The sequence below is a fragment of the Mesoplodon mirus genome (genome assembly GCF_964341445.2).
Source record: "Mesoplodon mirus genome assembly, chromosome: 17".
NCBI classification, from domain to species: Eukaryota; Metazoa; Chordata; class Mammalia; order Artiodactyla; family Ziphiidae; genus Mesoplodon; species Mesoplodon mirus.
The window spans coordinates 52,863,404-53,007,582 of record NC_138993.1 but is presented as its reverse complement, the minus strand read 5'-3'; the positions used below and the strand labels follow the sequence as shown (position 1 = coordinate 53,007,582).

General features: G+C 37.2%; 1 protein-coding gene across 17 annotated transcripts; it reads left to right on the top strand.

Annotated features, from left to right (window-relative positions):
- The first annotated feature begins 43,466 nt into the window (after positions 1 to 43,466).
- RBM26 (RNA binding motif protein 26) lies at positions 43,467 to 128,711 on the top strand. Of its 17 annotated transcripts, none has more exons than XM_082602307.1 (24): positions 43,467 to 43,634; positions 69,938 to 70,056; positions 70,673 to 70,809; positions 74,488 to 74,576; positions 75,249 to 75,466; positions 77,362 to 77,622; positions 78,328 to 78,567; positions 78,984 to 79,124; positions 79,487 to 79,627; positions 83,362 to 83,473; positions 84,536 to 84,695; positions 87,417 to 87,581; positions 88,392 to 88,523; positions 89,775 to 89,846; positions 98,011 to 98,136; positions 98,709 to 98,783; positions 100,288 to 100,455; positions 102,293 to 102,397; positions 106,907 to 107,107; positions 109,821 to 109,907; positions 118,156 to 118,269; positions 119,900 to 121,061; positions 121,700 to 121,758; positions 125,494 to 128,711. In XM_082602307.1, exons 1-22 carry the CDS (start codon positions 43,564 to 43,566, stop codon positions 119,987 to 119,989), a joined length of 3,024 nt encoding a protein of 1,007 aa, XP_082458433.1. In that variant the 5' UTR covers positions 43,467 to 43,563; the 3' UTR covers positions 119,990 to 121,061; positions 121,700 to 121,758; positions 125,494 to 128,711. The 17 variants fall into 17 exon arrangements, with proteins under 17 accessions (XP_082458433.1, XP_082458432.1, XP_082458431.1 ...); XM_082602306.1 differs by having other exon boundaries at positions 79,472 to 79,627; positions 88,401 to 88,523; XM_082602305.1 differs by having other exon boundaries at positions 79,472 to 79,627.
- The last annotated feature ends 15,468 nt before the right edge of the window (positions 128,712 to 144,179 follow it).

Sequence of the window (144,179 nt, the reverse complement as noted above, 5' to 3'; positions counted from 1 at the left end):
ATCTTTTTTGGTGAGTTCCAGTGTCTTCCTGTTGATGATTGTTCAGAAGTTAGTTGTGATTTCAGTGCTCTTGCAAGAGAGAGTGACAGCACGTCCTTCTACTCCGCCATCTTGAACCAATCTGAGTTACATGTAATATTTTAACTTTTTAAAATCTGCAGGCGTTTATAAAATAGACTATAAGAACTCTGGGATCCTGTCCACATCTACATTTAATATTCTGAGTTTCAGTTGCCTTTTGAAAGTTTAATTTGCATTCTTACTCTTCTTATCTGGGAAAAAACTTGTAGCTTTTTAATATTTTGTAATTCAATCCTTCAGGAGTTCATCCAGGCATTCTTTCTTTTATGGTATACCTACAACAATATTTTATGACACTGTGGTGTATAGTGAGTACACAAAAAAGAATCAGATACCTTGACTGCCTCAAGAAGGTCATTATCCCTATAGCAATGGTAGAGAGGTGTACAGGTAATTCCTTTATCTTTAAGATAAGAATAAGGTTAAAGGTGTTTCAAGTAGGAGGAAATTTTGAAAGTGCACAAGTACAGCCTGGGAAACGAGAATGCACAGTGCCTGAAGAAACTGCAGGTAGTTAAGTATTCTTGGGGAAAAGGGTGGTGAGTGATTGGGCAGCACAGTTAGGAGAGGCCACATAATTAAGGACTCTATTTGGCATGCTAAGGAATGTGGATTTTATCCTGAAGGCAAGGGGAAGTCAGATGAGGACTCCAACTAGGAATGTGACAAGATAAATTATGAATTTACAATTAATCTGAGGATCAGGTGGAAGTGTGTTCAGATAATTAGAGGCATGTAGGGCAACTGGAAGACACTTACAGTAATCCTGGCAGGAGTTATGCTCCCCTGGACCAAAGAGGGGACAGTGGACTCTCAGAGGCAGGGATAAAGCCCAGAGATATTGAGGAGGTGGAATTGTCTAAATATGGTGAGGGTCCCACCCCAGGAAATTGGGTGGTCTGGAGAAGGAGCTCGTGGCAGATAGTTTAATCAGATTTCCCAGGTAAGGCTCTTGCTCTGTCGGGTGTGAAACCCACCAGTGTAGATTGCTTCTCAAAGAGCTTGAGTTTCAAAGAAAAGAGGAGAGAAAGGATGCCATTAGAGGTCCAAGGGGCACCTTTGGTTAAAGATCAGAGCTATGACTGTTCACATGCCAAAGAAAATGAACCAGCGGGGAGGGAGAAGTTGAAGGAGCCGAGATCATAGAATTTTTCTTGCAGGGAAATGACTCTCAGTGGGAGCAGGATCTCAGTTCTGAGATAGGAACTAAAAAACTAAGTATAGAAATGTAGACACAGATAGCTGGAAAGGGAGGGAAAGGGATAAGGTGGAGGGAAAGGGATAAGGTTGAGGGAATTCTACCTTCTATCCTTCCACCACCACTGCCCCCACCCCCCGCAAACCCATCCATCCCAAGCAGGTGATGAGAGGGGGCTGGTGAGAGAAAGATAAAAAAAGATCAAGAGCCCTGTTCAGGGAAGAAATTGTGTGTTTGTACTGGTACCAATGGGCACACTTTGTTATTTTCTTCCTACACGGTTGCTAGATTTAGCAAATAAAAATATGACATCCAGCTAAATTTGAATTTCAGACAAACGATGGATAACTTTTTAGTATGTCTCATGCAGTATTTGTGACACACTTAAACTTTTTAAAGTTTATTCTCAATACTAAGCTTATACATACTTTTAAAAATTATTCATTAGTTTTATAAAATTCAAATTTAACTGGGCATTCTGTGTATTACCTGGCAACCCTATACTAGAACTTGAAAAATCGGCCGTAAGGCTTATGACCTAATACTTAAAGTTAAGGTTGAAGTTTACTATGAAAGTCCTCTTCATTTATTAATACTTATTTTGTTTGTAAGCATGACACATTGTCAGCAGCAGACAGGGCCACAAACACATGCTTATAACATGGCAACAACAAGAAGCAAGACTGATAAGCATGTGACTGCTGAGCTGTTTCTTTCCTACCTGCTCCTGTCCCATTTCCAGAAGCACCCTCCTTCACCTCTGGCTCTGGGAATCAGTGTTTCCTAACAGTGAATCATCTGTTAGGTTTCTGTTATCCAAGTCTGGAAAAATTTAATCATTTCTCTTATACTACCCTAAACCAGCTACCCTGATATTAACTAAAAGTAGAATAACAAACTGTCCTGGTTTGCCCAGAACTGAAGGTTCCCAGGACTTAGGATTTTCAGTTTTTTAGGTTTTTTTAAAAAAATTATTTTATTTATTTTATTTTTGGCCGCGTTGAGTCTTCGTTGCTATGCATGGGCTTTCTCTAGTTGGCAGCGAGCTGGGGCTACTCTTCATTGCGGTGCGCGGGCTTCTCGTTGCGGTGGCTTCTCCTGTTGCGGAGCACGGGCCCTAGGTGCGCAGGCTTCAGTAGTTGTGGCGCACGGGCTTAGTTGCTCCGTGGCATGTGGGATCTTCGCGGGCCACGGCTTGAACCCGTGTCCCCTGCATTGGCAAGCAGATTCTCAACCACTGTGCCACCAGGGAAGCCCGGATTTTCAGTTTTAACACTGGGAATATCCCAGGCGAAGCAGGATCTGCCTTGACCATGGTAGATTCCTTTAAGCCAGCGATGTCTCTGTGCTGATTATGAAGTTTTAATTCTGACAGGAGAATTATAATTTTTCTCCTCAAAAAAACTTTATCTTCATTACTTAAATTGTCTCTCTTTTATATAAAAGGAAAGAATTTATAAAGGAAAAGGTATATTTTTTATATATTAGGCCATATTACATTTTAGTTCTTAGGACATTCTTACTGGAAATGTTTGTATTTTTTTTCTAGGCTAATTTGTTGTGCCATTTTTAAATGATTGGGTCAAGAAAAGAGCTGATCCTTATATATAGGTTGACTTCATCCCTTATATACCAATTTGGAGATATCCTAAGGTTCATGAATAATACAAGATGACAAAATACATATACATGTATATATTTATATACTAAATGCAAAATACAAATGACTGGCAACCTGTCTTACTTTCAGAACTGAAAAATCTTAGTTTTGTACCTTGAAGTAAATTATCCTCATATAAATTTCAAGGAAAGTTGCATTCCACTGGCTCAAGCATATCTTTACCACAGGGCAAAACAAAAACAACATAATTCTGGATCAGTGAAAATCTTCATTATGATGGCAATTCTAGGGTCCTGATTTACAGTTGTGGAAGAAGCTAGCTACCAAACCAATACCAATTCTCTTCTTCTTACTTAATAAAAAAAAGTTTAAGGGACTTCCCTGGTGGTCCAGTGGGTACCATTCCATGCTCCCACTTCTGGGGGGCCAGGTTCGATCCCTAGTTAAGTAACTAGATACCGAATGCAGCAACTAAGAGTCTGCATGCAGAAACTAATAGAAGTCCGCACGCCACAACTAAAAGATCCCTCATGCTGCAAGGAAAATCCCGCATACCACAGCTAAGACCTGGCACAGCCAAAATAAATAAAATAAATATTTTAAAAAATAAAATAAAATAAAAATAAAAAAAGTTTGATTTTATTCCAAGTAACAATATGACCAACTAAAGAAGTCCTCACAGCCCACATTGCAGCTAGACGTGGAATTCAGAAAGGATCCTTTATGGAGGCACAGCCAGCTTACACAAACCCTTCTTACTTTTTATTTATTTATTTATTTTTGGCTGTGTTGGGTCTTCGTTGCTGTGCACAGGCTTTCTCTAGTTGCAGCGAGTGGAGGCTACTCTTCATTGCAGTGTGCGGGCTTCTCATTGCAGTGGCTTCTCTTGTTGTGGAGCATGGGCTCTAGGCACGTGGGCTTCAGTAGTTGTGGCACACGGGCTCAGTACTTGTGGCTTGCAAGCTCTAGAGCGCAGGCTCAGTAGTTGTTGCACAGGGGCTTCATTGCTCTGCGGCATGTGGGACCTTCCCAAACCGGGGCTCAAACATGCATCCCCTGCATTGGCAGGCGGATTCTTAACCACTGCGCCACCAGGGAATTCCCTGCCACTTTTCATTTCATCTTGTTTTCGTTTTTGTTTTTTAGGGATGCTATGTTTGGGGGGAGGTTAGGAATGCACGGGGATGTTTATATTTGGGCATCAGGTTAGGAAGAGATGGTTGGCAGCCTTCTTTGGAGAAATATGAGGAACTAATACATTAACACACTTTCTAGGATCACTAGGAATGATGTAGGATCAGAATTCTTCTCAAAATGGCTTCAGGACTGCCCTTGTTTAGACTATGGAACAACATTTTTTTTTTTTTTTTTTTTTTGCGGTACGCGGGCCTCTCACTGTTGTGGCCTCTCCCATTGCGGAGCACAGGCTCCGGACGCGCAGGCTCAGCAGCCATGGCTCACGGGCCCAGCCACTCTGTGGCATGTGGGATCCTCCCGGACCGGGGCACAAACCTGTGTCCCCTGCATTGGCAGGCGGACTCTCAACCACTGCACCACCAGGGAAGCCCAGAACAGCATTTTTTTAGTTCAGATACAACTCAAATATGTGGATTAGGTTACAGTAGGTATTAGATAATCTAATGGACCAAGAATGCTTTCTAACAAAACTATTTTCTTATTTTGAGCTTATTATATTAAGCTCTCACCAATACCAAAAGATCAATTTAAACTTCATTTTGTCTTCTAATTTTCTGGATACAGGATTATTTAAGTTCAGAAGTAACTCAGACTGTTTCAGAGATGTTAGGTATTTGCTCAACTTTCTATTTTGATACTATGCACAGTAATAATTGAGGTCCACAAACTTTATCACACAGAATTATTTCCCTCAGCTTCCTTGTTATTTATGACTCTTTCTCTTAACTAGGTTAAACTTACACTTTGTAGTTCTCTCCCTTTTTTGTTTGTTTGTTTGTTTTTGTCTTTACTAAAAGACCAATCAAGTAGCCAAAATCTATGCACCTTATCTAGCTGTCAAATTAGCTTCCGATTTGTCTCTTTCTCTCTCTTTTGTTTACCCCCAAAAGGATCCAACTGTATTAACTTCTCATTATGAAGTTCTACAACAGTTTGGGCAGGGACAAATATCACAGCCTCACCCTTCCATCCAGCTGGTTAGCCAACATTTCTATACAGGCAGAATTGCATTTAATATAAAAACAGGAGCAACTGGAATGTTGTTTAAGAAGAATAAGGTAGAAGCAATCCAGCTCTTTCTTTTGAAGGCAACGGAAGCTGGTATGTACCGATTATACAGACACAGACTTTAGGCCTGTCTCTAGCAGTGGCTGAGCCATTTCCTCTCTCTCAGAAGGAGTCGCTGCCCTGAGTCACTGCCTAGCTGTTGCTAGGTGCTTGTTTTCTAAGTAGTCACACTCTCCACCCTCACTTCCCCACACACAGAGTTCTGGGGAATTGACCCAATTTTCAGCTCTGCTGAGGTGGTTTGTGACTCATCCTCTTTTCTCTTTAATGACCTTTGAAAGCAACAGGAATAACCCTTATTTTTATTTTATTTTATTTTTTAGTCATTTCTCTTGTAGGTCTCTTACTTATTTGAAAACAGGCATAATGAAGTCTAAAATCAATAACTCTGTTTTGCATACCATTTATATAAAATTGGCTTTCTATTCTGCTTCCTAGATAAAATATTTTCTTTCCATTGGGGGAAAAAGGGCAGGAGGATCTTATTTCCTATGGGACAGTGGACGATATTTCCCATAAAATGCTCTCAGTAATTGTCCTAAATAAGGTATAGAACTGCAATCCTAGGCATTCTATTTAGGTTCTGTTTATTCATAACTTTACATACAAGATCTCTCCTCAAATGACAAGGATTGCCAGCGCAAGCAAAATTGCAGTATTCGATTTTTGCATTATGCTGCAACGTCAAGTAATTTTTTAAAAGAAATCTTAACTCCAGTATCTTTGTTTTATTTTATTGTTATAATTTAAAACTGTTATCATAACTAAATATCCTCACCTTAAATAAAACCTCCTTAACAATATTTTATGTTAGAGTTCTTGGCATGCTTATTAGCATTTTGACCTCCCATAAAGTGAAGAAACCCTTGTGGATGGGCTATGGAAGATGTCTTTGTGTATGTACTTAACTCCCATCACTAGCCCTGGAGCCGACTGGATTAGAGAATTTTAAGCAGCCCAATTTTGTTGGAACATAAGGTGTGAAGGTGGGAATAGCAGGAGATGATGTAGGAGAGATAGTGTTAAAGAGCTTGAATTTTGTTATTTTAGAGTTTGTCATAGGTCTGGAGAGAAAGGCTGGGCATAATCTAATTTTAGGAAGTCTAAAATCTAATTTAGATCAATTCTCCTAAATTTAAGAAATTATATATTTCAAAAATTTTAGAGAAAAAAAGTATAAGGCTCCTATATAGTTCAAGAAGGTTTAAAACTCCAGAAATACATTTCTCACTATATAATTCAAATGGCACTAGTAATCACACTGAAAAGTGTTATTGGTTAGTATATTCGCGAGTGGGTGAAGGAGGAGATATCAAAAGAAACAATGAGATTCACACTGAATTTTTCTGTAATCTCACATTTAAAGTTATGTGTATAGATATTTATTTTTATATATAAAATTTTTGTATATGAATTTGTATATATGTGCTATTACACACACACAGATGCATGTGTGTATGTCTATGTAGTGGAAATAAGAAGCATATAACTATGGGCAATGTCAAATGAGAGCAATATGCCTAAAGAATATACAGATTAGTTTTAAATACCATACATAGTGAGTTATTTCTTTTTTTTCGTTTCTGCTTGCTTCCCTTCCTCCCACCCTTCCCTTCTTCCTTCTTTTTTTGGTTATATAAGAAGAAAGAGAGAGGGAGAGGAAGAAAGAAAAGACAGAGAGAGAGAGAGAGAGAGAAAGAGAGAGAGAAAGTAAGGAAAGAAGGAAAGGAGGAAGGGAGAAAGAGAAAGGAAGGAGAGACCAAGTTCTGGCTCCAGGGGCTGGCACCTGCATGTGGTGGGTCCCAGCCAGGCCTGCCAAGCCTCATGCATGTTTTCAGGTTGGTCATTGCTGCCCAGTGCCGATGAGACATGATTGTAGTGCCATTGTAAACAAAGAAGGCCTAGTCATTTTTTTTTCTTTTTTTTTTTCTATGGTGTAACTGCCCCATTCTTAAACTTTTTTTTTTTTCAGATGTTGGGGGTAGGAGTTTATTAACTAATTTATTTATTTTTGCTGTGTTGGGTCTTCGTTTCTGTGCGAGGGCTTTCTCTAGTTGTGGCAAGCGGGGGCCACTCTTCATCGCGGTGCGCGGGCCTCTCGCGGCCTCTCACTGTTGCGGCCTCTCCCGTTGCGGAGCACAGGCTCCAGACGCGCAGGCTCAGTATTTGTGGCTCACGAGCCTAGCCGCTCCGCGGCATGCGGGATCCTTCCAGGCCAGGGCTCGAACCCGTGTCCCCTGCATTAGCAGGCAGACTCCCAACCACTGCGCCACAAGGGAAGCCCGGTCTAGTCATTTTTATATAACCTATGGACCAGGTAGCAAGATGGTGTCTATGATAGAGAAAAAACTGTACCTAGAACCTGGATGAGACACACGTAATATAGTTTGCTTAAGACAGTTTTAGAAACCATAAAATTTAATTATCCTGGAGTTTCAGGTGAGCATGATTTATGTAAGAAGAGCAGCAGCAAATCCAGGTTTTATGAGGTCTGAAATGTATTCCGTTTGGGAGAAGGGCCTTATTTAAGACAAAATAAAAACTAACAAATTCAAAATTTCTGTGGTCTTTCCCAAGGCCTTGGGAAGGACTCATGCAAGCAAGGGACCCTAAAGCTTAAGCTTTAATCTGCCTTTGCTTCAATAAGGGACTTTCTTTGATGTGGCAGGACCTTATCCTGGACAATCACAAAACCATTTCCACCACCCAAACACATGTACTTTGTAGGACTCAAGAAGCCACATTCTCTGCCCACCTGAGCCAAAGAACATGGAAAAATGATTTGAGTGACAATTTTCTCAATTCTCCCCAAATGGTTACATAACTAGAACTACTCTAGATGCATAGGAGAGAAGTTAATTCGTTGCATACAGGGGATGCCTTAGTGCAATTATGGCCTAATTTGCTCTGGGAACTAGTTGAGAAAGACTACGCTAGCTTCATATCTTCTAGTATTCTTTGCCGCATATGTATCACTGGAAGCTACACAATAAAACGTGTATGATATATTTGTCAGAGTGACCACTTCTACTACTCTTTAAAGCCAGTTTCTACAAGACTGAGTCATCACTTTAGACTATGATCCCAGAAAAGACTTACTCAGACTGGACACATCTAGGCAGATATGATCCTCTGGTTATCAGAGGACTAATATAAATCATTAGGGCCAAGAGGCAAAGATGAGGTCATAAGCAGGAAGTGAGGACAAACATGAGGAATGATGGTGGTCAGAAAGAGGTATCAAGTCTAAACACAGAGGAAGTGTTGCAACCCTGTTCTTAACTGGGGCTAACCACATGATACAAACACAAGCTTGACAGGATGGGTCCAAAGTGAGAACCGATGGTGTACTAATAATATAAAGAAAGCCTACTTCTCATTTTCTACGCTGTTCTAATATTTTCTCTCAAGGGAGAACAATTTTTTGGTGGACAATCATGAAATGAATATTAGTAAAAAAATAGAAACCTACGATTAAAGAAGAGGTTGCAAAGAACATGTCAATAATCTACATGAGATGAAGTCTCCTAACTTAGGTAAATTCCATGTCAGTTGTGGGATATAAAGTATAGTTACATATTAGCTATGCCTATGGGGAGGAGGCATCTAGAAGGATTCTCAGAAAAGGCAATGCTTGAGATGAATCTCAGAGATGAACAGAACATTACAGGTGGACAAGGCAGGGTAAGGAAGGCTAAGTAGTGTGAACAAGAACTTGCACAGGGTGGGGGGCTTCCTTGGTGGCGCAGTGGTTGAGAATCCACCTGCCAATGCAGGGGACACGGGTTCAAGCCCTGGTCCGGGAAGATCCCACATGCCATGGAGCAACTAAGCCCGTGAGCCACAACTACTGAGCCTGCACTCCAGAGCCTGTGCTCCGTGTGCTTCTAACAAGAGAAGCCACTGCAATGAGAAGACCGCGCACCACAACGAAGAGTAGCCCCCACTCACTGCAACTAGAGAAAGCCCACGTGCAGCAATGAAGACCCAACACAGCCAAAAATAAATAAATAAAATAAATAAATTTATAAAAGAAAAAAAAAGAACTTGTACGGGTATCAGTGATGCTTGCAGGGCTGTGAAAGATGGATTCAGAGCAGGAGTAAAACAAAGATTATACAACACTCAAAAGAGGTAAGAAGATTATGCTACAAATTTCTAAAATGGTTGATCCCAAGGAGGATTTTAAATTGGATTACTAAAGAATGCGTCATGTCCTTATAGCTTCCAGCATTGATTAACTTGAAAAGATCAATACATCCTAACCTCGCCTCTCCAAATCCCACACATACCATTCATTACTGGCAGTAGAGGAATGTGTCAGTGCTTAAAAGAGGGGGAGAGGAGGAAAGGGGGCATTGGCCGAGGGGCTGCAATGAAAGTTAGTATAGCATAACCCTGGGGCTTAAAGCAGGCAATGGAAAGCTATGCAATAGGAGATGTTAAGGCCAGATGATTGAGGAAAGCCAAAGAAAAAAAATGTGCCAAGTTTCAAAAACGTTAGGAAAAAAGTTACAGGAATTGAAGGCAGAATATGATGCCAAAAATATGAATCTCAGGATAATAATAGCAAGTGCCAACAGTCAGGCATTAAATCAGAGGAAAGGGAGAAAAATAGGAGAAGACAGGAAGTAAGTCCTGAGTGGTTGCCCTAAAACATTGGTTTGTTTGTTTGTTTGTTTTAACATCTTTATTAGAGTATAATTGTTTTATAATGGTGTGTCAGTTTCTGCTTTATAACAAAGTGAATCAGTTATACAAATACATATGTCCCCATATCTAAAACATTGGTTTTTAAATTGTGAAGCACCAGATGAGCATCACATGAGAATCTGTTAGAAATGCAGATCCCCAGGCCCTGCCCCAGACCTACCGAATCAGCAGCTCTGACTGGGATCCAGCAATCTGTGTTTTAACAAGCCCATCAGGTGATTCTGGCACAACTAAAGTTTCAGAAACACTTCCCTAGAATATCAGCTAGAGTTTGCAGCTTGCTTTAATGGGAGTAGGGAACTCAGTTTAACTCCAAGGGCCAGTTTCTATCTTGACTGTTATATGGTAAAGGTTTCTATTTTTAAAAAGCTACCCCAAATTTTTGCATTGTGTTTAGATTTCAGGGATCAGTCACAAATTGTTTTGTTAAAAAGGTCTGCTGCAGAGAAGAATGTCATTTTTTTCTAACCACTGAGAGTTACAATGAGCTTTTTATAGCACTGAAAATAAAAGATCTAAAAAACAGAAAACTTAGTGAACTTGCCGCTGATTCATTTGTACCAACTGATAAAATTTATGAACCATCATCAATTTTCACTCTAGCTATTATATCATGACTTTAGGCAATTATTTACAACAATGCTTCACAAAACTTTAACACTTACTCAAGCACAAAGGTTCCTATTGTGTATTTCATAATAAATAAAATCAGGTTCCATAGCACATCCTCTTCTTTTTGGGGACAGCTTAGAGAACAGAAAGTACACTGTAAAACAAAATGTAATCTGAGTTAGGACATTTATTCCTATCTTACTAAATCCAGTGAGCAAAAGACAATTTACTTGATGAAAAAATAAATGATTTTCTTCTCAAAGGGTTTATGAGTCAGGGTCCAGTCAGGAGACAGAAACCAAACCAATTATTTAAACAGGAAAAGTTCAATATAAAGAATTGTTAGATAGTAGAAGGTGGTCATCTACTGAAATGAGTAAAAGGAGTCCAGAAATGTCAGGTGCAAAAAAAAAAACAAACAAAAAACAGCTACTATTTGTAGGCTGTGAATACAGACAATAAAGGAACTAGGTACAGTACCAAGAGAAGGCTTCCCCTACCCCGACCCCTACCCCAGACTAAGACTTGGACCTCTTCAGAGAGAAAGCAGCTACCATAGTAACACAGCCTGCCAGTAGCCCAAGAAGTTGCCAGAGTATAAGCTGGCACAGGTCTGTGGAAGAAGCCCACCATTGCTGGAGGAAGTGGTGAGTGGGCTGGAAGTGATACACCATTTGTCAGACAGTGAAGGCAGGCCAGAGCTGTTCACGCATCTGGTAGGGAGATCATGGCCTCAAGATATGATTGGAGCTCCTCTGCATAGTAGACTACTAATTTCCTGCTCTGAATAATCATATCTAAGGACTGGAATCTGGAAAAGAAGTGTCTTACTGAGGCTATTGCCTAGAGGGTCACACCAGTGCCCCCTACTGGCAAGTCTAATACTCCCTAATGCATCTCAAAGAATTTCCTGGGTTCCAGACATACTATTCTTTGCCTCTATGTGTGGTAGCAACACAACTTGCCCTTAGTAATTGGGATCAGTTATACCAGCCAGTAGAGTAATTTTTTTTCCTGTCACCTTCAAATGACAAGGTGGTAATCTTATCTTCCAATTCGATAGAACCATTATTTTGTTTTCTGGTGGAAGCATTCCCTCCTGAGAACTAAGACCTTCAAACCAGTGGAGCTCAAAACTGCTAGGACAGGAAGCAAAGATTCTATAAGTGGGTTGCTAGGCATAGTAGTAAGAGAAGCCACTGCAACTTCTACCCCTTGATTCCTACTACCATATATTAGGGGTAGAGCGTACCATACAAGTCTCTGACTCAAAGTGTATAAATGTATTCTGTAAGACAGACTCCTTGGCTTCAGGGTATTTTTTTCTCCCAAACTGGAACTGTAATGGAGTTTTTATATTTACTAATCAATTAGGCCAACTGCTTCTAAGTCTCTGGCTTCATACATTTTTCTAAAAGATAGGACTTTTATGTTTGTTTTTAGAGCAGATAGTGGAAATGGCTTAGATCTAGTGTGACTTGAACCATAGTAGAATATGTGACAAATGGATCATGATATACTTATAAACCATTTAGGGAAATATGGATTGAATGGATGGCTTGGATTAGAAAAGAGTGGAACACCCATTCCCAAAAGATTCACAGGTCAATGTCACCTGAGAGGGACATGTCTAGTATATCAATACAGAAGAGTATTCTTGGCCCAGTAATGTATCACACTGTGATAAATGGCATGGATCATGATATGATTGATGTTGAGGGCATATGCTTCAAATCTATGATAAAATAAAATTGGAAGGGATATAGAATAAATTGAATGAGTTAGGAAAGTAAAATCCTTAGACCTTAAATTTGGGACTTAATTTAACAAGATTAAATTCAACATAGAATCAATACAAATACTAATAAGCTCTTATGGAGTTATACAACTTGATACTAAAGTTCATATAAAAAAACAAACAGGCAAGAGTAGCCAGGAAAACACTGAAAAAAGGAACACTACCAGGGAACTAGCCCTACCAGGTATTAAAACATAGTAAATATAAATCCTCCATAATTAAAATAGTGTGGTACTGGCACATGAATAGACAAACAGGCCAGTGGAATATAACAGACAAGCTAGAATTAGATCCAAATATTTATGGAAATTTAGTACATGAGAAAGGTGACTATACAAATCACTGGGTTAAAGATAGACTTTTTAGTACATGGTGCTAGACAACTGATTAGCCATTTGTAGAAAGACAAAATTAGATTAATATCTCACATCATACACAAGAATAAACTCCAAATGGATTAAGTATCTACATGTAAATTTAAAAACATCATACAAGTACTAAAGGAAAAATAGATGAATTCCTCCTCAACCTCCATGTAATGAAAGACTTTCTAATCATGACTCAAAATCCAGAAGCAATAAGAAAATAATAAATTTGACTACATAATAAATTAAAAATTTTTGCACAACAAGAAAACCATAGGACTTCCCTGGTGGCACAGTGGTTAAGAATCCACATGCCAATGCAGGGGACACGGGTTCGAGCACTGGTCCAGGCAAATTCCACATGCTGTGGAGCAAATAAGCCCGTGCACCACAATTACTGAACCTATGCTCTAGAGCCCGCAAGCCACAACTACTTAGCCTGCGTGCTACAACTACTGAAGCCCATGCACCTAGAGCCCATGCTTGACAGGAAAGAGAAGCCACTGCAATGAGAAGCCCACACACCTCAACGAAGAGTACTCCCTGTTTGCCGCAACTAGAGAAAGTCTGCATGCAGCAATGAAGACTCAACGCAGCCAAAAATAAATAAATAAATAAATAAATTTATTAGAAAAAGAAAATCATAAACAAAGTCAAAGTATAATTTACAAATTGGGAGAAATGTTGATGATACATAATACAAAGTGCTAATAATCTTAATATGCAACTACTCTTAAAATTGAGGAACAGTAGCTAAAGCAGTGCTTACTAGGATATTTGTGGCATTAAATATTTATATTAGAAAGGAAGGAAAGTCTCAGATCGGGCTTCCCTGGTGGCGCAGTGGTTGAGAGTCTGCTTGCTAATGCAGGGGACACGGGTTCGAGCCCTGGTCTGGGAGGATCCCACATGCCACGGAGCAGCTAGGCCCGTGAGCCACGACTACTGAGCCTGCGCGTCTGGAGCCTGTGCTCTGCAACAGGAGAGGCCGCGAGAGTGAGAGGTCCGCGCACTGCGATGAGGAGTGGCCCCCGCTTGCCACAACTAGAGAAAGCCCTCGCACAGAAATGAAGACCCAACACAGCAAAAATAAATTAATAAATTAATAAACTCCTACCCCCAACATCTTAAAAGAAAAGAAAAGAAAAGAAAAGTCTCAGATCAATAATGTAAGTTTTCAATTTAGGAACTAGGAAAAGAAGAGAAAAAATAAAACAAAGCAAGAAGAATGAAGGAAATAATAAACATTAGAGCAGAAATCAATCAAATTGAAAACAGAAAAACAATACAGAAAGTCAATGAAAAAAAAGCTGGTTCTTTGGAAAAAAAAAGTAAAATTGATAAACCTCTAGCAAGACTGACAAAAAAGAGAGAGAGTGGCACAAAACATGAATTCAGGAATAAAAGAGGGGATATTACTATAGACCCCACAGCCTATAAAAGGATAATAAGCGAATATGATGAACAACTCTATGCGCACAAATTTAATAACTCTTATGCACATAAGATGAACAGAACAGCTACTTGACAACATAAAGAAATCTTTCCCTTCTTTCCATTTTCCCAGGATATTATAACATTATCTTCTGATGATCCCAACCTATTTTGGTTAAAAAAAAGCCAGAATTCCAAAGTGCAGTTTGTTTTAACATTTTATTTTTTACAAGGCAGAAGCTCCTCCATATAAATAAAATGGATTTAATTATAGTTAGAACAAAGAAAAGTAGTCCTGCTGAAAAACACCCCAGGTTTTTCCTCACTTAACTGACGTTCAAAGTAATTTTATAATTTAGTTTGTATGGTGAAAGGCAATATAATTATCTTGTTTATGAAACACAACACATGATGACGTTTTGCAATTCCAAATGCCTGCTTCAAACATTGTTAAATGTTCCCTTTAGAAAAAGTGTATCAATGAAAAGGCCCACATTTATTTTAATCAGTGAGTTCTATATTCTATTTATATGAGTTCTATATTCTACATTCTATTTATATAGAACTAGAGCTCTATATTCTAGTTTGGGGAATGGAAACAATTTATCTCATCAGCTTCATTAATAGTTGCTTCTGCTCAGATGGAATGTTAATATAGCTTATGACAACTACTGAACTTTAATTAGTACACATAATTTTCCAAACAAATGGCTAGCAAAAGTGATTCTATAATTCATAACTCTTATTTTAAAATAATTTAAGTACTTATTTTTGCTTTCTCTTAGTATATAAACTAGAATTATAAATTTATAAGACCAATATAAAGGAGTGTTATAGGCTGAATTGTGTCCCCCCCAAATTCTTATGTTGAAGTCCTAACCTCCCGTATCATAGAATGTTTGGAGATAGTGCCTTTCAAAGAGGTCATTAAGGTACAATGAGGTCATATGGGTGGGCACTTATCCAACATGACTGGTGTCCTTATAAGAAGAGATTAGGACATAGACACAGTAACAGAGGAAAGACCATGTGAGGACACAGTGGGAAGGTGGATATCTGCAAGGAAAGGAGAGGGGTCTCCGAAGAAACCAAACTGGCTGACAATTTGATCTTGGGCTTCCTAGCCTCCAGAACTGTGAGAAATAAATTTCTGTTGTTTAAGCCACTGAGACTGTGTTACTTTGTTACGACAGCCCTAGCAAATGGATGCAAGGATATTCAATATTTTTTCCCACGTGTTGAAAAATGTCTGCAGTATGCTAGGCTCCGTGGGGAATACAAACATTTTAAGAAACAGTTGTTTCACTCAAGAAGTTTAGAATATTCAGACTTAAGTGGGTTGAAGACTGTGGCAGATCTTATATTCTGTAATAAGCAGAAAGATATATATATATATATATATATATATATATATATATATACACATATATACATTCTCTTATAGCCTTTAAAAGTAAACAGAACACTGAGTTTTCTCTTCATGATGGCTAAAACAAATCCTACAGTGTTTTTTTTGCACTGTAATATATAAAGCCCCATAATAATATGTAAATGAAGTTTAATCATGGACAAATGATTAATGAAGAGCATTTTTTTCTGCTCAACTGCACTTTCACAAGAAGTACAAGCGCAAATAGTAAACTTTATACTACATTTAACTAAGAATGTATTTAGGATCTCCAAACAGATTCTCATTAACACTGAATACCCACCGAAAGATAACAATCTGAGGCCAGGGGGCTGACAACTAGAGCTGAGTAGAGACAGGGTCCATGCACCAATGGAGCTAGAATCCAAACAGTGGGATCTGGGATTTTACTCTTCTTACAAAACAGGAGCTACTCTTGTATTTGTGATTGTTCCGAGGAGTAATTACAGGAAATTTCTTTCCAGTAAAAGTTTCAAAGCTTACACACTGCTTTTTTCACTAAAAATAAATAAATAAATAAATAAATAACTGTGCTATTAGTTAAAAGAAGATATGTTGATAAATGAGAGTGTTGTCTGTTCTCTGTGGTTTGGTACAAGCGGTATAATCCATTCCCATCCCACACATCTACATTACTCAACTCTATCACTGAATAATTGAAAGTTAGCCTTGCATTTAGGCACTTACTGCATTGTCTTCTCATACATTCTTAATACTGTATTGCTAATAAGTTGATAATGTACCCCCTTGGATTAGAAATAAATAATCAAAGGCGCTGAACTCTGGGAATATGAGCTGTCAGCTTTCCTTTCCTCACTAATATTGAGTTAATTACTTTGATCACTTGGGCCAGTGGTTAGGGTTAAGGATAGCTCATACTCTGCTGAACATTGAATCAGTATTTGGGGGAAGCTCCTTCTGGAAATGAATTAATTTTATCAGAAAGGGGCAGAGGCAAATTCACAGACAGACATGTTCATAGGACTTGCTAGGAAAGATGTTTCAACACATAGTTACTGCTAAAAACTATATGAAGCTTTCTTAGGCTTGGTCTATAGCTTTTATGATTAATATTAAACAGATTAATTCCATTCATTCAGTCAGTCCACAGAGATTTGCTGAATGCCTACTATAAGATGCTATCTTATGTCAAGTTCCCTAGAAGCAAAGCCTGAGATGGAGATTCTCGTTGAAATGATTAGTTGAGAGAGTGATCTCAGGAGAATGGGGGTGAGAGAGGCAGGTTAGTACAGAGGATAAAATCTTAGCAGGGATGTAATCTCACTGGGATGCTAGCTTCAGTCCAGTCCCATGGGAAATTCTTTTCTCATCTTGAGGGAAGGGAGCCAGCTTTTGTGCCTCCTGTCAGTCAATTTTTGATGGGGGCTATATCCCTCAGGGTGCGGCTGCTCCAGTCTCCCATTCCGCTGAAGGGAAGAGAGCAGTTCTCCTGGGCTGGGGACAGCTGTGAGTTGCTAACAAGAGATACTCGTAAGTGATAGGGGATGGACAGACCAGCCAGATCAAGCAGGGTGGGCACTAGAATAGTCCAGCAGATACGGTCCTGACTTGTTAAATTTTTTAATTTTTGAAAATTTAGAGGTAGAAAGTACCTTAGAGATTACATAACAAATTACCACTCATTTTCCATATAAGGAGAACCGAGGTTCAAAGACAATCTTAGAAGCGCCCGATTTGGCATGATACGGATTAAAGCACAAATCCCACTTCCAGCAGTTTAACTTTTATTATACCCCAATTCCTAATTCCAGAAATGTTTCTTTTGATTACTATATAGGTAGCAGAAAACTTACCTCTAATCTTTTTCTTTCAGAGAGCAAAAGGACATGATAACATATTTTGGGACAAAATTAATTTTGTAATAGGAAAGAATTAACTGCTCAAGGTCAAATTACTGGACTTCTCCTTCTTGCAATGAGTTTAAGAAGAATTCAACATCTAAATTTAGATGAGAACAAAAAAATAAAAAGACAGCCCCAAACTGGCGATAAGAATAAGAGACAAAAATCAATTTCTTCCTATCACAAGTGATGAGGCAGAAAAACCCCAGGCTGGAATAATGCTAGAAATAAAAAGCAGAAAGAGATGCCTCACCACCGGATTTTTTTTTTTTAACAGAGCTAAGTATTTTGAGGATTTTATGAGGAAGAATCTTGAAAGAAACTGCGAGTTAGGATTCTATTTTTGAGTCTTTAGACTTGACATAGACAAACCCAGGAATTTTCCTTTTCTCTTAAAACATCTTGGCTTTATAGATATATTTATGCTGTCTTTAGGAGTTATGTAACTGTACCAAATAGTCAAAATGTGAGGATTATAAATTCTATTTACTGTATCTGTTTATATCAGGAGTTCTTAACCTGGAGTCCTTGGATGCCCAAACTGTCCATGGATAGAATTCAGTAGGTAGTTGAACTTGATGGGCAAAAACATTTACATCTTTATTTTCAGTAATATTTAACTGAAATTTAGAAAGTCCTCCAAGTATGAATGTTGCCAAAAATCTTAGTCTCTGTGACCTTATAAACCAATAGGAATCACAGAGACTTTCAAATCACAGTGAAGTTGTTGAATATATCTCAAAATACCACTTATGCTCATCACTCCCTCAAAGGTACTGCAGTGTTAGCTCTCAGCCTCCCTGTCCACAGACACCCTTGCAGTGGAGCTGGCCAAATGCAGAGCAACTCTGGGCCTCCATATGGTGAAGCTATATAACCTCATAATAGAAATTTAACTCAAATAGCTTTAGAGATTTTTGATATTCCTTGAGAGAATCTACCCATTCCTTGTTAAGCAAGCTATGGAAACTTTAATTAAATTTACGATAATATGTTTTTGAGAATCTGGATTGTCAGCACTTGAAGCCAAAAATCAAAAAGTGGAAGTCAACTGGATGCCATACGACATGTATATTGCTCCGTCAAAGAAAGTTTATCATTCTTATTCATGTTAAGTAACAACAGCCTTCACACTAAGAGTTGTGAAAAATAAAATTTAAATTTGAGTTGCCTATATTTTATATCTATTGTTTAGTGTATTTTTTAAAGCTCATATATTTTTATAGTACAAAAATAATATTAAAAGTTTTTCAATATTTTGAAATATTGAAAAAATTTAAAACATTTTTAAATATTGCAAAAATTTTCAACATTTTTTCAATGATTTTCTTTGTAATCCTATATATTCAAAACATTTTATTTTCATTTAATAAAAAAAATTTATTGAAACATAACAAGCCAGCCATTGCTAGGGACCACATTATGAGTATCTCTATCTCATATATAACAGCAATAAATTTTTAACATGCATAATTTATTTAGTACTAATACAAATGTCCACATAACCACAAAGATGAAAATCAATCAATCTACATTTTTTTTCAACCCCTGTTGTCCCCTGAATTGCTCTTAAGCTCACCTAGGTTCTTAACATCAGGGCAGCTTTAATGGTCCTACTTGGCTACACACCGGCACTTATTCATGCCTAGTTAGACACAGAGTAACATATCAGATTAAAGGGGGAATGGATTTTACAATTAAAAAATGCAAACTATATAAGAAGTGCTGACTACATTTGAATTTAAAAACATTATTACTAGTAGGAATCCATAGGCTTTATCAGACTGCCAAAGGGGTCCATGTTATAAAAGAAGGTTAAGAAGCTTTGATTTAGGTGCAAGTTGTTATTTATGCAAATCATGACTCTGAATGGTTGCTCTCACTGGCCTTCACTTCTGTGTTCTGATTTAAATCATTTTTATTATTTCCTTAACTCATATTTCTTCCTATTTTTTTACCTTTAATGAGATGTATTTCATATACCATAAAATTGCTCATTTCAGGTGTATAATTCAGGCATGCAATTAGTAGCTTTATTGAGTCAGTTTTAGAACATTTTCATCCCCCTAATAAGATCACTCATGGTTATTGATGGTCCTTAGATCATTATTAGGGATATTGAAATTGTATCTCACCTCCTCCTCATTGATTATACTGTTTTTTAGATTATAAGAATTCACCTATAATGAAAGTCCTATGACTATGTTAACACTTAGCATGGCATGACTGGTATACATTTTAGAAACAGGTTTAATGAAAAGATATTCATTTTAATTAATTCAGGCAGTAGTCATCAATAGATGCTAACACTGGTGTATAAATTTTTGAGGAGTATTAAGATAGTTACATAATCTCAAAGTATGTTTCCATAAAGCATTTATTAATTATGAGATAACATAATAATGCTACAGTGGAGAAACATGACAGATACCACCTTGCCAAATGATCAATGTTAACTTCAACAAAAATGGGACAAATAAACAGCATATGCCTCCTAATGTGGTACACTGAGAGGAGCACAGCCTCATTTCTATGATATTCCTACCAAAAGTGCATAACTTGAATCTAATCATAAGAAAACATCAGACAAACCCTAATTTGAAGGACACTCTACAAAATCCTTGTGCTGTACTCTTCAAAAATATCTGCTTCATAAAATACAAAGAACATCTCGGGACTTCCATGCTGAAGGAAAGTAAAAGGATATGACAACTGAATGTGATGCATGATCTTAAATTTCTTTTGCTATAATTGACATTACTGGATAATTAGTGAAATCTGAATAAGGGCTGTATAGTAAATAATAGTGTTATATCAGTATTAATTTCCTAATTTTGAAAATTGTACTGTGGATATATAAAATGTTCTTGGTTTTAGGAAATACACACTGAAGTATATAGCAGGACAAAAGCATTGTATCTGAAACTTACTCTTAAAGGATTCAGAGGTGTGTGTGTTGGGGGTATGGTTGTGGGTGGGTATGAGCAAGCATGCTTGGATGCACGCGTGCACACTCATGAGAGAGAGAGAGAGAGAGAGAATGAAGAAGGTTGTGAGTACAATAAAAGTTAACATTTGAGGAATCTGGGTGGCGTGTATTCCAGAATTCTCTGTACTATTTTTGAAACTTTTCTATAAGTATGATATTATGTTAAAACAAAATAAAAAACCTTTCTAAGTGTACTCACTGTCATACCAAATACTGAGAGTTCTGATACCCCAGTTTATACTCCAGTCAGTTATTTTTAGCTACTGGCAAATTTTCTCCATAGATTTTTTGCTGTGCCCTATTTGCTTTTTTCATTTGAGTATTCATGCTCTCCTCTTTTGTTTATTATTTCCCTAGGGCAGATGATGCTAAGCTGCAAACATATGGCCATTTTCATTTTCTGCCAATCACTTACAAACAAATGCCCCTAAAGACCAATAGTTGTGATAAGCTAAAATAAGGTGTGGAAATGTTGAGCAGAATGAATCATATATTTTGCGAGTCAGAAGCTTTGGTTGGCTGATGATTCAATTCGTGAACTTGGGAAAAAACCCATCATTCCTTTGTGCCTTATTCTCCTCATAATCTTTTTCATTATGGAGTGTTGAAAGGATTAATTTATGATTGTACATCACTTTGAATCTCCATGATTTAGGTATTAAGGGAGTTACCACAATTAAATATTCCTATAAATAGCATACTTATGAAAATCTTCTCCTTGGTATTTTCATAGTTGCTTTAGAATTATAAAAGCTTTTCATAATGCTCAAAATATTACCATCCTTGGCTTGTGGTAAACTTTCACCCTATAGACATTGTATTATTGAATATTATTGGAGACAATAGGAATTATGCAAGGGATTTATAGATTACCATTGTTTTGCTTATTTTATCTTTTCATTTCTAGACTGGAAGTGCATAAATTAATTTTTTTCCTTCCAAGTTTTTGCCCTCTGCACAAGGCCTGCTGTATTTGCTTGCATGGTACCCAATCACCTTTTTGCTGGAATTGAGTTAAAGTTAGGGAAACATGCCTCCTCCAACTCAGTTCATATGGTTTAGTTGGGACTGACCCAGGAAGATGGGGTCCTTGATGCAGATCTGGCCAATCAGAGAGCACACGCCCTGTCTACAATGATTGTAGGAATAGGCAAGTGATACCAAGGACCATGAGTCCCTCTTATGACTCATTCTAAAATTATTAAGTAACAGGTGATCTCCTTCACCTGGGATTGCTTAACTGAGAAAATGTAAGCTTAGTCTTTCTAGTAGCTATCTTGTCATTATGAGGGGAGAGGACATCTAAGCCTGTTTCCAATCCAGGTAAAAGCAAAGGTGAGAGGTAAAAGGAAGTAAAATTTCCCAAAGATCATTTGAGTACCTAGATTACGTATGCCTGTACAGAGATAACAGTTTGCTAATCTGGGTCAATGCTTTTTTTTTTGGCTCGAGTTGGTTGAGAGAGCTCCAACAAAATCATTTTGTACATGTGGCAGAGACAGCTGGTTGCTTATTCAATATCCACTTTCCTCTTTATCCTTAGTAACATAATCTCAATTTTATTCAGGGTACCAATTGTCCTAGCTTTAAAAAAATGTACTTCCCAGCCACCTTTATAGGTAGGAATGACCATGTAACTGGTCAAAGAGATACAGGCAGAAGTCATAGGCTGGGATTTATTAGAAGACTCTTATTAACAGAAAGCTTGGATGAGTTTTTCTGCTCCTCCCTCTTCTACTTATTCCTTCCTGAAGTAATAACATATGACAGTTGCAATTCTAGTGGCCATCTTGCGCCCTTGAGGATGGAAACCATGTATTAAGAAAGGATTCCCGTTGTCGTTGTAGAACTTCGTACCAGTGTGGATCACCCACTTTTGTGTTTCTTACATGTAAAAGAATAAACTCTTAGGTATTTAAGCCATTGTAGTCAGGTTTTTATTGCCAGTAGCTGATAAAATTCCTACTTGATATAATACAACTCTGCAATTGAACATCAATGGTACTTCAGGAGATGCTTGGATTTATTTTCTGTGAAATGAAGAGAAATGAGACAAGAGTATTTTTGCTTAAAGTTACAGGTAATTCTCTTTATTTTTGCATCATTTATGAATGTTAGGTGACAAGCAATTAATAATACTGGCTGCTACTTCTTCAACCTCTTTTCTGATCCTTTCTATACAACAAAGAAAATTTTAGATGAGTCAAATGTGGTAGTTCAGAGTCACAAAGCTCGCCAATATGAGCTTGTAGATGTTCTCATTTTTTTTGGCCTTCTCCATTCTTATGATTATTGTCCCATTTCAGGACATCATCAGTCTGTTACTTGGGGCTTCCTGCATCCAATCTTTTGTTTGCTAAGCCCAATTCTCTGCACTAGCATCAACGTTATCATTCAAATATACATCATGATTTTAAAAACTGCTTAAAAAATAACGACCTAAATGAGCTGGAGAGTGACAAAAATCAGGTAGAAGCTGGAGATAAGTCAGAACTTGAAGGAGGTGGTAACAGGTTATTTTATCAGGTGATTTTTAACAGGCAGTCTCCAGTAAAGGAGCTAAAACTCAGATGGAAACCCACAGTCATACTGGCTTAAAGAAACAAGAAACAAAGCATCAAGTTTAGGGTGATCACTGCAGCTGGAAAGAAAGAGAAAAAAATCTCTTAAAGGAGAGATCCAGAAAGGGAGAGTTCCAAATTCTCTGCTCAGATCTTAGTTGAAACCTGAACTCTACGTGCACATGACAGATTAAAGCGGCCCAGATAAGGCCAAAAGATTTGAACAGAAATTTAGCTGCTGCCCTCAATGGGGAAGACAGATTTTGGAGTGTGAGTCCAGCTATGTTAACTACATATTAAAAAACAAACAGGGCTTCCCTGGTGGCGCAGTGGCTGGGAGTCCGCCTGCCAATGCAGGGGACGCGGGTTTGTGCCCCGGTCTGGGAGGATCCCACATGCCGCGGAGCGACTGGGCCTGTGAGCCATGGCCGCTGAGCCTGCGCGTCCGGAGCCTGTGCTCCGCAACGGGAGGGGCCACAACGGTGAGAGGCCCGCGTACTGCAAAAACAAACAAACAAACAAAACAAACAGACGAGCAAACACCACTATTAGAAAACTAGGAATAGAGAGAAAATTCTTCAACTTGATAAGGAACTTGATAAAGAACATACAGCTAATATGGTGAGAAACTTACAAGCTTTCCTGATAACATCAGATACCAGGCAAGGATATCCCTCCTCACCACTGCTTTTCAACATCATACAGGAAATCCTAGTTAATGTTGTAAGACAAGAAAAGGAAATAAAAGTTATACAGATTGGAAAGGAAGAAATAAAACTGTTGTTGCTTGCAGATGACATGATTGTCCATGTAGAAGACCCAAATGAATCAACAACAAAAACCCCTGCAATTAATAAGTTATTATATCAAGGTTGCAGGATACAAGGTTAATATACAAAAGTCAATTGCCTATATACTGGCAATGAACAAGTGGAATTTGAAATTAAAAACACATTATCATTTACATTAGCATCCCCCTTAATGAAATACTTATGTATAAATCTAACGAAATATGTACAAGAGCTATATAAGGAAAACTCCAAACTCTGAGGAAAGACATAAAGAAGAACAACATGAATAGAGAGGTATTCAATATTCAAGAGTAGGAAAACTCAACATCATCAAAATGTCAGTTCTTCCCACTTTGATCTATAGATTCAGTGCAATCCCAATCAAAATCCCAGCAAGTTATTCTATGATTCTAACGTTTATGTAGAATAAGCCCCAAAATAACCAACTCAACACTGAAAAAAAATGAACAAAGTTGGAGAACTGACACTACCTGATATGCTTCGAGACTTACTATAAAATTACAGTAATCAAGACAGTGTGGTATTGGGACTTCCCTGGCATTCCAGTGGTTAGGACTCTGCGCTTCCACTGCAGAGTGGGCTCGGGTTCGACCCCTGGTCAGGGAACTAAGATCCCACATGCCTCGTGGCCAAAAAAATAAATAAATAAAAGATAAATGAGTAGGGACTTCCCTGGTGGTCCAGTGGTTAAGACTCTGGGGGTCCAATCCCTGGTTGGGGAACTAAGATCCTGCATGCCACCAGTGTGACCAAAAAAAAAAAAAAAAGAGTAAATGGTAAATTAAAAAAAAAAAAAGACAGTGTGGTACTGGTAAAAGACTAGACAAATAGATCAGTGGAACAGAACAGAGAGCCCAGAAATAGACCCACATAAATATAGTCAACTGATCTTTTTTTTTAAATTGACAAAATTGACATACATTATATTAGTTTCAGGTGATTCAATCTTTGTATTGTGAAATTATCACCACAATTAGTCTAGCTGACATCCATCCATACATAGTTACAAAAGTTTTTTTTTCTTGTGATAAGAACTTTTACCATGCACTTTCTTAGCAACTCCCAAACATGTAATACAGTATTACATCTATACATTACATCTGCAGACTTATTTACTTTATAACTGGAAGTTTGTATCTTTCTGCATGCCAAATAAATACCATAAGTCCAAAGACAGCTAAGTGGTGACACACATCACAAAGGGTTAATTTCCCTAATAAAGAGAGACAGCCTACAAAATTAATAAGAAAAGGACTGACAACTCAAAAGAAAACGAGCAAAGGGTTATGAACAGCAAGCTCATGGAAAGGAAATACAAATAACTCCAACAGTGATAGCTCACTCATAATAAGAGAAATGTATAATACATCTGCAACTAGATACATTTTTCATCTATTAGATTGGCAAAATTCAAAAGTTTGGTAACACTCAGTTGGCAATACTATAACAAAATGGCTCCATTTCTCCTGAGGGAATATAAATTGGTATAACCTTCATGATGTCAATATCCATCAGTATTACACACTCACATGTCCTTTTACCTAGCAACCCCACTTTTGGGACTTTATCCTTCAGACATAATTTTCACATGTATAACATGGCACATGTATACAAGATTATTACTGAAGAATTATTTGCAATAGAAAAAGACTGAAAACAACTCAAAAGTTTATCAACTGGGGACTGGTAAATAAATTGTGATATATTCTTAAAATGCACTTGCTATCCACTATACAAGTGTTGAAGAAAAAAAGGAGTAAGTTTTCTACAATAGATTTATGGAAAGATTTCCAAGATATATTAGTAATAAAAGCAAGATACAGAATAGGGTATATGATATGGTGCTTTTTGCATAAGAAAAAAAATTGATTAGAATGAGACACCTATATATCTGTATATTCATAAAGAAATTCTGGAAGGATACATAAGAAATTAATAATGAATGTTTATCCATGAATGTGGAGGGGCTGAGCATTGAGCTGAGGGAAACATGTTTATATTATGTTTTATTACATATGCAAGAATTACATTTAAAATGTGTCATATTTCAAAAAATAAAACCCAAAAGGCTGGGGAGGTAGCCAAAATGGGACAGTGCTAATACCAACCTGGCTCCTTTGCTGGGAACTCTTGTTATCTTGCTCTGGATTTATCTAGCGCCATATTTAGAAAAGATTAAATCAAAACTGTGAAATTAAAAAAAAATACAATTGATAAGCCTCTATCCATACTGGTCAGGAAAAATAGAGAAAAAAATAAAAAATAAAATGTGTCGTATTTTACCTATCATGTTCTATATTTGCAACTGGAAGGTTTTCATTTTAGTTCAGTCCACCTTACCAGAACTATAAATCTTGGTAAGAAAAAAATTTTTTTTAAAGTAAAGGCTATTGGAAAAATAAATGGACAGAATTAATTTTAATTGCCTGCCATTTCTAAGTAAAATAAATAATAATGATATCTTTTTTTGTTTGGGAATATATTTGTTATTTTAACAAGAAATAGGATATTCTTTTTAGTAGTATATTTATATTATTTAAATAATAACTACATCATTTTTCAGAATCCAGCAGCTTTTAAAAGAGAAAATAAGTTTCTTTAGTTAAAAAACAAAACAAAAATGTTTGAGCGCCCTCTGCTGGCTCTATAGTAGCATATCAGAGTAAATTTTGGGTTTATTTAGAAACAAACTTGCACATGATTAATGCCATTAATTCATTTGCCAATATTTAAGAGAGTAATTCTAACCTGTGTTTTCCAAAATTTTATAAATGTTAAGTTCTGCTAATATGTCACTAATATTGCCAAGTAAGATGAGCATTTCAATACAAATCTTAAAACGTTATTCAGTAGGGATTCCCTGGTGGCGCAGTGGTTGAGAGTCCGCCTGCCGATACAGGGGACGCGGGTTCGTGCCCCGATACGGGAAGATCCACATGCCGCAGACTGGCTGGGCCCGTGAGCCGTGGCTGTCGAGCCTGCGTGTCTGGAGCCCGTGCTCTGCAACGGGAGAAGCCACAACAGTGAAAGGCCCGCGTATCGCAAAAAAAAAAAAAAAAAAAAAAAAAAAGAAAGAAAATCACTAGGTTGGTAACAGAAATGTCAACACTAACACATCCGCTAATTGTCTAATGAGCCCATGTCCCAGAAAATCTGAGGGAAGCTCCATTGCCCAAGGGGGGGTTAGAATTTTATGCCTTAGTTTTTTGGACTATTTCTTGCTGTCCAAGGAGTAACACTGGGTTACTATTTTACTGGACACTATTTAATAGATACCAGTAAATCCCAATGATGTATGCAAAGAGGGGTGGGTCTGATACAGAATGCGCATGGATTAAGGTCCAACAAGTCCTCTCCTCTTGGTCCCACCACTGCTCTTGCCTCTCCTGACTACTTGCTCTCCATGGCATTTGACTGCCTGCTGTGTTTGGAATATTCTGCACTTTCACAAGCTAAAAGAACACACACTTCTTGGGGCTGTATGGCAGAACAGGCTCTGGAATCGGACAGACCAGGTTGAAATCTTGGCTCTACCAGCTCCCACTGTGTGACCTGTCCAAACGTTTTCCTGAGTCCTCTGAGTCTCAGTTCTCTCATCTATACAGTTGGGTCATGAACGATACCTACCTTATGGGATTGACGTAAAGAGTAAACGCGTGTCAGCTCCCAGAACTCCATAAATAAAAGCTACTATTCAAGAATCTGGATTGACTGAAAGCAATGACATAAGAATATCTCTAAGTAGCACTTTTCCCCTAAAGGTCTCTTTGCTTAACCCACTTCTGGACCTTTTCTTTTGTAACTGCTTCCAGCATGAGTACCTTTGGTAATGACATATCTCTTTCCTTTGGGGATGCATTATGACCAGAACTGTTTTTCAGAGCCAACAGTGGTACTGAGAAGAGGAGCATCCTTTTAGTCAAATGTGAGGGGTGACTGTGAAGTCCAAATCTGGTCCCAATACACAAGTCTATCAGTTGTCACCACTCCCCATCCTATGCATTCAGAGTTCCTCAAACCTCACCATTCCCCAAGTGAGCAGAGACTTTCCTGCTCCCAGGGCTTCTCACAGGGCTCCTCCTCCAAATAGAATGGCACAGCCTTGTCTCTCTGACCCAGTCAGAAATATCCTACTTATCCACCACACCAGCCCACTCAACCCTTCTGTAAAGCTTCTTCTCTGCCAGGGAGGCACAATGGCACAGCAGTTAAGAACAAGTGTAAGAGCCCAATAACAGTGCTCAGGAGAAGCATCAGAAAAGGTGGTGATGTGCATGGACCACGAAGCCAGGCTGCCTGGGTCTGAATCCTGCCTCTACAATGTGGTCATGAGCTCTGTGATCTTAGATGAGTTACTTTATGTCCCCATGTCTCAGTTTCCTCAATAGTTAAATAAGATAAAGAATGGTGGTTACTTCAAAAGTCTATTTTGGAGATGAGATAAAGCACCTAGAATAGTACCCACCAAATGTTTGTCTAATAAAGTCCTCAATCTATCACTTCTTAGCTGGGTGACCTTCAATGGTTTATTTAACCTTTCTGTATCTCAATTTCTTGACTTTAAAATGAGGATAAGAAAAATAGCACCAATTTCATAGGATTGTTGAGGGTTAAATAAAATAATATATGTAACTTGCCTAGTACATAATTGTATACAGAGCTTTGCATATGGCAGGATTTAAACAAAATGGTAGTTTTAAAAAAAAGTTAGTTATTTTTCCTGAACTCTGTAACGCCTTACTCATGTATCTATTACGGCACATATCAGATTATATTGTAATAGCCTAGACTGGGAACTCCTTGAAGACAGGAAGTTTGTCATTAATCTTCTGGTAAAAGGAAAACCAATTCAGCTGGCAACTAGGATGTGAGGGGGGAACTGAAAACTGAAACAGAAACCACAACTTGCAAAACTATATAATGAGTCACAAAATAGAAAAACTGTACAAAACCATGATATGCAAGACAGACTAAGTTCAGACCCCTAACAACATCTCATGGTGTTCTAAATAAGACAACAGACAAACTAACCTAACAATAACTCCACACAAAGGCATGTCTTCTAAAGATAAGACCGCTGATTGTTCCAACAACTTCCTAGCTTACGAATTCTGACCTATCTCTGCCAAGACCATCCAATGACTAACTACAGTCCTGCAAATTCTGTAGATAATCTTCCTTAACTTCCACCTGTTAAAATGTTGAACTCTCCATTATGTGTGCACCTCCTTGCTGCAGCAAGCTAATAAACCTTTGTTTGAAAAAAAAACCACTACCTATTGTACATTGGACACTGGGAATAAAACCGTGAATGGAAAAAAGCTTTTGCCTTCAAGGAACCTAATCTTTTAATGTGGTAACAGACAGATATTAACAATACAGTGTGATATAATTATAAGCAAGGTAAGCACTGTGAACACTTGGCCTAGTCACGGAAATCTTTCTGGAGGAAGTGATTTTTAGGATAAATCCTGAAGGGTGATTAGGAGTTAGGTAAAGAATAGGGTTGGGCATGGTAAACATTCTAAACAACAAGGGCTCCCTGTGCGAAGAACAGAATAAAGGACAGCATGCTTGGAATAGAATAAAGGACAGCTAGGAATAGATTAAGGACTTTATAGGCCCCATGCATCAAAAATATTGCTATGAAATTTGAAATTCAAAATAAAAATTAATGCTAATTATAAAACACATGCAGGGAAAAAGGCACACAAGGCCCAGGGCGCCACCTCCAGGCAGTTGGAGGAAAGCGGGTCAGTGCAGAGCCAGAAGAGCACGCAGCCAGGCAGGGGGTCGCGGCTCCTACAAAGGCGCCAAGAATGTCAGTAAGAGGATACTCTGTGGCTGAGACCGCTGGTAAGAGGCTTCTGGCACTTATAATATCAGAGCCGTGTGGCTGACAGGGTCTTGGTGCTCCCGTCGGGTGTCAAGCCTGTGCCTCTGAGGTGGGAGAGCTGAGTTCAGGACACTGGAACAACAGAGACCTCCCAGCTCCACATAATATCAATTGGCAAGAGCACTCCCAGAGATCTCCGTCTCAGTGCTAAGACGCAGCTCCACTCAATGATCAGCAAGCTCCAGTGCTGGACACTCTATGCCAAACAACTAGCAAGGCTGAAACACAACCCCACCCATTAGCAGAGAGGATGCCTAAAATCATACTAAGTTCACAGACACCTCAAAACACACCACCGGACGCAGCCCTGCCCACCAGAAAGACAAGATCCAGCCTCATCCACCAGAACACAGGCACTAGTCCCCTCCACCAGGAAGGCTACCCAACCCACTGAACCAACCTTAGCCACTGGGGGCAGACACCAAAAACAACGGGAACTATGAACCTGCAGCCTGAGAAAAGGAGTCCCCAAACACAGTAAGTTAAGCAAAATGAGAAGACAGAGAAACACGCAGCAGATGAAGGAGCAAGGTAAAAACCCACCAGACCAAACAAATGAAGAGGAAATAGGCAGTCTACCTGAAAAAGAATTCAGGGTAATGATAGTAAAGATGACCCAAGATCTTGGAAATAGAATGGAGAAAATACAAGAAATATTTAAAAAGGACCTAGAAGAACTAAAGAGCAAACAAATGATGAACAACAAAATAAATGAAATTAAAAATTCTCTAGAAGGAATCAAAAGCATAATAACTGAGGCAGAAAAACGGATAAGTGACCTGGAAGATAAAATACTGGAAATAACTACCACAGAGCAGAATAAGGAAAAAAGAATGAAAAGAACTGAGGACAGTCTCAGAGACCTCTGGGACAACATTAAACGCACCAACATTTGAATTATAGGGATCCCAGAAGAAGAAGAGAAAAAAAAGGGACTGAGAAAATATTTGAAGAGATTATAGTTGAAAACTTCCCTAATATGGGAAAGGATATAGTCAATCAAGTCCAGGAAGAACAGCAAGTCCCGTACAGGATAAATCCAAGGAGAAACACGCCAAGACACATATTAATCAAACTATCAAAAATTAAATACAAAGAAAAAAATATTAAAAGAAGCAAGGGGAAAACAACAAATAACATACAAAGGAATCTCCGTAAGGTTAACACTGATCTTTCAGCAGAAACTCTGCAAGCCAGAGGGAGTGGCAGGACATAGTTAAAGTGAAGAAAGGGAAAAACCTACAACCAAGATTACTCTACCCAGCAAGGATCTCATTCAGATTCGATGGAGAAATTAAAACATTTACAGACAAGCAAAAGCTAAGAGAATTCAGCACCAACAAAACAGCTTTACAACAAATGCTAAAGGATCTTCTCTAGGCAAGAAACACAAGAGGAAGAAAAGACCTACAATAACAAACCCAGAACAATTAAGAAAATGGTAATAGGAACATACATATTGATAACTACCTTAAATGTAAAGATTAAATGCTCCAGCCAAAAAGACACAGACTGGCTGAATGGATACAAAAACAAGACCCTTGTATATGCTGTCTACAAGAGACCCACTTCAGACCTAGGGACACATACAGACTGAAAGTGAGGGGATGGAAAAAGATATTCCATGCAAATGGAAATCAAAAGAAAGCTGGAGATCATATCTTGGGTCACAACTCAAGCCTTGGTAAATTTAAGATAATTGAAATCATATCAAGTATGACCACAATGCTATGAGACTAGATATCAATTACAGGAAGAAATCTGTAAAAAATAAAAACACATGGAGGCTGAACAATACACTGCTTAATAACCAAGCGATCACTGAAGAAATCAAAGAGGAAATCAAAAAATACCTAGAAACAAATGACAATGAAAACATGACTATCTAAAATCTATGGGATGCAGCAAAAGCAGTTCTAAGTGGGAAGTTTATAGCAATACAATCCTACCTCAAGAAACAAGAAACATCTCAAATAAACAACCTAACCTTACACCTAAAGCAATTAGAGAAAGAAGAACAAAAAAACCCCAAAGTTAGCAGAAAGAAAGAAATCATAAAGATCAGATCACAAATAAATGAAAAAGAAATGAGGGAAACGATAGCAAAGATCAATAAAACTAAAAGCAGGTTCTTTGAGAAGATAAACAAAATTGATAAACCATTAGCCAGACTCATCAAGAAAAAAAGGGAGAAGACTCAAATCAATAGAATTAGAAACGAAAAAGAAGTAACAACTGACAGTGCAGAAATAAAAAGATCATGAGAGATTACTACAAGCAACTCTATGCCAATAAAATGGACAACCTGGAAGAAATGGACAAGTTCTTAGAAATGCACAACCTTGGGCTTCCCTGGTGGCGCAGTGGTTGAGAGTCCGCCTGCCGATGCAGGGGACACGGGTTCGTGCCCCGGTCCGGGAAGATCCCACCTGCCGTGGAGCGGCTGGGCCTGTGAGCCGTGGCTGCTGAGCCTGCACGTCCGGAGCCTGTGCTCCGCAACGGGAGAGGCCACAACAGTGAGAGGCCCGCGTAACGCAAAAATAACAGCAACAAAAAAAAAAGTTAAAAAAAAAAAAAAAGAAATGCACAACCTTCTGAGACTGAACCAGGAAGAAATAGAAAATATGAACAGACCAATCACAAGCACTGAAATTGGAACTGTGATTAAAAATCTTCCAACAAACAAAAGCCCAGGACCAGATGGCTTCACAAGCGAATTCTATCAAACCTTTAGGGAAGAGCTAACACCTATCTTTCTCAAGCTCTTCCAAAATATAGCAGAGGGAGGAACACTCCCAAACTCATTCTACGAGGCCACCATCACTCTGATACCAAAACCAGACAAAGATGTCACAAAGAAAGAAAACTACAGGCCAATATCACTGATAAACACAGATGCAAAAATCCTCAACAAAATACTAGCAAACAGAATCCAACAGCACATTAAAAGGATCATACACCATGATCAAGTGGGGTTTATTCCAGGAATGCAAGGATTCTTCAATATATGCAAATCAATGAATGTGATACACCATATTAACAAATTATTTCAGTATGACCTCATCTTAACTTTAATGAATTATACCTGTGATGAATGTGGAAGCAACCTAAGTGTCCATTGACAGATGAATGGATAAAGAAGATGTGGCACATATATACAATGGAATATTACTCAGCCATAAAAAGAAACAAAATTGAGTTATTTGTAGTGAGGTGGATGGACCTAGAGTCTGTCATACAGAGTGAAGTAAGTCAGAAAGAAAAATACAAATACCATACGCTGACATATATATATGGAATTTAAAAGAAAAAATGCCTCTGAAAAACATAGGGGCAGGACAGGAATAAAGATACAGACGTAGAGAATGGACTTGAGGACACGGGGAGCTGGAAGGGTAAGCTGGGACGAAGTGAGGGAGTGGCATGGATATATATATACACTACCAAATGTAAAATAGATAGCTAGTGGGAAGCAGCCACATAGCACAGGGAGGTCAGTGTGGCACTTTGTGTCCACCTAGAGGGGTGGGATAGGGAGGGTGGGAGGGAGATGCAAGAGGGAGGAGATAGGGGGATATATGTATATGTATAGCTCATTCACTTTGTATAAAGCAGAAACTAACACACCATTGTAAAGCAATTATACTCCAATAAAGATGTTTTAAAAATAAATAAATAAGGCTTCCCTGGTGGCACAGTGGTTGAGAGTCCGCCTGCTGATGCAGGGGACACGGGTTCGTGCCCCGGCCCGGGAAGATCCCACATGCCGCGGAGCAGCTGGGCCCGTGAGCCATGGCTGCTGAGCCTGCGCGTCCAGAGCCTGTGCTCTGCAGCGGGAGAGGCCACAACGGTGAGAGGCCCGCATACCGCAAAAAAAAAATTAAAAAAATTTAAAAATAAATAAATAAATAAAATGAAATAAAATACATGTAGGAAAGTCCTTCTGGTTTTTCTCATCTTGTGTAGTTTAATACTTTAAAAGAAATCTTGAATTCTCTGAAAAATATACTCATGGTCCTGCTTTGGCACTTCAGCATATATAAGTTTGTCTGTGGCATCATGCACTACTGTTTCTTTAGGGAACTACAAATACTTTGGTGTGGCAGCACTGTAGAGTGTGAAAGGTAATGAAGTAAGAGATAAAGCTGGAGAACTAGGCAAGCACCAGTTAATGAAAGTTCTAGTAAAGATGTAGTTAAAAGATGTGGTCTTTGTTGTCTACTGACCTGGGTTCAATCTCTGCCATGCTTGGGCACTCACTTTATATGACTGGGCAACTCAAAGCCTTAATTTCCTCAACAGTAAAATGGAAATGCTAAGCTGTGATGATTAACATAATAAATATAAAGCGCTTAGCACAGTGCTTAATATCATAAAACACACTAAATTTCAGTTAGGTATTTTTGTTAATAAATTTGTTCTTCAGCCTGAGAAATGGGGAGTCAATAAAGGGTTTTAAGTAGTATGATTAGAATGGGATTTTATGGATTTCTTTGCTGGAGTGTATAGTCTAGGTTGAATGACAATGAGTAGATTCTAGATGTACTTAAGAGGAAGACTCAGTAGATAATAATGGGGCTTCCCTGGTGGCGCAGTGGTTAAGAATCTGCCTGTCAATGCAGGGGACACAGGTTCGAGCCCTGGTCCTGGAAGATCCCACATGCCGCGGAGCAACTAAGCCCGTGTGCCACAACAACTGAGCCTGAGCTCTAGAGCCCCTAAGCCACAACTACTGAGCCCACGTGCCACAGCTACTGAAGCCCGCGTGCCTAAAGCCCATGCTCCACAAGAGAAGCCACCGTAATGAGAAGCCCACGCACCGCAACGAAGAGTAGCCCCCGCTCGCCACAACTAGAGAAAGCCCACATGCAGCAACGAAGACCCGATGAAGCAAAAAAAAACCAAATAAAGTTATTAAAAAATGATTGGATGGAGTTTGAAGATATATATGCATATATCTATATGTTGCATGTATACATATATTTCATATTCATACAAACACACACATTTACAAAGTCTCCTATATAAACTGCCACAGGTGATGATAGGTGTAAATCTCAGTTTCCAGAGGAATCAAATATGTAATATTATTAAAATCATCTGTCAGTGAAATGATGTGATAATCTGTCAAAATAATTTAAAATGGGCTAAGGAGAGAAGATGGAGTGTCAATGAAATAAAATTGACCAGGAGTTGATTACTGTTAAAACTGGATGACAGGAAAGATTATACTTTTTTCTGCTTTTGGATACATTAAAATTTTTCCATAACAAAAAACATTAAAAAAATATATACTAAGGTAGGGAGACCCAGAAAACAAAAAGATCCCTGGGGGGCCTAACAGACTGGCTAGAATACAAGTTCCATGAAGGCAAAGACCTTGTCTGTCTTGTTTACATCTGTATCTCCAGGGCCTAGAGCAGTTCATAGCCACACAGTAGGTTCTCAGTATATATTTGTTGAAGGAATGAACGTTGGAGAACAAAAGCCATAACCTAAGTGAGTCTGACAGCTTAGATTGAGAGCCAAGATTCCTGGGGATCATCTTTTATGCTACATATGATATCTCCCTAGCTACTGTAAGGAAAAAGAGCTCGAGAAAACCAAGAGAGACCAGAGCAGATTCACAAACTTCACTTCGGTATTCCATGAGAAGGAGGTATTTACAATGGTAATATGTATATGATACCTAGAAAGCTTCTCTGGGGACTCTGTCATATCATTTCATGCCATTGCTTTTTAAAAAACAAATATTTATTGTGGAGATGTCTTTGTCTTGTCTTCAAGCCAAGAATCAGAAGAAAACTATGTATACCCTATCCTCTCCTTCCCTTTCTTACGGCTCCTTTTCTTTCTTACGGCTAATACTACTATGGCTAATAGAAGAGAGGGAAGGAATATTAAGACAGTCTTTTCAGGAATAAAGACACAGACCTACTAGAGAATGGACTTGAGGATATGGGGAGGGGGAAGGGTAAGCTGTGACAAAGCAAAAGAGCGGCATGGACATATATACACTACCAAACGTAAGGTAGATAGCTAGTGGGAAGCAGCCGCATAGCACAGGGAGATCAGCTCGGTGCTTTGTGACCGCCTGGAGGGGTGGGATAGGGAGGGTGGGAGGGAGACGCAAAAGGGAGGGGATATGGAAACATATGTATATGTATAACTGATTAAATTTGTTATAAAGCAAAAAAAAAAAAAAAAGACAGTCTTTTGAAGAAGGTTCACCTCTACATTTTGTTCTTATTTCCTTAGTAGCCTTAGGACAAAACTGTCTATTACAAAAGTAATGATGTAGAACCTTAATTAGGGCTTTTGAAATTCAAGCCCACTCTTATGGGGGGCAGAACCTGAGCTGAGGAAAACGACCAATAACACTGAAACAACAGACATCAGGTACAATTAAATGCCCACATGAGGCACCCTCTAAAGTTCTAAAGCTGCACTGTCCAGTACCATAGCCACTAGCAATGTGTGGCTATTGAGCATTTGTGATGCAGCTTGTCTGAATTGAGTTGACCTGTAAGTATAAATATACACACCAGATTTCAAAGACTTAGTAACAACAACAAAGTAAAATATCTCAATTATTTTTATATTAATTGCACAGTGAAGTGAAAATACTGTGGATAAGTTAGACAAAATATATCATTAAAATTAATTTCCCTTTTTTTTACTTTTTGAAAAAGTAACCACTAGAAAACTTAAAATTACATATGTGGCTCACACTATATTTTTATAGGACAGCATTCTTTTTTTTTTTTTTTTTTTAGTAATTTTCCTCTCCTTATGTGGAATACAATAAAGAGCTCGGGGTATTAGTAGCACAACTCCTAGTCTTCTTGCTCTATACTGTTTCGGGTCCCTTCTATAAAAGTACTGCTATACGGAGTCATTATAAGCAATTATAGGTATAAATGGAGTGCCCACTGAAGAACTGGTGATTGTCCCACAAACTCTTTTTTTTTTTACTAGAAGTGCTCTGAACTTATTAAGGGGGAAATGATAGAATGTCCTCTGATCCCTATTTACACTATCAGCAATTGCTGAAGTGTTTCCTCTTAAATTACCTAAAGATATACCTTACCACAGCAAGCATTATTTTTCTTTCCAAGTCATCAGTGCCTAGTCTCAGATGAGAAAACTGTTTTCCCTTTATTAACATGTTCTTGATTCACATTTAAAAAAAAATAAATTTATTTATTTTTTTGTCTGTGTTGGGTCTTCTTTGCTGCGCGCAGGCTTTCTCTAGTTGCGGCAAGCGGGGGCTACTCTTCGTTGCAGTGTGCATGCTTCTCGTTGCAGCTCATGGGCCCTAGAGCGCAGGCTCAGTAGTTGTGGTGCATGGGCTTAGTCGCTCTGCGGTATGTGGGATTTTTCCGGACCAGGGCTCAAACCCGTGTCCCCTGCATTTGTGGGCAGACTCTTAACCACTGTGCCACCAGGGAAGTCCAGCTCTTGATTCACTTCTAGCGAAATAAAAATCCTGGCATTATTATGTTAAAAGTGATTTGCCTCCCTTCTGTTTTTATTTAAAAATTCCCAAATTTAATTAAGCTTTTTCTTTTAAAAGAAGTATGTACATATGTTCATGTTTTCAATTCATCCTGTCATACTGAAAAACTTTTCAATGGTTGTGTATCATATTTTAAATAAAATCTAGTTCAAAAATCTTAATGTGGCTCTTGTTTACCTAATTTGACCTACAGCCATGTTTCCCCCTAACTTGATACCCTCCCACCTCTCTGGCTTTCTTCAAGAGCCTAGCTCTTCCTTACCTCTGGAACATCCCACAAGCTATTATGTCTGCCTTGAATGTTCCTGTCTCTATTTTGTTTCACATGGCTAACTTCTACTCATTACTCCCTTTCTTAACCATTTAAACACTATATTCTAAGAGAAGCCATGCTTGAGTCTTTCCAGTCTAAATTGTTATAATGGTTCATATTTCTCTCTATTTTCTTTCATAAAACCTAATATAATTTGTATTAAAATTTAAAAATTTGATTATAAAAATTAAAAATTTTTTCCTATATGATTTTCCGTTAAATGTCTCCCTTTCTAAATTAGGCTATAAGCTCCATAGGGCAGATACCATGCCTTGTTTGTCCATCACTGTATTCTCAGCAAGTAGTAGTATATCTGAAACAGAGCCGACCTTTAGTAAACATTTGTTGAATGATGAATTGGAAAGACCCAACAGAGTGCAAGAGTTGCAAACATGAGGTAAGGAAGTAACTGATGAAACAAGGTACTAAAGAGGCCACGGGGGATAAAGTATATGTGCATTAAAAAATAAAACAGGGCCTCCCTGGTGGCGCAGTGGTTGAGAGTCCGCCTGCCGATGCAGGGGACACGGGTTCGTGCCCCGGTCCGGGAAGATCCCACATGCCGCGGAGCGGCTGGGCCCGTGAGCCATGGCCGCTGAGCCTGTGCGTCCGGAGCCTGTGCTCCGCAACGGGAGAGGCCACAACAGTGAGAGGCCCGCGTACAGCAAAAAAAAAAAAAAAAAAAAAAACAATAGGGGCTAAATCAATGATGGCCATAGAAAGTCAAGGGTTTGTTAGAATGTATGTCCTGAGAGACATCATATTAAATGAAGGTGGCTAGGGATGGTTTCAAAGAAGTAATTGGGCCAGAAGGGATGCTTAGATTTTATTAACTATAATTAAAAAAATATTTATAAAAATAGAGTGAATCAGATGACTTGTGTCATAGGTTAGGTTCTCTGGGAAGTAGATATTGAGGTGGAGTTAGAAGTACAAAAGGTTTACTGGAGGATAGCACTTGTGAAAGAGAAAGGGAGAAAGCAGGATTAGGCAGGGGGAGCCATCAGACTGCCATGCAGGCCTGAAAAAGCCTCTGTCATCCTAATGTTGACATTAGGTCCTTATACTATGCCTTACTCAGTCTTTAGTTGAGGATGGGCATGGGAGAGAGTGGTAGCCCTGAAAATAGTGTAACTTCAGCTTGGAAGCTGAGGTGAACCCAGAAGAAGTTAATGACTGAAGGCTGTCAGCTAACTACATGCCTTGCAGTTGGGCAGTGAGTCCTTTCTCGAAGGTAGATCTGAGCAAAGTACCTCTGTGACTGCTACACAGGATGCCAATTCAACCCAAATTAATCTATAAATTCAATAAAGGATCCTTTTTTTTTTTTTTTTTTTTTTTTGCTAAGCTCAACAATCTTGTTCTAGGAAGTATTTAGTAGACCAAGGGTTCACAGTTAGCTAAGTCAAATTTGAAAGACAAGAGCAAAGGGGAGGGATTTTTCACTATTACATATTAAGACAGTCTATAAGACAATGGTAAATAAAAACAACATGGTACTGGCGTCATCATGGATAAAGAGACCGACTGAAAAAGAGGTCAGAACCAGAGCCATACATAAATGGAAATATGAATATATGGTAAAGGTGGCATTGAAAATCAATGGGGAAGGGAGAGACTGTTCAGTAGAATTATAGAGAAGAATTGGCCTGCTCTTTGGAGAAAAAATAGGCTAGATCCCCACCTTACAGCAAATAAAGGCATGTATTCCAGAGAGACTAAAGACCTAAACGTGATTCTTGGGACAGAGTACTGACTATAAAATAGAAGAAAAATATAGAATATGTTTGTGATGTTGAAATACAGGCTAAGTGTTTAATCAAGACCCCCAAAGCACCACAGAGAGTAATAAGATTGTCTCCATCAGCTAGGTGAGAGAACTGGAAGAACCTAAGGAGGAGTTAATATACTCTAGAGAATATTCCTAGGATCAGGACAGCTAAGTAAACTATAAGGAGATGTAGGCCTATGGGGAGATATATCATTATGACTTGCCTATTGAAAATATTTCCCCTGCCTCTACTTCCTTCTTATATTCTTCAACAAACATTTTTGAGTTCCACACACTGTGCTACGTGCAGAAAGAACAAAGAGGAATAAACCTGAGTCCTAGTCCTTAAAGAACTCATAATCTAGTTAGACAGACAGATGAAAAACTAAATAAGACGTTTTAACTCCTATTCTACAGGTAAGAACCCAGAGGCAACAACCTTTGCCTAGGGCATCTGGTATTTGAGCAATAAGGAAAATTCCAGGCAAAAGGAACAGTGCTAACAAAGTCACAGGGCTTTGAAGGAACATGGTATGTTAGAAAATGTCAAGGAGGTAACCTAATAATGGACATTCTGAAATGTTTGTTATTGAATACATAAAGTAGTCTATGCGGGTTGTTTTAGTCTTTTCTTAGTTGCACTGCTTATCACATTAGCTAATTATCACTTCTGAAGACAAAGCCAAAGAAGATGAAGCACTGAAGCGATGAGGGATAAATGATAATAGTTAAGAAAGAATCATGCTAGGAAGCACTGATGACTAGTCGTGGAGTGATAACAAACATTGTAACTAAGGATTTAGAGGAGGAAGAGATTGCTATCAGCTACAGTTGTTCAGGGAAGATTTCCTGGAAGTGGCAGGGCTTCATTTGATCATTCAAAAAATTGAGAATTGACTGTATATATCAGGGGCTGTGCATGGAACAGGAGATTCAAAACCATAGTCTACTAATGAACAGATAATCAGATAATTGCAAAAATAAAGCAATGAGTGTTATAATAGATGCAAGCACAGGCTGATGTGATAAAACCTCAGAGGGACTCCTGCTTTAGAGAAGGGAAGTCAAGGATGGTTTTCTAAAGGTGATGCTGTATGCACTGAATTTAATGGATGGGTAGGATTCAAGTGCAAGGGAGGGAAACACATTTTGCAATGGATCAGTTTAGTGAGAGAACACACCTCTTTAAAGGAGCATGAAATAGTTCAGGGTGGCTGAAGCGAAGGCTGAAAGGCAGTGAAAGAAGTTTCTAAGGCATATAGGAAGAGTTTGATTTTAAAAGGTCCTTTATAGATGTTAAAGAATGTAGATTTTTTGGGGGGCTTCCCTCCTGGCGCAGTGGTTGAGAATCTGCCTGCTAATGCAGGGGACACAGGTTCGAGCCCTGGTCTGGGAGGATCCCACATGCCGCGGAGTAACTAGGTCCGTGAGCCACAACTACTGAGCCTGCACGTCTGGAGCCTGTGCTCCGCAACAAGAGAGGCCGCGATAGTGAGAGGCCCGCGCACCGCAATGAAGAGTGGCCCCCGCTTGCCACAACTAGGGAAAGCCCTCGCACAGAAATGAAGACCCAACACAGTAAAAATAAATAAATTAATTAATAAACTCCTACCCCCAACATCTTTAAAAAAAAAAAAAAAGAATGTAGATTTTTATCCTGAAGACAACGTGGAAGTTGATGAAGATTTTAAGCAGGGAACTAACGTGATTAGATCCAAATTTTACAATAACTGCTATTAAAGGCAATGATGATGAAGGCAACTGAAGATGAACTGACAAGGGGGCAGCTAAGAGGCAGAGAAATTAAAAGCCTGTTACTGTTGTTTAGGAAAAATAAGGAAGGATTCAAAAATACAGTAGCAGTGGTACTGAGAGAGAAGGATGGGCAAGGTTTGAATAGCCAGAGAAAGAAGTAAGTGGAAGCATTCCCTGTGGAAATGATGTGAATAAATGTTTGGAGGAGGGAAAGGTGAGCAAATCTGTTTCCCTGGATTATATAGCATTTAACAGAAGAATGATGATTAGCTGGAGTGGAGAGCCAGAGTTACCCAACAGTTGGTGATGAGGTTGAAAACTGGTGGGGTCAGTCTGTGGCAAGGCTATTAAACAGACAGGCTAAACAAGTAGGATTTTACATTTTCCCTAGCAATATTAAATTTATAAATCATTTTTTATTGTGGCAAAATATACAAAAATTTACCATCTTAACCTTTTTTTTTTTTTTTTTGCGGTACGCGGGTCTCTCACTGTTGTGGCCTCTCCCGTTGCGGAGCACAGGTTCCGGACGCGCAGGCTCAGCGGCCGTGGCTCACGGGCCCAGCCGCTCCGCGGCATGTGGGATCTTCTCAGACCGGGGCACGAACCCGTGTCCCCTGCATCGGCAGGCGGACTCTCAACCACTGCGCCACCAGGGAAGCCCCCATTTTAACCATTTTAACCATTTTTAAGTGTACAGTTCACAACACTCACATTATTGTGCAACCATCAACACCGCCTATCTCTAGAACTTTTTCATCATCCCAAACTGAAATCCTTCACTCATTAAAAAATAGCTCCCCATTCTCCCCTACCCCTCTTGCCCCTGGCAACTAAGTGATAACAAGTTGATAAAAATTCTATTTTTCTGTCTCTAGGGGTTTGGCCACTCTAGGTACCTCACATAAGTGGAAACACAGAATAGTTGCCCTTTTGCATCCAGCTTATTTCACTTAGCTAAATCACTTGTTAATCAACACCCTGGTTAATCAGTAGCAGGTTTCTAATTTGCATACTACTTTATATGTTATATTTTAAAACAAATGTCAAGCTTTTCTGACTTTATCAAATCTTTTCCACTTATTGCTTAAAGACACTTCACTCTAGCAAATTATAAACTCAGAGTTCTTAACAATTTGGTCTACCACTGTGTCTGCCATAAAAAGCTTTTTATTGGTCTACTTTAAGTGTCTATATTGTGAATTATTTTCATTTCATTACAGTTAACAGGCACTAGACTTTTTGTAAAATTCCACCTAGTACCTTAATGGAAGTAAATAATAGCAAATAGAACAACTGAGGCAGGAATCAAACTTATTTGACCACCCAGGAGAAAGGAAGTTACTTTATTTAGGATGCTGATATGAAGGCTCTCTTTTGATATTATGTAATTTCCCTATCTAGGGCTGAATCGGCTCTAAACGGAGAGAATTAAAAACACAAACACTAAAAAAAAAAACCCAAAAACAAAACAAAACAAAACCCACAAACACTTATCTTATTTCTAGCTGGGGAAAAGTCCGAAAGTTTCAGATGTTTGGAAACTATTTCAGAACTGTCAAGGGTTGGAGGAATCCCTAGGTCATTAGTGCTCTGCCCATGCATGAAGTCGAGTAATTCTGGACAAGACTTAACTAAGCCTCTGGCGGTCTCAGTGCGTTACATGAGACCAGCCCGTTCTTCCCAATCTTGTCCACAGCACAGCACATGCAGAATATAGTACTGCAGGACCCTGGGGTAAACGGAGGAGGCAGCACAGCGCAGCACACCTGTAATCCCCAGGTCGCCTGCATCCCGCCACATCCGAGTGGACGCTCTTAGAGGAGCGCTCCCGTCGGTCGTTCCAGCCGATGCGCCACGCCGTCAGTTACAGAGGACGGGCTGGGGTTCCCGCTGATTCTGAAATCAGCGGCCTTTCCCTCCTTGCAAAAAAAAATAGTCTTTATTCCTTAAGAGAATCAAGGCGTGAAAAAGCGCACGGGCCACAAACCACGCAAAGACGCAAAGCTCGCCGCACTTCCCTAGCGCGCTCTCCGCTGATCTTACGTCTCTTCCCAGCAGGCTCCGGGAGTCACCGCGACATTTCAACAATTCTCGCGAGATTTATCGGCAGCCATCTTCTTGGGGGTGCTGGGAACCGGGAAGACCCCCCGAACCGTTCCCATTCAGCTGCCCTTCGTCTTCGCTTTCTTTACTTTTGCCTCTTCTGCGTTGCCAGCCAGCACCTGGTCTCAAAGCTGAGAGAAAGCCCGCGTCTAGGAGCGTGTCGCGCTCCGGTCCAGGAAGATTCGCTGGGGTGGAGATAAGGGGGAGGGCCCGGGCAAACCGTTGCTGCCTCAGCCGGGGCCGGGGTCCGGGGAGGGGGAGCTCCTGGCACCCCGTGGACTCGCGGCCTGCAGCCGTCCCCCCGGAGCTGTTGGCCCATCGGGGCTCGCGGGAGCCTGCCACCGGCGCCTCCCACCGCGGCCCACGCGGGCGGCGCGCGGAGGAGGGGGCGGGGGCAGCGGCGGCTGTAGCGGCCGTGACCTGGGCGGGCGGACTAGTGTGACGGGCCTCTGGGCCGCCGTGGATGGTTTCTAAAATGATCATTGAAAACTTCGAGGCCCTCAAGTCCTGGCTCAGCAAGACTCTCGAGCCCATGTGAGTATCCGGGGGCTATTTCCTTGCAGGGGTGGAAGTGGGAGATAGGTGGACTCACGGTTGCCTCAAGTGCCTTCCGTGGAGGCCGAAGCGGTGAACGCAGGTCCCAGGGCTCTGTTTTCTCCTCCTCTACCACTCTCGTTCCCAGGTTCAGAATACGCCTGGGAGCCTGAGCTGACCTTTACCTTATCGCTGAGTTGGTTCTTAAACCAATGTCTCTTCCTCTTGTTTTCCCGTTATTTGTAGACCGACCCCAACAACCTACACACACAACTCGTATTTGCCGAGGGCCCCCAGATCGGTTTCTTCTGGTGAATCCGAGCATAATCGCTGTCCACTAGACTATTTTTGTTTCTTTAAATGAGGTGAATAGCCCTTATTACGGATTAGAACAGTTCTCGTCTCAGCCACTTACGTTTTACCTACATACAATCCCTGAAAGAAAGGCCATGTCTCCCATGTGCTGTCTGGCTCATCAGCACCTCTGTTAACTGAAGATGTAACAGGTGCTAAGGTGCCCAGTAAAATTCCCCTTTCCCACCTACACGTTTGTTAGCTTGGAGGAAGAAAATGCAATCTATCCATATGGACTATTTAGCAGTTTTAAGTAGGTTTCTGTAGGTGGACTCTGTGCGTGTATGTGTTTGAGGGGGTTCAGGGTGCTGAAATGTATTAGGTTGGAAAAATTGAGTGTTTTAAGGATTTATCTTTTAATACACACAAAATATAGGCCAAGTGTTTTATCAAAATTGGTTGATTTACAATAAACAGCTTAAAATACAACGGGGAATATCCACTCAATAAATTTTTTTTTTTTTTTTTTTTTTTTTTTTTTTGCTGTACGCGGGCCTCTCACCGCCGCGGCCTCTCCCGTTGCGGAGCACAGGCTCCGGACACACAGGCTCCGCGGCCATGGCTCGCGGGCCCAGCCGCTCCGCGGCATGTGGGATCCTCCGGGATCGGGGCACGAACCCGCGTCCCCTGCATCGGCAGGCGGACTCTCAACCACTGCGCCACCAGGGAAGCCCCACTCAATAAATTTATTAGGCTCCTTCTATGTAGTGTGGAAGGGTCGGGGCTAGAGTTTTTAAATTCCAAAATCAGTAAGACATAATAAACAAGTAAATAAGCTAATTTCAGGTAATAAGAGTAATGACGATTGTAACAGTAGAGGATCATGTAAAAGAGTGACTAGAAGGCCTCTCAGAGGAGGTGACATTTGAGCAACACCTAAGGAGCAGAAGGAACTATCTGTGTAAAAGTCTGGAGAGAGAATGCTCCTTACAGAAGGGACAGCAAGTGCAAAGGCTCTCTCGTGGAAATGATCACGGGGTGATCCGGGAAGAGAAAGCAGGCAGTTGTGGCTGCAGGGAACCTTGTGATGGGGGAGAGGATGGGAGGTTGTGAAGTTTGAGAAGTAGGCAGGGGCCAAGTCATGCAGGGTCTTCTAGGCTGTGGTCAAGAGCTAGGATTTAATTTAAACTATAATGGGAAGACATTAGATGATTTAAAGCAGGCAGGGATTGATTTGATTGTGTTTTAACTCTCCCTGCTTTGTGGAGGTTAAGGGGTCAAGAAGAGAAGTAAGGAGACCATTCCGAAGGACGTTGTAGGCAGAGCTGTAGATAGTTTGCATTAGAGTGATAGTGGAGACAGAACTAAATATGTTTAATGAATAGATCTGGTAGAAGTTGCTGATGGATTGGGTGTGAGAGATAAGGGAAGGGGAAGTCAAGGGTGATAACTAAGAACTTAGCCTAAGCAACTGAATCCGTGTTGGTAGAGAAGGCTTGGAGAGAACAGGTTGAGGGGAGAGTAGGTTGGTTGGTTTTGATCATTAAGTGTAAGGTATTATATATGTAAGTGAGATGTCAAATAAGTAGGTGGGTATGAGTCTAGAACTCAGGCCAGGACTAGAAATATTTGGAGTCATGCAGATAGTGTTTAAAGCCATGAGACTGGGAAGTTTCTGAGGAAGAATGTGTAGATAGGGAAGCGAAGAGAGTCCAGGTCTGAGGTAGGAAGAAAATTGGGATACATGTCAGTAATGAAACAAATGTATGACAAAAGAGGAGGGTTGTCAACTTGATGGGATGCTGCATAATGGATGAAAAAGGTGGAGGCAGGTTAGTGGCCCTTAGGTTTGGCAAGGTAGAAGTTCATTGGTGAACTTCGTGAAAAGTTTCACTGGAGTAGGAGGGTGTGGATAGAAGCCCTGTTTAAGTGGATTGGAGAGAGAGAGTAGGCAGGAGTGTAGTCATAGTGGTTGAGAGGGAGAACTCTGGAGCCAGAATGGCTGCCTTTGAATTCTGCCTCTGCCACTTACCAGCTGTGTGATACTAGGTATGTTACTTAGCTCAGTGCCTCCTTCCTCATGTGTAAAATGGGGAAAATAATGAGTATGTATTTAAAAAATCTTTGAACACTGCCTGGTTTGTAATTAGCACTCAATAAGTGTTAGGTGAACAGAAAACTTAGAAGAATGTTTTGAGTTAAAATAGCATTCCCGGGGCTTCTCTGGTGGCACAGTGGTTGAGAGTCCGCCTGCCGATGCAGGGGACACGGGTTCGTGCCCCGGTCCGGGAAGATCCCACATGCCGTGGAGCGGCTGGACCCGTGAGCCATGGCCGCTGAGCCTGCGCGTCCGGAGCCGGTGCTCCGCAACGGGAGAGGCCACAACAGTGAGAGGCCCGCGTACAGCAAAAAAAAAAAAAAAATAGCATTCCCTTTTTTAAGCATTCAGTTCTCAAATTACTTATCAGATTTATTACCATTACCTTTTTTCCCCGCTACTTGAAGATTATAGCTACGTTGCTTGTACTTTGTCTTGAGTTGTAATAAAGCATCTTCGGGTATCATAGCCTCCTCAGATGACTGTAGCGGTGCAGTCATGACTGCTGGAAGAAAGCACTACTTGTAGAACCGAGACAGTGACAGGAGCTGGGACTGGTCCTTTTATAATGTGCACTACTGTGGTGAAAATGCGCCCTTATCCAAGTTCCTGTCCCTTTAATTGCACTTCAGGTGAATTCGTTTAGATGACTTTCAAAGCTGATTCCAGTTGTTTAAGACCTATGGTTTCTAACCTTGGTTTTGTGAAACCTGAAGACGTATTTGTTGTCTAAAGAGATTTGTTTGCTTTACTTCATAATTGCCATATAGCACCTATTTGCGGCAGGACCATATGAAGGACCAAGGTTAAGACAGAACTTGAAACGTGTATAGAACTTTTTAGCTATTTGTGCTAGTAAAGTATCTGATGGTTTTGGACTTGCCTCGTAGTTTAAATGTATTAATTCAGCACATATTTATTGAGCACTTAGTCTACTCTGTGCTAAGCACTGTGTTAGATATTGGGGAAATAGTAGGACACACGACATGAAATGACCATCTTCATATTGTTTACCGCTTAGCGCGGAAGACAGATGGTGAACAAATAACCATAAGACTAGTGAGTGTTATAAATCCAGAATGCTGTCAAAATATATGTCTGGGAGGTCAAGAAAGGCTTTCCTGGCATGATAATATTTCATCTCAGCCGGGATGGATAAAGAGCAGTTTGCTGGGGCAAAAAGATGGTAATAGCTGTGACAGCAAGGTTTTGGAGGGCAGATGGTATGAAGGCCCTAAAACAAAGGGAAAAAGAGGTGTCTTGGAGGAATTGAAAGAAACTGAAAAAAGAGCCAGTGGATAGCTCCAGAGAGAGGAGCCAGATCGCACGGGACTGTTGAGTCATTTTAAGGATTTGGGATGTCATTGAAGGGTAGTGGGAAGCCAGTGAAGGGTTTTAGGGGAGGAAAGTTTTCAGATGGACATTAAGAAAAAAAAAAAAAAAAGTCAACCTGGTTGCAGTTTCAACATGAAGTAAAAGTTGGTAAATCTGTATTTTATTTGATTATAAGGTCTGTAGGTATATCAAGATTCTGAGTTTTTTTTCATAATTTATTGAAAATATAGGTGTTAAAATTGTCATCGTGAAATACTTGATGTTTTTGTTCTCCCAAACATTTGCTTAGTCATGCATGCTAATAATAAAATTAGATGTTGGTCTTCCCTTTAACATTGATTTCTTTTTCATAATGTGCAGTCCTGGAAAAAAATTAAGCTATCTTCTTTCGATGTTTTTTTGTTTTTTTAAACAGAAGAGGTTTTCTGCTGTATTTTAAAACTTTTTCTGAGTTTACACATCACTAAATGTGGTGATTTAATAAAATCATGGATTATTTTTAGTTTAAGGGAAACCTCAAGATCTAATCAAACCCGTTAATTTTTCAGAAAATAAAATTGAGAGACAGATGGACTTAATGATGTGCCCAGATTTTGTTGAGTTTAGTAGTAAAGAACAAAATGCCTAGTTTTGTGCTCCTGCTACTATGTAGTGCTGTGGAGGTAGCATTGTGTAGTGGAAAGAAAACATTTTTGTGTCCACATAAACCAGTGTTCACATCTCAGCTCTGCCACTTATTAACTGAGTAATCTAGGCAAATGAACCTCCCTTTTCCTTGTTGGTGTGTTAGAGAGAATTATACTTGTTTCTTTCTGTAGTTGAAAGGATTAAATGAGACATATTTTAAAGAGCCTAGCCCTTCCCTCCTTTCTTAAATACCGGGTTGCTTAAACACAAATAGGTTACATTACTATTATTGCTACCATTAACATTTGTACACATTGTTAAAGTTTTGTATTTCAAGTTCTGTGAGGTAAGTACTGTTACCTCCATTTTGCAAGTGATGACCCCGAGGCACTAAAGCATGAAGTTGAGATACTTGCCCAGAGTCACAGCTTTTACATGTGACTAAACAGTGATTTAAACTCAAGTTTTTGACTCTGGAGCCTTGTTCTTAATTTACTACAGCACAATACAGTGTATTCTTTCCTATTACTCTGTGGGTGTGTATATACACTTTTACTATTACATTTTTGGAGTAGTAGCTGCTATTGTAAAGGAACAAAGTTCTAAAGCATCATGGTTATCAGTGCTTTAGAGTTTAAGAAAGAAACCTAGGGTTTTTGTAGTCTTTTCCTCTTCACCCACACTTGTTATTAAACCTTTCTTACCACATTAAAATTTATTTTTGTTCCAGTTTTACAGGAAGAGCTGAAAGGTGATCTTTTTATTTCTGAACTTTATACCTGTTTCCCTCCCTTGATCTTTTCTTTTCTACAGACTCCTTTGGGCACAGAGTCAGTCTCCCATTCCTTAAGGAAGAAAAGCTTAGCAACAATAGCAAAAAATAAAACAAAAAATTAAATCATACTTCTAGTCCCTTTCATGCCAGCTTTCTTTTCCTGTCACTGTTAACTCTTGAAACAGTAGTCAGCCTTTAATTTTTCACTCATTTGCCCCAGCCATTTACTTCTTAATGCCTTACAATATAGTTTCTTGCCACTTGTATTCAACCAAAATTGCTTACATCAATGTTACCAATGAATTTGTTTATTAGATGTAAATACTTTGTATAAATTTTAATTCTTTGATCTCTGTGTATAACATTAGACAGTGTTGATAGCTGCCTTTTTTTATTTTAAACTTCTCATGTCTTGGATCCATAATATTTTGGTTCTCTTCTCAAATCAGTCCTATCTCCTTAAGTTCTTTTTCTTGCCTTTGAATTGTGTTATTTTTAGTTCTGTTCCCAAGACTCTTTTTTCTTAATCATTCTACTCCTGCTCCCTCATTCACATTCATTCTTATGGATGGTTTCTATTGTAATACGTGCCTGTGGTTTTTAAAAACTTTGTGTGTGTGTTGTAGATGCTTTGAAAGTTTGATTAAAGACTGTTTTCCCGGGCTTCCTTGGTGGCGCAGTGGTTGGGAGTCCGCCTGCCGATGCAGGGGACATGGGTTCGTGCCCAGGTCTGGGAGGATCCCACATGCCGCGGAGCGGCTGGGCCCGTGAGCCATGGCCACTGAGCCTGCGCGTCTGTGCTCCGCAATGGGAGAGGCCACTACAGTGAGAGGCCCGCATACCGCAAAAAAAAAAAAAAAAAAGACTGTTTTCCCCAGGATATTGCATATACACATTTGCATTTGAATTTTAGAGCTTTTCCAAGAGTACCTGTATGCATTTATTTTTCACACAATTATGTTTAGGCTTAACCACTTCAAAGTTTTAAGCTCTTAACTCCCATTGCTAGCTCTGTACCTGATCCTCTCATCTGAACTTCAAACTACTGTATGTTTCTGAAAATAAAATGTTCACTTATTTACATTTCATTTCTCCAAATTATCTGGGCTTGTAGTTTCATTTTTTTGGCTTCTCCTCCCTTCATTTCTTTTCTCCCATTCAAGTTGGTCATTGGGTTCTGTCTCTTTCTTTTAATAATTCTTACTAATGACAGTGCTCAGTAGGGGACTCTTTACTCCTTATCTAAACCATTGCAGTTTGTTTCCTAACAGGCCTCCCTATCTCCAGTCTTTTTCTCTCTTCCAGTTCTTCTGGCCTGGATGCTCAACTTGTTTATATCCTATTGTTAGATCAGAATCTTCAGGACTCTTAAGTAATTAATTGCATACTTTTTAACTTGGTTTTCAGAACTCTAATGTCTGTTTCAAATTATCTTTCCAGTTTATATCTTCCTACTTTTTATGTAAGTCTTAATTTCAGCAAAATTGAACTTTACATTCTGATTCTCTATCACATTGGTCATACAGTCCTATTCCCCCCAACTTTAAGTAGAAGGTAACATTCATTGAGTGCTATTTGCTAATCCTTGTGCATTCATTGTATGTGAGCTAGGTTCTGTTATACCAATTTTAAGGATGAAGAAGTTGACTCGTAGGAAGATTAAGTAATACACTTCATTCATAGCTTATAAATGATAGAGACAGGATTAAAAACAAGACATTTCTATTCCAGAGCTTTGTTGTGCATTCCTTTCTCCGTTTCTTTTTTATGTGTTGAAATCAAAGGTCAAGTGTGATTCCAGTTCTTCCAGAAAGCCATTTATCATCTGTCCAGTTGGAAGCAGTGACTCTCCTCCATGACTCTCCTCTCCTAGCTCTAGTTTGTACTCATCACTTGCAAACTTGTTCAGTAGTTAATTCTTACTTGTTTTAAGGTTACTGTTAGAGTCTAAGGTCCTTGAAAGTAAACTCCAAATCTTAAGGTTAAGTGTTCTCCTGTTCTGTGTGAGCACCCAGCACAATGCCATGTGTGGGGTGTGCATCTGAGTTTCAAATGCATTAGTTGAAATTTCTATCTTGTGCACCCATGACTTAAGAGAGAAGAGGCATTTGTGTAAAACTTTTATTTCAGAGAAGCAGATAAGTGAGCAATTTGAAGATTTACTAATCTCAGGGTCTGTTTTGCTTTATTTTTACCTTTCAGCACTTTCAAATTAACTAAAACTTAAGTGATTTTTTTAAGGGGGAAAGGATACTGAAGAGTATTAACATTTACTCATTAAAGTATTAGTGAATGCTGCTATATGCAAGACTGTGCACCTCCATGGAGCTGCACAAAAAATTATGTACGGTAATTCTAGTCTGATGAATTTTACAGCTGGTAGAAGAGTTTTTCTATAATTAATTATTGGCTAAAATATTTTTCATGACCTTCATTACCACATTTTACTGCTGCAACCTTAGTTGGGTTTTCCATCTGAGTGATGAGTAGTTAAAATGCATTTAGCATTTTCTGTCTGTTTTAGCAATTCCTTTTCTTTGGCTTACAGTTCTTTTCAAATGAATTATTTTACATGCATAAATCAAGATATAGGGATAGTATTATGAACAAAATGGAAAATAAGATATTCCAGTGTTTGGTGTGTACATATTGAGAATGACTAACTCAAACTTGAGCTAAATGTAGGCTTCTAGGAATTTTTTTTCTTCCTCCTGTTTCCTTAGTCCCAGAGGATAGAGAATGAGTGAAACGAGTGGATGGTAAATGCTTCCTACTAGACTTACTCACTACCCTCCTACCACCTTGTTTCTGTGGAAAAATCCTTTTCAGTTTACAGATAGTAACTTCTGAAATAGGTAAAAGTTTATTTTTAACTTGGGGTTACATTTAGTATTTTGTGTGTGTATGAAACAGTGGAGTATGTTGGAGATATGTTACTCATTGGTTCTCACTGCGATATTTTGCCTATGTACAAGCAAATATGTTTATATATATATTTTCTCTTTTTTTATATAACTGGTATCATACTTGGAGGTCATTCAATATAATACATAAGAGACTTGCCCCCTTTTTAACGGTTGCATGGCACTTTAATGTAACGGGTGTACCATAATTTATTTAACCAGCCTTTATTGATTTACTGAACAAATAGTACTATGGTGTATATATCTATCATGTGTCAGTTTATACTTAACATAAACATTAGTTGCATAAGGTTTTTTTTTTGGCAGTTTCTTTTTTATTTTTTAATTAAAAAGTTCTTTAAATTAATTTATTAATTTAATTTATTTTTGGCTGTGTTGGGTCTTCGTTTCTGTGCGAGGGCTTTCTCTAGTTAAGGCAAGCGGGGGCCACTCTTCATCGCGGTGCGCGGGCCTCTCACTATCATGGCCTCTCATTGGGAGCACAGGCTCCAGACGCGCAGGCTCAGTAGTTGTGGCTCGTGGGCCTAGTTGCTCCGTGGCATGTGGGATCTTCCCAGACCAGGGCTCGAACCTGTGTCCCCTGCATTGGCAGGCAGATTCTCAACCACAACGCCACCAGGGAAGCCCAGTTGCATAAATTTTGACAGTTATATACGCCTATGTAATCACCGTATAAAACAGAATCTAGACCATTCTCTGGAAAATTCTCTCGTGCCTCTTTCTGGGTTTTTCTTTCCCCCTCCAACAAAGGCATCTACTTTCTAACTTTGGCATTATGAATGTGGCTGCTATGAATATTCTTATTCAAGTCGTTGTGGAAATATTTTTGGGGGGTAAATATCTAGGAGGATATTTGCTAGATCATAGGGTAGATAGATGTATGTTTTCTATTATAAGAAACTGCCTAATTGTTGCTACCTGTGATTTATGAGAGTTCCAGTTGCTCCATATCCTCAGCAATATTTAGTATTGTCAAGGTTTTTTTTGTTTGTTTGTTTTTAAACCTTTAGAGTGAGTATAAAATGGCATCTTTCCTTTTTTGGCCTGACAGTTTAATTCTCTTTATGGTTTTAATTTGCATTTTCCTGATGACTGATGCTATTGAGGACTTTTCCATGTGCTTATTGACTATCATATCTTTTGTAAAGTATCTAAGTCTTGCTTATTTTTAAAATTGGGCTGTCTTTTATTGTTGACTTACAGGAGCTCTTTATTCATATACAATACATGTACTGCAGATTTTTTCCCCACCCTGTGACTTTTATACAGTAGTCCCCCCTTATCTGTGCTTTTGCTTTCTGTGGTTTCAGTTACCTGTGATGAGCTGTGTTTTGAAAATATTAAATGGAAAATTCCAGAAGTAAACAATTTATAAGTTTTAAATTGCATGCTGTTCTGAGTAGCATGATGAAATCTTGCACTGTCCTGCCCGAGATGTGAATTATTCCTTTGTCCAGCATATCCCACCTGTTAGTCACTTAGTAGCTGTCCTGGTTATCAGGTCGGCTCTCATGGTATTGCAGCACTTGTGTTCAAGTAACCCTTATTTTACTTAACAATGACCGCAACACGCGAGAGTAGTGACTCTGGCAGTGTGGATATACCAAAGAGAAGCCATAAAGTGCTTCCTTTAAGCAAAAAGGTGAAAATTCTCAACTTAATAAGGAAAGAAAAAATTCAGTACTGAAGTTACTGAGATTTACAGTAAGAAGGAATCTTCTGTGAAATTGTGAAGAAGGAAAAAATTCTTTCTGGTTTTGCTGTCACACTTTAAACTGCAAAAAAGTTGCAGCAACAGTGTGTGATAAATGCTTAAGATGGAAAAGGCATTCAATTTGTACTAAAGTATTTTGAAAGGAGGAGGGAGAGACTACACTCACATAACATTTATTACAGTATATTGTTATAATTGTTCTATTTTATTATTGTTGTTAATCTCTTACTGTGACTAATTTATATATTAAACTTTATCATCGGTATGTCTGTATGGGAAAAAATGTAGTGTATATAGGGTGTATTTGTGGTTTCACTGGTTTCACACCCGCCGCCCGCACCAGTGGGTGTCTTGAAACATATTTCCCCCATGGATAAGGGGGGACTATTGTATAATGATGTCATTTCGTGAGCAGAAATTTTTAATTTTTATTAAGTCCAATTTATTTTTCTTTTATGGTTAGTGCTCTTTGTGTCTAAGAAGCCTTTATCTCCTCCAACATCATAAAGATATTCTGTGTTCTAGAAATTTTCTGCCTCTTGGTTTTATGTTTAGATCTGTTCATCTCAAATGAATTAAAAAAAAAATGCATATGGAGGAGTTTGGGTTTTTTGAGCACAAGCCACCTGTTCTTACTTGGCCCTGCAGTAATCGTTTCTCAGTGCCAGACTCCGACATTTTGGTTTGTTTGGCCTAACTGTGCGTCTCTCAGTCAAACAAACTTGCGTTTGGTATCAGTTTTGGTGAGCCAGCCCAGTAGTCTATTCCTGTGGCAGGTTGACCCTGGCCAGAAGCAGCCTCTTCTCTGAGTCCCCAGCAGCTGCCAAAGCTCATTTCGTTCTGAGGCACTCAGAAGGACTCTCCCGTACAAGCACTGGCTGCCCTGGCTCAAGGCTGTTTGGAGTCGAGAAACGAAAAACAAACAAAGAAAAATGCATGTGGAATGAGATAGGGCTAAATGGCTCCTTTTTTTTCTTTAATAAGTATATTAAGTTTTCCAGAAATGGTTCCTAAAAAGACTTTCCTTTTCCCATTGGATGACTTGGCACGTTGGTTGATAATTAAGTGTATGTATAAGTCTATTTCTGGATTCTGTCTTGGTCCAATGATACTTGGCATGTTGGTTGATGATTAACTATATATGAGTCTATTTCTGGACTCTGTCTTCGTCCAGTGATATTTATTTATTGTGATGCTTATACCACACTGTCTAAAGCCAACTACCTTTATAATAAGTTTTAAAATCAGGTTATGTAAGTCCTCCTAGTTTGTCCTTTTAAAAGATTGAGTTATGCTGGATTCTTGGCATTTCCTTATAAAGATGAGAATCAGCCTTTCAGTTTCTGCAAGAAAGCCTGAGTGATTGTTGACAGGGGTTGTGTTGAATGTAGAGATCAATTTTAGAAGAAAGAACATCTTCATAATATTTAGTCTTCCAGTTCATGAATGTGGCAATCTCTCCATTTATTCAAGCTTAATTTCTCATGGCAATGTTTTGTACCTCTCCGTGTGGAGTCCTGTAAATCTTTTGTTAGGTTTTTTTTTACTGGGTATGTGATGTTTTATAAAATCATTTTAAAATTTAATTTTTCAATTTTCTTTGTTATTTATAGAAATATGATTGATGTTTGCATATTGACCTTATTCTGCAACTTTCTAAGTACACTTATTAGTTATAGTAGCTATTTTATAGATTCTTTGGAGTTTCTTTTACCAGTCATGTCATCTGTGATTAATGACACTTTTACTTTCTGATTTTTTATGCCTTCATTTCTTACTGAACTGGTTAGGAACGACAGACAGTACAAGTTAAATTGAAGTGGTAAGAGTGGACCTTATTGTTTTGTCTCAGTCTTAGGGGAAAGAGACTTAATGTTTCAGTATTAACTGATGTTAGTGCTAGATTTTTTTTTTTGGCCGTGTCGGGTCTTAGTTGCAGCACACGGGATCTTTGTTGAGGCATGCGGGATCTTTTGTTTTGGTGCGTGGGCTTCTCTCTAGTTGTGGCATGTGGGTTTTCTCTCTCTAGTTGAGTTGTGCGGGCTCCAGGGCGCATAGGCTCTCTAGTTGTGGCATGCGAGCTCAGTAGTTGTGGTGTGCGGGCTTAGTTGCCCTGCAGCATGTGGGGTCTTAGTTCCCCGACCAGGGATCGAACCTGTGTCCCCTGCATTGGAAGGCAGATTCTTTACCACTGGACTACCAGGGAAGTCCCCAGTGCTAGATTTTTTTTATAACTGCCTTTTAAATACCAGATTGACGAAATTCTCTTTTATTCTTACTTTGCAGAGTGTTTTTGTCACGAAAAGGTATGGAATTTGTCAAATTCTTTTGTCTACATTTATTGAGATTATCATAGGGGTTTTCTCTCTTTTTCTGTTAATATTGTGTATTACATGGATTGGTTTTCAAATGTTAAGCCAGCCTTGCATTCGTAAGATAAACCCTGCTTGGTCATGATGTATTATCGTTTTTATACGTATTACTGGATTTGATTTGCTAATATTTTGTTAAGAAGTTTTGTTTTTGTTTATGAGGGCTATCTGCATTTTATTATTTCTTTAAAATGTTTGGTAGGTAGACTTCACTGATGAAGCCAACTGAAACTGAAGATTTTGTTGTGAAATGGATTTTTTATTGCAAAATCAGTTTCTTTAATAGGCATAGGTCTATTTAGGTATTCTATTTCTTCTTGTGTCACTTTTGGTAATTTATGTTTTTCAAGGATTTTTCTCTTAAGTTGCCAGATTTATTGACATAGAGTTGCTTCTGTTGTTGCCTTACTATTCATATAATGACTAGAATCTATTGTGATGCTCCCCCTCCCCCTTTAAAAATTATACCTGACATTGGTAATACTACTCTTTTATTTTCTTGACCAGTTTTGCTAAGTTTATCAATTTTATTCATCATTTCCAAGAACAGTATTAGCTTTGTTGATTGTTTTCTGTTTCAATATTATATTTTTATTATTTCCTTTTTTCCTACTTTGAATTTAGTTTGCTGGCCTTTCCCTCTTTCTTATGTCATTGGTTTTATATTTTTCTTTTAGTTTCAAAAACTTGGAGCCTGGAGGTAAAGCACAGGCAGGTATCCAGAATCTTGTTAATGCTGAGATTCCGGCTCAAAACATTTGAAGCCAGTGGTGAACTGAATCAAATTAAAGCTTCTTTGAAAGCCCAAACCATGTCAATTACAGAACAAGTGACTCCACTCTAGTGGCCTGATGAAAGGGCATGGCATTTACTGAAGGTAAATCTTATTTACTTTAGTCTCCATTCACCTCAGTGTTCTTTTACACAAAACGTTCAACATAACATCATATAACAAGGAACACAAAATAGTAAGAAAATAAGATCCACGTGAGAAGAAATAGTCAATGGAAACATACCCAGAGATGACTCAAATAATAGAATTATTAGACAAGGACTTTAAAATAACTATGATAAAAATGCTAAAGAATTTATTTGAACATGTGGACAGCATGCATAAAGATATGGGGAACTTCTGCTAATACACAGAAGCTATTAAAAAGAGCTTAATGGAAAAACCTAGAAATGAAAACTATAACAGAAATAAAGAATTCTGCTTTGCGACAGACTGGACACCATAGAGGAAGAAACAGCAGTGAACTTGAATGTAGGAAAATAGAAAATATCCAAACCAAAAACAAAGCGACAAAAGTAATTTTAAAAGATACATCTGAGATCTGTAGGATAGTATCAAGTAATCTAAAATACAAGTTACTGAAGTCTTAGAAAAAGGAAAGAAAACTAAGGCAGAAAAAATGTTGGAAGACGTAATGACCAAGGACTTTCCAAAACTGATGAAAGACATCAAAACATAGATCCAAATTGGCAAAACCAAACAGGATAAAATATACACATACACACACACACACACACACATACACACACACAGCCTTAAGCATATTGTAGTCAAACTGCTGACCAAATAAAAAGAATCTTAAAAATAGTCAAAGGGAGAAAAAAAGACAGATACATACAGGAAAACAAAGACTTAAATGGTGGCTAATTTCTCATTATCAGTGGAGGACAGTGGCAATAGAACAATATCATAAAACAACTAAGTGTACAACCACTCAACACTTACCAACTAAAAACACAGGAGTGGTTCTGCAAGCAAGGTTCTGCAAGCAAGAAGTAGAAGAGATCTACCAAGGCACTCCCAGCTTTCAGCTAGCAAAGTCTGAGAGTAGAACAGGAGGGCTGAGCAAAACTCCTCTTAGGCATTCTAGGCCTTCACAGAGAATTGGGTGGTTACCCCACAAAAGAAAAGGGAAGGAGCAACAAAACAACTGCTCTGCCTATATTCTCCATTTATTAATTTTCCACTGCTTACTGGCAGTCTAAAAGTTGATACGGAAAAAAAACCCCAACATCTTGAAGTCAGTTATTATAAATAAAAAACCTTTGGATGATGTCAAGTCCTACATCTAAGCACTGATAGCAGTTCAGCAGATCATTTGTTGCTCTTTTCAATATAGTTTAAGTGCAAGAAGTATTTTGAAACCTATAACTTAACCTTTTTAGGGCATTTAAAAAAATTGTCAGTGTGACTCTTGTTATTTTTATATATTTTCTTTAATGATAGCTAAAGTACTTATTTTACATTTTCAAAAAGTTTAATTTTTTATAATAACAGACTGTGAAAGAGGTAGATCTTATTTTGAAAACCGTTTTATAAACTTGTACTTACCAGGCTGTGAAAGTTTTTCAATAACTTTCTCTAATTGGATTGTGTTAAAGTGTTTTTTTAAAATTAATTAATTAATTTATTTATGGCTACGTTGGGTCTTTGTTGCTGCGGGTGGGCTTCCTCTAATTGCGTTGAGTGGGGGCTACTCTTCACTGCGGTGTGCGGGCTTCTTATTGCAGTGGCTTCTCTTGTTGCAGAGCATGGGCTCTAGGTGTGTGGGCTTCAGTAGTTGTGGCACATGGGCTCAGTAGTTGTGGCTCTTGGGCTCTAGAGCACAGGCTCAGTAGTTGTGGCGCACGGGCTTAGTTGCTCCGCGGCGTGTAGGATCTTCCCGGACCAGGGCTTGAACCTATGTCCCCTGCATTGGCAGGTGAATTCTTAACCACTGTGCCACCAGGGAAGTCCCTGTGTTAAAGTTTTGAAGCTTCTGATGACATTGAGTGCCCCAAACTGGATGAATAGTTATGTTCTATGAGGAATGATGACCGTTCATTATGGGTAGGAAAAGGTTTTTGACTCCAGCTAGCCTTTGTTGGTTTCAAATTAAAAAGGTTTTATTACCATGTTGAAGTGTTTGGACATTTTGGGGACTAGGTTATGGAATACTGGGAAGGTTAATAAAAGTAGCAGAGTAACTTGGTCACATCTCTTTTTAAGAATGAAACTATGGTGTTTAGAGATTTGATTAAGTTGTAACATTTTGGAGACAAGGAAGACTAAATAGTTCTTTAATTCTAGTTTTAAGAGTGAGTTGTAAAATGCCTAAATTTGGGCTTTGGCAGGAGGTAGGAAGAGAGAGGTAATATACGTAGAACGTATGTACTGGATATATATGAGGGCCATTGCAGCAGTCAGAATATGGAAGAAAAAGCAACTAGGAAGGACTTGTCAGAATGCTTGTGGGCTTTTTTATTGACCTTTTTTGGTATCTGTGACAGCTTTTTAAACTTGTTGGCACACCTTTGTATTTGTAATAATTGGGTTTGACCTAAACTGAGAATTGTTTTTTTGTGAGTTTTGGTTGATACGCCCCTGACTTAGTATGCTATTACATACTGTGATAATTAGTAGATACTTCTCAACCAGTGTGATTGGTTCTAGGGAAAAGGTAGACATAGTTACCTAGTCTGAAACAGACAAGCACACCAGTAGTAACATTTGAACAGTGGTAGAAATATGTGCAAATCTTAAGGTCTGGCAATTCAGAAAAATTATGTAAAGTGTTTCTACCTAGTAGAATTTAGTTATTCTTTATCCTTCCCAGAGGCTCAGACTTTGCTCATGAGGGTTCAGAAAAGGGAATTCTATGGCTTTTGAAAAAGACCTAGAGGAAAATTTTTTTTTCAAAAAATTTTTTTTCAGATTACATACTGAATTATTTTTAAGTTCAGTTAAAGTTCCTGGGAATGAGAGTAGGGGAGTGCAGTGACGGTGAAAGCTTTGCATCTTATTCCTAAAAAATGACCCACTTTGTCAGATTTATGGTTCAGCACCTTTGTTTTAAAAATGAGAAAACTGAAGCCTAGAGAAATAAAATGCTAACCCAGGATTATGTAACTAATGAATAAAGTAAGATGACATCAGACTAGAAATCTGAAAACCCTTGGGTTTTTGGAGTTCATTTCTGTGCCTTTTTTTTTTTTTTTTTTTTTTTAATAATACCAGACTGCTTCAAGGAAAAGCTGTTAGTTTGGCTTAGAAGACAACATAGATTTGAAAGGGAATAGTGCTTAAAATATAGTAACTAGATTTTAACACCTATTCTAAGGGTGTGGCAATAATAGGCATCTTATTACTTCAAATTTTTATTATTTCATTCTTTAGTGGTCCATTGGTTCTGGTGTTTGGCAGGTTAATAAAATGCTTTCTTATTTGCAGTCATATTTGTTTGTAATTATTTCTAATTTGGCAGAGCAGCTGTTCTTTCAGATAAGGAAACTGAAGCTTAGTTTCTTTAGTCCTGAGATTTGTGAGGTGAAAAGTATGCCCTTTTTAATGAAAAAATTTCAGCGTGATTTGATAGCAGTATTAGGAAACTGTTGTGGCAATACTAGAAAAAACGCAGAAGTATACCATACAGCCACACAGCATTAGTCCGAATTTTTTTTTTTAATATATGAGGAAACAGTTTGTAAGAATTTAGTTGACAACAGAATGACAGAACTAGGTTTTTCACATTTCTAGTCTTAGTGCTGTTTCTTTTGGATAATTCTGCCCCTTCTTGGTCAAGAGAGAAAATGTTCCCTAGCCTCTCCTGTCTCTTAGTAACTGAAGGGATGAAGCGCTTCAAATCTGTTTTGTAACTAGGTAAATGTGAATCCACATATAAGTAACTGAAGGGGTGGCCTTTGGAAGCCCCAGAGCCCTTTCCCAGAGAATTTGATTCTTCCTCAGCTGTGAATTAGAATGTAAAACATCCAAGAAATAATGGAGTTTTGTTGTGGGCTGCCATATCAGCATTTCATCTGCAGTTCCACTTTTCTTTTAAGAGAGAATTCTATGACATGATTCTATAACCACACCTATCTGTGCTCAGTTTGCTATTTGGGCTACTGCTTTTTGCACTGAGCAGTATACAGTCTGATTATTGGGTCTTTGGGAGTGTGAAGACTGACTTTGTCTTTGAATTAGACACTTAACACATACTTTCTGAATCACTTATAAAGCGCGATTCTCAGATGTGGTGTGAGGACTCCTCGGGCTTCCTGAGACCCTTTCATGGAGTCTGTGAGGTCCCCACTTTCCCAACTGTATACCTGTGTGAGGCCAGATTTTATATTTCAACCAAAACAGGGTATCATAACAGATTGAATATAAAAGTAGATGTAAGTATCAGTCTATTTAAGGCAGACATTAATGGTATTTGCAAAAAAAAAAAAGAAAGAAAAAGAAACATTGTCAATCTTCTTACTAAATTTTTATTTTGGTGTGGGAATATAACTTTATTCACAAAAAAATATAGGGTACAGGTTTCCCCTGATATCTGAAAGTAGTGTTCCTGTGAAACTTTTCGTAAGCTGAAATGTCGTAAAGTGAAGAAGCAGTTACTTTAGGACACATCTTGTCAATGGATGCACAAAATAAATTGAGATAAAACATAGATGCTCACAGACACAGTTCAAAGCTATGGCGGCTTGATGCTGAGATGCCCAGTGTAGTTCTTGGGGAAGGATCTGGGCAGTGCCACTCGCTGCTCATGATACGGGCTACCTCTGTACAACTTGTTACAAAACAAATGCTGGACACTTTTTGTTTTTCGCCTTTTCTCATAAAAGTGAAAATCCTTTCTGAATTTCTTGTGGTTAGTAGTTACCAATGTAGGTCTTCTGTTAAAGCTTCACAAAGGGGCATAAAGCAAACTTTTGAAAAGCAGGGGATTCCTGTGTTTAGTTTCAGGTGAAGCTATTAGTTATCGAGCTCTGCCCATCCCTGCCTTGCAGTGGGGGTATAGCTCAAACTGGAGAAGGTCAGTCATTTTCAAGGACCAATATGATGCTCTGGGAGAGAGGGGAGGCTATTTTCTCTGGCTTCACTAGCTGTCAGAATAATGTAAGCCCAGAACTGCTCAGGGCTATTTTTGTTGCCACATGTGCCTGCCTCAAAATAAAGCAAGTTCAAAGGAAAGCAGAATAGAAAGGGAGTGTCCTGGTAACATCATTTGAACTCCTGGATCCAGCTATGCCTAAAGACAGTCCTACTATTGGACTTCCCATTTATTTATATCAATAAGTTCTTCCTTTTGATTACTCCTCCTGCCCCCCGCCCCCAGGTATTTATGTTAAACCATAATGGATTTATTTAGTTATTTTAAACGAAATAATTTAGAATTTTCTCATTTTTAAATTTTAATATGGTAAGTACTGGCTTTTAAATAAAAGCTTTTCCGGGTCCTCTGTCATTTTTAAAGTGTAAAAAGATTCTGAGACCAAAAAGTTTGAGAACCACTGCTCTCAAGGTAAGGAGGAATTCCTGCCATTTCTTGGGGGTAATATAAGGGAATGAAGGAACTAACTGAATAGTTTTCAGCATTATAATTACATGTTTTGTGCTAAGTTTGTGCAGTGATAAGAAGTGGTTCATGTGATGCTCATGGATGTATCATGTTTACATATGCTTATTTTGTAATTTTATTTTGTAGAATAAAGTGGGTATGTAATAAATAATTCTTTATGAGTAACCTTTGCTGTAACTAATTACTACATACAAATTATCTATGTTTTACTCTTTTTTTTAATTGGATGCAACTGTATAGTAAACTGGTAATTGAATTTTTCAATGTATATAGTATGTTTGTTGCAATGAAATTTGGGTTTTTAAAAGAGTAATTCTATGTACAGAATAATTGCATGACTTTGATGTAAATTAGATATTTTTCTTGAATATAAAGTGAAAATTTGGTAGGAACAGACGTGGGTGTATATCCGTGTTCTAAAGTGACTGAGTTAACATATTTAAATTTAATTTTTAATTCCCACTGCCACCTCCAGCTCCTCCTTCTCAAGATTACTGAAAATGGAAGCTTGGGTAAAATTTCATCAGTTATCTTCCACTGAATTTCTAAAGCCTCCAAAAAACTTGGGCAAAACAAAACAGACTTCTTTTTGAAATATTGTACTGGTGTGTTAGCTTTTTGTTTTTTGCTTCACTGTCTAGTTACTATTTTGAAAGTACTAAATTAAAAAGTAAAAACTAATATGATGAGTGTGTTAGGAAGATTAATTACAACCTTTATATCTAGGGGTGGTTCTTTTTTTAATTGAGATATAGTTGATTTACAGTGTTGTGCTGATCTCTGCTGTACAGCAGAGTGACTCAGTTATTTGATTCATGTGTTTTGAAGTCTTTCTTAAGAAAATTAAGTTCTTTTGGGAGATTTTATTAAAACATTTAATTTTCTGCATTGCTTTGGCTTTTCTAACTTACTTAGTGCATGTGCTCTCCTCCCCAGATACAGCTGGAAGAGAATGACCCTCTTAGATATTCACCCATGCTTTTCAGGGGTATTATTATTAGTTGTATCCTTAACTGAGTATATTCAGAGATTGATAAAATTTTATTTTTATGCCTTTAAAATCATTGGTTTGAATGACTTCATAGTGATCTGATGTAAATTTTAAATCCTTACAAAGGTGAGAGATTAGAAATCCAAATGTGCATGACACATTTGGATGGAATGGAGCACTTTGCTCCATTCCACTGGACTCCTATCCCTCATGAATCAAGTATCAGTAGATACCCACCTCAGCCCTTTTCTGTTGGTTCCCTCTGCCTGGGCTGACCTTTTTCCAGAAAGCCAAAAAGCTTGCTTGCACTACATTCTGTTCCCTATTTAAATTCTGACCCTGTTTAAATATCCTTACCTGATAATCTCATCTAGGATCTACTCATTCATTCCTTCTCCTTCCTCCCTTTGCTTTCTTCCTCTTTTTCCCCCTTCATTCCTCTTCTTCCATTCTTTATCCCATTACCTGGCATTTTTCCTCTTCAGAGCACTTGTTTATATGAGAATGCCTTCTGTGTGTGTATTGTCTGGCTCCTCCCTACACAAGAATCCCCAGTAAGTTATCTGATAATGATATCCATTTACCATTCTGGTCATTTTCTAAGAATGTTTGACTTTGTTTATATATTTATAAAAGGTGGCACCTAGAAGTGAAAGCAGTGGCACCCCCTACTGCATTGTTTATATATTTATAAAAGGTGGCACCTAGAAGTGAAAGCAGTGGCACTCCCTACTGCATGGGAGAGCTGCACTGTTTCCTCTCTGGTTATGATTTGTTTTCCTCCATTTCAACGCTTTATCTCATTTGACTTTTGTAAGTTGAAATACTTAGTTGCTTCCCCATCACCCCGCCTTCCACAGTGCTATTGGTAAGCCATGTCTTCTTTATTTTGTAGTTTCTGGTTTTCTTTGTGTTTTCCCTGCTGCCCTCCTTCTATCCCCTCACTGCTCCCACCCTCCTACCCCCAACACACACACAGAAGGGTAATTGAAGTTGGAGCACTCTGTGGTCAGAATTGTACTTTATTGGCAGATTACGTTTTTGCTGGGCTTAGAAGTACTTATGGAACAGAGACTTAGTGGGAATTCAGCCTGTTTTCTAAGGTAGGAGTGAAGTTTGTCACTCTTTCAATATTATTTCTTTGTCCTTAATGTTTTCAAAATCTGATTCTTTTTTTCTCTTTCCCTGATCTGAAAGAAGATTTCAGCCCCACTTTTCTTTCACATCTTTCTAGAATGCTGACAGTGTAGCAGAGGGTAAAGACTAGCTTTGACAAGATAATGTGTCATTCAAATCACAAACCTATATCATCAGCAGTACCAACTGGTATAGTAAAGTACCTCGTGAACAGTCTTGCTTACCATGGAGACAGTTTTTAAAAATAACCCCTTACTATCAGAATATAGTTTTCTTTTGATTCAGTAATTTAAACATTTTTACTTCATTAATTTTGCATAGCAGGTTATTATTGCTAGATGTTCAGATGAAGTAGCATTGGTACTTTTAATTAAGATAAATAGAAAAGAGAACACACAGTTTGCCTTTTGTCCCTGATCCATAACATTTTCGTATATTATTAAACTTCTGGGGTTCAGATTATTTTTTACTTAGCTATAATTTATAACTACATACCTTTTTCTTGTTTTCAAAAGTTATTAAAAATGAAATGGGGCTCCCCTGGTGGCGCAGTGGTTGAGAGTCCGCCTGCCGATGCAGGGGACGCGGGTTCATGCCCTGGTCCGGGAGGATCCCACATGCCACGGAGCGGCTGGGCCCGTGAGCCATGGCCGCTGAACCTGCATGTCCGGAGCCTGTGCTCCGCAACGGGAGAGGCCACAACAGTGAGAGGCCCGCGTACCGCAAAAAAAAAAAAAAAAAAAAAAAAAAAAAACAGAAGTGGCTTCCTGTAGGACTTAAGAAAAATTACCTCCCAAATGCATATTTACCTGTTCTGTTGTTAAATGTGAAATTGTAAACCTTGCTTCTACTATGTAATTTGCAGTCTAACAAATTTTAAAAAGTAATCTGCCTTTCAGACTATTTTAAGTATTTAACATTTTTTTGTATGGTGGTTAATTCATTATGATTGTTGTGGCTTTTATTGGTTCTTGATTTGGTTTGAATTGCTTCTAATAGAAGATGTTGAGCAAAGATTGTTCAGGAGTTTATCTTGCTGTTTTATAAAACTGTATTCTAGGCCACAATAATTTTTTAAAAATCTCCACATTTTTAGCTGCTAACATTTAAATTCACTTTTAAAGTGTCCTGTTTAAAAAATAATGGAGGGAATGGAATAGATTTGCTGTTTAGCTAAGAGAAATGTAAAGTGACAGTTATTAGAAAGGCTGTTATTAAGTTGAAAATTTACCACAACAATCAAATCAATACTCAATCAAACTATAGCATTTGGACTCAATGTAGAGATTCTGAATTTGTTCATTAACAGTAGTTGCAATAAAACTGTATAACACAGTAATAGTATTATGTATCACAGTGATTTCCAGTAAACTGAAGTATGTTCAGCTTGGTGTCTAGTTAGGTTAATGTTTAGTTGATTGTGCTTATTCAGGTTACCTAACATGAAAAAGTACTGTTTCATGGTCTCTCATGCAGTGTTACCAGATTGCCAGATATAAGTGTATCTGTAGATACATCATGAGGTTATTGTCCCATTTCTTCATGCTTATTTCATCGCAGAGGCTGACCCCAGCCTCTCCAGTTTCTTTGAATTCGTTGTCCAGCTCTTTCCTATATCCTTATCTGTGGACTTTTTGCTAAAGGAAATTCCTTGTTTAATCGGTGTTTCAGAAAAATGGGAAAATTCATGGCCCATTGTCTCTGGAGTCATATCATCATCTTCACTAGCAATTAAGTGAAAAGCAGGCTCTAAAATTTTTCTCACAGAATTACCAACATGAATATTATCTTTAATATAGTGCATTTAATATTAATGCGCAATATTAACGTTAGCATTATTAATATTAACATTATTTAATAGTGCTCATTGTGATAAACATGAAAAAATTAAGTTACCACAAATCACTTTGTCTGCATTTAAAAAATGGTTGGTATAAATAAATATATTGAAATAAATTTCAAAGAGAAAGTGTTTAAAAATCTCATGTACCATTGAAATGAATTTTTTTTCCTGTTTAGGTTATAACCCACTTCAAGTCTTCGTAAATAAGTGGAAATAGATCTATGAGAAAAGTTGATATACAATTACTAACAGATTACCCTGAAACTTAACTTAGTAGCACAGCAGACATTTATCATCTCATGACATATATCATTCCTGTGGGTCAGAAATTTGGAGCAGATTAGCTAGGTATTTCTGGCTCTGAGTCTTTCATGAGATTGTGGTCAAGCTTTTGGTCAGTGCTGCAGTCTTTTCATGGTTCCACTGGCTCTGTAGAATCGGCTTCCGTGTTCATTCACGTATGGTTGTTGGCAAGAGACCTTTGTCCTCCCTGGAGCCCTCATTTCATAGCCACATGGTGCTCTCTGTAAGGCTACTTGAGTGTCCTTGAAGCATAGCAGCTGATTTCTCTAGAATATATATATATAATTGCAAATGACCTAGATGGTGTCTGACCTTAAACATCAGACACCATCACTTCTGCCGTATTCTGTTTGTTTAGAAGCAAGCCACTAAATTGAGCCTACTCTCAAAGAATTGGGGAATTGGGCTCTGCCTTTTGAAGGGAAGATTGATGAGTTTGAAGACACAGTCACCACAAAGATGTACACTAAGGAGTCTTAACATTATATAATAAATGCTGTACTAGTTCCTTAATAGAGTAATTCTCAACTCTGATACTGTATCAGACTTATCTGTACAGCTCTTATAAAATAAACAAAGCAAAATGCAGATGGTTGTATTAGACCTGTTGATTCACTTGCAGTTAGATTTTCCATAGGTGTTTCTACTGTGCAGCCAAAGCTGTCCAGTGTCTTTAAGATGTACTTTTTGATTCAGTGACATGTTACTGCTATAATTCTGTAAAACTGTTACATTCCAGATATGAATAGGAATTAAGACTTTTTGGTATATGTATTAAAGTATTTTCTAGCTTTAATGTGTATAAGTTCCATATTAATATTCTAGCATTTGAACTTTTGGTAGAACATGTGGAATTTCTATTTTGTGTTTAGTATTGTTAGAGTTAAAATTGCTAATAGTTGTTGCAATAAAGAGCGATAAAAATGAATTGAAGGATGTCATGTATCATGTATGTATCTATTTTTCCTCCAATGAACTATTAGGTTATCCTATCTTTCCCCCTCATTTGTAGTCATCTCTCCCTACTGTAATTCCCTAATGTATTTGTCTTTTTTTTAAAACTGTGATTGGTAAGTCTTTTTGTGTCATCAGTATCCTTTGAAAATTTAATTTACTGAGCATTATTTATGTTACTGGCATGAAACTAAGAGAAGCTAGGAAGTTAAATCTAAGCTGGAGGTGGATTCTAAGTTGGGATTTTGCCAAGTTGGTGGCATAGAAGAAGAGTACAAAGAAAGTGAGGCAAACGTGGCTGAGGAATTTAGAGGTTGTTTGAAATAGTGGACTCTGAGGGGAGAGTACAGGAGGAAGTAGATTAGAGGAACTGTGCCTTGGACAGCAACTAAGGGCGGTATTGTAGGGGGCTTTTACTAGGATGGATAGGGAGTTGGTGGCTGTAACTAGATGTTTGTAGTGGTAAGTAAATTGGAGGTCTGGTTTTTGGGTAGCTCGTTGTAAGAAGCAATTTGGTGTAGTGGTTAAGAGAGCAGACTTTAGAGTAAGAAATTTAGGTTTAAATCTTTGTTCTGTTACTAATTTACATGTAGTCTTGGGCAGTTTGCTTAGCTTTTTCCTGAGCCTCAGTTTCATCAGTAAAATGAGAACTAACTATAGAATGTAAAGTGTGGAGCACCGTTCATGGCGCAAATGAGGGTTCAGTAAATGTTAGTGCTTAGCTATTGCTATTATTTTATTATTATTTACCCTAACTTGTAAAATGACCTTTACTTGAATAGGTAACAACTTTAGCTTAGTTGAAAAACAATTATCTGCTTTTTAGCAATTGGTTGGGCATGGTTTGGGCATCAGAAACTTTCCCTCTTCCCTCCTGACCCTGTTTCTTTTTCACTTCCTACTCCCTACCCCCATCAACAAATAACCATAGTTACTTGTTTATACTTATACCTATTCATTATTCAGACATAAGCCAACCCAAATATATAATCTCCTTTTCTCCCCACACAAGTGGTAATACACTATACAAATTTTTTCTCTATCTCGCTTTTTAAACTTAACAAATTGATAGGAAAATTTCTCCATGATATGAAAACTTCCTCATTCTTTTTTGTCCTTTTGCTGTATGCCATTCCCTTTTGTAGATTTAGTATACTTTCTTTTTCCAGTCCTCTGTAAATGGACAGTTGCAGATGTTTGATTTTACAATCAGTGTGACACTGAATGACTTGTACACATATCATTCTGAACATGTAAGTATATCTGTAAAGTTAACCCATTGAAGTAGAATTGCTGGGTCAGTTGCATTTGTGATCTTTTTACTGCCGTACCCTAGGAGCTACTAGTTCACTCTCAGCAGCAATAATGGGTGAAAACTGATGGTTTCCGTGTAATCTTGGCTCCAGAATATGTTTCCATATATTTAGATTTTATCAACATTAGAACGGAAAAATGATATTTCAGTGTAGCTTAAGTTTGAATTTCTCTTATGGATGATGTTATATTTTTACTCATATTTAAGAATCATTTTTATTTCTTTTTCTGTTTAGTATTTCATTTGACTTTTAAGTCTTTTTTACATTCTTAAGTTTTTGCTGCTTTTGTATAGTCAAATTACTCTTGTGCAATATATGGATTTTCTGTCATAATTCAAAAGGTCTTCATTACTCCAGAGTTGTAAAATAACTTTTTCTTGTTTTCTTCTAATACTTTAATGGTTTCATGTTTTTACTGTGGTATATGGAATAAGTTATGGGTCCAACTTAATTTTTTAGAAAGACAGCTGCCAAATTTTCTCAATACCATTTATTTTGTAGTTCATCCCTTCTTCCTTGACTTGGATGTCACCTTTATAAAATTTATGTTTCTATATATATTTGGGTCTATTTCTAAACTTGCTTTTCTTTCATTAAAATTCTGTATTGTGTGGTATGTTTTCAAGTTTCCCTTTATTGTCCTCTTTTTCAGGGATTTTCTGACCATTATTTACCTTGTTCTGGGGGATAATAGGCTCTTGGTTTTTTTCTTTTTTTTTTTTTTTTTGCGGTACGCAGGCCTCTCACTGTTGTGGCCTCTCCCGTTGCGGAGCACAGGCTCCGGACGCACAGGCTCAGCAGCCATGGCTCACGGGCCCAGCTGCTCCGTGGCATGTGGGATCTTCCCGGACCGGGGCACGAACCCGTGTCCCCTGCATTGGCAGGCGGACTCTCAACCACTGCACCACCAGGGAAGCCCGCCTCTTGGTATTTTTATTGGTACCACGCTAATTATTAGTTTTTGATGTTTTGGTATTGTTTATAATTTGTTATAACTTCTTTTTTTAATAATAGAGCCTACTGAATCTTTAGTACATGTATTAGTGTGTATTTGGCAGAATACTGAATGATGACTACATATACCACATAAAGCATATTAAGATAAGGGAGAGAAACTTATATTTCTTCATTGCTTTCTATGAACCAGATGCTTTTTTACATATATTAACTCATTTAACTATCATGCTATTAGTTTGTAACTGGAATTCGTAGAATGTGCAATTGTTTATGGTTAAATTTCCTTCAACATTGCTTTTTTCTTCAGCTGTGATGCAGATCCATCAGCCCTGGCAAAATATGTTCTCGCTTTGGTAAAGAAAGACAAAAGTGAAAAAGAATTAAAGGCGTTATGTATTGATCAACTGGATGTATTTCTTCAAAAAGGTAAGATCTTTGGTTTAAAAATACTACTTTAAAAAGTTATTTAAAGTAAGATTCAGAGAGTGTTAAAGGAGTTCAGTAAGAGACAGACTCTAACTGTAACAAAGTTGAACAAATAGTATTATTACTGATTATATCCATAGCTTATTTATAATGGAAATCTTTTCTTTCATTAACATCCATATGCTCATTCTTAAAGAATGCTCTTATTTTTTTCTTAAGAGATTAAGAAAATGACTGAAAGATAGTACTGCTTAGGAACCTACTTTGGATGTTGTCTAGCACAGTGCTTCTCAAATTTTTTTACCTTGCCAGCATCTAGGTATTGATAATATTTCTGTTTGTCATACTAGGCAGGATACATGGAGACTAGTGATGGCTGGGAGCGACTGATCCAGAGGCTCTAGCCATTCTAGCCCTCAGCATCCTGAGAATTGAATGGATCAGTATTACCATGGGACTTGTGCCATAGCACACTGGTTGGGAAGCTGTTGGTCTTAGTATAATTTTTAGATGTATAAAAATCAAGGCATATTTCATCATACTGATGTGGAGAATTAGAGAATAAATATCTTAGCAAATGTTTTTTAATCTATGCTGGTTTTGATTTTATTTTTAGAGACACAGATATTTGTGGAAAAACTTTTTGATGCTGTGAATACAAAGAGTTATCTACCTCCTCCAGAGCAGCCATCATCAGGAAGCTTAAAGGTAGAATTTTTTCAGCACCAAGAAAAAGATATAAAAAAAGAAGAGGTAAGAATTTGTGTTAAACTTTACATGTTCTTTAAAAACATATTTGGAATAATTAAACGGAGTTTTTTTTTTTATTTTTAGTTTTATTTATTTTTATCTGTGTTGGGAGTCCTCAAGACCACCTCCAGGTTTGATTATTTCACTAGGAGTACTCACAGAACTCAGAGCATATAGTCATACTCATGGCTATGATTTCTTACAGTGAAGGGATACAAAGCAAAATCAGCAAAGGGAAAAAAGTATATGGTGCAAAATCTGGGGAAAAACAGGAACACATTTCCAGAGGTCTCTTCCAGTGGAGTCAAAGAAGATGCACTTAACAAGTAGTGACAACATGTGTGAACCAGGGATGCTCATTAGAGACACAGTGCCCAGGGTTTTTATTTAGGGCTGGTTACATAGGCATCTTCAGCCTAGTATGTACCAAAATTCCAGACTCTGAGGAGGAAAGCAGATGTTCAACATAGACCATATTGTTTATCCAGACAGTTTAGGCATAGTGAGCTCTTGTTATCAGGGAATGGTGGGAACCTTCCAGAAATTGTTGTTTGCAGATGCCAGCTAAGGGCTTACCTTATCAGCAGGTCTTTCTAAAGATAACAGTCTCAGGAGTGCTTTTAACTCTTTTCTGCACAGTATCTTATAGGTATGGACTCTTATTATCTGTGTTCTGTGAAAATAGTTAGATTGTCAGTAGATCTGTTTGCTTCTGCCTACATGCATTTTGTAGGGGACTATTTTTTTTTAATAGATTTATTTATTTATTATTTATTTTTGGCTGTGTTGGGTCTTCCTTGTTGCACACGGGCATTCTCTAGTTGTGGTCAGCGGGGGCTGCTCTTCGTTGCAGTGCACGGGCTTCTCATTGCAGTGGCTTCTCTTGTTGCGGCGCGCAGGCTTCAGTAGTTGTGGTGCACAGGCTTAGTTGCTCCGCGGCATGTGGGGTCTTCCCAGACCAGGGTTCCAACCCGTGTCCCCTGCATTGGCAGGTGGATTCTTAACCACTGCGCCACCAGGGAAGCCCTGTAGGGGACTGTTTTTAAGGTAGTCAAATAAAAGGACCTTCACAGGGCAATGGAAATGACTTCATACTTGAAGAGGTGTTTACCTTTCATACAAGATTACCACTCTTGTTTAATAATCATATAATAATTCAAATTTCCTCAGTTTGATGTTTATTTAGATTGTAATTTTACCAAAAATAATCGTTGACAATTAAGCCATTAATATAATATATCCATGGTTAGCCTAGTTTTAGGTTAAACAAATCTTGGTTAAAATTTTGCCACCGTTTGGGGCTTCCCTGGTGGCGCAGTGGTTGAGAGTCCGCCTGCCAATTCAGGGGACATGGGTTCGAGCCCTGGTCCGGGAGGATCCCACATGCCGCGGAGCAATGAAGCCCGTGCGCCACAACTACTGAGCCTGCGCTCTGGAGCCCACGAGCCACAACTGCTGAGCCTGAGTGCCACAACTGCTGAAGCCCGCGCGCCTAGAGTCCGTGCTTTGCAAGAAGAGAAGCCACCCAATGAGAAGCCTGCGCACTGCAACGAAGGGTAGCCCCTGCTTGCCGCAACTAGAGAAAAGCCTGTGCACAGCAACAAAGACTCAATGCAGCCAAAAATAAAAATAAATAAAATAAATAAATTTAAAAAAACATTTACCACCGTTTTATGACCTTGAAATTACTACTTTTCCAACCCTTAGTTTACTCAGCTGTGAAATGGAAATATTATAGGGCTGTTGTGAGGAATAGTAAAATAAGGTCTGTGAAGCACTTGGCAGAGTATGTGGCATAAAGTAGGTTCTCAGTAAATGATAGTTGCTGTTATTGTTGAGACATTGTTGTGTGGTGGGTGTGGTTGTGGCCTTTGGTTTTTTTTCACCTGATACTTTGTTTTTTTTCCAGATTATATAAGTAATATATGTTCGTTATGTTTATATATGTGTTATATAATATTTATGTATGATATGTATTGTAATTTACACATGTATTTACATATGTATTATATAATTCTCAAATGTATTTTTGTCTCTGTATATCTGAACATATTTACACACATGTGTGTATATATATATATATATATATATATATATATATATATATATAGTTACACGCACATATACATAAGACACCCCCATCACTTCTGTCTTCAGAGGAAGACCAGAAGTAATTTTATAACTGCATGTTTTGTACCTAACGGTATAGGGGGTCTGTTAGTAAGGAAGAATGGGATAGTGGATATTGTCTTGGCAACTGCTTATGCAACATAGAGATATACAGTAATTTACTTAAATTTTACCCATTGATGGAAGTCTGGGTTGGTTCCAGAATTTTTTCCAGATAATTGCAAATTATATTTTAATTCTTGGAAATCTTGAGTAAATCATGGGCTCTTTGTTTGAGAGGCAGTAAGCCTTAGTCTTACATCTGTTGATATAATAATATTTCACCACAGTTGTCTTGAGCAGTTGTGAAGGATATTTATCCCTCATCTTTCAGAACCGAAATGTCAGATGGCAGTCTGGATTTTAAATGCTGTGGGTGTTGTGAAAGTTCGCAGTTGGGCAGGTACCATGGAATGTGACAGTCTGTCAACCTAACTTACTTACAAGGGTGCATGGAAGCAAACTGAAGGGAAAAAGTGCATCAGGAGGGTTTTTTGTTTTGTTTTGTTTTTGCAAGGGGGAAGGTTGAAATGGGTAGGAAGAGTAGAACAAAAAAAGTACTTACAAGAAAGAAAAAAAAAAGGCAAGCTGTTAAAAGAAGGCTTTTAAGTACTGTTTCTCAGAGTTTGGTCTGTTGATAGGATTTCCATTTAATTTATCATCCAGTGTGAGACACTTGACAGTGAGAGGCTTTTACCCAAAGGAATGCTGAAACAGCTGGCATAAACTGGGACATATTTATGCTATCTGTAGACTACGTGCATCAGAATATCTTAGGATTTTTATTAAACATGCAAAATCTTGAGCCCTATCATATTTACAGAAGCTCATGTTCAATATTTTCTCAATTTGTTTATCCTCTGAATCCTTTTTTCTCTAATAGCACCTCTTAATGTCCTGTGGAACCAGTTTTTTGGGCAGCATGGAAAACTGGTCTAGAGAAAGTAGCACTGATCAAGGGAATGTTTTTCAAGGTTGCATTAATTATATAATATGAATTGTAGGAAAGAGGAATATATAGCTGTCATACTGCTGTGAGAAACTAGAGAACTGTTTTCACTTGTTTGTTTATTTTCACGGGTATTGTTTTCTCAAATGTTTTCTTTTTCTATGACTTGGTTAGTTCTAATGCATTCTCCTTTAGTCCCTAATGTGTTTGGTGCCAGATCAAATCCATGAAACCAAAACTTGAATGGACTTTTGAAAGAAGGAATAAAATTGGCTTTCCATTAATGATGTGTAAAATGAGGACACTTGCTTAAAATGTTTTTCTTGCTGCTGTTATCTAAGATAAGCATTTATGAATTTCTTTACCATTCACTTTAACTTTCAGCAAGCCTGTCTTTTATTGTTAAATTAAATGATTGTACCCAGAAGACAAATTTATTTTGTTTAACGCTTTCACAAGAAGACCCTATTGCTCATATTTTAATATCAGTTAAGTCATTGAAACAGTAACATGGCAAGGAATAACTGTTGTTAAACTTGCACACATTTTTCTTTGTATATCAGATCACAAAAGAGGAAGAGCGAGAGAAGAAGTTTTCTAGAAGGCTAAATCACAGTCCTCCTCAGTCAAGCTCCCGATACAGAGAAAATAGGTGATTGATTCTTTGAACCATGTTCAATGTTTAGACATTGCTTTTATTTTATTGAATATTTAGATTTGATTTTCTTTTACATAGGGGTAAGTAATATCTACTCTTTTATTGGTCTAGGAAAGTGTTAACTCGATCCTTTTCTACCAAGAATATCTAGGTGAGATTTGTTGGTCCTGGAAGTGAGGTTTAGAACAGTGCTCAGCATATGTTGGTTATTGTTATTATTTTTATTCCTAACTGCAAGTTCCAGTGAAGTCTTAATGTGAGACCTTTTTTGCCCAAAGTTTCCCTTTAGAGTAAATACATTATTTTTCCCATTAAGGCTTCAAAAGCATTTAGAGTGCATTGCATGTAGTATATGCCTATAAGTACGAGACTGTGTACAAGACAATATATACTATAGGACATATGTACATATCCCTTAATGTATAGATGCATTTGTGTATAAAATGAAGACTTCAAAAGAGTTTTCTTTTTCCTTAGCAGGGGTTTTAGAGTACTTTAGCAGATCATGTTTAGTTTTTCAGTTTTTTGAGTTTCCTATGTTTGTATTTTGATGGTGGGATAAAGAATCATGATGGTACAAGAATAAAATAGAACTTTTGCATTTAATTGGAGTTTTTCCTGTATCCACTTAAATATTTTCATATAAGTGATCATATATTTCTTTAGAAGTCGTGATGAGAGGAAAAAAGATGATCGTTCTCGCAAAAGAGATTATGATCGAAACCCTCCTCGAAGAGATTCATACAGAGACCGGTACAATAGAAGGCGAGGGCGAAGTCGCAGTTACAGCAGGAGTCGGAGTCGAAGTTGGAGTAAAGAGAGGCTTCGTGACAGGGATAGAGATAGAAGCAGGACTAGAAGCAGAAGCAGGACCCGAAGCAGGGGTAAATAATCCACATATATGTATATTTTGGTTGGCACTTTCATTGTGAAAAAAATTCTGTATTTGAGGGTTTTAAAAATTGTTTTAATTTTGTCAGTGTTATCTTTATTTTTTCTATTTTGATGTATTTTGTGTGTCTAAGTGAATACTTTTTAAAAATTTCTTAAAAAATTTTTATTTTATACAAATTAAAGCCACAATGAATTACCACTGTACACCCATCAGAATGATTGAAATTAAAAAGACTTGCTCTACCCAGTGTTGGTGAGGATGGAGATAAGTGTCTTTGGAAGACACTTGAACAGTATCTTAAAAATGTTAAGCCTATACCTACCAAATGATCCAGTCAGTCATTCCACTCCTAGGTGTTTACTTAAAAGAAATGAAAGTGTATTTCCACACAAAGACATATACAGATGATCATGGCAACTTCATTTGTTATAGCCAAAAGCTAGAAGCAATCCAAACGTCCATCAACAGGTGAATGGACGAACAAATTATGGTATATCCATAGAATGGATAAAAAGGAAAGAACTATTGATACATGCAGGAAAATGCATGAATCTCAAAATAATTATGCTGATTGAAAGAAGCCACACAAAAAAGTGTGTGTGTGTGTGTGTGTGTGTGTGTGTGTGAGAGAGAGAGAGAGAGAGAGAGAGAGAGAGAGAGAGAGAGAGACATAGAGACATAGAATTTTAAAAACTGCAGACTAATCTATGATGACAGAAAACAACTTAGTGGTTGCCTGGGATAAAGTAAAGGAGGAATGGATCATAAAAGGGAACAAGGATACTTTTGGGGGGTGATGAGTATGTACAGTATATACCTTATTTTGATTGTGATGTTTGGTTTCACAGGTGTATACATAGATCAAAATTCATTAAATTGTACATTTTAAGTATGTTCAGTTTATCATATATCAGTTAGACCTCAAAACTAGGAAAACAGTTAAAATTTTTCATTTCAGATGTGTGAGTTTATAAGAGCGTCTCATTTCCAACATGCATATTTTTCTTTCAATGTGTATTATTGAAAGGGATATATTGCAGGCAGTAAAACAACTAAACACCTTAAGAGTAAAACACCTTTACTCAACTTAGATTTTTACTACCCTTGTGACCTTTATTGTATAGTTACTTTTAGTCTTTAGGAAATAATGTTTATGGCTTTTGTATAAGCCCTGTATTTCTCTGTTACTCTTAGTTTCCCCCCCCCACCCCGTGATCTAGGTGTATTAGGCCTTTCTGCACATTGCTTCACTTAACTGATCTCCTTAATGTCTTTTCTCTTTCCTTGGTAAATTTTCTTTTCTTAGCCCAGTTAAGTTCTTTGTGTTTATTATGTGCTCCTTTTTCTTTCTCTTTACACATCCATTCTCATCTTCAACAAATAGTGTTCATTGTATAAAGCCATGCTAGGACCTTTGAATGGAGGACAACTAAATGTTCATCACAGAAAAAATAACCATACTTATATTGTATATATTGTTTTGTTGGCTAAAGTTATGCATGCTACGATTGCAATGAAGAAAATTTAAAAATTCTCTGCTATAACTAAAACTGAAAAGAAAAATCTCATTAAGTACAGCAAGTTTATGTGTGCTTTTTTAGTTTAGGTCATATTGAAAAGAAATAGCTTATCTTGGAACATTGTATATACATTGAATAGTTTTTAAAAGGAGGATTGTGTAAAATTTGAACTTTTTCTCTATGTTTAGCAAAAATATTGGGTTGGCCAAAAAGTTCGTTTGGGTTTTTCCATAACGTCTTATGGAAAAACCCAAACGAACCTTTTGGCGAACCCAGTATCTATTTCTTAGCTTGGGGACATGTGTGTTTTTTTTTTTTTTTTAAATAGAGTGTATTTTTATAAGTCATTTATATTTTGTTGCAGAAAGGGATCTGGTAAAACCTAAATATGACCTGGATAGAGCAGATGCATTAGAAAACAATTATACTCCAGTCTCTTCGGTACCTAATATTTCATCTGGCCACTACCCTGTACCTACTTTGAGCAGCACTATTACAGTAATTGCTCCTACTCATCATGGTAATAATACTACCGAAAGTTGGTCTGAATTTCATGAAGACCAAGTGGACCATAACTCGTATGTAAGACCACCAATGCCAAAGAAACGGTGTAGAGACTATGATGGTAAGCCTGTCAACTATTTCATGAGGTATCGAATTAATATTTCCAGCTGAGTAACTTCTGTAAGTTTAGGTTATACACAGTTACTCAAAGACTTAACCTATTGGAAATAGTGGGAAATTAGTTTTAAGCACTTCATGAATTCCTCAGTATATTACTGAAGTCTTTATTAGTCACCACTGACTATTGAATATCAATTTAAAGGTAGTGTTTATATGCACCAAGTCTTAACATATTTTTGGAATTTGCCAAACAAGAGTAATATCTGCTGAGTTACCTACCAGGGAATTGGCTACTGAAACATTCTTGACAAAACTTACTTCTTTAGAAGTCAGTGGTTATTAGCATGTAAGTAAAACCTAGAAATGTGAATATCACCTATGTAAGCATTTTATAAATGAATTGAAAACTGTTTAAGATTTTACTGTAAAAGTTTTGTAAACTGTATTAAAGCTGTATCATGTTGCTAGCTGGGTATACTCATTTTAATTTGGTAATATATTTTTTAGTGGGTATGTTAGCTATATTTTCACTTAATATATATTTTATATTACTGGAAATGAGTAGGTAGCTCTTGTGATATGGTTACTTATACTTGCCCAGTATTAAAAATATTCCTATTTTTAAATATCTCCACTTTTGTTAACTTAGAGAAAATGTATATGTCCAGCACTTTTCATATTTCTTTCTAATTGTTCTTCCTCACAGAAAAGGGTTTCTGTATGAGAGGAGACATGTGCCCTTTTGATCATGGAAGTGACCCGGTAGTTGTAGAAGATGTCAATCTTCCTGGTATGCTGCCTTTCCCAGCACAGCCTCCTGTTGTTGAAGGACCACCTCCTCCTGGACTCCCTCCACCACCACCAATTCTTACACCCCCACCTGTGAATCTGAGACCCCCAGTGCCACCGCCAGGCCCATTACCACCCAGTCTACCACCTGTAACAGGTAAGTAAATATGTTTGCCTATACTTATTATCTGTCCATTCATAGTCTTTTATAAAAGTTGATAGTTTGATGCTTGATTTTGTTAAAAGTATCCAAAGTAATCCTGTAGATGCCTGCTAGAAACTAAGAGTAAGATGCTCCCATCTGGAATATACTGGTTACTGTGGTTTAGGGTGGCCCTGAATTATGTATGTTACTGATGAATCCCAGCTGTCTGTAGTCCTTTATAGCTTAAGACAAACCTGTTTTGGAATACATTAAATGAATATTTTACCCTGAAAAACTCATATAGTTGTAAGAGCTTGGTGTTTGTAGATATTATAACTTGCTAAAGGAGAATATCACGTTTGGATATACAATAACTTATTTTATTTGTTTGCTTTCAGATGATATTTCTTATTCTTTGGTTTTGACAGGACCACCACCTCCACTTCCTCCTTTGCAACCATCTGGCATGGATGCTCCCCCAAACTCTGCGACCAGCTCTGTTCCTACTGTGGTAACAACTGGCATCCATCACCAGCCTCCTCCTGCTCCACCCTCTCTTTTTACTGCAGGTGCGGTTTTGGCCCTCTCTGTATTAATAATGTAATATACTTTAAAGAAGAGTTTTAGGTGAGGAATTTAAAAATGTCTAGAGAGTGAATTGCTCTATCAAGTCTATTTTTCTTACTAAAATTATATGGAATAAAATGTAGACATGGTGAATGCACATTAAATATAAGTTCTCAGTTACACTTTTTAAAAAACTAAGTTTTTAATAACATTTAATTTTTATAAGACTATTTTTAAAAATACATATACATGTTAGTTATGAATTAGTAATATGTTACATAGTTGACTTTTTCTATTATCAATATAAAAAATTACCAAGAGGAGTTTTATAATTGTTTTTTAATTGCAGTTTTTGTATTACCAGATACATATGACACAGATGGCTACAATCCTGAAGCCCCAAGCATAACAAACACTTCCAGACCAATGTATCGACACAGAGTGCATGCGCAAAGGCCTAACTTGATAGGACTAACATCAGGGGATATGGATTTGCCACCCAGAGGTACTATGATGAATCTTTTCTTCTTATCATTTTCATAATATCAAGAGTGGCAAAGCATTTAAAAAGAACAGTCGGTCCTGTGTTTATTGGGGTTGAGTAAGGGATGATGATTATGTTTGTACCTTGGATCCTTTGGTCTCACATGAGAGAAAAGGTAATGTGTGGTACCCTATCTGTGGTGTTGGTGACATTTTATTCTGTCATCCAAGGGGAAAGGAATTTCCCCAAAGTCCTTATTTTCTAGCTTTTTGGGGGTATATGCTATCATTTGTAGTCTTAATTGGTTCATTTAAACTCCTTAAGAATAATGCTTTAATTCCTAAAGATAAATTCTTTTGTAGTTTAGATCATGAAATTAGCTGTACAAATTTAATGCTTGATACATATTTTATTTTTGTTTGCTTTTGACATGTTAGAATTTGATACTGGTTTGCTTATAATATTTTAAGCAAAAAGAATTATATTTTAGAAAGTGACTTGTTAGCTTTTAAAATTTTCTTAGAGGAGACAGACTTTTTGGTATAATTTCTAAATGGGAGAAGAAGATAGAATTTAGACTGGTCCATAAGCCAGGGCAGGAAAAGTGCTATACAGAGGTGCAAACTAATACAAAGGTTCAGAGGAGGGAGAGTTCACATTAATTTGAAAGATGGAGCAATGTTGTCAGACATTATAGAAAATATTATACAGGCCAGTAAAAATATATCTTTTTTCCTAACTACTTCAACTAACTTTTTTAAATCCCATTTTCTTTCCAATCTTTCCTTGCCATCTTTTATTTCTAGTAAAAAAAAAAAAAAAAAAGAGTCATGCATTGTCAGTTGTGAATAAAAGTCCAACTTGTTTAAATAAGTAACAGTCTGTACCTAATGTGGTTTAGTAAACTTGTGTTTACTTACACTTTGCACTTTTTTTGTTCATTAGAAACTGTCAGATTCTGAGCATCTACTTTGAGAGTTCAGAGAACTTTCTGTGGTGGAGGACTGAGGAACATTTTAATTTATATCCTGTGAGATCACAGGACAACATTTCATGTGGATGTCCCTTTCCCCCATCTTTTAAAGTCTCCTTGAGGCATTCTAATGACTTTCATTAATAACAGCAATAGAAAAAAGGTTTCTTAACAATTTTTATGTAAGGGAAATAAGATTGTTTGTAATTGAAAAGTAGCCACTTAAGATTATGGCTGTTCATGGTATTTACTCATCCCTTGAGTGTCTCCTACCTGACTAGTTCAGAGAAAACCCCTTCCTTCTTTGGGTCACTACTTAGCACTCATTTTCTTTTCATTATACCAGTATTCCTTGCTCTTACTGGAACCTCTGACATCAAATCATCTCTTTCTTACCTTGCTGCTTTGGAGTGGCATAAATGTATGCCACTATAGATCAACATTTATTAGACCCATCGCAAATCTAGGACAGTTTTTTGCTGGTGATTGAGAGAAGACAGAAGGATCAAACCCCTTGCACATAAATCTTACCATATAGAAGTTGGAATTATGGGAATTTCAGCTCCACATGCATGTAGTTACAAGTTATAGGAAATGGCTCTATTGAGATATAAATGTCTGGTGTGCCTACTTAGAAATTTGAATGCCTTTTCTTATAGAGTCATTATACATAATGATTATTTTAGTACTTTTTAAAGTTCTTTAAATACATCATGTACTATTTCTGTAAGCTGGTTGAGGAATATATTTTCCATTAATAACATTGTTTTTATGTACCAGACAACTGATTTAGCAAACCATTTAAATTGAGGATTACCTATATTTCTATTGCCTTATCTTTTTTCAGTCCTCCTCCCCTCAAAATGTTCTCATCTATTGCCCATTTGTTTTGAAATTCACTGGCCTGGATTGTGACATATACATAATTAAAAGTTTATAATATTGTTCATTATATAATTATTATACATTTCGAATAGCCTATAGATGGCCTCATTTATGTTTGTCACAGACTATTATGTGATAACTATATTTTTATGCTTCATACTTTCAACTTCATAGGAAATTATTGTTACTAAACAAATGAAAAAACTTTAGGCCTTATGATGCCTGGAATCAAAAAAGTGATAATTGTACTTTCTAGATTTCTAAGGCAGTGGAGAACTTGATAGACACTCCCTTGACTGGATATAGATAGGTAGGAAGAAGGGCTAAGTGGTTTTTCAAAACCAGTGCTGAAAACGTTAAGCAGAAAAACAATTTATTAAAAAGGTATCAGGGGAAAACACAGTAAATACAACTACTAGACACATTTACTAATTGTATATCAAGAGGAACTTGCTTCTGTGTGTTTAGCGCTCCTTCTTTTAAATAAATAACAGTGAAAGAGAATATGAGTGAGAGAATACAGATGAGTAGGAGCAAACACATCACTGCCTTTCTTGGTGAACCTTCAGATAAAGAACATATTAAAGTACAAAAGAATATTGGATAGCTCAAAGACTCTTTAAAAGGGCTAGTGAACATGTTTGGGAGGCAGGAATAAGGCCAGAAATTCTGTTGCAGAACTGGTCCTGGGAAGATACCACTTGGCAAAGAAACTACAGCTTGCACTGTGAATGCCAGCAATGCCAGATACTGGATGTTTCCACCCGATCTGCTGTAGAGATGTGGGATAAGTCAGAGTTAGCCAGAAAAAGGGGGTCGATAAAGCACATATATCCTGTGCTACTTTTGTGAAACTGGAAGATCTTTTTGATTAGGAACAGAGGGAGTAAGGGATATGGGGGCGGGGAGATAGGAGGCCAATTAAAGGCGTTTGAAAAATTCTAGAAAAGAGATGATAAGTAGCTAGACTAGGGTAGTAACAGTGGGAAGTAAGAGATTTAAGTTTAGTGGAAAGAGTTGACAACACCTTTAACTTATTGAATTTGGGGACTTAGAATGGGGGTAATGGAGAAGGTGAAATGAAAGACACCAGGTTTCTGTTTTGGATAACTGGGCAGATGATAATATCATTCATTGAGAGGAAGAACAGATTTGGTAGGAGGATCTCCTGCATGGAGATTATAGTGGTAGCCATGAGAGAGATTGTGCTGAAACAGATCCTAAATTCTTTTGGTTAGTTATATGTTTAGAAATACTCAGAATAGGAGTTATATAACCAATTTATCCATCTTTTAAGAAAGGAATTTTAAAATATATTTTTTCCGTGTGGACTAAGGTTAGCATGTTTTAAACTTTGGTGTCATTTGGGAATAACAGGTTAAATGTAGTTTTGTGTTAGTCAAACTCCATCTAAGTGTATGTTAAATGTTGAAAGTAGCACATATTTACAGCTCTTTTGCACTGCATTTCAATGTTGAATCTTTACCTTTTTAAATTCAGCATGATTTTATTATGTTAATATGCTGATGTTTAAATAAGCAACCCATTTCAGTCACAACTCCAAGTTATTGAGTCTTAAGGTTACTAGACTAGTGTTAAATTTTAAATCTTGTAGATTGTGCATTTAATTTCAAAACTATAAACTCAGCCCCAAGATGATTTATTTATTATTAATTTGACATATGAGAATTACTGATTATTCTCCGGTTAAGTGTGAAAGGAATTCAAAATAAGTTAAAATCCCTTAGATGACTATATTTAGATATACATATATTTCTATTCTAAAATGTATATTTGGACAAAAATCCAGAACTTTGTTTTTAATGCAGATTTAAGTAGGTGGCTACAATTAACAGAAAATATTAATCTATGCTTTCTTTTCTTTTGTTTCAAACAGAAAAGCCTCCTAATAAAAGCAGTATGAGGATAGTAGTGGATTCAGAGTCAAGGAAAAGAACCATTGGTTCTGGGGAGCCTGGAGTTCCTACAAAGAAGACTTGGTTTGATAAGTAAGCTGGCAGGGGAAATTGAGGAATTTTATTATGCAGTGATCTTTAGGATCGTTGCAGTATTATTGTGACAGTATAGTGGTCTCTTTCAAAATAAAATTTATTCTGTAGGCAGTCCCCAACTAAAGTGTATAGTATTTGTTTTCTAAAAATATGTAAGTTAGTTGTCTGGTACTTAGAAGGTGCTTTCTTATAGAAATGGTGTGGTGGTTGAGCACATAATTTTTCCTATTTGTACCTCCCCCTACCTTCACAAAAAAAACAACAACCCACCCCTTAACTTAGCAATGTTGTTGAATACTAGCTGTCTAGAGGATAGTCACGAGCCTACTCTTAGGGAAGGAAGGAAGGGTTAGGTATGAGAGGAGGCTTTACATGTGGGCAGTTCCTGTTAGGAGTTAGAAAGCAGCCTTTGTGGGGGTAGGGGAGGCTGTGTGTTTGATGATTCGTTTACAAATTTGCATGTTTGAGGAAAGACTGGGATCACACTTTTAGAGCTTTAACATATGTTTAATAATGCATAATTTCTAGTTCTGTCTCTGCCTTTAATTCTGTGATTTAGGGCAAGCAATGTAACCTCCCTGGGCCACAGTTTTGACCCCCTTTCTTCAAGTGTCAAACGTATGGTCTACAATTCTGACTTTTTTTTTTTTAATTGGAAGGAGGTCGAGACAGTCATTTCTTGCTTTTAATCAATGTTTTGAAGTAGGAAATATTTCAATAAGTTAGCCTTTGCAGAAACGGCAAAGGTTATATAGGCAAATTGACTGAAAGAGGGTGCTAAGACCTTTCCTGCTAAGAACTTTAAGTAAGAGTGGAATAGAAGTGGAAAGGAACAAATGATATGGAAGAGCCCTTCTCACTTGGCTTCCATGAAAGATAATGAACACTACTCATTTGGAAACTTCATTTTTTGAGGAAAAAAAATAAATTCCCTTTATCAACTAGCAATTCCAATTTTGAAAAAAAAATTGAACTTAAGTTGCAAAACTTTATTCCTTTGTACTTGTAGGGATCAGGATTTATAAATGAATGTATTAATTAACTTGATTTTTGTTACAGACCAAATTTTAATAGAACAAACAGCCCAGGCTTCCAGAAAAAGGTTCAGTTTGGAAATGAAAATACCAAACTTGAACTTAGAAAAGTTCCTCCAGAATTAAATAATATCAGCAAACTTAATGAGCATTTTAGTCGATTTGGAACCTTGGTTAACTTACAGGTAAGAGCTTTGAAGTGATTCTGTTGTCTCTGCTTAATTATCTAGAGAGGGACTCTTAATATAGTAAGAAAAATAGTTTTATAAGAAAATATTATGGAAACTTTGGTAATATTCTAAGTTTAGAAAATTGGATATGAAGTGAAACTTTTTATTTTAGGAAAATGTGTGATTTTGAATAACCTATTTACTTTCAAAAGGCAGGAGACTTGATTGATCTTATTATACACTTTTTACCTAATAGAGATTATCATAAAATTACAGCAAAGTTAAATAACCACAGTGGTAAAATCTAATCTTAGAGTAGTTTTCATTTCCTTAGTTTCACGTTAGCAGAATGCTTCAGTCAGATTTATTTTTGCTGCCGCTATGGTGGTACACATTTAATAGATACTTTGGGGGCCCAAATACCAGGTAATCCATAATCAGTTTAAACATTTACTTTTTTCTCTTCCACTTTTGAACATCTGCTAAGATAAATATCAGTGTAATTTGTATTTGATTTCACCTAAAATTAGACCTTGGCTTAGGTATATGTTACTTGTGAGGTTATTTAGTATTGAGTTTACATTATGTAATATGTTGAAAGTTCAAATAATGTTGGGCTTCTTCTCCAGTTTGTGCAGCATTCTTTTGAACTAAATTATTTCCCATAATCAGATAAAAATAAGAATAAATGTTAGAGAGTACAGCTTAAGTTGATATTTTGGAAAAATTTGTTTTCTTTCCATTTAAAAAATAATACTATAAAAGTAATAGATGAGGGACTTCCCTGGCGGTGCAGTGGTTAAGAATCCACCTGCCAATGCAGGGGACACGGGTTTGATCCCTGGTCCAGGAAGATCCCACATGCCGCGGAGCAACTAAGCCCGTGTGCCACAGCTACTGAGCCTGCGCTCTAGAGCCCACGAGCCGCAACTACTGAGCCCGCGTGCCTAGAGCCCGTGCTCCGCAACAAGAGAAGCCACCGCAATGAGAAGCCTGCGCACCGCCACGAAGAGTAGCCCCCTCTCGCCGCAGCTAGAGAAAGCCCTCAGGCAGCAACGAAAACCCAACGCAGCCAAATCAATCAGTCAGTCAGTCAATCCCTAAAATGAAAAGAAAGTTCAACAGGGGCTTCCCTGGTGGCGCAGTGGTTGAGAGTCCGCCTGCCGATGCAGGGGACGCGGGTTCGTACCCCGGTCCGGGAAGATCCCACATGCCGCAGAGCGGCTGGGCCCGTGAGCCATGGCCGCTGAGCCTGCGCGTCCGGAGCCTGTGCTCCGCAACGGGAGAGGCCACAGCAGTGAGAGGCCTGCGTACCACAAAAAAAAAAAAAAAAAAAGAAAGTTCAACAAAAAGGGTGGGGCAGTAGAGATTTATATAGAATTTAAAGAAAATGTGTTCAGCTGTCTCTTCTATTCTCCTCATATATACCCATAATGTTATTACATTATTGGTAACAATTTACCATGTGTTATTTTGGATTTTTTGTTTTGTATTTCTGTGAGTATGTATCTACCTATAAATCAGTATGCAAACTTGAAAATGTGTACATATTTAAAAGTATGTGGGTCCCCAGTATACATATTACCCTGTAGTTATTTACTGTATCTTGAATATCTCTAAATATCTTTTTATGGCAATTCGATTTATCTACCACGTTTAGATCTAGACTTTAAAAAGTTCTTTTCCTTACACAGTTAACTACATTAGTAATATTAAGTTTAAAGAAGTTTAAAGCTGAGGGTTAAAACATGGTATCTCACTATTGTTTCAACTTGTATTTCCTCAGTTACTGGTGAGATTGGTATCTTATCTCTGTACAGGTCCTATTGCTGTATCTGTATACTACCTGCATTATTATTTATAAAATACATATATTTGAAAGTTAGTTTAAAGAAACCCTTTAGCTTTATCCTAATAGAACTCCCCCCCCCCACCACGCTCTGTTTTACATGAATTACTATTTAATTCTTAACAACTACTGAGTGGGTATTGTTATCTGGAGCGAGGTTGCTTGATTCAGGGTCTGTGTGCTTAATCCCTATTTTGTATTGCTTTGCATCACCAGTAGTTTATATAACACACTTTGGAAAGTACTGGTATTACTGAAAGAACAGGAAATTGAACACTAAAAAGCCCTGGATCTACTACTTACTCGTATGGATCTACAGAATCACGTACTCTTTGAATCTTAGTTTCCTTATGTGTAAAATGTGATTGTTGCTATTGTTTTTTAGATCTTACTCCCCCTGCCCGCCTTAAATTTTCTTATGCTCTTGGAAATATTTTTGTGAGAGTTACCAATTCGGAAAATTTTACAGATGGATTTTTCTGTGATTTTCAATTAGAGATCACTCCTTTCAAAGTAGTTTACTGCCTTTTTCTGACTCTGGGGATCTAAGTCATGTCACTCAGTGACATAAGGATTATTTCTCATAGCCTTAATAGCCTTAATATTGGGGGTAGAAAGTGAAACATTCTAATGCTTGTATTTAACATTTGTGCAGTGAGCATTCTCTACTAAGTGTTATATAGAGGAGGCTCTGATTCCACTCTGAATGGTCCCTCAGTTACCATTTCTTCTGGAGTGAAAGTAGGCTACGGTAATAATCTAGATATAAGGAAGTGTAAAGATATACTCTTACTTGGAGGACCAATATTTCATTTCTTGGGGAATTTTACTGTATGAAGCAATAGAATCATTTGCAGATTCACTGTGCTTAATATTTTAAATCCTAGGTTGCCTATAATGGTGATCCTGAAGGTGCCCTTATCCAATTTGCAACATATGAAGAAGCAAAGAAAGCAATATCAAGTACAGAAGCAGTGCTAAATAATCGCTTTATTAAGGTTTATTGGCACAGAGAAGGAAGCACCCAGCAGTTACAAACTACTTCTCCAAAAGTAAGAGAGAAATTTGTGTGAAATTAAATGCTTTTCTTGGAACGCTCTTGGCACAGTGTGGTTTTTGTTTTTTTTTTTGCGGTACGCGGGCCTCTCACTGTCGCGGCCCCTCCCGTCGCGGAGCACAGGCTCCGGACGCACAGGCCCAGCGGCCACGGCTCAAGGGCCCAGCCGCTCCACGGCATGTGGGATCTTCCCGGACAGGGGCACGAACCCATGTCCCCTGCATCGGCAGGCGGACCCTCAACCACTGCACCACCAGGGAAGCCCTGGCACAGTGTTTTTTAAGAGCAACTTCTCTAACCTGTTCTCTCATTTTATTATGACATTAATCCCCAGTTTAGATAATTATAAGATGATATGTGTAAAGCATATAGAACAGTCCCTGGTACATGGGAGATACTCCAGTACATGGTAGCTGTGTGTATTCTGGAAACTCAGACTGTGGGTTCATATTGGAAATCCTTCCTTCCCTCTTTTTCTCTCTTTCAATCAGTGAGTCAATGAATATGTAAAGTTTAACTGTTTGCAGAGGTGTACTACAGCAGTTTGTTTTTCTGTTTATCTTTCTTCTGTTAATTAAAAAAAGAGAAGATAGTGAAGGTTAGATTTTGATTTTTTCCTCTACTTTATAAATATTTTATGCATCTATATACCTGCATGAAGGAATTTGCGAGGTGGTTAGGTTTTGATAATAAGCTGCATTTTTAAAACTTTCTCTGCATGGGCAACTTAGTAACAAAATAACAAAGGTTACCTTCCATGCTCATGAACTAATCAACTTGTTTAACATGTTTTTCTTGTTCTGAGGTAATGCAGCCTTTAGTCCAGCAGCCCATTTTGCCTGTTGTGAAGCAGTCAGTCAAAGAGCGGTTGGGTCCGGTACCTTCAAGTACTGTTGAACCAGTAGAAGCCCAGAGTGCCAGTTCAGAACTTCCTCAGGTAAATGAAAAGTCTTACTGTGCCTGTCATGTAATAGGTTCTCAGTCAATTAGTTTTCCTTGGTGATTTGAATTATAATTAATTGTGTGTGTGTCTGTGTGTGTGTGTGTGTGTGTGTGTGTGTATATATATATATATATATATGTATTATGTATACATTTTATACAGAAATATGATGGTCTATTCGTATTTGAACACCACTTGTAAAATTTTTTTTTTACCATTACCATAATGTTTTCACAGTCTACTTTTCCTATAGTATTTGAATCTTAAATTCTTTTCTGTAGCTAATACTTATTTATGAGAATAAATACTTTTTCACTTTGTAGAGGAGACATTTTCCAGCAAAACTGTCTAAAATGTAAAGTTTTAGTACATTAAATCTTATTTTTCCCATCATCTTTTACTTAACTAGAATGCTGTTCCAGAGATAATTATGCAGTAGACTGAACTGAAAGCTTTTGGGAAGGGAAGGCTTAAACCTTGAAGTTACTTATGCAGCTCTCTCAGGACTTTGCATCACTTATTCCTGACTCTCAAGTTCTCTTCTCCATATGCCATTCCCTTCCCTCCCTTCCACACTTGAGTGGCACTTTCTTTTCTCTGCACCCTCAGTCTCTTATGTTTCAATATTTGCTGTGTGAAATAGTTAGGATGTCGTATCCTACTTAGCTAATGGATGCCACCTTGTTAAAATAAGTCTTTGTAGTTAATTCCTGAAGAGTAAGATATTGAGATTTTATGAAAACATGCAGAATGTAAATTAGTAAATTATTAGGTACTAAAAAAAAACCCCTCCAATCCTGCTATCCCAAATCATCACCAAATACAGTGTATTTGGCTATAAAACAAGCATACATTAGGAAAGAACGGCATTTGTTTTAAGCTCACAAAGCAGGCACGTATTTTAACTACTCACATCTAATATTTAGAATGTACAAACTTTCTACTTGTCAACATAGGATTCTAAGAATGTATGGTTCTGTATCACGGGAGGGGACTTTAGCAACCACCTGCTTTAAACCTCTTATTTTACATCATAATTTTCCATGATTGAGTAATACTGTATACTGTTTGTTTTTCCAAACATTTTCTTTCTGTCTCTGTCTTTGCAGAAGGCCCAAGGTTTTGTTATTAACATCAGTATACTTACAGAGTCAGTATATGTTAGTAGAATCAGAATGTTCAAAATCCCTACAGACTTATATATGTTTGGGGAAACACTGAATATGTCCATTTTAATTTTTTTAGAATGTAACTAAGTTATCTGTGAAGGACAGGTTGGGTTTTGTATCAAAGCCATCTGTTTCAGCAACTGAAAAGGTAAGAAGAATAGCATGATGTGTGTGTCTTGGCTTCATAAATGTTTTCAGGTGGCATCTTAATTTTTTAATTTTTTTCATAGTTCCAAACTCTTGCTTCTTAATTGTATCTTTTATTCCTACCTTTTTGCTTTCCATTTGCTGAAAAAGAAAAATATTTGCCTACCTCTTTTTGCTTTTTGCATCAGCATTTTAATACTTGCTGCTCGCTGTATTTCCTTATGCTCCATTCTTTTTGTTTTTAGTTTTTATTTACTATTTTTTCTTTAGAGATATCATACATTTTAATTTGAAAACTCTGACGACCTTATAGAGAGGGCCATGAATTAGGAATTTTACCTGAGTTTGAGCTCTGGCTCTTCACTTACTAACTGCATGACTTTGGGCAGTGCTCTTAACCTTTCTGAACCCTTTTCCTCATCAATAAAATGGTGATGGTAATATTTGTCTTATGGGGTTTTATGATGATTAAATAAAATCAGTTATTTAAAGAGTATTTTGTAAATTAGAAAGAATGATGTAAATAAGTTTATTTATTACAAACAGCTATTGTGTATAGCCTGACAATATAGTTAGTCATTTCTTTTTTTAAATGAGGGGAGCAAATGCTGATTAAATTGAGAACATTTTTGGACCTGTCTTATAGTTCTGTGTAGATGTGTTATTTTTTTCTGTTTAGGTATGAGTGAATGGCCCTGATCTTTAGTCTTTTTTGAGGTATGTCGAATCACAGAATATTAGAATTAGATAATCTTTCTCATTTCTTTATCCTCACCTTAAGGAAGGTAACCCCCAAATAGTTTTATGGTTGACCTATACACTGTGAGTTACTGAGCTAGGACTGGAATCTGGGTCTTTGATTTCTTTCTAGTCCGTGGCTCCTTCCATTATGAAGATTACGTGGGAAATTGACACTATAGATAATTACAGCATCCCATGAAATAGCTGACCTGCTCTCTTCACTGGTTCTTCAGTATATTATTTCCCTTATTTACTGTGTTAAACTTTGGCAATTCTAGAAATTTGAGTATGAATCTCATTTTGTATATCACATTTTCTTCTTGGGCACCTCAGCATTACTTAAGGCATAAAATGCCTAAAATGATTCATTATTTCCCTTATAAATTAATTTCTCCTCCTAGCCACGCACCTCTGGAAGTGATGCCACCATTTTCCTTGTTGTGCAGTCTAGAAGCCTTAGAGTCATTCACTTGTGTTTGTAGTCCAGTTGTCTCCTTCAGTTCCCTGGCCTCTGGGCTGGCATCCCCCTCCTCTAGTTTACACTGCCACCATTCTACTCTCAGACTTATTTTAATGTTAACTTCGTACAGAAACTTTCATTTCCTCAGCTAAATTTGTTTGATTCATAACTCATCATACCTCAATTATTGTGGTTCTGTTACCTCTGCTTTAGTTGTTCCTAATGAGCCCTTTTCTGTTCATTGTCTCTTGCTATTTCCTGCCTCTTTTTTCTTTTTTTTTGGTGGTGGTTTTTCTGGAGTAATTTCCTTCTGCCTAACAGATTTCTAGTCATTCTTTTAAAGATTGAAAATCTCTCTAACCTCTACTATGAAACCTCCAGATTTTTCCATATATGCCCCACCCGAATTTGTGTGGCTTAGTCTATGCCACTAAATTTAGCAGCATCTAAATATTTACTTTGATTATTTTTATCCTCCTTGATAATAAGTAACTAAGGAATAAAATAACAATATAAGGGCTGTTACACTTAGCATAGTGCCGAGCAATTCTGGTGAGGTCTACAACCCTGATTATGTTTAGGATCTGTTTATGTCAAGATTTGGATTCTGAAATTGAAGTGTACCAATTATAGCTTTTACAAAACTTTTCTAGTGTGTTTTGCTACTTGTTCTCATTATTGTTTTGTAACGTGTTTTGTATAGCTTCAGATGAAAGGTGTCCAAATTTGGAATTGATAGTATAAATTTGCTAATATAGTTAGCATTAAGTATATTTGTGAAAAATCACTAATGGTAGTGGGCTATTTATGAAAAAAAACCTACTCAGTAAATATTGTCAAGAATCTTCTAAGGAAAGCAATTATTTACAAGTATGTAACTTCCTGTCATCTTCAGTGAACCTGTTTACAGAATAGCATTTTGTTTTTGCTTATTCTTGGTTATTTCTGTTCCCCTAGTCCATAGGGGTTTTTACGGCATAATCCTTAGAGCTCAGTGATTCAGAGAAGTCTTAGGGAGAGTAGGAGAATGTTCCCCATCATCAAATGTTATTTCAATTTTTTTTTAAATTGAAAGCTGGAGAAAACTCAAACCTTGCATCTAAACAATATCTTTTGTCATTGTTTTTTTTTTTTTTGAGGTATGTGGGCCTCTCACTGTTGTGGCCTCTCCCGTTGCGGAGCACAGGCTCCGGACGCGCAGGCTCAGCAGCCATGGCTCACAGGCCCAGCCGCTCCACGGCATGTGGGATCTTCTTCCCTGACCGGGGCACGAACCCGTGTCCCCTGCATCGGGGGGTGGACTCTCAACCACTGCACCACCGGGGAAGCCCTTTTGTCATTGTTAAAGCAAACAAGTACACAAATGTAAAATTTTATCCGCTTCCTGTAAATAGCACCCACTAAACCCTCTAGTGATTCTTTGTTATTCTAAGACTACTTATGAGAGGGCTAAGAAAGGAAACTTAAAACCTAATTTTTACTGCTAAATATTAAGATACTGTAATAGCTATTAAATAGGTATTATCTGAGTAGAGTGATCAGTAAAATGATGTTTGAGTGCCTCAGCTTACTCTAGAGAGATTTATGAAGAATAAAGGTGGCATCTGCATATACCATCCTGGTTAGTTTTTTTTTTTTTTTTTTTTTTTTATTTATTTATTTTTGGCTGTGTTGGGTCTTTGTTGCTGCATGCGGGCTTTCTCTAGTTGTGGCCAGCGGGGGCTACTCTTCATTGCGGTGCATGGGCTTCTCATTGTGGTGGCTTCTCTTGTTGTGGAGCACGGGCTTTAGGCGCGCAGGCTTCAGTAGTTGTGGCATGCAAGCTCAATAGTTGTGACTTGCAGGCTCTAGAGCACAGGCTCAGTAGTTGCAGCGCACGGGCTTAGTTGCTCTGCGGCATGTGGGATCTTCCCAGACCAGGGATCGAACCTGTGTCCCCTGCATTGGCAGGCAGATTCTTAACCATTGCACCACCAGGGAAGTCCATCCTGGTTAGTTTTTTAAAAAAGGTTTAGACTGTCCAAATTATCCCTGTAAAGCTCTTCTAAATTCTAAGAAGGTAAACTGACTAATCAGTTGAATATTTAATGTTCTTATATCAGTTTTAGGTATATCAGACTTATGGTACAGGATGTTATTGTTCCTTAGCAGGGTTTTTTTTTTTGGTAATCTAAAAATATATCCTGGTCCCCTTGCATGATGATAAGCTGACATCTGTACCATGGAACTTTTAAAAGGGAAATTATGTGGCATAATTGAAGGAACATTGCATGTCATATAGAGAATTCGACTGTTAGGATTTAGCAGCTGACATTCTGGATGATCCTGGATAAGTCTTACTCTCTCTGTTTCCTTAACGATAAAATACAGTCATTTAAGTAACCCTTTGATTTTTAAAATTTGTATTTGTTGTGTAATTTTGCTACTTTATTATAAAGATTAAGGAAATATATGATCATTTCTTTTCATAACTGTTATTGACTAATTTTAATTTTAAAAGATGGATTGGCCTCTGTCAGGATTATTCTGTGGATTACTCAGTCAGGATTATTACCAGGATTATTTTTCTTACAGAGAAATATGATTTATATAAAATTATTTGCTATGCTGAATTTTCTGGGAACCAAGCTGTTGTAGCAAAAATTGATTACTGACTTAAACATTTTTTTCTTTGATGTTAAAATATTTCTCTGGAAGATCTTCAATCCCTTTGTCTCTTTTAAGCTACTTGGTATTCTAGTAAGACATAAAATCGTTAATTCCTGAAAATATTTGATAAACTTAATTTTAAAGTAAACTCCCGTTGTCCTCACTAGAATTCCCAGTTACGTTTTGCTACAGAAAACACATCTGTATGCTGCTTTCAGGGAATATCATAAGTGAACATTGAGATTTATTGAAAGGCTGATTATTTACTTAATATAAAAGTTGACTATATGGTGATTATATATTAATAAGTTTCCTACACATAACTCCTCAGAATACTGTCTTTTTACTACATTTAAGCAAAGCACTTCTACTTTAGACACCTGGTGAGAACTAGCTTATTGGGAGTGTTGCTTTGAGGCATCCTAACTATGTTTCTTTTGTATTTGATTTTAACTTGGGCACTGGTTATTAAAAAATGATACTTGGATGACTTAATTTGTAATAACCTTTTGCAGTAGGTAATTTTTACAAAATACTTTTTTTTTTTTTTTTTTTTTGCGGTACGCGGGCCTCTCACCGCTGTGGCCTCTCCCGTTGCGGAGCACAGGCTCCGGACGCGCAGGCTCAGTGGCCATGGCTCACGGGCCCGGCCGCTCTGCGGCATGTGGGATCTTCGGACCGGGGCACGAACCCGTGTCCTTTGCGTTGGCAGGCGGACTCTCAACCACTGCGCCACCAGGGAAGCCCTACAAAATACTTTTTTTATTCCATTTTTATCCATGAGAAAAATCTATTTTTCTTTTTTTACAAGTACTAATAATAGTCATGGCTTGTAATATTTTATATAGGAAGTAAGATAAGGAGGTGTTAATGGATTATAACCTCTATTTTATTGGAGAATTGGCTTTTATCTTGGGAAGTAAGAGGTATTAGTGATGTATATTTTAACAACAAAGCGTGTGATACTTTTCAGCTCATCTTATGAATTGAAGAGAGCTTTGATACCCGACCTGACAAATGTACTACAAGAAATGAAAATTACAAGCCAGTATCTCATGAACATAAACGCAAAAATCCTAAGTAAAATGTTAGCAAATGTACAGTGATATGAGAAAGATAATACATCCTGACCAGGTAGAGTTTATTCCAGAAACGCAAGGTTGATTTAACATTTGAAAATCATTTATTTCACCATATTAACAAAATTAAGGGTTGGGAGGAGAGATGGGGTAGATGTTGGAGGGAGGGAGAAGGACCCCATGTGATGGTATCAGTAGAAAAAAAAAGTGGTAAAATTATTTAGTCACATTAAACATTCTGCAAACTAGGAATAGAAAGAAACTTCCTTAATTTTGACAAAATATATTTGCAAAATAACAAACCTCTACAGCTAACATATTCAATGGTGAAATATTGAATACTTTCCCCCTGAGATCAGGAACAGCAAACGATGTCCACTCTCGTCACTTTTTTCCAGTAGTATAGGGCCTAACCACTACAATAAGGAAATAAAATAAATGGCATAAACATTGGAAAGGGAGAAACAGAACGGTGTTTACTCACAGATGATATGATTGTATATGTAGAAGATCCAAAAGAATTCACAGATGATTGGAATTAATAAGTGAATACAGTAAGGTCACTGGAAATAAGGTCAATATGTAAAAATACAGCACATGCAGAAAACCTTTTGGAAAATAGAGGTGTGGTTGTTTAGAAAGACCACTATGTTTTTATTATATTCTTAGAATCGTAGCGTCATCTTTTCTGTTGGGTTCGTTACTTCCCTCCACTGGTTTCATTTTTAATAGATTTTCTTCTCTTTTGTGACAACTCTATCCTCATCTTTTGAAAAATACAGGTATTTCTTGTTATTCAAACGCTTACTGTCTAAACTCTGGAACCTAATAGATTCAGATAGTGATCAATATTTGTAATCATACAGTTCACTGTTTCTAAGACATTTTATTTTCACATTTTTACACCTCTGAAATTGGGCTACATCTTATAGTTGTTGGTATTTATGATTATAATTGGCAGCCTTTTCCTTTAGTAGGGTTATATTAAATGACAGTGTGTCTTCTAGGCAGTGATATCTTAAGCTCAGTGAAATATGTTAGCTGATGTTCTGTTTTTACAGAAGGAAGTTCCTGGAAAAAACAAGGAAGTAAGATGCTTGTAGCAATAAAGGAGTCTTCTTACTGTTATCAGATACTTTTATGCACCTTGCAACAGCAGTCCTTAGTGTGATATCTGGTATTAATAACAGTACTTGGAAAGGGAGTGTTCCCTACTCACTGAAATTGGAGAAATGCTGAATTAAACAAATTATATGGGTTTCTTTACTTCTGGCTTTCTCATAGCTCTTATGATAATATACATTTTGAAACTAGAAAGTAGGGTTATGATATTGTTTCCAACTTTATTTGAGTATAGAAATCCTTTTTTGGTCACAACTGTTCAACTTGTTATGGAACCATCATGACGAAAACAGTTTATGAACACTCAGTTTCTTTCTTCTGCAGATTATCTTGTGTTTCTCCCTTTATAAAGTTATTATCTCACCCTGTATAATCATACAGTTTGACATTGTATGGTGTGGTAAGGTAGCATGGAATAACTTTTCCTCTAGAATTACAGAGAATGTGACAAGTTAGACTATGAACTAAACCTGTGTCTACTTTATATTTTACTGAATGCAACCATTTCATACTTTTTAGTGATATCTTGAGTATTTTCATTATTGAAGAAAATTATCAAAGTTTGATACACATGAACTATTGTAAAGAACCTTTATTTTTAAACATCAGTTGTGCTGTATGGAACTAGTGTAATTACAGTATTCTAGGTTTTTATTTCATTTAGAGGCTACGACATTCTTGGAGACTTAGAATAGTGATGAGTTGCCTAAGCTTTGTGATGTTCCCTAATCTAATTTCATGATAAAAGATTAGAAAGTAGTGTCCAGATTGCTACTTCTCTGATATACCCAGTTATTTATATTTTAATAGCGAGAAAGTAGGGCTCTTTTTCTCATTGATACTCTTCTATTTATGTAGTTCTTCTAACCTCTTTTAGGTCATGAACTCCTTTAAGACTTTGGAAACTATGGTTTTTCCTCTGGGAAGTTACACTCGTCACACACATGGTTTCATGTTTAGATTTTATAGCATTCATAGCTCTCTTTGAAGGGATCTCTAAACTCCTTTCCAAGAACCAGTAACCAACCACTCTTTGGAACCTACAACTTTCTGCTTTCGGAGGATAAAAAAGGCAGCCTATACACTTTAATTTTCTTAAATTGACCTTTGTGTGGAAAAGATTGTCCACTCTGATCTACCATCATTTCATTTTAACTTGGTGCAAAAGTGTTTATTGAGTATTTGCTGTGTGCCCTGGTGCTGTTCTAGGCACTGAAGATAAAGCAGTGAACCAAGCAAAAAATCCCTACCCTCATGGAATGAATTTTTGGGTTTGTGAGGACATTAGGAACCATCAGGTTGAACTTCTTATTTAATGAGCAAACTGAGGCCCAAGATGGTACCTGAATTTACCCATTGTCTCATAATTAGTTGATAGTAAGGTTTAGTTACTAGAAGAAGCACAAAGAGGAGAAAGACATGGTTTTTTTGTTTCAGGGCCCTTAACAGTGAAGATAGGGAGAGAGATATAAAATAAATTGATATGTCATCAGGTCACTTTTACTAAATATTTTAATAGGAATAATATTTCATCAAAGGACCTAGGTAGAAGAAATAAATGATTAGAGCTTTGTGGAGGTCTGGAGTGGTTGTGCTGAACCTGAGCTGAGTTTAAGGGAATAAGGTCACTTAAAGTAGGAGCAGTGCTAGCAAAGGAATGGAGAGAGAAAGCAATAAGGTTAATTTCAGAAATGTAAATTGCAAATGATCATTTTAAATTGTTTGCAGGACAATGTCTGATTTCCTCCTGTGCTGTGTTCTTGTGTACAGTTTTTGCTTTAGTCACTAGGAATACTAGTAATGTATTCAACAACTAATATTTTCTCAGTGATACAGTAATGGCAGTGTTTTTTATTGATTTGAAGTTTTTGTATGTTTGCTTTTCTTCTAAAGGTATATGGTGTTAATTAAAAATTCTTTCACTTTATAGTTTATCCCTCACTCATACCCTTTCTTTCAAATCACTAGTGTGACTTAGTTATTACAAATATATAATACTTTTAGTTCAGTGTGCTAGATTTTGACAGGAGTGCTTTAGAGTTTTGAAGGAAATAGTACTCAGGAAATCATGAATGCTTGATACATTTTTTGAGAAATTGAATTTGTATTGGTAGGTGTTGTCTACATCTACTGGCCTAACAAAAACGGTGTATAATCCAGCTGCTTTGAAGGCTGCACAAAAAACCTTACTTGTTTCCACCTCTGCAGTTGATAATAATGAAGCACAGAAAAAAAAACAGGTAAGTATAGTAGTGTACAGAATTTGCAGGTTGGGAAGCTTTTCTTCATGTATACGTTTTTTCAGTGCTTATCATAAAATAGAGCTAAAAGAAAGGTATATGTTGGCTGCCACTGAACTTTTATTTTCCCTAGTATATTAGTAAATATTAATTTTCTTCTTGGAATGAAAGGCTCTCCTGATTGATTTTTTTTTTTTTTCCCCCTTGGTACGCGGGCCTCTCACCGCTGTGGCCTCTCCCGTTGCGGAGCACAGGCTCCGGACGCGCAGGCTCAGCGGCCATGGCTCACGGGCCCAGCCGCTCCGCGGCATGTGGGATCTTCCCGGACCGGGGCACGAACCCGTGTCCCCTGCATCGGCAGGCGGACTCTCAACCACTGCGCCACCAGGGAAGCCCTCCTGACTGATTTTTGAAACTTGTGTACTTATTTAAGCTTTACATAGGAAAACTTTGCATTTCATTTTTGTTGCCAAGCTTCTTCAGTTACAACCAGTTCTGTCTTCTTGGGTAATTCCATTTATCGGAAAGGTACATGGTAAATATTCTAATAATTTTTTTGATCCCTTCTCTAGGAAGCACTGAAACTTCAGCAGGATGTAAGGAAAAGAAAACAAGAAATTTTAGAAAAGCACATTGAAACACAGAAGGTAAAATATTAAAGTTAGATTTGGCAAAATATATTTATAAGTATCATAATTTGTAGTGAATTTAATCTTACACTCTATAGATAGTCCTGAGAAACATATTTACTGTAATTGATAATGGTAAAACTGAAATATTTATCAATAATAATGTATATATTAGTTGATAAAATGTTGGTGATGAAGTGTATTATATTGTGTAATATACATTACACAGTGGACTGGGAAATGGATTAGTTTAAACGGAGCTATGACTATCAACTTGAAATGAAAGTAAGGAATATTTATCCAGGTATGTTGCTGCACAGTAGTTCAATAGATAGTAAATGGAACCTTTTTCTCATTGTTCACATATGTACCTTTCTTTAATTGGCTTGTGCTCCTCTAGTCCTATGTTGTCTGGTACAGCAGCTAAGAGCCACATCTGACTATCAGGTACTTGAAACGTGTCTAATCCAAATTGAGATGTGCTGTAAGTGTAAAATACATACCAGATTTCAAACACGTAGTATGAAGAAAAATGGTAAAACATCCCAGTAATTTTTGTTGAAATGTGACTTTTGATAAAATGAGTTAAATAGAATATGTATTTAATTAACTTTAATGTATCTCTTTTATCTTTGTAAGGTGGCTGCTAGAAAATTAAAAATTATGTGGCTTGCAGTATTTCTTTTGTACAGTGTTGCTCTAGTTCTGGCATTTAATTAGTGTCAATTCTTGATTATGTCTGGTAATAAAAGTTATGACACTTGAAAATATTGAAAATACACAAACCTTTTACCTTTTGGTTTAAAATGTATGTCTTTTCTAATTTAAATTTGTATGTACTTGATAAAGAGACATCACAATGCTTTACACCCAAAACTGAAACCATCTTGACTCAGAGAACGTATAATACTTTGTGATGTCTTCTCCATATTACCATGTTTATCTTCTTACTTCCTATCTATGTGATGTCTTCTCCATATTACCATGTTTATCTTCTTACTTCCTATCTATGTTGGGCATATTGTTCTTAGCCTAGCCAGTTACTGTTCCCTCTGACAAAGAAAGTAGGTGACTAAATATGCCATTTTTCTAATATCTCATATGGAGGGAAACCGTAAAACTTTTCCTCTGATTCTTTCTGGGTTGCAGACTATGTTTGGAGTGGGAATACTTAGGATCAGTAATATCAGCAAGTGGATTAGAAAGTAAGATTGTTGCTATTTCAAAATGACAACTTTTCAGGGATTGAATTAAATTTCTTGTGGTTGTATGCTTTGAACTTATGTTCTTAAGAGACTTAAATAGTAATATAGTTCTTCACAATGTAAACCAAGATTAAGACTTGAATTGAGGTAGTTACCATCACCAATCTGCTATTCTGCTAGCTCAGTGATTGTAAGCCTTGTCATGAATACATAAACTAAAAGTAGCAGTTATTTATTTTTATATTTACTTTGCCATGTTTGCTTTTTAAATAATAGTAGGAATGTGTCTTATATATTTGTTTTTAAAAACTTGCCAGATGTTAATTTCAAAATTGGAGAAAAACAAAGCAATGAAGTCTGAAGATAAAGCAGAAATAATGAAAACTTTAGAGGTTTTGACAAAAAATATTACCAAGTTGAAAGATGAGGTCAAAGCTGCTTCTCCTGGACGCTGTCTTCCAAAAAGTATAAAAACCAAGACTCAGGTATTTCAATTTGTATTGTTATTCATATTACTACTTGTTAAAAAAACATTAAAACACTACATTATTTAAGATTCAGTTTTCCTTTAGCTAATATTCTTTGCTCAAAATGTGATCATTATATACTACCATTCTTCTTCTCTAGTAATTAATAAGTAAATAAACACAAACAAGCAAACTCTACTCATCTTTTGAACCCTGCACATTGTAGTTAGAAAGTCAATTGTAGTTAGAAAGTCAGTAATTAGACAAATAGTTATGGATAATCTTGAAAAGGTAGCTAGAGGACAAAATGATATAGGTACTGGAATGCTTGACTGAGGAGTTTGAGCTTTATTTTGTAAGTAATTGGTGGTTATAAAATATTAATGAACAGAGAAGTAACAATCTGATGTCACTGTACAGAATGAATGATATTTTCTTTTAATTAATTTATTTTTTTATTTTTATTTTTTGGCTGCATTGGGTCTTCATTGCCACACACGGGCTTTCTCTAGTTGCGGCGAGCGGGAGATACTCTTCGTTGTGGTGCACGGGCTTCTCGTTGCAGTGGCTTCTCTTGTTGCAGAGCACGGGCTCTAGGTGCGCAGGCTTCAGTAGTTGTGGCACACGGGCTCAGTATTTGTGGCTCGCAGGCTCTAGAGCGCAGGCTCAGTAGTTGTGGCACATGGACTTCATTGCTGTGCGGCATGTGGGATCTTCCCGGACCAGGGCTCGAACCCATGTCCCCTGCATTGGCAGGCAGATTCTTTAACCACTGCGCCACCAGTGAAGTCTCCAGAATGAATGATTGAAAGGGAGAAAATTCAGGTAGATTAACTGATTAGATAGAAAAAAGTGAGCAAGTTAATTTCAGATGACAATAAGTGATTTAAAAAAAACCCATGGAGTTATACAATACTTAGTGTGTGTGTATGTGTGTATTTGGGGGGTGTGTGTGTGTGTGTATATATAAAATCATGAGTTTATATTGATACTTCTCATTCTAATCTAATACCACAGGGTTCTTCTTTTCTTTCTCTTATGCCATATCTCCCTGTTCCCATGATGACAACTTGGTTCCCACTAACATCAATACAGTATACATTTGCACAGTCCTGTAGTCCATTCGAATAGTTCCAGAATTGCTAAAACAATACCACTTCCAACAACTAACTAAATATAAAATTAAGGATTTGTTTGCATTCTTTACAACCTCATAATATACTCCACTAAGAGTACAGAGTCAGACCCGTGGTGTAGGATCATGTGTTCTTCCGTTCGTGTGGTTATTAATTTGATAAAGTTAGGTTTATTTCTGTCTGTATTCAGTTTTGGATCGCCCTCCCTGTCATTCTTGCTGATTTAATTTTATTTTTTGAATAAGTAAAACATTAACATGATTCAAAAGTTATACTGTATAGAAAGGTTTATATAAATGACCATTCCCCTTTGAGCCCTGACACTCTGCTCCCCACTCTTCCCTCCCTCTTGGTGTGTGTGCATGTGTTCTTTCCTACGTAAAAGCATACTGTATATTCCTCATTAACACCTTGGTGGTTTGTTTTTCTTTTCAGTTATTTCCTGAAAATTACTCCATATCAGTCTGTAGAAATCTCACTCTGGCTTCTGTATGGAAAATGGATTATAGGGAAATCAGTGGAAGTAGGAACAAGTTAGAAAGCTGTTGCAGTAGTGTAGACCAGAGGTGACTGATGGCTTGAGCTAGGATGGTAGGACTGGAGATAGAGAAGAAATGTACGGATTAAATGAGAATGTGTAAAAAATTCTTGGTAAAAAGTTTTGTATAAATGCAGCATATTAATTGTCATCACCTAAAATACTTATTACTATTTTCTAGATGCAGAAAGAATTACTTGACACAGAACTGGATTTATATAAGAAGATGCAAGCTGGAGAAGAAGTCACTGAACTTAGGAGAAAGTATACCGAATTACAGCTGGAGGTATGTTTCATGATAGCCACACAGTACGCTAAAGAGGAGTAGTTGTAGTCTTGATGCTTTATTTGAAAATATATTCCTCCCATTCTGGTCAACAGTCGTTGGCAGTCTCTGGCAAACATATTGGGAGTTGATGAAGAAAAGAGGGAAGAGGTTAGCAAATCTTTCAGAACTAATAGAAAATCTCTTAGTATTTAATGAGGGGTGATAGCCATTCTACTTTTATACACAAGTCCCTCTACTTCTAGTGAATTTTGTTCCTTTCCTATTTTCGGTTTGTTTTTCTTCCTAGGACCAAAATCTATTAAAGGCTTTTCAGATATTCTTAGGGAGATATTCTGTGCATATATAAGCATGTTACGTTGAGTACCTATAAGGATCAGACTTCTAGTGGTAGAATTATATTGAAGAACATGCTTACTTAAGTTTTGCCTATAGATGGTGCTGTGGATGTTAAACAGAAAAAAACTAACTTTTTATAATTTAGTTATATGATTATTTATATAAGAAAAATCTAGTAAAATTGATCCCTATACATGAGAATTTTTAAGATTTAGCAAAAAGATGTTTAAGAATCAGAATTACATTTTGAAGTACAGGGACATTTATGTCATTAGTGTAGTTGGTACTTGTCTATATTTATCATTGCCACAATTTAATTTTTTGTATTTTAGCTTATTCCTTTTGCTTAATCTGAAAATAATGCTTTTTTCCCCAAATTTATTAGCAACTTGATTTTCTTTTTCCAACATAGTAGAAATCTGTGTTGAGTACTGGTATCCAGCTATTAAAGACTTTAACATTCAGCAGCCATTGTTCTTGTCTTAAGGCTCTGTCTTGTCTGTCGTAGGAAGCCATAGGATGGTATATTAAACCTGCATATATTTTGCATTCTCTGGAAAACTGATATGGTTGTCTGTGTGTCCTGCCTAAGATAACAAGTTTTGGAAAAGGTTCCTTTTATGTTAATATAGAAATTGTGTTTTCACCATTCTGGAGATTTCATGCCTGTGTTGATGCGACTTTAAAAAAATACATTATCATTTAAAAATTTTTGACTCATAATTTTTTTTTTTTTTTGGTGATACGCGGGCCTCTCACTGTTATGGCCCCTCCCGTTGCGGAGCACAGGCTCCGGACATGCAGGCCCAGCAGCCATGGCTCACGGGCCCAGCCGCTTCGCGGCATGTGGGATCCTCCCGGACCGGGGCACAAACCCATGTCCCCTGCATCGGCAGGCGGACCCTCAACCACTGCACCACCAGGAAAGCCCCTGGCCCATAATTTTAGCAAATAAATAATAGCATTACTAATACCCTTTATATTATTAGTCCATGTTTTCATTCTTTATCATGATATAGCTAAACACTGAATGACAGCTTCTGTTTTTCTTTTATGATGGCCAAACTTCAGTTTGCAATTAATATTAGTATATGCAGTAATGCAGCGTTTGCCAGAGTGTGTTCATTCACCACACCAATTCCATATTTTGTTAATAGGTATTAGTGAAGAAAGCTTTTGAGGCCAAATAAGTTTGGAAGAGGTTATAGTAAACGTGTTTTTTTTTTCCCCACATTCTATTTTTTTAACATCTTTATTGGAGTATAATTGCTTTACAGTGGTGTGTTAGTTTCTGCTGTATAACAAAGTGAATCAGCTATACATATACATACATCCCCATATCTCCTCCCTCTTGCGTCTCCCTCTCACCCTCCCTATCCCACCCCTCTAGCTAGACACAAAGCACCGAGCTGATCTCCCTGTGCTATGCAGCTGCTTCCCACTAGCTATATTTTACATTTGGTAGTGTATATATAAACATGTGTTTTGTATATGGTTTTCTAGAGGCTTGTAATTTGTGAATCTCCAAAAACACATGTTTAAATACTCAGTATTGCTCAAACTTACTTGTTCAGGGACCCCTTTTTTAAGGAGCATTTTGAAGTTCCTAAGAGTATACTTTTGTATATGCTGTGCTGTTATTGATATTAATCCTTGACCTTTGAAGTTTATTATTCGGATTTTAGATGATTACTTTAGCTAATGTTAAAATTAACTGTCTTGAGATGAATAAACTAAAATATTTATACTTGCAGAGATTTTGGCAGTGATGCCTGCTTGACATTTCCACTTGGATGTCTCACATCCTCAGGCTCAACATGTTCAAAATTGTGTTTATTTTGTCCCTAAACTCATCTACACAATTACCCAAACCAGAAATCTGGGAGTCATCATTGATTTCTCCCTTTCCTTCAGTATTCATACACATTTAATTACCAAGTTTTATACATATTACTCCCCAGTGTATCTTTTTTCTTAATTAATTAATTAATTAATTAATTAATTTTTGGCTGTGTTGGGTCTTCGTTGCTATGCGCGGGCTTTCTCTAGTTGCGTTGAGCAGGGGCTACTCTTCATTGCGGTGTGCGGGCGTCTCATTTCAGTGGCTTCTCTTTTTGCAGAGCACGGGCTCTAGGCACGCGGGCTTCAGTAGTTGTGGCTCACAGGCTCTAGAGCACAGGCTCAGTAGCTGTGGCACGCGGGCTTAGTTGCTCCGTGGCATGTGGGATCTTCCCAGACCAGGTCTTGAACCCATGTCCCCTGCACTGGCAGGCAGATTCTTAACCACTGCACCACCAGGGAAGCCTCCTCAGTATGTCTTATATATGTTTATTTTACTTCTCTCTATCTCCATGGCCACCATTGTAGACTAAGCTTCTGTCTTCAGTTGTTGTCACTATTGTAGTAGCCTGACTGGTTTCCCAGCTTGTTCTCTTTTCCTTTTACCAGAATAATATTTTAAACGCTGATTTGATTACATCACCCTACTTCTGAACTTTAGATGTTTTAATTGATTTTCATGGCTCTTGGGATAAAATCAGAATCTTTAACATGGTTCTTAAAGTTCATTATCTGGCTCTGCCTGTCTCTCTAGCCTCATCTCTTCATCACATGTGGTCCAGCTGTACTGGATTTTATTCCTTCTTAGAAGTACCATGTTCCTTTCAGCCTTGGTTCCTTTGTTCATGCTCTAACCCCCACCCCTCACCCTTGCCTTGCTTGTTCTTTGTACCTTCTTTGATGCATTGAACAAATATTAAGTTTCTACAATCTGCTAGCTGCTATTTTAGGTGCTGGAGATAAAGTAGAGAGTAAAACAAGGAAAAAAATTTCTCATGGAACTTTTATTCTAGTAGTTTATTCATTGCAGATCTTTAATATTCTATTCAAATCTTTAAGTAGAGCATTTCCTCATTTTTTGAGTCACTTCTCATTAATATAATCAAATAACTTGATTGCTTAATGTCTCTACCCTTCTAGGATTTGAGCTTCTTGAGGGTAAAGACTAGACCAGAGGAAGTGCTCATTAAATATTTGTGGAATGAAGGAATAGTGTGCTGTTCATACAGAGCGATAAAGTGGAATATGTTACTATGCTATATTGGTTGTATGATGGTGTGAGTGTAAATGATCAAGAGGATGAATTTGAAATAACTGTACATACTGAAGTCAACAGGCAAACAAATGGAAACGTATTTGAAAGCCATAACTGGAAAAAATACACTTATATATATAGGTATCTTGTATGTCTACATTATGCTAACTTCTTTTTTTTTAATAGATTTATTTATTTGTTTATTTTTGGCTGTGTTGGGTCTTTGTTGCTGTGCCTGGGCTTTCTCTAGTTGTGGCGAGCAGGGGCCACTCTTTGTTGTGGTGCATGGGCTTCTCATTGCGGTGGCTTCTCTTGCTGTGGAGCACAGGCTGTAGGCATGTGGGCTTCAGTAGTTTTGGCACACGGGCTCAGTAGTTGTTGCTCGCGGGCTCTAGAGCGCAGGCTCAGTAGTTATGGTGCACGAGCTTAGTTGCTCCGTGGCATGTAGGATCTTCCGGACCAGGGCTCGCACCTGTGTCCCCTGCATTAGCAGGAGATTTCTTAACCACTGCACCACCAGGGAAGTCCCTATACTAACTTTTGAAGTAACATTCAGCACTGTGCCTTATTTGGAACTCAAGAATTGCTGGGGGACTTCCCTGGTGGTCCAGCGGTTAAGACTCCGTGCTCCCAATGCAGGGGGCCTGGGTTTGATTCCTGGTCAGGGAACTAGATCCCACATGCCGCAGCTAAGACCCAGCACAGCTAAATAAATAAATAATTATAAATAAATAAATAAAATAAATAAATAAAAAAGAATTGCTGGTCTTTTTGTGATATAGTTTGATGTCTTAGTAGGGGCTTAGTAGAAAAGGCACATTTATTAATTTCAAAACATTGCTTAAATTAATGTTACTTTGTTTTCTAAATTCATTAGCTACCTAAATTTGCTTTCACTTTAGAAACTAAAACCCTAACTTAAATTATGAAATCCTTTTGTAGGGCATTATTTGAATATGTAAATATGTATCAAATTGTATAACTCATGTCAGATTGTATGGCTCATCTGACTGAGTATAACACTTGGCTCACGTTAGTAATTGTGATACTTAACCTATTTGTCTAATCTCTTCTAGGCTGCGAAACGGGGGATTCTTTCATCTGGTCGTGGTAGAGGAATTCATTCAAGAGGTCGAGGGGCAGCTCACAGCCGAGGCAGGGGTCGAGGTCGAGGTCGAGGTGTGCCTGGTCATGCTGTGGTGGATCACCGTCCCAGGGCATTGGAGATTTCTGCATTTACAGAGAGTGATAGAGAAGATCTTCTTCCTCATTTTGCGGTACTTTCTTACTGTCCAACAAAACAAATACTGATAATCATTGTTGGGGATAATGGATATGAAAGGGGAAAGTATGAAAATGAAATGAATAATTTAAACCCATTAATCTCACCAAAGGTTTTGATTAATCTATAGTAATCCTTTGTTAATTACATAAAAAACAAGCTCTAGGGGTTTTTTGTTTAATCATTGTCTGGAAGAAATGTTACTATTCTTACACTTAGTAGGCCTTCAGATTATGAAAGGAATGATTTAGACCTTATTATTTCAGAGAGGGAAGTCCTATCGTTTAGTTTCATTTGATATTTACTTTTAGGAAAAATTTATCATATTGCATGGGCCATCCAGATTTTTTAAAATTAAGATGGAATTTTATTTGTTAATACTGTATTCTTGACCTAGCTAACCTAGAAATGACAATAGACAAAATTTTGGAATACGATCTTGACATTGCCTTAGTTGGTGCCAGGGTATAATTAAAGGGAGTCAGTCTAATAGCAATGGACTTCCTTCTATGAGGAAGGAGAATAAGATTCTAGTCCCTGCTAATCCATTATTTTACTTGGATTTCCTGGGATCTGTTGGCTTCATGTGCAGAATGGAGATTAATATCTGCCTAAAGCCCTTTTCAGCTTAAATGTTATGATTCTTAGTGGTATCCCAAAGGTTAGTTACTAAGCATCGGTCCTGCCTGCAGCATTTAGAGTAATTGCTCTGGAGATATAAAATAAATAACCAGTTCTTTACCCTCAAGTATTTTACATATAATGGTTTAACACAAACCAGTTAAAGTCAACTATAAATAATTTAAAATCAAGTTAAATTTATTAAAAACTGTAAATACTTCAGTAACTTAGAGAAGTGTTTTTCACACAGGCATATGATGGTGAAAGAACAGTAGAGGAAACTTTCAAGAGGTAGTTAAGCTGGAGCTTGGGTCTTAAGGGATAGGTAAGCTTATAGATAGGTACACAAATAATTTAACGTTTTGAATATTCAGATTTAAATGTTTGACAGTTATATTCCAGACTGTTAACTGCAGTTACAAATGTGAAACTATACTTTTTCAGCACATAGAGAGGTATTGAAAGAAATGGTATATCTTTAAGAAATAACTAAAATGATTAATATTTAAGGATGGTGAGTCTGGAAAGTCTTCTGCTTTATGGCTTCAAGGGGAGAAAATAAGGAATCAGCTTTCTAGCTTGGAAATACTGTAGCTCGATTCTTCCCTACTACACGCCCTGTTTCTGCACCTTCCCAAGGGGAAGAAGATCCAGATAACTTACATGTATTACATATAGTTATACAGCTAATCAGGAAATTATCAAAGGATATGCTAAAATAATCCAGACAAACAAGGTGAGTTTAGCAATGTGTTTTGATGAGACTGAAATGGTTTTGGCTTTAGAAACAGTCAGAGCCTCTAAATGGATATTCTTGGATGTATTTGGAGATTCAAACTCTTCTCAGAGTTGGTAGTGGTAATGCACATTTTAAAAATTGCCAGTCTTTAAATAAGACAGCTTCTCTATCTCAACCTGTGATTTGAACATATGACAGGTATCAGAGAAAAAAATCTACATTACTAAAGGACCATTGACAGTTACAAATTGTGATTAACAAAATGCTCTTTAATTTATCCATTGGAACCAGTAGCAGTAATAAACATTACGGCCAAAACTTGCAGAGCACTTATTTTGTGGCGGGTAGTTTTCTGAATGCTTTATATAACTCGCCATATTATGAGTTATGTTGACAACTCTATGAGGTAGGTACCTTTATTATGCTTATTTTAGAGATCGGGAAAATGAAGCATGAAGAGATTAAGTAACTTGTTCAAGTTTACACAGCTAGTACTAAGAGAGCTGGGATCTGACTGACTCTGTGGTCGTTTTCTTTACTATGCCCTGCAGAATTTTTCTGTGTGGAGTGTGTGTATTTAATGAGATTGTGGTTATAATTTTATTTGGGGCTAAGAAAGAAGGAGGTATTCGTAATGATATATAAAGAACTAAAGTTTTATGTGATAAAGGTGCTGTTTTCTGCTGTTTGCAGAAAAATCTTCCTACACCAGGAAAAATAAAATCCAGCACACCCAAAACAAGCATAATTTAATATGCTTAGCTTTTAAATGTCCTAAAAGAGTGTGGTCTAGAGGAGGGTAAAGTAATAGTAAAAGCAGTGTCAGTTAAAGTTTTGAATCGAAAACTTTTGAATAGAAAACTGGACTCTCATCCTGGTAATTAACTTAGTTACTTTGGGAAAATTACTTAAATTCTCTGAACCACCCCCCCCATCTTTAAATTGGGAATGATACAAAAAACTCACACAATATTCTGAGGATTAAATATTCTGCCTTAGAAAGAATTTAACATACTCTGGAATTGGAATAATGAGTATAGAAGGAATGGCAATAAGGAAGCTCAGTCTTTCACCATTGTTTCCCTATTTAAAGAATAGTTCAATCAAGTGTAAGTTACCCTGGTTCTAGAAAGTATAGAATTGTAAATAATATTGGAAAATAGGAACATCCTTTATCATACAATATTGTGTACTAAAATGAATTATTCATAATTTCTTTCTGCTAATCACCCTGAATTGTTATGCATTGTGGGTCATATTTATTGGTATCTTAATATTTTAAAAACCATTAGGATTTTGGATGTTTCAAAATATTTATTTGGAGGAAATACTTTTTTTTAATTTAAAGCAATATGGTGAAATTGAAGATTGTCAGATTGATGACTCTTCACTTCATGCAGTAATTACATTCAAGACGCGTGCAGAAGCTGAAGCAGTAAGTATTATAAATATTCTAATTTATTGAAGTTCAGATTTAAATGTTTTGTAAATATTGCCTCTAAGTTTTAATATAAATGAATTTTTTTTGACTTACTAAAGAACTACACTGTGACAGTAGATAGACCATAGGAAGTAGAATTCATGGCTACAAAGAATGTCCTAAAGCAGTTAGGCAGTTTTATATATAACATGAATATTTAGAATATATAGTTAATCACCAAGTTGAATGTCAAGTTGTACTCTCTTGAGATATCAGGAATTCTTCCATTCTCTTTCACAGGAGATAGGGCCACACCACTTTCCATTGTCCCTTTCTCAGCTGGCCCAGAACAAGTCTGCTTTGGCAGAATGAGTGGTGAGGGGTAAGGTGCAAGCGGAGATAGAATCCTGATGGCTGCTCTTCTTTTTTTTTTTTTTTTTTTTGCGGTACGCGGGCCTCTCACTGTTGTGGCCTCTCCCGTTGCGGAGCACAGGCTCCGGACGCGCAGGCTCAGCGGCCATGGCTCAGGCCCAGTCACTCTGCGGCATGTGGGATCCTCCCGGACCAGGGCACGAACCCATGTCCCCTGCATCCGCAGGCGCACTCTCAACCACTGCGCCACCAGGGAAGCCCGATGGCTGCTCTTCTTAACCATCCCTCATCTGCTGCTTCCTAGTCCCAGTTGGCTGAACCCTACAGTGTCCGTAGCTCAGCATACCCGCAACTAGGCCTCTACAACTTTTTGCCCAAGACAGGAATATATAGCGCTAGCTTTTCCTTTTAGTATAGTTGTCTTAAAATGTGTATCTTGAATTATCTTTCTAAAGAATGGCCAGAAGTATATGCAGCCTTGTCTTTCTTCTGGGTTTAAAAGATTTTAAAAAGGAAAATGAGTGTGAGGTGTAACGGGTTCATTGGAACATTTTTAGCCCTGTGTATTTTTTGTTCAAGATTGTAGAGAAATAGATGTACCATTTTGACCTTGGAAAAATGCATTAAGCGTTCCAAACAGTTAACCTAATGTGAATGGAAGAGTAGGATGGTTTTCAGAAGTTTTAAGATGATTGTGGTCTAAATAAGTTTTGAAAATCTTCTAAATTGATTTATTCTCTTTGTAGTGAATACTCCCTGCCGGTACATTGCTGGGAACTCACCTGGTAGGAGTTGTTCTTGGCGCATTGCAGCCTATAAAAAAGACTGTTGGTCTGATAAGTCTCAGAAAAGTGTTTAACTGAGCCCTAGAATAACATAGTTTCAGGGTTAGATGGGTGGGTAGTGGATAGTTTTATAGAATAGGAATTTCTCATCCTAGAGTTTTATTAAGTTTTAAGAAATCTTCTATTTAAAGGTCTTTTGTGAAAATAAAAGGTAATTTATAATCGATGAGAGTTTAAAACTTTCTTATAAGCTTATATGTATATGTGTTATATTGAAAAAGTAGATTTTTGATCAAGTTTTCTCTGAGAGGTATTGTTGAATATAAGTTAAGACTGAGCCTCCTTTAAATGACAGCTTCAGTGACAGTTTTCAGTGTAATGTTGGATATGTTGCTTGAATACCATCTTTTTATGTTCTATTTATTTTCTAGGAAGTAGTCTTATTATAAAACAATGGTAATTGTTATGTTCAAATGGTTACAGTATTACCAAGTTTGTGAATTTAGTAACTACTTTAAAAATATATATATATTACTACTTGTCCCTGTTTACTTATGTGGCTGAGGAAAAAAAAAAAAAACCCTCCTGCCTCTTAAATAATTTTTGGATGTTTTGCTTTTGGTAAGTAGGACCTGTTGACATAAATCTTCTTGGGCTTTGCTTTTTCTATCTCAGATGTAAATTTTAATATATATTTTTATACTATGTATATATCCTCCAAATGAATAGCAGTCATTTCAAAGACCTGGGGTTAATGTATAAAGAAAGATTTTAACAGTGAATTATATGAAGGTTGAATAAGTGGCAGAATAACTTAGCTTAAGTTAGATCTGATGAGAGTTAAGTTTTCAGGGTAAATACCATTTTAGTTGGTTTGGATTTATGTAACAGACTAAAAGGAACAACTACCATTGCTATGATAAACATTTGGAATTAGGTTATAGAAGTTGTTAAACATTTCCTTAAGCCAAAAAAATTTCTTAAAATTTTGTAACATTCTATTTTGGAAGAGGATAGAAAATTAAGTTGAAGCTAATCTTATACAAGTAGAATATAGGCTAAAATAGTGTTTTTCAAACTTTTGGATTTTGGGGAACAGTGAGGTTTAGGAATTTAAAAACTAGTATGTTTGACATTAGGTTGCCAGTGTTTAATTTTGTCAAGGAAGAATACTTAAAAAGTACAAAAAAAATTGTACCATCATTATATAAAATAAAGAAAAATTTAATACCAAATGTAGGTGGATAAAACTCAAGGTAAAGGATAGTCCTTCCCAAGAAAAAATTGTAAACCTTTGCTAATGTTTATTTCCAAATATTTCATTGTTCATAATTTCTGAATCATTGTATTAGATGACTGAATGCATGTCTATTTCCTTAAGTCAATAGATGCATAATTTTTCAAAGGAAAGTACAGGAATAAGATAATCAAGACATTCAAATATGACTGAAAAGTAAGAAATTTTCCTCAGAAAAGAGATTGAAGTATTTTAAGGAGTAATAATATAAGCAGAACCATTTTAGCTTTAGGTTAAGATGGCTAAGATTTGATTCTGGTTAGTTAGAAGATGGATCCTACTGCTTTATTTTCTGTTTTCCAATTTGTCTGTCACCACCCCTAATGTACTAAAGGTGCAGAAGTACCCAAACAGGACAGAAAAAAGTAACCTCTTCCCATGACTGGTTAGAATGTTAGTTTTCCTACTCTGAATTGTTCCTATACTTTTGTAAGAAACCAGGATCCAGTTTTAGAATAGGAATAGTTAAGTTCCTATTTTATAAGAATCAGTCCCAAAGATGAAACTCTACAGTCCCAAACTCAAAGAAGGTGTATAACTTTTTATATCAAAAAGAAAGAGGATCTTGTTCTACTGGTGCATTTTTGACACCCATGCCTCAATTCCCAGTAGTTGTGTGGATTCACTGATTGAGAACTTGTAAGGTATACTTAGAACAGTGCCTGGAACATAGTAAACCCTCTTAATGTTAGCTATTTTTAATATTTGTGTGTGTGTATATGTTTAAGAATGAGAATTGATTGGTAAATCAGTGAAACTGAATACAAACAAGATAGAGTGATTTCAAAACTCTCATTCTTTAGACCTGAAGATAGAAGCACAAAATTGGATTCAGAGAGGACAGTGCAACATGAAGAGTAGAAGTTGATGGGGCTGAGTAAATAGTAAATTTATAGCAAGAAGGAAATGTATAAGCGGATTCAGTCAAGAGAAATCAAATCATGTATCTCACAGTCTTTGTGCGTGTGTTCTTGCTGATTTACTTAATAGTTATTAAGTGTTGCTATGTGATGGGCACTGTGCTATGAGAATTAGTAAATCTGAGTCTGAAGCTTGTGAGACAGTAGCCATGTAGTCTTTCCCTGTAAGTTCTAAAAATCAGATTTTACATGTTTTTGTGGTCCTTTAATGTAACTCCTGCCTAAACATTGTATACTGTGGTTATTACAAACATTAATAAACTTGGCTTTAACCTTCTTGTATAGATAGTTTTATCGTTATGGTTACTAAAAAAAAGTTAGGTACACTAGGCTTGCAGCTTTAGCTCTTCTGGCCTTAGGTCAGATTTCCCCACAGTGTTTTTACAGAACACTTGTTCTGTAGGAGCTCCTCTAGCAAAGGATTCTCTTGTCAGTAAATTTGTGAAGAGCTGCATTTTGTATATTCAATTTAGAATTATCTCAATGACTTGAAAAGGCAAAAGGCAAACACACCTGTTTAATTTTGCTTAATCCAGCCTTTTCCAGATGTTAATTGTTTCCAGAATCATTTTCCATGTAAGATATGGAACCTACCTCATAACTACTTTGCATACTTCTTTTTTCTTCCTTCATTTGTCAGGTCTTCAAAGCCTTTAAAAATTTTTTTTCTTCTGTCACTGGGTGTGCCTGCTTTCCTTACGTCCTAATATGGTGCAAACTTTGAATGACTGTGCAAGACTAAATAGGCAAATGTCTAGAGCAAGCCTATGAATAAAATGCTTCAGCTTTTAAACATACTTTTTATTTACACTTCAAAGCATAGAAATGAGAGAAAATTGTAAAATGAACCTCTACACACTCATCATCAAGCTTTAGCAATTATCCACTTATGGCCAATCTTATTTTGTCTAAAACAACCCTCTGCCTCCTTATTTTGGAACCATTCCCAGTCGTCATATCATTTCAGCTGTAAACCTTTCAGTGTTTATACTGAACCTGTTCTCTCAATATTAGAGTCTTAAAAAAATAAAACAATACTATTATCGCACCTAAAAATGATTAATATTTCTTAACTATTACCAGATACCAGCGTTTACATTTCTCTGGTTTTCTTATAAATATTTTACTTACTTCCTTTAAGGATCCAGAATAAGATTTATATTTTTATTTAACTTGATTGGTATTGTGGAATTATAAATTCATAGATTTAAACATTTCATGGGTATTGATCCGTTGTCCTCAGTTATTGATGTCCCATCTTTGGCTAGTGGCTAGTATATAGGTTTGTTCCTGAGTTCTTTTGACAGGACTCTAGTGGGATATGATACTTTCTCTGCTTTCTGGTATGAAAAGGTGTTCTAGGTTCATCTTATAAATTTTCTCTTCCAGACTAGGAACTGGCCATTTCTCTAAGGAGCTCTGGTTCTTTTTACTGGGAAAGGTATTTAAAGACCACAATCTGAGTACTAGGGGTGCTCATTACTACTGAGTTTGTTACTATAACTAATCTTTTTCAGTGGTAAGAGCTGGGAGTGGGGAAAAAAATGCATACGTTCATATAGACAGGTGCACATATACATACATATCCTACTGGTATTTCCCATTTAATTCTGTACTATATGGTTTTTATACACACAGATATACAGGTATACCTTGTTTTATTGTGCTTTGCTTTACTGCAGTTTGCAGATGTTGTTTGTTTTAACAAATTGAAGGTTTGTGGCAGCCCTGCATTATGCAAGTCTGTCAGCGCCATTTTTCCAATAGCATTTGCTCACTGTATGTATCACATTTTGGTAATTTTTGCAGTATTCCAAACTTTCTTATTATTATATTTGTTCTGGTGATCTGTGGTTATTTAGGGGCACCACAAACCATGCCCATATAAGACAGCAAATTTAATCAATAAATGTGTGTTCTGACTGCTCCCACTGACAAGTCATTCCCCATCTCTCTCCCTCTCCTCAGGCCTCCTTATTCCCTGAGACAAAACAACATTGAAATGAGGCCAGTTGATAACCCTGCAGTGGCCTCTAAGCATTCAAGTGAAAGGAAGAGTCACACATCTCTCACTTTAAATCAAAAGCTAGAAATGGGGCTTCCCTGGTGGCGCAGTGGTTGGGAGTCCGCCTGCCGATGCAGGGGACGCGGGTTCGTGCCCCGGTCCGGGAGGATCCCATGTGCTGCGGAGTGGTTGGGCCCATGAGCCGTGGCCGCTGGGCCTGCGCGTCTGGAGTCTGTGCTCCGCGGCGGGAGAGGCCACTGCAGTGAGAGGCCCGTGTACCGCAAAAAAAAAAAAAAAAAAGCTAGAAATGATTAAGCTTAGTGAGGAAGGCATGTCAAAAGCCAAGACAGGATGAAAGCTAGGCCTCTTACACCAGTTATTTAAGTTGTGAATGCAAAGGAAAAGTTCTTGAAGGAAATTGAAAGTGCTACTTCAGTGAACACATGAATGATAAGAATATGAAATAGCCTTATTGCTGATACGGAGAAAATTTTAGTGGTCTGGATAGAATATCAAACCAATCACAACATCCCCTTAAGCCAAAGTCTAATCCAGAGCAAAGCCTTAACTCTTCAATTTTGTGAAGGCTGAGAGAGATGAGGAAGCTTCAGAGGAGAAGTTTGAAGCTAGCAGAGGTTGGTTCATGAGGTTTAAGGAAAGAAGCTGTCACCGTAATATAAAAATGGAAGTGCCAATATAGAAGCTGCAGTGCGTTATCCAGAAGATCTTGCTAAGATAATGAAGGTGGCTACTGTAAACAACAGATTTTCAGTGTAGATGAAACAGCCTTATATTGGAAGAAGGTGCCATCTAGGACATTCATAGCTAGAGAGGAGAAGTCAGTGCCTGGTTTCAGGCTGACTCTCTTGTGAGGAGCTAATGTAGCAGATGACTTGAAGTTGAAACCAGAGCTCATTTAGCATTCTAAAAATCCTAAGACCCTTAGATTTATGCTAAATCTACTCTGCCTATGCTCTGTAAATGGAACAACAGAGCCTGGATGATAGCATCCAGTAAATAATTTTAAAATTAAAACTTTAGAGAGTTGTAGATTCACCTTATAAATTTGAAGTGTGTGCTAAATATAGAGATTTACAAAATTAGGTCATAAGAATTTTTTTTAAATAAATAAATAAATTTATGTATGTATGTATGGCTGTGTTGGGTCATCATTGCTGCACGCGGGCTTTCTCTAGTTGTGGCGAGCAGGGGCTACTCTTTGTTGTGGTGCACAGGCTTATCATTATGGTGGCTTCTCTTGTTGCGTAGCACGGCTCTAGGTGCGCAGGCTTCAGTAGTTGTGGCTCGTGGGCTCTAGAGCACAGGCTCAGTAGTTGTGGCGCATGGGCTTCATTGCTCCGCGGCATGTCGGTTCTTCCCGGACCAGGGCTCGAACCCGTGTCCCCTGCATTGTCAGGCGGATTCTTAACCACTGCACCACCAGGGAAGTCCCCATAAGAAATGTTTGAAGAACTTATTATAAAAAACATCACTACATTTTTTGCCTTTTTTAGCTGGATGAAAACACGAGGTTTTTTTTTTTTTTTGCGGACCTCTCACTGTGTGGCCTCTCCCGTTGCGGAGCACAGGCTCCGGACGCACAGGCTCAGCGGCCATGGCTCACGGGCCAAGCCGGGCCTAGCCGCTCCGCAGCATGTGGCATCTTCCCGGACCGGGGCACAAACCCGTGTCCCCTGCATCGGCAGGCAGACTCTCAACCACTGCGCCACCAGGGAAGCCCCGAAAACATGAGTTTTATGAGTAGACATTTTACATGAGACAGTTGGAATTCCTTACAGGAATATATTTTTATGTAATAGTTATAGCTTCAAAAAAATTACAGTTTGTTTCTGGCCTTAAATATTATATATAAGTACTTAAATTTTTTTAGTTATATGACATGATGGGGTCATGGACTAAAAACTCCTGAGCTGCATTTTAATAGGCATGAAATATTTTAAATTTATCATAAATTTATATGTGCAGGTTTAAAATTTATACTGGGGACTTTAATATCACGCAACTCATAGTCAAATGTCATTGAACATATAATTGTTTCTACATTTCACATTATGCTGTACTTTGAGATTGTGCTATAAATCTTTTGTGACTATGAGTTATTTTGTTATGTTGCTAACATTGATTTATGTTAGGTCACATTACTTTAATTTGAAAGCATTCTTTCTAAACCAGCCATTTAATGTAACAAGTACTTAGACTTGACTGTTTACTCAGTTTTACCATATGCAGGTCTGAAAGCTTTGTAGGGAAGTGCTTTAGTTTTCAATAGAAAAATTCAGGGTTTTTGTTTGTTTTTTTCTTCTTCATTGAGACATTTATATTTTGTAATAGTGGTACATCAGACATTTTATGGTATTTTGTGATTATTTGATGTAATTTAAAAATAAATACACATGCAAAATTATTCTTATATTTGTTAAAGGTTTCTAGTTTCTAGTTATCATATAAGCCATTTGTGAATTAACAAGAATTAAGATCTACAGCCAGAATCTTGAAGTGCCTTGAGATTGTTGCCTTGAGTAGCAGTTAATCCTTTTACTGTAGACATGGAGACATAGTTCTTCTAGTCAGATACTGGCCAGTAGTGAAATAGCTCTACTCGATTATGAGAAATTGTTCCTGTTTTCTTTTGTAAAGGAATTTACAATCACTAGGCTGATTTTAGAAGTAAATAACAATATAAAGTACATTATAAATTGCAATAATAAACAGTAAATAAAGAAGTAAACCACAAAGCAAAAATAGACAACTGTGTTTCACTTGTGTTTAGCTAATTTAATTTAAATATTAGGTACTATAACATTTCATTTTTTTCTTCACAAATTATTAATGTTCTATATTCCAATGTTCTTAATTGTTTTAGGCTGCAGTTCATGGAGCTCGTTTCAAAGGGCAGGATCTAAAACTGGCTTGGAATAAACCAATAACTAATATTTCAGCTGTTGAAACAGAAGAAGTTGAACCTGATGAAGAGGAAGTATGTTTTTTTTCCACTTGTTTTTACCCTTAAATGTTTACGTTTTTATATAAAATGTGATTTTATGGCTGTGATTTTAACATAAAACTTTTATTCCTGAGCCATCTTCCAGGCAGGGGATGTCAGATAAATGCAGACAACTTTAAATTTTATGTATTAATGAGAACTGTGGATTGCTAATCCAAAAAGAATATATGAAAATCATATATATATTCAGTTTTCATTTACTCTTAGAAAACATTAATTATTCATTAGATTTTTATCCACAGGAAATCTTGTGATGTTTTAAGTTTTAGAGTATATATTCTATTCAGTTGCTTTATTAACATTTCAGGTTTCATTTTAATTCATATCATTTTAGTTCATTAGAATGAATGCCTGCTATATGGTAGATACTGTGATAGGCACAAAAATGAATAAGACACGGTCCCTGTTATCAAGGAGCTTATAATATGGAAGAGGGGGTGGTGACAGACACATAAGAAACTAATTATAATAAAAGGCAGACTGATATGGTAAATAAAGATTTGAACAATATGCTGTGGGAACCCAGAAGAAGGAGTGATTGTTTCTTTCCAGAAGAATCTTGAAGGAGGTGGTGGCAGTGGAGCTGAACCCTGAGCGATAAAAAAAACTTTTCATAACCAAGAGCTGGGACTGGGAGTATAGTTGAGAGAGGCATTTTAAATGGCAGAGGTATAGGTGTGGAAGAGTATATTTTTTCCTTGGGTAACAGCAGGTAGTTTGATGGCTGAGAGGTTAGAGCATGAAGAACAGTGAAGTGGAGAGCCCTTTGAAACCAAAAACCTAAAGATAAGCAGCTCTGTTTTGTTTAATCATGAAATAAGCTGTAGGAAAAAGTTGAGGAAGTTAAGGAATGAAAGGTAAGGTGGGGAAACTAAATGGTTCCATGTTTTACATTGGTTAGATTTTCATAATGGCACTTCATTTTGTTTGAAGAGCATTCAAGGCTGTTATACATATCCATAGTCAAATGCAAGAATAAAATGTGTATTTTGAAACTCATATACATGATTTGTCATTTTATATTTTAGATTATACCTTTGTCCTTCCATGAGTTTGAATTGAATGGGGAGAAAAGCAGGAGAGCTCCTGGTATTAGGTATTTTGAAAAGTTTGAAAAGTAGACTGAGAAGCTTTTATGAAGGGAATGGGGAAAAGAAAAGAATGCTATAAAAGAAAATGTTTGTTACGTACAGCAGAAAAGAAATATAAATATTGATAAACTTTATTCAAGTTTTTGGTTGATTTAGTGTCAGAGAAGACTTATTGATGTTTTCTTTAAAACAAAAAAAAGGTGTGGAGCAATGTTTTGTAGGTATAGAAGATGGCATAATTTGATAAAGAGAGGCAGGAGAAACGGCATGTACAAAGGCTTACTTTGATATTTTTTTAGTGTCTATTTGATGCAAGCAATAGAATAGATAATATTGAGAAACCATTGAGTGAAGATTGCTTTTCTTTGTTTCTTGAATGTTCTAGCTATAGAAATACCTTTTGTATTCGACTCTGTTGAGAGTAATCAGTGTTTAAAAGTGTCACCTTTTTTCTTTTCTTTTTTTTTTTTTTTTTTTTTTGGGTAAATTCCTAAATGCATTTTAACCTAAAGTTTCAGGAAGAGTCTTTGGTGGATGACTCATTACTTCAAGATGATGATGAAGAAGAAGAGGACAATGAATCTCGCTCTTGGAGAAGATGATTTGGCTGATCATTGATCTGCATATGATAGAACTCTACCTGTGTTTCATTAGTATTATCTAATGTACTTTTACATATTTGTAAAAACAATTTTTGGTAAAATGTGATGAAGATGGATTTCACAAATAGACAAAAGAGAAGAAAACTACCTTCTGAATCCTGTATTTTGAAAGATTGATGTTTGAGTTTTATTTCAGTAAACAGTTGGTAAAGACATCACACTAGAAACATATGCAATGTTTTTATTACATACTTCTACTGAACATTACAGAATTCTTTGGGTTCTTTGTAATTTAATGAATAGGTCTGAAGACTTAATGACCAATACTTGTTATAACTTAGAGGATTTTGTTTTACTCCAAATAAGGAATGAATTTGCATTTAAAATCTTAATGAATGTTTTCAAAAATGAGTAGGTAACATAGTACTCTAACTAAAGTCTCCAAGTTATGTATTCATAATATTACATAGTAGTATGCTTAGGCTTTACTATGTATTAGCCTTTTGTTGGACTTGTGTATGTATTTTACCATATGGGTTTTAATGATAACGGTGTATGACTGCTTTGCATTTGAGTCCTTATGCATTCAGATGTTAAAAATAAAGTGGAATGGTCTCTTGAAAAGAAAAGAAAAGAAAAAAAGCAATGACAAAAAAAAAAAAGACAATGTTCCTTGATTTAAAAAAAGAAAAAAAAAAAGAAAAGAAAAAAAAGTTAAAATAAATAGACCATTCCAGATGGTGATCTACCCTTCCCCCCAATAATCACAAAAGGAGCTATAATCACTAACTTATTCTTAATAATAATGGTTACCAGTACCTTTACAATAATGTTCAATCCATTGTTTAAAATTTATACCACTTCAGTTTGGTTTGATCCTATAAACTTTCAACAGATGTCTTAAATTAAAAGCAGGCTGATTAGTTTGGAACCAGACTTCAAGTAGAGCTAACATTTGGTGAATAAGAAAACATCACATTACATTTTGGATGTATGAAAGAAAACTTGACCATTTGAAGATATATGAATAAAGAAATGTACTATAGATACTACTTTAGGAAAACACTGTTTGGTAAGTGTTCCAGTCTGATATTTTAAGTGTGCATTTCCTATACTTGTATAAAAAATCTTTGACATTTGCAACAATATTGTGATTTTTAAGTGGCTTTCTCTGACAAGTGAACATGATCATTGAAAGTTGATACAGCAGTTTCCAGGAAATAAATGCATTCTTTGTAGAATGGAGGGTGGAAGATTACATATTTATCTTTTACAGTTTATCCTTTTGGTTGCAAGTGTTTCTACCCCTCCTGAGAATATAGTGATTATATTAAAAGTCACATAAAAAAATTACTTTCTTCCCATACTGGGGTCCTCACAATCACAGACTGTAATTTCACCACCATAGTCTTTTGCCAGTGGAGTAGCTAGTGGATGCTGTTCCTCTTTTTCTTTTCTTCCCACACTTAGGGTTAAAGTTGTATATATATTCTTGATGGTAATAGTATTTCACAGGAATGTTTTGGCTTGCAGTTGATGCACATGTTTATATTTAAAATTTCACTATCAGATTTCTTTTGTCAAAATAGTGACTTTACTTGAAACTTCTTTACTCTACTTAGAGCTGTGATATATTTTGATGTAGTCTCTTGTATGTTGACTATGTGCTATTCTGATTCATTAGGTAAGTTTGTTTTCTTTTCTTTTTAGTAGTCGTGAAAGATGCCAAATTGGCAGAGGCTCACGTTTCTTCTCTTTACACCAAACAGGTATTATAAAGAAAGAAAATCTTGCAAAGGCCAGTTAAATCTCCATGCTGATTTTTGGCTTTATAATATGATTAGTAAATTTTAGGATGATGTTTTGCAATTATTGTAAAATTCCCTTATAATGTAACTGAAATCACATACTATTTATTTAAACCCATAAATAGCTAATCACTTTCCCTAATCTTAAATTCTGTAGTAACCTAAAATTAAAATGTTTTACACCATGTTGCTTTGAATGAATCAGAAGACAAGTATGTTTTGATAGGGTCCTGCAGTATGGGGATTAAATATTAGCAACATTCATTAGGTCCATAATTATATTTTTATTATCATTAATATGATTTTAATTATAAATATTACATAGTGTGAAATTGCTATTGGATTTTTTCACATTAATGCGTATGTTTATAAATACTAGTACTCTACATGTACTTTCATGTGTTCTCATTTAAAACTTAAGATATCCCTTTGAAGTAGTTGTTAATTCCCATTTTACAGATAAGGAAACTTAGGCTAATAGAGATGGAATGACTTGGCCAAAGTGACAGCTAGTAAGTAGAAGGACTAAATTTGAATTGCAGGCATTCTGATTTCAGTGCCAACTTTTTTTTAAACCTCTACATTGCTACCTCCTTCCTAATTATTGATTGGGAATGAGATTGTGTTCACAATAAATGTGGTAGTTGTTACACAAAATTAGTAGACTTCTTGGTCATTAGCCAGTTCATACCTTAACCATCCCTTTTAACACAGCACTTTGTTCATATCTCTGTTACAGTACTTATGTTGTAATATAATTTATCTGGTTTATATGTCTGTCTTCCCCACTAGATTACAAGCTCCTCTAGGAAGGGGACCATGTCTTATTCATCTTTTTATCTCTAGTGATTATCATAAAGCCTGGCTCATAGTGGGCATTCAGTTGTTTGTTGGATGAATTAATGGATGAATGCATATTTAAATCTCCAACAATGGAGTGACAATTACCTCCCTTGTTAATTCTTATCAATTTTCTAAAAATCTCTCTTGAAGGTCTTCTCAGTCATTGGGACCGTCTTAGTAAACAATTGATACTGTTAAGTATTGCACCAGTGGGGGTTACAAATACTGATGGAGGAATATACACATAGTCTTAGTGGAATTTCCATAACAATTAGTAGGCTATTAAAATTTTGGAGTATTAAATGTTGTCCATTCAGGAGTAAAATCGCCTTTTGGTTTCTATCAGTGTGTAGGAATAGAAATGTCAAGAGCCACTAATCTAGTCCATCCCATTAATTTTTTATATCTGAAGATGAGCTAGTGTAGAGTACTGGACAAGGGTTAAGAGATTTAGCTTTTGGTCCCTAGCTCTGTAACTTGACTCTGGCCTTAGACAAGTCTCTTAACTTATCCAGGGTTGTTTCCTTGTCTGTAAAATGAAAGGGGTTGGACTAGATGATCTCTAAGGTCCGTTTCACGTCTTTAGTTTCCCTGGTAGTATATTAGTGTTTGATCTAAAACAATTCAACATATCTATATCAATTCTCCCTACCTGTTGTTGCTGTTGCTGTTTCTATCATCTTATCAGTGGAAACAACTTAGATTTGGTTATGATAATTCATACAGTGTGTCTTGGTACAGTTTTGTATATAGTGTTCCCAAATGTTTGCCTTTGCTACCCGAATTCCTTTTAACCTGGGAAGTGTAGATTAACTTCTGTATTCACACATTTTCTTCTTGCTTGTAACTTTTCCTTTCACTTCCAAACTTAAAGTTTAAAACTCTTTCTTATTACAGTATGCTACCTAAAACTCGATACACGCTTTCAAATTTTGCAGTTCTAACAAGTTCTTTGCTGTAGTATAGATCTGGGCTGAGGTGGGAGTGAAAAAGGGATTGAGATGTAGGTAGCTACTTTTTCCAGGAAAAAATTGAAGGAAATTATATATCATTGGTTTAAAAGATTGATTAGGATTACCTCAAGGGATGGTTGAGTTGTCATTTTACATATTTCACTCAATATTTTATGTCTCTATGTAAGCAGTGTTGCTTTAACTGTTATTGGATAATTGTAACATTTAAAAATTAATTTTAGTATTTAACCAGTACTCAAGCATTTAATGAAATCATGTTGCATGAATGGGAGAGTATTCCATAGCTCTTGTTTTATTCTGTAATATGATCAAATGTATCAAACAGTAGTTTTACTATAAAGATAAGACTTCACTGTTTTAGCTGATTGCCTGTAGAAAGTATGGCTGAGCTTAATTGAAGGAAATTTCTTGTTACTAGAACTGTTTTATGGGGACTGTATTTTCAGTCTTACTTGGAACACTAATCACTGGCTCTAAGGGTTACAAAAAGAAGGCAAACAGTTGCTTGTTTGGTATGTTGAAATATCAATGGCTATTGTAGAATATTACACAAACTTTATCAGTCTATATTTTCTTTCTTTTTTCCCCTTACCTATAGTGTGAACTAATTATAGAAACTCAGTTTTAGTCCTTCCAGAATTTATGTAAATATTTGTAAGATTTTCTTCTTTCTTCCCTTACAAGAAGTCTTTTAGCCTTTTAAAACAAAAATGTCCTGCATAAAATTCTGGCTTATTAGGTTAGTTCACCTTTTGGTCTTTCGCAGGGCTTTTCTCATTCTTCCAAAACCCTATAATTAAAGCAGAAATTTAATCTAGGAATAAATCGTCAGCATACAGTATTTGTAAGGCAGAAAGAAAATTTCCTTTTCCCAGATCTCAGGAACTACCTTGTTCTTGTTAACTTCTTGAACTGGCTAGTTGCTCTGAGGTATGTATACAGCATACAGGCTTTTAGAGAAGAGTAGATTTTTTCTCTCTGATCATTGTATACGTATCAGATGACAGCAGATTATCTTCCAAAATAGCTATCTAAAAGACCTAAGAAAGGAAGAAACCTTGGTGAACATGACTGACATACTCAGTAATTTCTAATGAAAACTTGTTCAAAGAAAGATTTCATACTTGTTTAGTAGAAAAATTCCTAATTTGGTTAATAACTTTCTTGTAGTTTATCAGTATTATGTACTCATTACTTAGTATAATTAAAAGCATTTTTATTTTACTTTTTTGTATCAGTTTATTATATTTGCTTCTTCCTCATCCCTCCCTCCCTGTCACTTTACTTCATCCATCCTCTCATCTTCCCAATCATCCAAGTTAGTCTTCCTTTGTATACGAAACAGTGTCTCATTTTGATATGTTCCTTTTTATTTACTTTTGTTGTTAATCATTATGCTTAGAATAGTATTTTATGTCATATAGTGTGATTGAAGAATGAAATGGTTATCACATGGAGTTTAAGGAAATGAAGTCCTTGGGAAACTTAAGACAATTGTTCTTGCTTTTATTTTATATCAATATTTTGGAATTTGCTCGTGATTTCTTAAAATTAGTACTTTGCCAACCCACACTGATAAAAATTTACTATGTGGTCAGTTATGACATTTCCTAATCAGAAATTTTAGATCGTAACCATGTTGCAGAGCTGTGATCTTTGCAGCTTAATGTTTCAGTGAAGCATGATACAGAGAAGTTTTGTTAAATCATTTTAACCCAAGGCTGATCTTTGTGAAATTTGTCTGCAACTTTCATTTTGATTCCTTTCTCAGATTTTATTTAATGGTTAAAAAAATTGGAGGTCAGTGTATGGTATGATTCAGTTTTTAGATTTATTTACTGTTTTCACAGTTTTTTTTAATAGTCTTCTCTTTTTCCAGCAGAGAGAGATCATCATTGCCTGAATTTAGCTTTGTGACTACAACAGCAAGACCTGTTCCTGTCTGGAGACGACTGTTATAATAATATGATACTATCGCTTTATGTTTGCCCTTTATCATTTTGAATAGATGTTTACATGTACCATAGTTAGCATTTTATCTTTACAGTTCTTTTAGGGTACATCTGAGTCCAGAAGTAAATCTGATTGTGTGCTTTGTCTGACCTTATTCTTAAATGTTTTCTCCCCTTTATAGCCATTTATTTTTAAACAGTCTAAGAAGGGAAAAAAGAAAATCCTCTTGGTTTTCCTAACCTGAGATAAGTTTTCAGTCTCAGCCAAATTGAAATTGTGTCTAGGAAGTCTATAAAGCCATGATACTATGTTCATTAGCATGAACAATTTAGAATGATGAAAATGATTAAAAAGTTAAACCTTGGTTTGGCTTTAATTTTCCTGGGTTTTTAGGATACATTTCTGGAGTTAGGATAGTCACTTAAAATAATTTTGAACAATTAGTAAAATACTTTTTTCACATGGTGATAACTTGCCTGTTTCTTCTAAATATACTTATTGAAGTCACTGCCAAGGCCACTTACCCAAATAATTATTTTAAAATTCTTAACTCTTCAAAATAAACAAGGAAAATAATTTTCTTTCTTTTCAAGTAGTATAAAATGATCTGTGGATTATAAATATTGAGAAATATCTATTAAATGTCAAATTTACACAGTTTTTCCTTATTTTCCTCAGTTGCAACCAAGATATCAAAGACAATTTTAAAAGCAAGGGGAAATAGTGTTGTGTGTCTAGCATTGTTAAAACTATAGTTTTCCTGCCTTAAAAGGTGTATGTCCATACTATTTATTTATAAGCAATATGACTTGGAATTATTTATAGAGAGCATGATTAAATTTTATTCTAATATTCACCCAAAATACCTTTTCATAATGGGCACCATAAAGTTTTCAGAAAATTAATTTCTTAGTATTCCTTCATAGATTCTCATTAGCATTTGAGAAGTCGGAAGTTAACACTTGATAGCAACTCTTATTACAAAAGTCCAAATTATACTTCATTCTTTTCTCCCTTGTTTTGTTTTGTTTTTTTAGTTCCATTCAGCCATGCTCATGTTTTCACCTTTTTGTGCAAAGTTAACTATTCTGCAAGCACTTTTTCTTGAGTATGCATTGCATTTGTCTTCATGAAAAAAAGAATGAACCTGTCAGACATAATATAAGTTATCTATTTTGATCCATGTTAGTTGGAGACAGCATGGTTAATGTAGGCTTAGTTTAAAGGAAGGTCTTCTTAACATAGTTATGACCTTATAGCCTACAGGGCATTTTAAAAATTGGACTTCTCTTTTAGTTCACATTTGCGAACAAACATATAGCTGCTGGGAGTTCACAAATATTTTCCCAGATTAGTTCAGTAGTTTTTTCTTTTTAAGGAAAGATTCTCTGCCTGTGTAACAGAATAGTTCTAACCTGCTGGGCTAAAAACCCAAAAACATTCTCTGAAGGGACCATACTTGCTGTTAACAGTTTTGGTTGGTTAATAGATGTGGATCATATCCCACCACTCTCAATTTTATTTTGTCATCTCCCCCCCCCTTGCTTTTAAATTAGAAACAAAATAAATTGAACATGCCATTGGGAATCAGAAGTCGAGATGATTTAATTCTCATTGAGATCATTGTACTTTTTGAAAATTGCTGTGAGATCTGGTAGGTCAGGTACATATTTGAGTTCCCATATGTTTATTAATTAAAAATAGGGATTTTCATTATTTCATTTTCCTGAAGAGGATTCTTATGGAGCTATGTGTAGATAACTGTACAGAATCACTTTTGTGTAACTGAGTGAAGCAGTCTACGTCTGCATGATTGCATTATGGAAGCCTTTTATATATCTTTATATTTTTCAATATACTTAGATTTTACACTATCAGCTGCCCTAGTCGTGCTATATTTGTTTTTTTTTAATAGAGTTTATAAATATTTGTGCTCAAAATACAGATCAATTGAATATTTTTGGTCTTGTTTACAAGATAAATAATACTTTAAAGTGATGCAGCCCCTCAAGTGTCTTAGGAAAAAGTCATTGGTGCTACAAAACCTTTCAATATCGTTTTTCAACCTGTTATCTAGACTTTACTAGGCTTAAATCTATGATTGCTTATAACTTAATCTAATCTAGTAGCATAATTATAAAAGTGGTCTGCGGTGAGTCGGGTAAAGATCCCAGCCAATTAGAAACATCCCATAATTTAAAGATAAGATGGAGAATGCCATTATACTAATTTGTGCCCAGCTTCCCCAAAAGAAAAGTTTCTTCAGTTTTTCATTAGCTCTTTTGAGAAAAGGAGTGGTGTGTTAATATGACTAGAATAAAGAAAATGATACATTCAGCATGGCTCAGTTTTCCCAGATTTCAAATGGAAAACTTTTCTAGTCCTAAAATATGGTGTAATCCTATTCTGCTTTAAATTCCCATCTGTCTTTTACTCAACAGGAGGCAGGGTAATTCTTAAATATTTATAGAACATTTGATGAGTTCTAAAGAGATGTATTATTTACATTGTACAAGTTTTGTGTTGATGTGCAGATTGTTTTCTACATCTGCAAGACTTCATTCCAGCACCTTAGTGAATGTTCTTAAGATACAATTTTTAAGTATCAGCAAAGCATTCATAGATGTTTACTTTTGATTCTCAGAATCCTGAACCTGTTTTGGGTATGATGTTACTTCACAACATGTCTGGCACAAGATTTCCTTTAATAGTAGTCTAGTCTAACTCAATTTCTGTGGATTATTGAACCGAAAAACACCAAAGGAGTTCTTTCTTGTCTGGAGACTGGACTGTTCCAGTTTTTAATACCTGTGCCCATAAGTATCCCATTTCACGAATGTGTGTTGGCATGGGGGAAAAATTCCCTGCTCTTTGAGTGGAGCGAAACTAATTGGTTAAGCTGTAGCAGCTTCTTTTGTTTATTTTTTAAAGTGATAATAAAACTTGAACTGAAAATGGTAAAACTTGAACTAGAAAACTACTCTTGTATCCTTAGAATGTTTATAGTATTACGTGTTTATGTGAGGTTGTCAACATTTTTATTATTTATAGTTGAATTATGTTGTTTTGTTTGTTAAATATCCATAATGTTTATTATTTTTATATTTTGAAAATTTTTTAAATAAAATAGTCTTACTAAAAGCAGTTGTTAACTTTTTAAAATTGTCTTGCATTTTGCATCAATTATAGTAATATAGAATAGAAAGGAAAACTTGCAGCCCTCGGGCACTGCACAAGTAGAAACATAAAGTGCTTATACTGTCAACTTCCAAGGCCAATGAAAGTTTTTGGAACTTGCCTCCATAATTTTCAGTTTTCATCTGAACACTTCTTCTCCTGATCTAATTTGATATACTTTTCCAGCATTCCGCATGTTCATTTCATATTTATTTTTATTGAATGATAAATATTGCAATATTTGTTTTTGTTTGTTTTTCATTGCAGATATCCCTTCCATCATCTATAACGTGGGTTAAATAAGTTTGGTAATAACCTGTCTTCCATTGCTTCTACAAGAAAATACATTATAATCTCAGTATATAAGTTTTGATAAAAATCTAGTTAAAGAGATCTGGTTATGAAATAGTAGAAGTCTCTGGCTTAAAATAGAGGACTTTGGTTAATAAATAATGATACTTGGTAAAATTATTAAAAAGAATTATATATATATAGATAGATACATACATACCTATATATAGTACAAATTACACACAAAAAAGTAAGCCTTTAAAGTCTTTCACATTTTGAACCATTTTTTAATCTTAAAATGATATTTGTCCCTAAGATATCATTTAAATCAGAATTTTCAGGGACATTACCAACCTATTTTTTAAAAAAAATAACATCTGTGATTTAAAACTTTGTAGACAATCCTGTATTTTTTATTAGAAGTCAGTGTTAGGAAGAAATACTTAGAAGTTATAGCCATCTGCAAGTTTGTAGTTGGATAGCTTTCAAATTTGTACTAAGTTTAATGCAGTATTGTTGTTTAGGGTTTCTTTTGGGGATAAATAACTGGATAATATGCCAACTTCATATTTTATTTTTTTCTTATCAAGTTGATATTCAGAGTTAACAGAAATTAAAGAATGATAAAAAGGAAGATCTCTGGCATTTAACAATTGTCATGTCTGAATGAGGTAAGAATTTACATAAAAACCAAACAGGTAACTCTTGACAAAAATATTGAATACTGAGCTGATTATTAGTCATGACAGCCCTCACATACGTCATATTTATAATAGTAAATGGATGAAAACTGCATATACTAAAAATGTAATATAATCCTAACCAACCATTTTTTGGTCAACCTAAAAGGAGTAGGTCTTTTAAATTTTGTTTTGTCAAGGTCTCCAGTGAAAAAGGAGAGAATCCCCAGATTGGGAGTGCTCACAAAAGAATAGAGCCATATAAGGTGCCAAGGATGGGAAGAGGAGGATGGATTATAGATTTAGTCCTGCATTTGTGAAAATTCTGACTGAAGCAGCCTGGAAGCAAGTAGTGCTTTTTTTTTTTTTTTTTTCTTTTTTTTTTTGCGGTATGCGGGCCTCTCACTGTTGTGGCCTCTCCCGTTGCGGAGCACAGGCTCCGGATGCGCAGGCCCAGCGGCCATGGCTCACGGGCCCAGCCGCTCCGCGGCATATGGGATCCTCCCAGACCGGGGCACGAACCCGTATCCCCTGCATTGGCAGGCGGACTCTCAACCACTGCGCCACCAGGGAGGCCCAAGTAGTGCTTTTTTATTTTTATTTTTCTCCTCAACTGATAAGCTTTATGGAGCATCAAAAGACATGAAAATTTCATAGAAAAGCATATATCCAGGGCACATCTATTCAAGGTCCTGCTTGTGTTTCTCGTGGGGAACCACTTAAGGAAGGGATGATGATAGCAACCTGAGCAAGTTACATTGCCCCCCCACCCCAATAACTCCCTTTTATCTGCCACAAGAGCACCTCAGCACAACTTACCACATAAAGCCATAAGCCACGCCACTCAGACCTAATGTCCAGATTCAATGTCCCAAGATTTTTACTGTGCTATGTATGTAACCTACCTGTGACTGCCCTTACCCACTTGGACCTGGGAACGTTCCAAATGTGAACAATTAGGGCCTTCTTGTGTGCAGTTCTAACTATGGCGTACTGCAAACTATAAACATAGAAAAATCAATTGCATTTCTATGTACTAGCTTTGAACACCTGGAGGCTGAAATTAAAAATACAGTGCCAATTATAATAAGCGAAAAAGTGACATACTTGGGTGTAAATCTAACAAACTGTGTACAGGACTTGTATGCTGAAAACTATAAAATGCTGATTAAAAAAAAAAGAAAAGGAGACCTAAGTAAATGGAGAGACTCATGGGTCGGAAAACCCAATGTAGTAAATGTGTCACTTCTCCCCAAACTGATACACAGGTTTCACATAAGTAATTTTCTTTTTGGTAGATACAAGATCATACAAAAATTTCTATGGAAAGGCCAAAAAGAACTAGAATAACTATAATGATTTTTTTAAAAGGAGAATCAGTGGGTGAAATTATCCAATTTCAAGACATAACTATAGTAATCAGGGCTGTGTTCTTGATGGGAGGGATAGAGATCACAGAAGTAGACCCACATGAGTGTGCCCAGCTGATTTTTAACAAGGTGCAAAAACAGTTGAATGGAGGAAATAATTGCCTTTTCAACAAACAATCCTGGAACGATTGGTCATCCCTCGGCAAAAACAAAATGAACCCTGACTTAAGTCTCACACCTTACTCTACTCAGCATGGATTATGGACTTAAATATAAAGCTATAAAACTTTTAGGAAGAAAAAAAATGGAAAAATCTTTGGAACCTAGGGCTAGGCAAAAAGGTTCTTAAGACTTGATACCAAAAACTTAATCCATAGAAGTATGATAGATTGAACATCAAAATTTAAAACTTTTGCTCTGTGAAAAAATCTGTTAAAAGGACAAAGAGGTAAGCTACAAAGTGGAAGAAAATACTTGAAAACCACATTTCTAGTATGTGTCAGGATTGGTATCTAGATTATATCATTAACTCAAAGCAAAACAATAAAAAAGCCAGCAATCCAATTAGAACATAGGCAAAAGACAGACATTTCCTCAAAGATGACATTCAGATGACAAATAAGCTCGTGAAAAGATATTCAACATTCTTTGCCATTAGGGAAGTGAGAAAATTAAAACCACAATGTGACATCACTACATACCTATCAGAATGGCCAAAGTAAAACAGTGACAACACTAAGTGCTGTCAAGGATGCAGAGAAACTGGATCACAAATAGTACATTGCTGGTGGGAATTGGATAGCCACTCTGGAAAACAGTGTGGCAGTTTCTTAAATAGCTCAACATGGAACTATCATATGAACTAGCAGTTATGCTCCTGGGCATTTAACTTATTTTCATGCAAATACCTGTACACAAATTCTCATAGAAGCTTTATTCATAATAGTAAAAAACGAAATAATCCACAGCATTCAATGGGTGAATGGTTACTGATACATCTGTTCCATGAAAATACTACTCAGCAGTAAAAAAAAAAAAAAAAAAAAAGTTGATACATGCCACTCCTGGATGAATCTCCAGAGATTACACTGAATGAAACAAGCCAGCCCCAAAAAGCTGCTGTGTGAATTCCATTTATATAGTATTCTTGAAATGACAAAATTACAGAGATGAACAGACTCGTAGTTGCTAGGGATTATGGAGGTGGTAGCTGTGGGAGGGAAGCGGATGTGGCTGTGAAAGGGAAACGAGGGATCCTTATGGTGATGGAATCTGTGTTATCTCGTCTATCAACGTAAGTATACTGGTTGTGATAATTGTACTATAGTTTTGCAAGATACTACCATTGGATTAGCAGAAATTGGCAAAGGGTAATGGGATCTCTGCGTTATTTCTTACAACTGCATGTGAATTTTAATTATCTCAAAATCAAAAGTTTAATTTTAAAAACAGTAAAGGCAGAATAACATCTTACTAGTCCCATTTTAGGGTGTAATCTAGGGAAATGCCTTGCATGTGTGCTCCCCATAAAGAATGAGGTTTTGGGAATTCCCTGGTGGTCCAATGGTTAGGACTCTGCAATTCCATTGCAGGGGGCACAGGTCCCCTGGTCGGGGAACCAAGATCCCGCGTGCCATGTGGCGCAGCCAAAAGAAAAGAAAAAGGTCTTGAGAACAAGTATTTGAGGTATATAAAAGCAATGAATTGAGTTTGCACACTTGAGCACTTTCGGAATTACTGCAGACTTACTTCTCTCACTGGTTACACCACAACCAGTGCCAGTAAGTGAAGTAGTTCTATATATATGTTGCGTGTTAATTCTTCCCATCAGCATTGCTGCCTGAAAGGGACTTCAGACTGAGAAATGGCGCAGCTCACCTACCTATGCAAAGGTGGGTGAGGCGTAAAACAACTGATTCTCTCTCGCTCTTCCTGCCCTTTATCATAGTTCAGGAGGGTTGAAATCATCCAAAAGGGGAAGGAAACAACAAAAGCAAAATTTTAAATGCTCTGAAGGAACAGAGTTTCATGAAAGTATAAAGCAAATGGATCTGACTTAGGAAGGGCTTCCCATAACAAGTGATCTTTCATTTGAGATGAGAGCTGAGCGGTTTACTATGGGGGAGCATATTCTTGAGGGAGTGAACAGTTTGGTACAGAGTACTATAGAAGGACCAAATGTGCATTTGAAGAATGAGAGGAAACCCAGTGTGGCTACAAGGCAGAGAGATACAATTTGAGAATTATTTACTACAGAAATCTTAATCTGTCAGCATGAAATTCCTAGAGATCAAGTATAGAGTGAGGAACTCTACATTTAATTCAGATAATGTGGACAGATTCTGCAAAGGAAAATTAGAAGGGGCAATGACAGAGGTAGAAAAAAACCCAGGAATGGGAGTTAGGCCAAAATAAAAAATTTTAAAAGCCCACTTTGTTTTATAAGGAAATGATCAACAGTTTTAAATGTTGCAAGGTAAAGTAAGATGAAATGTGAAAATGTCCATTGGATTTTAGGATAAGGAAGTCATTGATAACCCTGGAATGTGTTTTTGTCTGTTTTTTTATTTTGCTTATTTGCTTTTTAATGATCGATATCGGAGACAAAATGGATAGGCTAAGGAGTGAAATGAGGGTAAGAATATGGAGACAGAGTATAGACAGGTTTTTTGAGAAGATTTTTAAGGATAGAAGAGAGATTAGTAGTTTGCAAGGCAGATGGGATAAAGGGAGGGCAGAGGCCTAATCATGTTTAAATCTCTGCAGAAAGGAGTCCCAATTAGAAGACAGAGTAGACAATAATGATAGTTTACGGTGCCCAAAAGATGGGATGAGAAAAGACCCAAAGCACAATTAGAAGGACTGCCCCTAGGTAGTAATACACACAGGTCATCCACTGGAGGACTAACTGGAGACAAGGAGAGAAAGAAAACTTCATTATGATTTTAGGTTTGGTAATGGAATTAAAAGAGTTCCCATCAAATGACTTCAGTTTTCTTTACAAGTAGGAATATCCTTTGCTGCATAGCCCTCACCTGTGTAACTGCTGTATAGCATCCCCCTTGTACCATCTTTCCCAGTTATACCTGAGAATCTCCTAAATATCTAGTCTTAACTAGTCCCCTCACATTCTTCCTTACCAGAATCATCTGGACTCTTCACGGAGGCCTCTATCACTATGTGGCCTCTGTTAAAACACTGCTTTACTGGTAACCCTCATAAGTGTCCTTCTCCCCTACCCAGGACACCAGAGCTGCACTGAGGTGTGGGAAAGTCAATGACCCTTCTCCAGCTCTGTCAGTCTTTGTTCCTGGGATCCAGTATATAGCATCTGCAGAGCCTGTTTCTCTTGAACACAGCTCTTCTATTTCCTGCCCTAAACCTCTCATGCATGCCAGTGGGTAAACAAATATCTTGCTCTCCCAGAATCCTTTTTTTGCCCTTTCTACTCTCTTTTTTGATATTTAGGCGAAAAAGTAGTTTTCATAAGTATCAATTAATGAAAATAAGCGGTCAGAGGTGTGGCCAAAGCATGAAGTAATTAGAATGTAGAGGGTTTTAAGGAAAATAGAAGGATAGAAGGAGTCTGAAAAGAAACAAGGTTTAGAGCATGGTAAGAACTTTGAACTTCATACTGTGGTGTTGCCACTGAAAGGTTTGAAAGTTTATAAGAAAGAAGGTGATGGAATGAAAGGAAGACAGGGATGAGGGTAGGGTAGTGTTAAATGATTATATTTGCAGTTTTGAAAGATCATTTTTGCAGTGGTAAGGAGGGTGAATTGGAGGCAGGGAGGACATTGAGCATAACAAGGGCAGAGAAACCCCAGGTTTCTGGGCTGAGCAGTAAAGCTGAATGGTTGTGAGATGGGGCATGTGGGATTGGGAACTGGTTTGTGAAAAAGAAGTTGAATTCATTTCTGACATGTTGAGCTTCAGGGCCTGTAGCATATCAAAGTGGAAATAACCTGTGGGCAGATGTCTGCTATCTGAAGCCCAGGAGAGAAGTCTGGGATGCAGGTATAGGGCTGGGAACCATATATAAGAATGGATTTCCCAGTGAGGACACATAGCATTCAAAGAGGGAAGACAGGATGGTGAACTCCGTTATTTGCAAGGACTGGAGGAGGAGGTAACCATGAAGTAGATGAAAAAAGTTGCTAGAAGAAGACCAAACTGAAGTGGTGTCACAAAAGCCAGTGGAGAGAACTTCACAAATGGGGGCTTAATCAAATAAGTAAGGTCAAGATGGATTGACAATTCGTAAATCTGTACATAGTTTAATGGAAGGAAAAGACATACTGATGTGGAATGAAGAGTAACTGGGATGCTAGGTGGAGACGATGTAGGAAACTCAAAGTGGAAGGCAAAAAAAGTGTGGTAGCTTGCTGGGTAAAGGAAAGGTGGTGGTTGTTTCTTTTTAGAATGGCAGAAACAGCTCATTTTATAGACTGAAGGAAAAGTCAATGGAAGGAGGAGATTAAGAATGTAAGGGAATTTGTTTATAATTGATAAGGTGTTTCAGGGTACACCGTGGAAAGGGATGACAGAGCAGTTGTGAGAAGAGTGATGAGAGTATGCTAGAATGTGGTCGCCAAGGCCCAAGTGGAATGCGGCAGAGAGAAATGCATGGAACTAGCCAAATTCTGTATTTTAAATCAGTTTTGATAGTGGTTTTGGTCATTACTGAGGCAGGTGTCAGGTGCTGGGGGATGCTGGCTGTCATTTGCAACTAATCCCCACAAATCTAAACACAACTGGAATATTGTAATTGTCCATTACAAAATGTAAGTACTTTGCTCATAATAAGCATCCAAAATATTTGTAAAATAAATGGATTAGGCTGCTCTGGACTTTTCTGGAAAAGAGAGAAGGGAAATTATTAATAATGTGTAGGAAGGGGTAGTGAGAGGGAAAATACCAAGGGAAGAAAGATGAAACAACAAAGACTGGCACCAGAATTAAAAAGACCCTGTGTAAGAAAAATGTGTTTGTCTATGCTTTCCAGGAATAAAAGAAAATTTTGGGTTTTTCTTTTCTTTTTTTTTTAAACTCTGAACTGTTTATTTCTTTCAAGCTGTGTCTTGATGCCTGGAGTAATGAAAATCTTCCCAGGGCAAGAGTTGATAACTTTGGCTCCTGCTACTGCTTCCTAGAAATGAGTAACGTAAGGTAAGTAGAGAGAGGAAGCACCTGGGTTTAGTAATTGTGTGACCTCCAGCAAATGATTGGAGTAAAGATCTCAGTCTCCTCAGATGTAAAGTGGAGCTAAAAACAGCACCTTTCTCACTGAACTATTGAGAAAATCTGATGAAACCGCAAAAAGTAAGGATTTATTTGGGGCATAGCAATGACTCAATGGGCTAGTAATTGTTTATAAAGCCTTGGGGGTTGGAAAACACCGCCTATGAGCTCCCTGTCTGGGGGAAAGGAAGGCCCAGAGGAAGGTCATAATGAAAATGGATGCGGGATAGTTCCATCATCCACTCCCAGTGCCTCATCTGGTAAGGTGAATTGGATTTACCTTCTCATCTGGTCTGGTTTAGTTGTAGGGAATCCTGGGAAAAGTCTCGGTATTTCCCCTTCTTTACTCGAGCTGCTTCTAAATACTCTGGAGCCCTAAATTAAAGGGGCATGGAGCCTGTGGAATAGTGATAGCTGAGCTTTTTGTATTTCAAGGAATTAAGGCTGCTTCAGGTACTACTCCCTAGAACTCTGTGTCTTGGGGGAAACTGGCTTGAGAGGTATATATGGTGAGGAACTCCAAAAATATTCAAGGTTAAAAGATGTGCACAAATTTCCGTTACCACAGTTTACTTAAATAGCGCCAGTCCCCAAATGCCATGATTCAAAAATGAGTTATCACAGTATATTAGCATGTAGTTGTGTTGCCTTCTTGTCTCCCAGCGATAGACTCATGAAACAGTTTACAAAAATGGGTAATGGGGGCTTCCCTGGTGGCGCAGTGGTTGAGAGTCCGCCTGCCGAGGCAGGGGACGCGGGGTCGTGCCCCGGTAGGGGGGGATCCCACATGCCGCGGAGCGGCTGGGCCCGTGGGCCATGGCCGCTGGGCCTGCGCGTCCGGAGCCTGTGCTCCGCGGCGGGAGAGGCCACAGCGGTGAGAGGCCCGCGTACCGCAAAAAAAAAAAAAAAAAAAAAGGGTAATGAAGTGCTAGTTACAGCAGTTTTAAAGTGGCGGAGAGGGTCGTTGCTCTCTCAAGAGTGAAGAATAGAAGGGGACAGTTAACTGTCATGGAAGAGGGGCCGTCTCACAGGGGCTGCTTGGACTTCTGAGGAGTTCACACACGGCTGATTCTGAAAGTGATAAAAGTTGCTGGAAGGATACGCACAAGAGCTGGAAGTGGGAGCTTCTTTTCTTCCTTTCTTTCCCTGGTAGTCTCCCAACAGTGCCTCCCATCGGCAGTTAGTTTGGGAAATGTAGCTCGCAGTCACCCAGCGTTACAAAGCCAAGTATAGAGGGGTTGGATTGGGTTTGAGAGGCGGTAGGTAAATAACAGCATAGCTGCCATCACCATTTCTCCCAGGGACTGTTGGAAAAATAGGATTGCTAATGCCTTACTTTGACACCCCAGATCTTTGAAGAGGCATGTCCACAGGGCCACTGTCATATGTTTGCAGCACTTGTAAGTCATGCATTGAAATAAATGGACACTTGTTGCCCAAATATCAACCAGAGGTTAGTTACAACTACTTTTTTTTTTTTTTTTTTTTCGGTACGCGGGCCTCTCACTGTTGTGGCCTCTCCCGTTGTGGAGCACAGGCTCCGGATGCGCAGGCTCAGCGGCCATGGCTCACGGGCCTAGACGCTCCGCGGCATGTGGGATCCTCCCGGACCAGGGCACAAACCCGCGTCCCCTGCATCAGCAGGTGGACTCTCAACCACTGCGCCACCAGGGAAGCCCAACAACTACTTTTTCTTGGTCTACAAAAATCAGACACTTTTCCCCCAAAGGCTATCATTGTTATTGGTAATAGTTCATTTCATTTCTTATCCTCAAATGGCTAACCTTTGTGTGATTCCATGTCCAAGAACTTTGCTGGCCTTCTTTTATCTATTCTCAGGCTGTGGGCTTGCTTTTTCTTTACACCCTTTCTCATTTGCCTCTCTATTCTGGTAATGAGGTATCCTGGGTGTTCATTCTTTGAGAGGATTTTTCAGTATGCTACTCAAAGAAAAAGAGGCTAAGGAATCTGAGATTTTAATTCATTTCAACTTTCTTTGTTTCTTTGTTATACCCCTCCTGACCCACTGGGAAGAAACAAATCTATGCCTTTGGAGAATTTTGAGCTTATGCTCTGGAAACAAAAACAGAGGCTTGCACATACTTCTTAATATATTTCTTATTTTCTTTTACATACATTCATTTACACATAAGCATTTGTGTGTGATAAAGATAGATAACCACAGCATTTGAGCGGTATAAAAATACTGTTAAGACAGTTCTGGAATCCTACCTGATACCTGCTTGTACTGGTGGCAGTGACACCAGGATGGAAGACAATAATGTGAATATACTGAGAAAGTTAATGAAAATTACAAAATGAACTATAGATGACAAGTCTTGCTTATATTCTAATTTTCATAGCTATTTTTTTCAAATACATCTTTGATATGCTAAGAAGCTATAAGAAGGATACCAAACAGTTAAACTGATGAGTGCTTCTTTTTCATTGCATCATTTTGTGCTTTATAACTTTTTATGGAAACTTTTAGAGGTACCTCAATTTTTGACTTAAAAAATGGAATGTTTGTCTCAGAGAGCTAGACCTAGCTGCAGTCAGTTTTTGAAAAATTATGCCTCTATGGCTTTAAGGGAAGACTGGCTTGATATAACATCCCAAGGAAGTCTTTATGATACATTGGTTTGCTAATAACACCATCGGCTAAGAAGTAGTAAGTGAAGGTTCTAAACTAGTACGTATCATACATAACGTGCACATATGCATAAAATGAAGAAAACTAACATGTTCTATGAAGTGTTCATTTTTATTAACTGACTATAGCAATAAAACGTGTATTCTAGTAGAAAAAGCCTTTGGTGACCAGGGTTCCATTCCAGTTCAGGCTCTACTACTAATTAACTCTGTGACCTAGGCAGTCATTTAACCTCTCTGGACCTGACTTTGCTTATCTGTGGTAAAAGAAAATGAATCAGATTCGGAATGACAAGCAGGATACATCCTGACCACCAACTCCAGAAAGTAGCCCGTTAAGAGCTGAGTTGAACATTCTAAGGCTGAGTCTGGGCTTAATGAGGAGTGCCATGATCGATTAGTGCTGTCTGCTGTGAGTGCAGGATATGGAGAGCAGCAATGTCAGTGCCAGATACTAGCTGTCTACCTAGACTAGCTTACCTCCAAGGCCACTTGTGCTATGCCATATAATTCAAGTTATTCATCATTTAAATTTAATTTACAAACATAAAGCAAACTGGAAAAAAAAAATCTTGAGGTTTCCTGACCTGAACATGGATTTTGGAAAAACACAATTTTTCCTTTTGGAAGTAGAAATAAAAAAGGAAGTTTCTGCCAGAACTTTTTTGAAAGCGTTTTAAAATAATGTAAACTTATCTCCCTTCACGCTTTCATTATCGCATGAAATATTAAGTATCAACTTTGAAATTGTCACAGTGTGGGTGTTGAATATTTGTTGAATTGAATTGAATTGGGGGATAGAAAGATGATAGACACAGCCTTTGCTCTTGTAGAGTTCATGGCCCAGTGGGGAAGGCAGACGTCCTAGCAGGTAATTCCAATACAATATGTTAAATGCTATAATGGATTTGTGAAGCTTAAAAAATGAAATGACTAACTTTGTCTGAAGGAGTTCATGCAGGTTCCACACAGAATATGACATCTGAGCTGAGTGTTAAAGGACGAATAAAAATCTGTCTGGTGGAGCAGGGTAGCTTAGGTATTTTGGCACTATTGAAAAAGAATTCCTTCCCACAAATTATTTGTATTTTGGGGGGTCTTTTTGGTTAAGTTAGAGTCTAGAAAACTGAACTGTAATTGTTAGTGATTATTTTTGTTTGTTTAAGAAAATATTGTCAAATGATGTAGACCTGGAAATGCAATTTGGACTGCTTGGGAGAGTAGGGATGAAGCATTTAGGTGGAAGTTTAAATATCTCTGGATGACAACCGCAGGGAACAATTTGGAAGGAGAGATGACAGAACCGTGCTGATCAAAACTGGAGAGTCAGAGAGAAGGGTAGAGGGCACACTGGATGAGAAGGGGCTTGGGGGTTGGAGGAGTTCATCAGGGAATTTGTGTAAGGATTTGGAAAGGGATTGTCCTAAACCAAGGGCCTCCCAGGAAAGGACTTAGCATCTCCAGGAATACAGAGATGGAAGCAGTATCTCATGCTGGAGTATGACAGTGAAATAAAGTATTAAGTTATGAGAATGACCATCAAAAGTCAGGTGAACAAGAGAACTCAGTCACCAGAAGAAAGGTTATGTAGAACCCATGGAGGGACACGCTTATTAGTGGGTGAAGCCTTCATTTTTAAAAAATTTTTTATTTTATTTTATTTTTTTTGCTGTACGCAGGCCTCTCACTGTTGTGGCCTCTCCCGTTGCGGAGCACAGGCTCCGGACACTCAGGCTCAGCAGCCATGGCTCACGGGCCCAGCCGCTCCACGGCATGTGGGATCTTCCCGGACTGGGGCACGAACCCACGTCCCCTGCATCGGCAGGCTGACTCTCAACCACTGCGCCACCAGGGAAGCCCAAAGCCTTCGTTTTTAATACTTGCAAAAAACAATAGAAAAAACTTACTCTGTAGACTGTGATGGTTTCCAGGGTAAAGTGGGGAAATTCTCAGACCAGGTGCTGCCTTAGAGGGAATAGTTCAAAATCTCAGCTCCCTCCCCCTTGGAGCTATTGAAAACTGTTGGGAAAAAGTTAGAGTGGACCAGACTGTAAATTTTCCCGAAATAGACTTAAATGTTGCTCAGAAGGTTTGGTTGCTGATACTCTGAGTTGTGACTATGTGTTGGCACGCCTGGTAAGCAGAGTTAGCAATTGGATTTGCTTTTTAAGCTGCATGTACGCATTTGGGCAGCAGATGAGCCTTACTTGTGCAATGATTGGCTAATAGTATTATCCAGGCCCTCTCCTGTGCAAGGCGAGCTGTGACACTGAACAGTGAGGACTCTGTCCATTTACCCACTGAAAAAGCACATTTATAGATTGAAAGTGCAACAGGTCTTTTGTTGTTTCAAAAGGATAAAATCAGATGTGTTAGATGAATAAAAACGTGGCTCATGGACTTCCCTGGTGGTGCAGTGGTTAAGAATCCACCTGCCAGTGCAGGGGACACGGGTTCGATCCCTGGTCCGGGAAGCTCCCACATGCCGCAGAGCAACTAAGCCCGTGCGCCACAGCTACTGAGCCTGCGCTCTAGATCCCTCGAGCCACAACTACCGAGCCTGTGCAGCTGGAGCCTGTGTTCCGCAGCAAGAGAAGTCACTGCAATGAGAAGCCCACCCACAGCAATGAGAGTTGCCCCCGCTCGCTGCAACTAGAGAAAGCCCGCACACAGCACCTAAGACTCAGTGCAGCCAAAAATAAAAACAAAAAACAAAAAACAAAAAAATGTAGCTCATGTTCTGAATGATATAAAGTGGGTCCTGTGTCTGCAGCATAGAATTGGGATTTGTGGGCAGCTATATCTAACTTTAGTTGCATAGCACACTTTTGGGAAGTCACTCAACAAACTGATCATTTTCCAGTCCATTTAATGAACTCCTTAAGCAGACGGCATCAGAGTTGCAGCCTGGACTGCCACTCTTTCTTTTCACAGCAAGTCATATACGATATTGGCAGGGCTAGCAAATATTAACATTCAGGTTTCAACTCAGGCACATTATTTTCTGGCTGAGAAATTCATGTGTGGCATGTGTATTTAATTTTAGTCAATTTTTTTTCTTGGGATTTTTTTTTTTTTTTTGGTAACCTAAAAGAAAATTTCATAGGACATAGTGAAATTTCCTTACTATATGAAAAGGGCTTTGTTCTGCTTTAGAAGACTGTTAGGCAGGATCTACTAAAGCTGTAGAGTCGTATTCAAATATATGTGTACACCCAGTGACCCAGGAATCCTGCTTCTAGGTATTAGACTCCATAGAAGTTAAAATATATGTGCACCAAAGCAAATGTACAAGAATGTTCCCAGCAGCAATCCAATGGTAAGAATATGCTGTGCATACGACAGAATACTATGCAATGAGAAAGTATAAACTACTGTTACACAACAACACAGATAAATGCCACAAACAATATTGAGTAAAGTAGTCAGGCACTCCCACCTCCCCCAAAAAGAAGCCAGACCACAAAAAGTAGACTGTAAGATTCAATTTATATGAGTTTCAAAAACAGGCAAAACCGAGCTATGCTGACGAAATTCAGAAGAGTGGTTATATTTGAAGGGGTTAATTACTGAGAAGAGGCATATCGGGGGCTTCTGTGGCATTGTTAATGCTGCATTTTTTTTTAATCTGGTGGTTACACAGGTGGACTTTGTTAAATGTCATTGATATATACACTTATGATTTGTGCACTTTTCTGTATATGTATTTTTACTTCTATAAAAAATTTAAACAGGGGTTTTAGTAACAAACATTTACATTTGTAATATTATTCTAACCTTGTAAAGTTAGGTTTAAAGATTTCTTTCTCATTAGCATAGTAGGCTCAAGTATTTTGCACCGGAATCAGTATTTTTATTTTTATTTTTCGTTGAATACATGTGTGTACCAGTTAGTATTTTCTGAATTTTATGACGTTCTCTGTAGTTGTTAATCCTGTGGTAAGCAATGATGATTTTAAGAGATGGACTAAGGTAGCAAATTATGTCAAACTTTCTTGCAGAGCAAAAAATGTCTATTAGCTAATAGTATCAGTTGCCTGTACCAAAGTATATTTTAACATTTGTGTATTTATTTTCTTGAATATGAGTACTATGTAACTCATTTAGACATGGCTTGCCTTTGTTACTATCTTTACTTTCTGCATCTCTTCATAAAGTATTGTATTGTTTGGTATCCTCCCTTTTTATAAAAAGAATTTAAGATTACATTGCCCATATATATATATATATATATATATATATATATATATATATATCTATATCTTTATTTATTTATTTATTTATTTATATTTATCCATAAAGTACATACATGTGGTCATTTCATTTTATTTTTTTAACATCTTTATTGGAGTATAATTGCTTTACAATGGCGTGTTAGTTTCTGCTTTGTAACAAAGTGAATCAGCTATACATATACATACATCCCCATATCTCCTCCCTCTTGTGTCTCCTTCCCACCCTCCCTATCCCACCCCTCTAGGTGGTCACAAAGCACCAAGCTGATCTCCCTGTGCTATGCAGCTGCTTCCCACTAGCTATCTATTTTACATTTGGTCATGTATATATGTCCATGCCAGTCTCTCACTTCATCCCAGCTTACCCTTCCCTGTCCCCATGTCCTCAAGGCCACGTCTTTATTCCTGTCCTGCCCCTAGGTTCTTCAGAACCTTTTTTTTTTTTTAGATTCCCTATTTACGTGTTAGCATACGGTATTTGTTTTTCTCTTTCTGACTTACTTCACTCCGTATGACAGTCTCTAGATCCATCCATCTCACTACAAATAACTCAATTTTGTTTCTTTTTATGGCTGGGTAATATTCCATTGTATATATGTGCCACATCTTCATTATCCATTCATCTGATGGACACTTTGGTTGCTTCCATGTCCTGGCTATTGCAAAGAGAGCTGCAGTGAACATTGTGGTAACGTCTCCTTTTGAATTATGGTTTTCTCAGGGTATATGCCCAGTAGTGGGATTGCTGGATCATATGGTAGTTCTATTTTGAGTTTTTTAAGGAACCTCCATACTGTTCTCCATAGTGGCTGTATCAATTTACATTCTCACCAACAGTGCAAGAGGATTCTCTTTTCTCCACACCCTCTCCAGCATTTATTGTTTGTAGATTTTTTGATGATGGCCATTCTGACTGGTGTGAGGTGATACCTCATTGTAGTTTTGATTTGCATTTCTCTAATGATT

Bases quoted from the DNA above. Each gene is read 5' to 3' on its own strand.
- RBM26 (XM_082602303.1), top strand. From the start codon at position 43,564: ATGGTTTCTAAAATGATCATTGAAAACTTCGAGGCCCTCAAGTCCTGG. The intron at 74,577-75,248 runs GTGATTGATTCT...ATATTTCTTTAG, and splicing joins TCCCGATACAGAGAAAATAG to AAGTCGTGATGAGAGGAAAA. The intron at 98,784-100,287 runs GTAAAATATTAA...AAAACTTGCCAG, and splicing joins AGCACATTGAAACACAGAAG to ATGTTAATTTCAAAATTGGA.